Raw genomic sequence first — 143585 nt, 5'->3', positions numbered from 1 at the left:
CACCGCTTGGAGTAGCCAGGATCTGGGAGGTCAGCCTTTTTATTAACAGGCAAGTCTGTGCCATGTGAGGAACAGCAGAATTTACACTTGCCATCTGCAAAATGAATTGCATGTTCCAGGCATCTGCAGCTTCATAAATTATAACACAGTGTCAACAGTGCACCTGTGAGGAGATTTTAGACAACAAGAGCAAAGAAACTGCCAGTGCACCAAGGGGATGCGCAGGCAGGAACGCTGGGAAGGCATTTGGCTGCTACCTCCTTCAGCTTGCCCGAGCTTTTCCCTCCTGCATGCCCAGCCACCAGCAGATTTGCACCACCAAGAGTCACAGAGAGTGCACACTTTTATCAGCCTTTTAAACACCGGGATCCTTTCTGTAATTAGGTGTGGGGATGAGGTTCTGCTTGGCCTTCCTCTGTGGTCCCCCTTGAGCATGAGCGGTGAGGGGCCCTCGGGGGAGAGGGGGCAGGCAGAGGGCTAGGGGGCTGGGGTTTTGCATACGAGATTAAGGAATGAAAATCCCGTTCATTTCGCTTTTATCTGTCTGTGCGCTGTAGCGCTGAAGTCTCTGCTTTCCCTGTGTTATATTCAGCGTGCAGAGTGACTCATCTGCAAGCGCAAATTACCTTGCTAAAGTATTCTTAGGAGAAATAATTAGCCACAAGCACCTCCTCTCCAGCCTCCTGTATGTGCCTCCAGGGACTGGGGCGCTTGACATAAATCATTTAGTCCCGAGCCCTAGCACACACCTTTCCCAAAGGAGTCCATAATTGGCAAAGTAGTTGCCAGCCGGGTTTAAAGTGATTTGAAATTGTTTTCCATACAGCCTTGCTGATAGCAAAAGGTTTCCCCCTTTCCTCAAGCATGAGTTACAGTAACATGATTGGATGTAACCCGTTATTCAGTTCAAGCTGTGATTCTGATACAGTATAGACAATATAAATTCCCCAGAGCTCTGTGAGGCCACCTCAATGGTCCATTTAAGTCCAATTCAATTAGGCTCACTATAGTTCTTAGGATTTCTTAGGTATGTTTGCAGCAGCCTTGGGGTTTGAATGTGAGAACAGTATTCATCTAGGAGTTTTAAATTAGGTCTCAGGTGTCATCATTCTAAATGAATTATTACAGTGGTGTGTTCATGCCATTACAGGTAAGGTTATGTTAGTATCTCCACTCAGCCATATTAATGCACCGAGGGCTGGAGCTTGGTATGTAAGGTCCTTGCCTTACAGTGTCTGTTTTAACCTCTTCCTCAGACTGCCGGGCACCGAGCTGTGTTTAAAATACGTGTAAATAGGTTGTTTGCTTTCATTTTCTGACTGGTTGTCAGCAATGTGAGTTAGGAGTGCTGGTACACCTGCAGCACTGCCAGTACACTTCCCTCCACAGAGAGCTGGGGGAAAGGGGCCCTGCCCAGCCTTACTCACCCTCACTGCCTATGGCAAATAGGTGTGCAGAGAGGAATGGAGTGCCAGGATGGGCAAAGTAACAGGGGAAAGACTGCAAGCCTTGCTCCTGCCTTTTTTTCAGCTGTTGGGTTTGGAGCCCTGGCTTTGCTTTATTTCCCTAGCCACAGCTTGTGGGGAGGAAAACATGAAGATATGATTCATTTTGCTTCTCCCAGCTTTTCTCCATTTATGTCCACATCTGATCTCCCTCTGGTGTTTAGTGCTTCTCTCAGTGCTTTCAGGAATGAGTGTGGTGAGGGAAGGGAAGCACTTCAGCAGCCCAAATGGTCCCTCCATATTTCATGTCTACAGATGGACACCATTTGGTTCCTATAACAAGGCAATGCAAATACCAGCTATGTAGATGAAGCTTACTTCAAAGAAGGAAAAAAGGAGATGCAGAGAAGATGATTAATTTTTAGCAGGGAACTCTGAAAACCTAAACTGGCATTTGGATTGAATCCTGAGACTAGATTTAAAGGTCAAAGATAACATGTCTTTATTGGCCTGTATGTCGAAATTATGTTCATTGTTTTACTCTGGTCCCATCTAGTGGCTCCAACAGAAAGTGAGAGACCTTCACTCTGTTGCTGTATTAAGTGGAAAAGCCACAGTCCCACCAAGGCAAAACAGAGAAGGGGCAGGGGATATTTCACAGGTGGAGACCTGGGAAACAAAGCAATCAGTTGGCCTTTACATAGTTTCACACTGGCTGTCAGGTCTCCTGGATGTAAGCCTCCTGAGATCCATACAGTATTTTCTAGAAGAGTATCCTACTTCTCAGAGCCACAACCTTTTGGGATTGTTTTTATCCTGGAAATTTCACTTAGTTTATCTCCACTCTGATTTGCTACATCTTGCCCCTATGCTCCTGGGAGAAACATGTCAATATTTTGCCTGTGTTATGTAGAGGAATAGTCAGAAGAAAAGACTCCAAATCTTTCCTCTGCTCTCTGTCATATCTTTGCTAGGGCAGACTGTAGCCCTAAGGTCCTTCCAAGATCAAATAAATGCCTCCAGGAAGAAAAGATCAAAGGAGAAAAAAGCTTAAGAAGTCACTAGTCTGGGTATTTCCTTCTATTAGAGTGGCCCATCATGATTCAAGCAGTCTCCTGGGTTACAAAAATTATGGGGCAAAGCATGTTCCTCTGGGGACAGAGGCCCCCAGGTGAGAGAGAGCATCTGTAGGGCAAATCCACACAGGCAGGGCTCACTTTTCTCACAGCCATCTAGAAGAGAGTCAGACCTCACCCAGAGGCCAAGTAGCAAGATGAGTAGCAATTATTTCCCAGATTCCCAGCAGGGCCTGGGGGCAGTGCAGCACTGCCACAAGCTTCTGGGCATCTCACAGCCAGGGTTTTGGCTGAGCACAGAGGCATGGGATGCATGAAGGTCAGTGTTCCTCCAAAGATGTTTGGGGCGTACGCTGAGGAATGGCTTTGCTGTGTCTGGATCTGAGCTGGGATATCCTGACTGCCTCATTGTGCCATAGGAGCTTCTCTGAGGGATTAACACTATCTGGGGGACACCTGCATTGTGCGTAGATGACCACCTAGCCAATTACATTAGGTCACCTGCTAAGTGCTGGATGTTTTCTTTCATTTTCTTGTTACCAGCTTCAATTTTTAACAGTAAGTTTGTCTCCTCATTTTTCCTTGGCATCACTCACTTCTTTCAATACTGTGACTATTAAAGTGCAATCAAGGTCACTTCAGAGTCACTCCTGGGGCAGTCCTTTGTTTGCAGATACCCAAGGGAATTAGATCCAACTGACTTAGTCACATATGCAAATTTCTTATTGAGTCAAGGCTTCAGTGAAAGGGAATGTGATAAAAATAAATATCTCCTAAGGAACAAGGATGATTTGCAACTTCTTACCTTGTTTACCAGAACATTTTTTCTGGGAAAGCCTATGACTTTCTGAAGTTTTATTTAAGTAATTAATTAAAATACAGATGTATTTTCTTTCCACTTAACTAAATTCTTTTGATAGAAACATTTTTGGGACTTTAATCAATTAAGATTTAGTAGGAAAACAAGAGTTGCCCTCTTCTTATCTTAAGAAAGGTAGGACAATTCACAGAAGAAAAATCTTGACATCCCTGCTGAGCTAACCTAAAGCCAGACTGGCAACTGGGAGAAAAAGTCTTCCCTAAAACACGAATGCTCAACAGCTCTCTTTTGGACTCTCAGATCTAGGAACCAGTCTTCATCCATGAGGAGCTTCTGTTCAACACAAGTATTGGAGAGGAGGAAAAGAGGAGTAAAATTCCTTTGCCGTTGTCTCTCTGCTTGTCCAGCCTTACATTCTGCTCCAACCTAAATGCTCTAAACAAGGCAGAAATATTCACAGGTTTGCCTAACATTGTACAGTCTGCAATCATCCTCTCTGGACAGACTCATTGTTCTGGTCCCACTGGCGTCTGTCAAATGTTGTTTGCATTGGGAGCACCTGAGGACACTTCCCAGCTCCCTAACTGGGCAGCCCAGTTGCACCCCAGCTGCTATCTGGGCAAGGCCAGTCACACGCTGCTTTCCACACGCCCTGCTTGGCCCAGGAAGTGAGTGCAGGCTGGGGACGGTGTGCTTTTCCTGGCTCCCTTCCTGGCATCCTGCAGCTCAGCCCTGATGCTCTGCAGGTCCACAAGACGCAGCCTTCTCGTCCTGGCTGGACTCCCACTGCCCTCAGACCTTTGTATGCAGAGAAGAGATTAACTCTTTACTGGGAGGGGCTGAGGCAGTGGAAGAGGTTGCCCAGAGAACTTGTGGATGCTCCATCCTTGGAAGTGTTCAAGACCAGGTTGAATGGGGCTTTGAGCGATCTGGGCTAGTGGAAGGTGTCCCTGCCCATGGCAGGGGATAGGAACGGGATGATCCTAAAGATCCGTTCCAACCACCATTCCATGATTCTATGAGTCCGTGAAGTGAGCGGCCACAGGAAATGTCAAAGACTCTAAAGCTACTGCTGGGGGATCCTGCTAATTTCCTCACTGCTCCTTCCATCATCAATAAGTAGCTATCACAAGCAATGAACCACACCGGCACCCAGAGCATCCATACCTCCCTGTCCCGGAATCCATACGGACCTTTTGCCTGAGACGGGGCTGCTCGGAGCCACTCAAAGCAGCAGATCCCGCAGTGGGTGTGAAAATCCGTGTTCTGCCACCCCATCTCTCCTCCGCCCGTGCTTTTCGGAGGGTTTCCGCGGAACAACAGTGACATCCTGTGGCCGCATCCCCCCGGCCGAGCCGTGGGATTCCTGCTGCAGGAAGGACTCGGGAGCATTACAGATGCTCTGCCTTCATTATAGGGAAAAGCCCGGCGTGCAGAGAGCGGCCGGGCTGGGGAGCGCGCAGCCCTAAGGGACGCGCGGGGCTCGCTCGCCAGCAGCGAACCTGTGCGCTCCTGAAGGCAGCTGGAGAGTCGCAGGTCAGCCAGAGAAAATCAGAAACTGCCCGAAGAATGAGGGCAGAAACACTTTTGTGAGAGGAAGACAGTATTTCCGAAGGGGAAGGGCATCTCTATGCCTCCGGCCTCTAGCCCCGCAAAACCACAAAAGAGATGGGGAGTAGCCCCACATGAGTGAAGTTGTCTTGGTGGTGTTTTTCCATCTCCTTGTTTCAAACATCAAATTTGTGCCTGTAAATTCTCCAGCTATCGTCAAGGGACTGAAGAAAAAAAAAAGGCAAATGCTGTGATTCTCCCGATATCTGCCCACCACTAGAACCTTGGCTTCAAAATAGTGAGTACAGGGAAAGAGGCAAAATCAAAGGGTCAGTGATGCTGCAACCTCTCTGACTTTTTTCCCCCAACAGTCCAGCTTTAGTGTAAATGATGACAAGAGCTAGCCTTAAAAAACCAACCTGAGGCTAAGTCTGCACTGGAAACCTCTATCTCTGGAACCACATTGGTTTAAGCAGTGACATTTTTATTCCTGTTTTTTATTCCTGGTAAATCCCTAGAGCAGGATTAGCTGTACTAGCAAAAGTTCCTGTGAAGGAGTGATGGCAGGCAAGTTAACAGGCAGTAGTCTCGGCTCACTAGCAGTGCCTGGGGCAGCCCCAGCTCAGCCTCAGTGGCCTTTCCTCCTGACCCTCCTGCCTCTGAAGCTCAGCTGTGAGCTGTGGCTGTGCTGCTGGGCTCTGTGGCTGCACCAGCTCAGCTCTGCTGCTACAAAGAGACCCTTCATCATCACCCTTGCCTGTAAGATCCCTAATAGAGCAGCAGCCCAGTTTTTCCAAGAATATGCATTTACTGGCAATAGAACTGATTACAAGTTCTGCAAGGTAATTTGCCATGACTCCTACACCAATCTTTCCTCTCATTAGATCTACAATAGTAAAAAATACTCAGTAGGTGGAAAAAATGCCATCATAAAGGAGGGAGAAGGGCTCTGTGTGCCTGAGTCATTCCTTGTGCATTAAAGATGAAGGACTGGAGTAACTACATGAGAAGCCACTTCCCAATTTCATTATCCTTGGCTGCACTATAGATATCATAGCTCTAACATTTAAATAAGTTACATGGATGTTCAGGGAGGAATCCGTGACCCATGAATGTTGAGAAGTGGTTTCTTGGTCCCTGAGAGGGAAAAAACCCAGATAATTAATTAAGGTAAATAGTAGCTTTATTTCTAGCTTTACCAGTTGCTCCAGGGACATTCAGGACTGTCAGTGAATTGGAAAACAAATCAATAACTAATTGAGAAGTAAACATTTGCTGTCACAAGTCATGCCCTGCAACCTCAAGCCACAGAAGAGGAACCCTCTTCTTTAAAATTTCAGTGCCTCAGGCTGGTTTAAGACATTGACAGGATTTTAGTGGACCACCTCCACCTTACACACGGTAGATTTGAGAGAAGAGAGAAATTCTGCAGATCTCCTTCTAGAGCCCCTCACTACAGTGCCTGGGACACCCTCCTTGCTCCAGCCCTGCTCCTGTCTCCTAAGAATCACTTTCTTTCTAGAAATACTTGAAGAGGTTTCCTCAGTAGCAGCAAACATTTTGGGGATGCTGTGGGCACATGGGCAGAGCTGAACCTATCCTGCATGAGACAGCACCAGGACAGGTGCCTCTTCCAGAGGCAACTCTCCTTTCAGGCAATACATGCCACTGATCTCCTGACTATAAAATGACATTTTCACTGTCATACTCACCATTGCTGCCTGCCCTTGACATCATCATGGAGCTACTCCCATTGCAGAGCACCCACAACTGTTCCATGTGTGGAGGCTGAAGAGAAGGAGAACAGATTCTGCTTTTCCCCCCCTCACTTAGCAGCTGCGGTAAAATGTGGACAGACCCAGTCTGTAAGAAAAAATTTTCTCACACAATTTGCTTGTGAAACAGTGTTGGCTACTGCTGCTGTCTTCCATCCCCAAGCCTAGCAGGGAGAAGCCCATGGGAGACCAGCTGCTGCTAGATGTGCAGCAGCTCCAGCGAGGGGCCCAGCAGCGACAGCAGTGGTAACGCGCCAGGACTCCTGGAGCCGGGGCACAGCTGTCAGCACAAGATCTGGGTGCCAAAATTACACCAGCACCTCATTAACCTGGAGAGGCAGCTCTGTGCAGCAGAGGAGGCAGGGATGGCCGAGGAGGAAGAGGCCAGGCTGCTGCTCGGGTGTCAAAGCACGGGCAGTAATTGACAGCTACATGCTGGCAGGCAGCAGTGAAGGAGAAATCTGTATTCCTGTCCTCCCAACATGAGGAAAGAGCCGCATGGTTCTCTAACAACCCCATTTTGGCATCGCCTTCCTTTTCGTGGGTAATAGCTACCAGCAGCATCTCCTGTCAATTGCTGACAAAGGATCCCACCTGGCACTGTGCAGATGCTGCCTCATGAACAACAGGCCACCAGGAGAGAGGTGTTGAGCACTGGAAGATTTATAGGAATCAAATTCTTCTCTGTTAAAGAGAAAAATTGTGGGTGGCAAAAACCAAAAGGATGAGAATAGGGAAAAAAAAAAAAAAAAAGGAGGAAAACCTGCTGCGAGGAAATACAAGAGGAATAAACTTACAGGAAAGAAGTTAGATTGGTGTGGTGAGTTTGGTCCCCTCTATTGCTTTTAAACTGTGTCAGGATTTTCAGCCATGGATACTGCCTTCAGATGGAGGGCTGAATTTGCACAGATAGTTCCTACAATTCCTTCTAACTCATAGGGTTTCCAAGTAGTAGTCATTTCCCTTCCTCCAGGAAGGGCCAGTAGGTAAGAGGAAAGACCCATGCAGTGATATTTTACCCAGGTGCTTCTCAATCCTTCCTTTGTACCAGTGTAAGTTCCAAAGGTGCTTTTCCTTGCCTGTAAATGTCAGTCAGTGGGGATGTCAGGTAGCACCGTATCTATGACCACAGGCACTATTCTACAATTTGTCTTCATTTTTCACCTTTTTTGTTTTGTGGAGGCACAGCTTCTCTTGCTCACCTGGCAAACTGAGTCATCTGACATTACATTTGCACTTTCCCAGAGGCCAGCAGCTACTAAGCCATCATCATCCAGCCTCCCCCTATGGGCATAATATGCTAATTTATACCTACAATCAAGCATCTGTGATACCATTTGTGCTGCAGATACTGTGGGGGGAATTGATGGTTATTCAGATCTTGTGTTAACTGAGGAAAAACTGATTTATTTCCCTACTGAGTGGAGCAGTTACTAAAACCAGTGTGGATGAGCTCTGCTTTTTCAATATGCCTTGGCTGCATGCTAATAGTTCGGAGTCTAGGTGACTCATTTGTTGGAGAAACTTTGCTCTCTGAATTATTCACTTATTCAGCCTACTAAGCCAGATAATAGGAGATGGCAGAACCTTTCTTCATCTCTCAAAGGATATCTTGATATCCTTTAAACATTCATACTCTTCCCAAATATATACATTTCAAGACTTATTTTTGCCTGTGTTCTTGATATTCTTTTATTCTAACCACTTGTACATTTGGCTGGGAATAGAGCTATAATTTCACATAAAAAAAAGAAAACAGGTTTTTCCCTTTTTTACATTGGCATCTTACGTGTGAAGGTGTTCAGCACTTATCACTTGTGAGGGGAAACGCCACTGCTCTCTTTCCTGTCCTATAGTCATTGTCTATATCTGAAGTCACTTCAACTCTAAAAAAAATTGTGTGGATTAGTCATCATTTACATACATTACAGTAGTTTTTCTCTGAGATAAAAGATACACATTACTTTTTGTGTGTATTCAAAACAGATTTCATGACATCTTCCCAGCTGTCTACCTTTTCACTTACACTGATCCCCATTTCAAATTCACCTTCTGCCCTAAAGTTCTTTGCTGTACCAGGTCCAGGCTCCCCAAACTGCAGACCCCTTCTGCCTGCTCGCTTTCCTAAGAGCCCTGCTTCTCTGTCTGCTTTACTTCCCAACCAAGCTGCAAGAAGCAGATGAACCTACTAGTCCCTCCTCTTCCCTTTTCACAATTTATTCTGTGCTGATCCCTGCTCCTGGAGCACAATCTCCTCGCCACAGCACTGGTCACTCACTGTGTCCCCAGGCTGTTTCCAGCTCCTCCGGTAAGAATGAATCACCAAAATCATGGCATCGTGGAGATCCAAGCCCCAAAGACGAGCATAGTACTGGAAGGCCCAGCATGCTGGCAGAGATTTTAGCATTGCTATAGCCCTTATCTATAAATCTCCACATAATTATTTATCACTGAAAATTCTGTTAATGAGCCCAGCAACAGACCAACAAGATAGGTGTGATCCACCATCCTAGACCCCTCTTCAAGACTCATTTCTTCCAGAATCTTTGAAGGTTGATTAGGAATCACAGATGGCTGAGATGCTTTTAATGTATTACTTTCATTTCATTCTGTTGCCTATCAAGGATGGTAACTCCTTTTCAGGCAAGGACCAGATCGTTCTGTGATTATAAAGCACCTAGCACAGCTAAATCTCAGTCCAGTTTGTCTGTCAGCCTCCAGTTATGCAAATCATTATAATATCTGATTGCATGCCCCTCCATTTGTCCCTCTCTTGGGGCTTCCAATACGAGAAAGTCAATCAGGCACCAAGTCACCCTGTGCATTGTCTATTGCAACAGACTCCTGTCCCAAGTTCCTCTACAAAATTAATATAACATGATAATATGTTGAAAGTCTTCACTCAGACTTCCTTTTTTTTACCATTTATTCTTACAATCGAAACTTAGCAAGGTCACATGTAATGGTAATAATAATAGGATTAATGATAATTTTGAACATATATAAGGACAGCTTCTGATCACAATAAGGTGAAACACCTCTTTTCTCCTGCTGAGGCCTATTTGCTCTGAGTCATTATTTATCTCTGGCTCTTCACAACCCTGCTGTGCTAATATTGTTTCAACAGAAATTTTTAACATTTAACGAAGGAATTATGTTAGATTTTAACCAACTGATTGTTGTATTCTACATAACTGAACCTTATTTTTCCCCTTCACTTTTTTCAGGCAAAGCATTACATTTCATTTCAACTAAGTTATTTTCTGAATAGACCAGATTTAAATATCTGCAAGCTTGCTTGCATTTTCTTCACCTATGAATAATAAAGCAGCACATGAAAGCCACATTTCTGAAGTTTAGTGCTGAAAAACATGTTGGAAAAAAATTAACATGGTCAGTAATGGGTGAAAGTAATGACATAGTGAATGCTATTTTTAAAAGAATTAACACTTTTGAGGATAATAGGAAACCCACAGGGGCTGAGTGTGGCCTGTGGATATGAGCAAGGGAGAGAATCAAAGCAATTCCTTCTTGCACAGCCAATAAGAAATACCCTATAGCCATAGAAATACCCTTGGTGTGTGGTTGCACCTTGTAGGGGCAAGAAGCAGCAAAAAATCCAATGCATACAGACACTGGCAGAATATAAAAGAAGGGAAAAAAAAAAGTCTTCCTTGGAGATATCCAGAGTCCTATGAGTCCATTGTACTGTACTATCTATGCCATCCCTTTGCAGCAGATGGATAAAGAAGGGAGAGTGTTAAATTTCCTGGCATCTATTTTAACACATCTTCCATTCTGGGACCTTAATTATATCCAGGTGGTGTCCAGGTGCAGTTGTCTGGACTATCTCCACTGGGCACATTTGCTTGTAGAATTGTCTGGTTAGAGGCTTTTTTGTTTTAGAAAAATGTGTTCTTCTGGCCATTCATTATGGGCTCACACTCTTCCCAAATTTTCCCTATGTCCCCAAACTGAAAAATAGCTAATCAAAGCCATAAATAAAAGAAACCCACTTTGACAACTGAGAACACTTCTAAATAAGTTTATACAATACATTGAGCATCACTGATTTTTCCAAAATCCACAGCAGGGGCATATTTTAAATAGTGCAATATTATTTCTGAGATGAATACAGTTTGGGGTTTTTTTCTTTTTGTTCTTGAGACCATTGAATTTCACCATGAAATCTAAAAAATACCCTGGACTTTATGAAGCAGTAATATGAGAAGAAAGAAAGTAATAATAATAAAAATTGATGGCACCAACATACAAGAAGAGCTTGAGGGGAAAAAAAAAAAAAAAGAAATGAAACAACAAACATTTTTGGGAGGCAGAAGCATTTTCCAGTGATCAGACACTAAATTTCACCACCAGATTTGGTTACACCCTACAGTCTCAGAGCTAAGTACTGTCAGAAATGTCATTATGGCAAACTGTGACAGCCTAGATGTGGGTTAGCAAACAAATAATTTTGCTGTCTGACACTATCATTAACTGAGATGATCAACAAGTATCCTCATCCTCAGCAATCCTCATTCCGAAGATGACAGTCTGGACTTGACTGGTTCATATCTGAGGCACTGTAAAAGACAGATGAATAAAGAAAATATCTTTTAAGACATTAATAAAGCTTAAATTAAATGGGAAACACAGGAAAAGAAGTTTTATAAGTAAAGTCATTAATTTGAAAGAACAAAAGTGCAGGTAAGGCAGCCAAACTAAATATTAAATATAAAGAAAATGTTCTGCTTCCCTAAGACAAAGGTGACTAGCATGCTAGAATAGGAAGGATGAAATAATATCCTGCCTTAAATTAGAAAAGCTTTGCCACAAGATTTTTCAAGTCTGTTAGCAAGTGTCTTTGGTAAAGTAATAAGGTTGTGGACGGTGCCATAGGACTGGGGAACAAGGGTACGACCTCCAATTAAGAAGGCGAAAAAATTGACCCATATTTACAGGTCTATTAGAGCCACTTGAATTGCTTGCTAGGCTTTAAAATAGTGTTCTGTGGGGAGTCTAATTAATGATGCAGAGGTAAAAGCAATATGGGATAAAATGCAACATGGGTTTACTAAAGGTAGACCTTGCCAGACTCACTTAATTTCGTTTTTTGAAAAGAGAACTATGAGGGCAGCAGGGGAGGTATTTCCAGCAAAAATAGGGAAGCATTCATGTCTTTGTATGAGGCCCAGGTGATGCCATATGGAAAACTGCTACAATCCTGGTCACCCATGTTTCAGGGAGATACCTTCCAGCTGGAAGAGGCACAGAGAGGTCAGTGGGAAGGTTAGGAAAATGGATGTGAGATGTCTGGCTGTTCAGCCTAACAAAGAGTGGCTGACTGGGGATGTGTCTGCGGAAAGAGACCTAGCTAAAATAAAAAGCACTGGGACAGAATGCATACCTACAAAGTGGTCAGAAGTAAATTCAGGCTGGAAGGAAAACCAGCTGTAAAAGTTTGCAGCTCAAGCAAATGTTTCCAACAAGAGCTGAGACACAGAAAGCTAATAACAGCTCAGGCTGAGCTGCAGATATGTGAGAAAGGATGGCCCAAAAAAGTGACCAGTGTCACTTTGAAGACCCTCAATGAAGATTTCCTTAGTTCCCCCTCAATGACTTCAGGCAATTGCTATGGTTTTACATAAAACACATGCTCAGAACTAACTTTCAAGCCAAATTATTCAAATTAGTTCATGTTAAGAAACTAGCACAAAACTAGCATTGCTATTAATTTTGCTAGTGGCAGGAGCTGCTGCTGGCTGCTGACAGGATCCCCTTAGCCATTGAAAAGTCCTTGTCTCATTTTGATGGAGCAGGGCATGATGAGGAGATGAGTGGCATATTATGGTGGATCCCATCTTGCTGCCTCAGAAACATTCCCCTCCATTTGAAATCTGTCATGCTTCAGAAGTCTTCCACACAGGAAAACAACTGTGGATTGTAGCACTCTACTTCCTCTGCTTTCACTTCCTTGGAGAATCATAACTGACACACAAAAAGAAACTATTAAAAAAAAAAAAAAAAAGTAAAACTTGTTAAGTACAAGCCTTGTCAGCCTCTTTTCCCAGCTGACCCCTCCCATGGAAGAGGGAAACAGTTTGGAGCAGAAAGGTTCCATTGGATGGCATGTACAGTCTAACTACAAGGATGGCACTGCAAGACCAAGCCATAAGAAAACTGCTCACAGCTTCCCCAAACTCATGCACGTTTGAGGGGGGGAAAAATTAAACTTTGGGTAACAGCAATTTCAGTGGCATTAAAAACTTTGAGAGGGACATAATAATGTGCAACCGAGTCAACTTTGAAACCTGCTGGATTTGACAAAAACTCTGCTGCATGAGGAAGGCTTAATGTTTTTTTTAATGTCTGAAGGATGGCCTGCAAATCTGCAGCTAAGCTGTGTTAGAGATTTAAAGACCATTTATTATTTTCTACTGATCTAAAATCCTTAAATCACCTTAAACTCTTAGCTCACCTAAGATCTTAAAATAGAAGAACTTAAGCTCCCTGTGTCACTGTATCAAGCATTTAATCTGATCAATATTTATTAAACTTATGCAGATAAAAGTCTAGGCTTTATATTATTAAAAAGTTGTGAGGTTTTAGAACAGTCATGACAAAATGTGGCTCTCAGCCAACTTTGCAAAGGCAGTGTGCATTCATGTGAACGTTCACGCTTCAGAGACAGTTTATTTTCCGTATTGTAGACACCCCTTCAATTTGGGGACTCCTCTTTATCGTTTATGAGGTAGCAGGCCATTATAATAAAGAATAATCAAACAACACCACACCAGTTTTGTCTGTATGACTGAGGAATGCATCCCACAATATTTGAAGTTTGTGTGGATAACTGCACTCGATCATTTTGTTGTCCTTCACTGGAGTTTTAGTGGCATATTGCACAATAACCACATATATTGTGAAACATATATAGGCTTGCAGCTAGTATTTTGATTTATTTTTCAGGTCTTAGAGATCAGTAAGGTTGGAACAGACCTCCAAGATCATTAAATCCAACCTTTGAACAAAAACAATCATGTCCACTAAAGCATATCCCAAAGTGCCACATCTGCCCTTTTATTTTGAGCACTTCTAGGAATGGTGACTACACCACTCCACACTGATGAGCCTTTTACCATTCTTAATCTTTCTTTAAGTGAAGAAATTTTTTCCTGATATCCGACCTGAACCTCCCCTGGTGCAAATTGAGGACATTTCCCCTCGTTCCATCCTTTGTTGCCTGGAAGAAGAGGCCAAAACCCACACTGCCACTGCCTCCTTTCAGGGAGCAGTAAGGTCTCCCCTCAGCCTCCTTTTCTCTTCCCTAATTTCCAGAGAAATTTAACTTTCCCTACTCAGTATTATGTAGTTTTTCACTTCCTTCTATCACATCTTTTGTTGTAAATAAAGGGTAGTTTTGCTTTTTCTTTCTCTTCCCTTCATGAAACCACAGAGATTGAAAGATAACTTTGTTTTCCAAAGTGCCAAGGACACATCCAGTGTTAAAGATAAAGTAATAAAAAAACAGGACAGTTAAAGATAAGAGTAATAAAAAAAAAAAAAAGGAAAGAAAAGAGGCTTTAAAGGACTAGCAGCTCATGTTACTGGAGTCATGAACATTAAAGTGGAGAGGGAATTAATGGCTCAGAAGAGAAAATGGGCTGCAGCACCTTCATATTCCCCAAAACTGTAGGGATGATGGGGCAGCCTAAGGAACCAACCAAAGTGTGTGCTCAGACAAAGGTCTTCCATGCTGGCCCTCATCTCTTCCAGTGAGCAAATCAACCACATTCACCCTTGATCAGTAAATAAACAAATTATGTCTGGAAGCCACCTGTGACAAGATCCATAGCTTGATTTGAGGTATTAAAGAGGAGTAAATACCTTTTGGCTATAAATTGGAGCAGGAATAAAGCAAAAGTTTTCAGGTGAATTTCTTTTTACCTTTTTCTCTTTTTTCTTTTTCCCAGATCTTTTTTCTTCCAAAGCCTGATATTTAGAGACAAAAAAAAAGAATCAGAAGACATTACCCAGCTTGGAACACACAAGCCCGAGGAAGATCATAAGTTAGATAAACCTGCCCTCAATGTTTGTCATTATATGCAAAGATAATTTAGAGTTGAAGACCCTGCAGGCTGGGTCATGCAGGTGCTGTGCTCAGGGTAGCCAGCTCTGGAAAAGAGCTTCCTTTGGTTCTCTGTTGCCCACCTCACACCTCTGCCCTCCTCTCTCCAGGGCAGGGCACGTCTTTCAAATTCACCTCACAGCTGTGGAGCCGTGGAGCTTTTTGCCTCTAAGAAAAGCTAAATTAGAGGCTAAGTGCCCTGACTGTCAGCAAAGCACAGCTGATAGCAAGAGCCACCAGGCAGCCACTTCTCTTTGCAGGCTGCTGCCCCACCTCAGGCTCAGCCAGAAGCCCTTCAGGTGCCACAGAGGCAGCTTCCCTTTCAATTAATAAATCTGAACTGGGAAGAGCCACGGAGAGGCAGGAATTATGCAGGGCAGTCAAAAGGGACAAGGCAAAGGCTAATGGCCTGAAGCAAGAAAGAAAGACAACCCAAGATGAAAAGATCTTAACAGCAAGGTCTGCCAGGAAGCACCCACAAGAACTCTGAGAATGGTTATTTTTTGCTTTGGGAGGATCAGGGGAAGGAAGGAGAGGATGCAAAGGCTTCAAGTCGCAGAAATAAACAAACACACTCCAGGAATACTAATCACTACAGAAAGACTTCAAGTTGCTCCACTGTGAGGGAGGTAGTACCCTCTCCACGACCTGGCCAGATATCTGTAATATTATCAACAGCACAAAAGTTTAGTTCATAGTTTTCCCTCTCTGTGAAGATGACACATCAAAAATGAGGGGGGGGGAAAGCCTATTTTTTAAATGGGCAATCTAGTAAACTACAACCACATTGCTAGCCTCCTTTTTAAAAGGATCTAGCAAATTTGGAGGGGAAAAGAAAAAAAAGACTCTATTTAAACTCTTAGAGCTTTTCCAGCCCAGAACTGGATATAGCATATCACTGAATTGCACCTGTCCCTCTGCTGATTCCCTTTATCATTAAAAATACATCCAAAGAAATCTTCTACATCTCTATATGGTAATTGATTCACTCAGGTAATTTATAACATCTAAGAAACTATGTGAGATGAGACACTGAAATATGGCTGAAGGTCTTTACCAAAACCAGAGGTGTATTTTTGTCTGTTGGCTGTTTTACCAGGCAGCTTCTCCTCACATCCCCCATTTGGTTCAAAATTCCTACCTGTGCAGATATGCCATCTCACTTTACCAAGGAGCAACAAAACTCTGACTTCACAAGAAACAACTTGCACAAGGGCGAGGGCCTAAGCTCTGGACATGGGAAGAATCTTGGAAAGATATGAAATCACCATTTTGCTTCAGTTTTGGCATAAACTCTTCTTTCTTCAGTCTCCTATACGCCCAGATTCAAGTACCAAGGAAGACATAAATCTGAATGCTAGATGGAAAAAATATTTTTAAAAATAACACTGCCATTCCTTATCATGAGAAAAACTTACAAGCATTTACATACAGGTTCTTGAAGCATTCTAATTCCAGTACCTCCAGCATGGTAAAGAGGAGGGATAACATCAGGTGCAAGGCTGTAAGAAGGGGTGAGTCAGAGGCCAGTGCAATTTGCTCTCATTATACCTGATGTATAATAATGAAAAAATTATATTGTGACATTAAATAGTGTGAACAATCCAGCAACAGAGTGCAGAAAGAAACAGTGCATCAGCATGGTACCACAAAAGTCAGGTGGTGAGTTAACCTGAGATGGCATTAGTAGAACAAACTTAAAATTGATTGATATATATACACCAGAAATTATTACAGAAATAGAATACAAGTAATATAAACTCTTAAACTTCAGAGGCTATGCCCATTAACTTCCTTGGCTTTATTCCAGAAACTAATTTGGCTCATGTCCTGTAAAGAAGGCATTTGCGCTGACACACTATCTTTGTATGTACTTGAGGACTGACTCTGCTTGCAGACATTTGTCAAAAGCAGCAGAACCAGCTGAATGTAAATGTCCCAGCAGGGAATGCCACAAATTTCAACAGTTGCAAACAGTTTCCCATGTACAAAAGGTTCAAGACGGAGATCAAGTTGCTCAGATCTTTAGAATGTCAGGGAAAGACAAAACCAAGATCTGTCTTACTGGGGAAGTACTCCATCCCCAAAAACTGCTGAGCTGATTCCCTTGAAGTTGTCCACGGTACAGATCCAGCAAAGGCCTTCTCTGTTCTTGTTTGGCACAACTTCACTGTCTTGGTAAATCCCCAATGACTTTAGCAAAGCTAAAGCTCTGATCCATAGGAAATGACTGAGAAACATAACCAAGTACTCATATCCAAAGCTGCAGCTTCCCTGGTAGTTGAAGATAAGCCAAAAGAAAGCTGCTGACAAAGGGCAGCATGAAGGCTATGAGAGATGGACTTCTTTAGCAGCAGCCCACAAGTAGAATAGCTTAAATAGCTTAATGAGAAAAAAACCTTCATATGTCAGAAGAGAGGGGGCTTTTTTTCTGACAAGCCAATGCTGAGGACCTGCTCTCAGCTCACTGTGACTCTCCCTCCTTTTCCATGGGTGACATAAGGCTGTGATTCAAATTCTGAGCACAAGATGATTTCTATGCAGAACAACTTAGAAAGAAGTTCTGTGCTGACTTATGATTATCTGTGTGACTAAAGTCTTCCTTTCTCTGCCAAGGTAATAAGCCCTTCCCCTAATCTTTTCTGCAGCAGTGTAAATATTAGATGTAATACAGCAGATCTGGTGGCAGTTTTAGCAGAAAGGTGCTGGTGTCATATCATGTAGGATTGTGCACATAAATGGCACCTTTTGAAAAACCCACGGATTTGCAAGGTTTAAAAAAACCGTGTAGCACTAGTGACACCTGCAGGAACATGCTGGTTTGAACAGCGACGGGGAAAAAAAATGCCAAAATGAGGCTTCTGTGAGAAGCTATTGTAAGGAAAGCCAGCAGATATACCCACAGTGCCTGCCTTCCAGGCATATTTAAGCCTACCCGGGCATATTTAAGATAAAAATTTTGGGCAGAGTTGTTTAGCAAGGAGAGAAAGTAAATTAACAAGTGTACACACAAGCGAAGATCGGAGCACTGTGCCAACATTCAAAGGCAAGAGAGTTTGATCCAGCTTGAAGTATAGCACCCAGATCACAAAAAAAAAAAAAAAAAAAAAAAAAAAAAAAAAGGCTAGAGCGGGAAAGTCTTCAAGAGAACAATACCTAGTGATTACCAGTGATATACAAAATAGTCTGCTTTTTCCACTTCCCTGATTGCACAGTAAAAAATTTAATTTCACCTTAATCTTCTCTCATTACTTGATGCTGTTCCACTTTTGCCACACAAAAATCCAGCCACTCCACTTTATGCCAGTTACCCTATTTACACTAGGAAAGCTGTTTCTAATGCACTTCATTATCACTGCTAGTAAAACATTGTGTTTAAAATAAATGCATGCAAGTTAAAATCAAGACCAAAGGAAAAAAAAAATTATTTCTTTGCTCTGGATTAATTTTTTTGTGTTTCTTGGCTTAAAACATCTTTTATGTTTTGTGAAAAATCCATGCCAATATGACTGGGCAACTGTTGAGCAAGGCACAGAGAAATATGTGCCAGAGCAGATCTATCAACACTACAACAGTATGGAGGAACAGGAACTACCTGTTGCAAAATGGGAAACCTGGTAATACAGGAAACACAAGAAATGTGGTGAGTCTGCAAGGAAAAGGAATGCAACATTGAATGATACAAGTGAAGAGAAGATTGATATAAAGTATTAGGATAGCACTGGTTAAAAAAAAAAAAAAAAAAAAGTAAAGAGTGGGATCTGGAATTTTTTGAGGGGAAGAAGGCAAGAGATCCTTTGCAGGCAGAACTGACAGAACAGAGAACCTCATGGAGAGTCCTTGATCAGATGGGTTTTCACCCACTGGTGTGATTTCTTTCTGAGAGATGAGTGATATCACACACTATGCTGCTGTGGATGGCTTCAGTTCCCCAGGCATGACTGGGGCAGAACATGACAAAACATGAGGTGACAAGCTGGGTCCAAGGCCATCTCAGCAACCTCAAGATGCGTCCAAGGCCAATCTCAGTTAATGCCTCAAAAAAATGCAGAAGACAGTGCTCAGAGCAGCCTAAAAGCACTCATGTATCTCAGGAGAGGACCACTCCAGTTTCATGATGCTCTTGGGCCCAAGGCTGATGTAAGGAGTGCAGGTCCAGGGGAGGTCAAGTCAAGGCAATTAAATTCTATTGGGTGCCCACAAGGCCCTCACACAAATAGAGTAAGACTTAATTGCTCTTGACTTAGCTTTCTCAGCAACAGGTTCTTTTCATGAGTTCTTTTTGTTAGAGCCCAAATAAGACTTCTTTCATGAAGGACTAAGGTGTTGTTCACTAATGAAACTCAAAAGCCACCTCTCCAAGGTCCAGACCTTGCTAAAAAGCATGGCACTATATTTTACCCAACTTTAAATTTTTGTCTTAGGTGCACATCTGGATTTTGGGTTGTTTTATGGTTCTACCAGTCCAAGGGAGAAGTGAAATCTGCATCTGACAGTGGTATCAGATTTTCCCTCTAACCATCAGCCTTACTGATGCCTTTCATCAGCATGGATCCCAAGCCATGGCTTGCAGGACCTGCACTGACCATGGGCTCAGAGCAGGCGCAGGAAGAATCTCATGCCATGAGCATGAAAGCATCACTTAGGCCAGTAATGCAGCTTATTCGTGCAGCTCCCACAAGGACTCACTGTCCACAAGAGTCTTCTTGGTCTAAACCCTTCCCCTGGCAATTCCAAGTGTTTCCACAGCCTGGATGAAAGGTAGGGAGTACAATGTAGAGAGATCTTGTGAGACCCCACCTGGAGTTCAGTATCCAGCTCTGGGGTCCCTGAAATAAGAAGCATATTGACCTGTGGAAGCAGGTCCAGAGGAGGGATACAAACATAATCACAGAACTGGAATGCCTTTCCTATGAAGACAGGCTGAGTGAGTTGGGGTTGTTCAGCCTGGAGAAGGTTGTTCAGCTCCAGAGAGACCTTGAAACAGCCTTCCAGTACCCAAAGGGGGCTACGAGAGAGCTGGAGATGGACTTTTTATAAGGGCATGTGGTGATAGGACAAGAGGCAATGGCTTTAAACTGAAAGAGGGCAGGTTTAGATTAAATATTAGGAATAAATTCAAGAGTGGTGAGGCACTGACATGGGTTGTCCAGAGAAGTTGTGGATGCCCCATCCCCATCCCTGGAAGTGTTCAAGGCCAGGCTGGATGGGGCTTTGAGCAACCTTCTCTAGTGGAAGGTGTCCCTGCCTAGTACAGATGATCTTAAAGGTCCCTTCCAATCCAAACCATAGCATCAATGCTATGATTCTGTGCCTTTCTCTGCTGGAAATAATATCTACATCAGGAGAATAAAGAGACTAATCCAGCCCCTTACCTAAACAAAGTCCATTTTTCTCTCCCACCAGCTTCTTTCTGACTACTCTATCCTACTAACAGTAGCTCAGGAAAAGTGAGGGAGATAAGACCAACTAGATTCACAATTTATTTCCCACTACAGTTGCAAAAGCTGACAAAAGTAAGCCAGAGGTACTACTGAAATATCTGTCCATGCCTCTAAAACCAAGTTTGCACCTAGAAGCACAGTGCTGTTAGAGTGTTTATTCTGACAACTTCTAACATGTCAACTCAGCCCAAATGGAGGCAGAACCAGGTGTTTCACTGCCCCTCAGAGCACCTAAGCCTGTCCTCCATATCTTGTATCAACTAACCTCAACTTGCCTTTCCTTGGCTTTGCACAGGACACTGCTGCAGAATTCATAAATAAAATAAAATATAAATAAATAAAATATAAATAAATACGTTATAAATAAATCTCTGTTGACGCCAGCACTCAGCTCTTGTGGCCTGTACCAAAGAGCTGTGGCAGAGACCAGGGTGGTATGAGAAGAAAGCAAAAGATGTGAGCAAGGAAGAGCAAGAACAGAAAAAAATGTAACATGTCAGAGATATAAGATTATGTGTTCTTATCTACATATGGAAATAGCTAAATTTCAAAAATATCTTTTTGATAAGCTAACCAGAATGAAATCTTTAACTCAGCATTGCTGACACGGTGGAAAAGTATGTCTTATAAACTTTAAGGAGGATTTGCTCTAAAAGCTGACACAGAAGGATCTGTTTGCACGTGTTCAACACCACTGATTTTACAAGTTGCATTTTAAAAGAATGACAAAACTTTGCAGGTGAAAGACTGGTACATGCTGTGCTTGAAGAAAACAGGTGGGTGTGGTGGCTCTTGTGTTTTGTGTTCTGACATGCTTTGGAGATACACAAATGCTGACTTCTAGCAGTAATTACTAGCCCAACTCACTGGCCAAAATCTTATAAAAAATGAAAAAAACATTTCTTCAAAGTAGTTTGTATTGAATATTAGACAATATTGTCAGAGACAATACCTCTTACGTTGCTGAATACATGTGTAATTTGTATAAATAGAAGAGTATAAATTATAATATAATCATATAATATAGCAAAACATATAACTATGATTAAATGGTAGTTCAGCCTAGAAGCACATTCAGAAGATTGCTAAGTAAAATATACTAACATACTATATGAATATACACCAAAAAAAAAAAACAAAAACCAGAAGATAAAATGGACACCAAATACCTCTCACATTCCTTTAGTTTTCATTCTTCCATTTATTTCCTAGCCTTATACTTAATAACTGTGTGATGAAAAGAAATTATTCACATTTTAAAGTTACACCTGTTTATTTAGTAAGGAAGTTAATACCTGGCAATGGCAGAGCCATGAAAGTAAATAGTCCTTAACAGTATGGAAAGTGTGTACTGAAAGAATATCACCTCCAAGCTCTCTCAGTTTTCACCACACATACTACAGGCAGCCATCCAGGCCAGCCATTTTCCTGGCTCATGCAGAAAAACAAACAGAGCCTTACACAGTCTGTAAGAAATATACCATTTATCACAGCCTCCAGCTGAGGGCTTGTAACAGAAACAGAACTGGATTTTCCCCCACAAGGGGTAAGAACAAATACTTCTCTTTCTATGATCTCTCAAAACTACATCTGAAGAAGTCTGGTTTCTTGCAGAATAGTTGGACATCCACATAAATGCTTGTCACACCTGAATTCTCTACTGCTGCATCTGAGCAAATATAGCGAGCGATGCCCCTCTGCTGAGAACACATACATTCAAGTTTTTGAAAGTAGTTCCTATTTGCTTCTGATGGCCAAAACCTTTAGTGAAAGGAAGTAATCCTGCTATGTGCCTGGAAACACAAATCATAACTTCACGGGATGTTTCGTACAGACAAAAATCAAGTTCTGAATGCAAATTGTTCAAAAGAGGAAGAACAGAGAAGATAGCAACTTTAGAATACTATTGACCCAATGGGTAATATACAATTTTATTGTATTTTTAACTAATGTCACCTGTGAACACAAATATAAGAGGTACTTCAATTGAAGACAACATTTTCAGCAATCAGAATTAAGATAAAGTGGACAGACTACTAGGAAAAGTCAGACAGAGGCAATAGCCTTTAAATGACCAATTTAAATAGCTTGAAAAAGTACACAAACCTTGGTCATGCACATTTGTCTGCAGGAGGACATTTCACAGAAGGCTTATTTAGATTTTTGCAACTAGTTTAATCTCCTGGAAAAGACTAAATCTAATTTCAAACACTACCTACTTACATCCCTCATCCAGCTCCTCTTGAACCTAGTTTTGCTTCTTCCTTCTAAAAAGAACCTGATCTCAGTGTTGCAAACTTTTTGTGACATAATATTTTCAGAAAAGCCATTCGAAATTTAACATGACAGAGAGGGTAAAGAAATGGGTTCAAAGAGGAATTGATCCACAAAAGCCAAAAGGTTGCTTCATACAGGAAGTTATGGACACAAGTTCCCTGGCAGGGCCCACGGATAATCATTAATAAAGAGTATGGGGCCCAGCAAATGGCAAACACACAGACAATTATGGCAAGAGACTTCGCTATTTTCTTGTCCCGTTGCAGTTTTGATCTGGTCTTTGCACAGAAGGAAACAGAAAAGTCATTTTCTGGGGTTACAGAATTGTCTCTGGATGGAGATGAGCAGTCAGTTCCCAAAGACTCTTTTTTTGGTCTCATGGAAGAAGAAACACTGTCCTCTGCTTCTGACGAAGGAGATGACGCCCCTGGCCTCGGCAAGCCACAAAACCTCCAGGACAGGCTGCTGCTCCTCGGAGGCTCACAGTCCTGCACACTGCCACGCCGCTGGCGCCGCTGGATGTTGTGGAAGATGTGCACGTTGAAGTAGGTCACCAAGAGCAGCGGCACAAAGAACTCCAGGGTGGATGCACACAGCAGGAAGTACCAGTTGTTGAAGAACTCGGCGTAGCACTGATCCACCGCTACCACGCTCTGGCCGGCCACTTGCTCCCAAAACAGGATGGCTGGGCAGTACAGGAGGAATGCTAAGACCCAGATGGCCACCATCTTGATGGCAGGGTTGGATGTTTTTCCCTGCTGAGCTCTGTAAGATACCTGTGAGGGAAAAAATAAATTACAAGTTCAGACTTGTAGAGACCCATTTTGGGACTAGGAGAAGCAGCTGGAAATGATCTCAAGAGGTACTTGGTAATACAGAGATGTGGCTGTGCTGATCAGCTGAAGCTCACCCAAGCATGTTTATTTCATTGATGCTGGCAGTGCATAGGGTTGACATTAACAAATTAATGTCACTGTACCAGGGTCCAGGTCCAGGGCATGAAACACGATCATCCATCAATACATAATAATTTGGTGTGCCTTGTTTGAGATACCTATGGTCTGAACTGCCAGAGGAATTAGCACTTTGTAGCTGTTGGGACCTTCACTCCCACTCACTGGAAACTGCACTGCTTTTTACAGCATTTTACAAACAAATAACTGTAGGCATCATGGTGCTCAACAGAAAAGGTGGCACATAGATTTAACCTATAAGAAAATTTCTTACTAGACAATTCATGAGGATGAAGGAATAGACACCACACCTGCACCACAGCTGATGAAACTAAAAAAATCACCCATTTTCTTCCTTCTACATCCACTCCAGGGCCAGTATGTATTTTCCACTATATGTTGCAGAACAGATAGATACAATGTGGCTCACATCTCTTTCACACGATGAATGTGTAATTCTGCAAGCTTAGACATCCAATTGATAACAAAAGTTTGAGTTAATGTCACTAGAACTATCATACAAATGTTCATAGGTCTTAATTGCATTTGTATAGGTGCTCTGAATTTTGCAATTTGTAAATGCTGAGTCTTTGGCTTTCCAGTGTAAGGTTTCTTACACACCAAAATTTTTGGTGTTTGGTTTCCAAGATTTTTTCCTTAAATAGAATAAAATAATAAAATTTATTAAGAAGGCAGTTATAGGATGTTAAATTACTTACGACAAATAAGACTGAAATTCTATTGCTTGAAGTTATGTTGACAATCTCATACACACAAAAGAGCTGTGACATTCCCTGCCACCTGAGCTAACAGTGTGGCTGGTGAGAAATGCTGGCCTCCACCCCAGCATGGCCCAAGACACAGAGCTCACACCAGGTGTGTAGAATTCTCTGCAGCAAGCAGAAACAGAATGTGTCTGAAGTTTGGGGTTCTGCTCCAGACACAATGAAGAGTTTATTGATGCATATCTACAGGCAACGATTGCAGTCTGCCCTTTGTTCCACTTTCTGCCTGTTTGCTCTTCCTCCCAGTCTTATCCAGAATAATTTTTGACCACATGTCTGGCCTAGACACCCTCCCCAGTGTCCTTGATTTTACTGCCCTAGCTCCACTGTAATTTACTTTCATGCCTGATTTTAGGTCCGAACTCAAATCCAGTTTACTCTGAATTTCCTCTTTCCCTGCCCCTTTTTTACCAATCTGCTGCCTTACCCTTTTTACCCCCTAAACTGCTTTTCCTCAGGCAGTAACGTGACAGCAGCTTGAGCAGAAATTGTGAGGAAACTCCTGGTTGACTAGCTCTGCAGTGAAGCATGCCCAGTGTAGAATATTCATCCCATCTGGCTGAAAAATATCTAGTAATCACCACATGCCTAGTATATTTTTGAGGAGTATTATCTTCGTTAAATTTGATCTTATACTCATCATGGCAAAGGTTGGTGAATATAACCATCCAAGGAAAAAAATTAGAGACGCTCTAAACAGGTTACTTACAGCTTTAGTAACTGACAGGAAACGGTCGTAGCTGATAAGAACAATGTTAAACACTGAAGCTGTGCAGAGGAGATAGTCCATGACCAGCCAGAGCTTGCAGATTCCTCTTCCCAAGTGCCATTTCCCCATCAGGCTGTAAGGGATGTAGAGGGGCATGCAGAACACACCTGCAGAAAGCAACCAGAAAGACACCATGAGGTTCATAGGGATTGCAAACTCCTGGAAGCAGAGAGAGACACACTGTTTTGGCATTTGGGTAAAAAAAAAAAAAACCAACAAATCTATTAAGGTGAATATGTAATTTATATACATAAGTTCCTAAATTCTCATGAAATCTGATGGTGACTTTCTATGTCTTAGATGTTAGTGTGATTTATGTATGCTTATTGTTGAGAATAAGCCGAAAGCAATTCAGCAAAGGATTTACTGAAGAGGAAAATACAAGTCTAACCAACTTAGACTCTCTAAAGGTATAAAATTAGTGCTGCAGCATATATGCACTGTGGTTGCAGTCTGATAAGTAACCTCATCATTTTATTTCCTCTATTCTTTCATCTGTATTAGAATTTTCCCTCAAACACATCTGCAGATGTTGCCAATGGCAGTTATTCCTGCAAAATTGGTTAGCATTTGTAAACTGAAGACAATATATTGGACAGTCTGTGTGGTGCTCTACCAGAGATAGAGCAGACACAGCAGAAGTATGAAACTCTCATTTTTAAGGAGCGTTTTAATTTCATGCTTCTTCTCCACCTGAGAATAACTCTAGAACTATTTTGGTTTGTTAAATTTGTGTTTTGTCCAACAGACCTTCCACTGAAGTACTTTATTAAGAAAATCATGTTTGTGTTCTATTTTTAAGCAAGCAACTTCTTTATTTTAACACTAATATTCTTTCAAAAGTGTGCTGCTATAGCTGATTTTACATTCCTGAAAACACCAATCTACCAGAGACAAAGAGAAAATTATATGCTGCATCAAGATCCATTTAAAACTCTCCAGATGATTCCTTTCTTGACAAGTCTGTCACGATCTTAGAAGTTACTAAACATATCCAGTGTGATGTGGTCCACTGACTACAAAACTTTGGGCAAAGAGCTGCCAGACTGCTGCCAACCAGGAAATGCTCAGTGCTTTCCATACTGATGGCTTATTTTAACATATTCCTTAAATACAAGCAGCATCACTTTGGTGATAAATACTCATTTTTCATGGTTGCTGATAACAGCTACTGTTCTCATGAACTTCAATGGGATCAATGTTTGGCACCATGTCAAAAAGTAATGACTGCTTTGAGCTATAAAAATAGCTCAAAATAAATATATATATATAAATAAATATAGAGGCAAACCCCAGGTTTTAAGCATTGATATTTGAAGCTATTCTTGCTTTTACTAATTGGTGGACACAAAAGACATGAGTCACATCCCTGTAAATATTCCAGACTTTTAATAAACTAAAAAAAAATAAAACCAACCCCACAGCAAATTCAGAAAATAAAGTATTTCCTGACCAATATCAGAGACAAAATCTTAGATTTACAGTCTGTATAGGCCAATCTAGTACTGATGGCAATCATTTCCTCTTGGCTGATTTAAGAATGCATGAGGCACCAGCCACAAAGTACGGATGCAGAAGGTAGATATTTAATTCTCTTGACTAAACTATGAGATATGAGGAGAAACAGACTTTTGCAGAAGACCTGAGCAATGAAATAGCAGCTCCAGCAAATTGTCTGCCTTAGCAGGAAAGCAAAGGCTTCACCATATGCATCATTTTCTGCCCCATGGGGCAAGTCCCAGAATAAGGCAACATGTGTTATAAATGGTACAAATGAAGGAAAACCTTAAAGGCTAAACTAATACACTTCACTACCCAGCACTGACAAAGGAACAGCATTGGGGGGATGGTATTGTCAGAAGTACAGTAGGTCTCTGGCCACGATTTCCTTTCTCACGGTTCAGTAAATGCTGGTGTCTGTGACCATCCTGAAGAGAAAGCCTTTGTGTGCAGAAGTACCTCCTTGCCAGCCTCAAGTCAAGACATTTGCTGGCACATCTGCCACAGGACTGTGGTTTTGTCAGGCTTTGCCTGGCTTCAGCCACGGAGGAGTGCTGCAAAAGGCATTCACTCCACCATCAAACTCACTTGGCATCACCAGCCAGGACTGGATCCATGGCAGCTCCAGCAACAAACTCTCCTGGACTTTTGCAGTGTTGCTGTGGGAAGAGGAGACCAATTAGGAATATAGATGAGGGATGCCAGCAGGATGTCAAACTGGTATCAAACAATGCATCAGATCAATAGCCTGAGTTAAGCTGAAACCAGTAAAAAGTCCTGGCAATAAAGTGTCTCACTGTAGTGTAATACATTAATAAACCATTAGTACTATGTACTCTACTATGTACTCTACTATCTACTATGTACTCTATGGAGAGAGTAATTCATGTACCTGGATGTATCACACATAGCTGTCAAATATAAGCTGTTCTGAAGAGTGTGATGAACACCTTATATTTGGAGAGGCAAGGGTAAATGACAAACTGCAGCAAACAACCTCTTCAAGAAGTATTCGCATATAATAGTCACTCCTTTTTTTTTTGAATCAACATTAAAAGTATTTATATGAAAAAGAATGCATTTTTCATTATAATACATTTTGAGACATATTGGGCTATTAAAACACTTCATGCAGCTTCCACCATTCCACATCCTTCCTCCAGACACAGCTGGGAAATAGTTCTCAGAAGAAAACACATGGACAATAAACACCAATGCTTCTCCTCAGAGTCCTACAACACAATTAGCACATGGCTCCACAGCTCTCACTTACCCACTGCAAAGTCAGAAACAGCAAGATTCAGAAAGAAATAGTTACTCCGATGCCTGAGGTTTCTGTCCATAACAAAAGCAAGGATCACCAGCATGTTTCCAAGGATGGTCAGCAGACACAGCAACACCATGAGGAAAGCCAGCAGCACCAACACACCCAGGGAGAACTCGGAGCTCGGCGACTGCGTGGGCCAAGTCTCGTTACACGTCGCAGCCGCGTGCGGAATTTCGGCGGTGCTGTTGAGCATGGTGGGTATCCAGGTGAGGTCAGTCTGGGAAGGAAGTTGTGTCTGGCAAAGTTATCCAAAAGGTTGAGACAAGTCTATTAACAGGCTGGGCTGAATACTGAAACATAACAAGAAAAGATTTGCAATATAAAAAAATTTTAACACAAGGCTTCAAGACGTGGGCTCTCTGGCGTTTCTTGATCTGAATGCCAATAGGTATTGGACAATAGGTATTGGCCTTAAAAATGACACCTCATAATCAGTGTCCTTCCTGGACATGGATCTTTATCTACTAATGTCAAAAAAGCTTGTCTGAAGATAATTCTTTTCACAGTCAAGCAGTTTACATATTAGCAATGTGTGAGTGGTTTTTCACATCAAATTGTGCTGAAGCTAAAACCATATCTCATTTTCACCTCCACAGTGGTGAACAGGATTAAAATTATTACAATTCTATTTCCCTTACAGTAAAATGTAGACACTTTGCACTTGCTGCTATATCACTTTTTAAATTTTACAGTTAATAACAGAGAGATATTTCTTAGTGTTGCTGGTTACAGAGCATTTGTAATACAGTTCCATGCAGCAGAAGCATCACCAATACCTCTTCACCTCACCCGAACAAGAAATTCTGGGCAGAACAAACTAAATACTTGCACTTCAGAGGTCTTTATGGTGTGGGCCATCTAATCCTGCACCTGACAAGGAATCCTAGATAAGCTTTTACTCCATTAATTACCAAGCCTTTAGCCCTTTTCAGGTGTGAGAAAAGATATCCCTTCCTCAGCACAACTCCATTTATTTTGATGGGAATGCACAGAATTTGGTAGGCCATGGCTGTGGCTGACACTCCATGGTGCTGCTGGTCACTCTGCAGAACCATGGCACACCAAGTGACCATCATTTCCAACTGCAGCCATAATGCCAGGTACTTGGGAAGATGTAGGGCAAGAAACAAGGAAAGAGAGGATGGGCAAGATGTGGGGAGGAAAGATGCAGTGCTCTGCTACCATATTGAGGAAGAAAGGGAATTATGTTGTAAAGAGTCATTAAAGCAAAAGGTGTAAGGATGACAGAAACAGAAGAGACCTCAGGAATGGCAAAATGTGGCAATGAGACACGGCTGCTTTAGATGTGTGTGCACAGCTGCAGCCTGGGAAGCATAGAGGAAGTACTGGAGCTTCCTGTGCAGTCACCAAGCCACACTTGCCATGGGTGACATCAGGGTTGAGAGCACATTGCAGAGCTCAGGGTGAGGGAGGTGATTAAGCCTTCTTTAAGCAATTCAAGGAAGCTTCTGGACCACAGAACCTGCTTCTTATGTAGGACTTCAGCATTCATGGCATCTGCTGGAAGTGCAACACATCAGGTCCCAGCAGTGAACAAAGTTCCTGGAGACTGTCAGGGGGAACTTTCAGATACAAGTCCTGCCTGGGCTAATGGGGGTGATGCACAGCTGAATCACCTGCTCAGTGTTAAAGAGGAGCTGTGTGGGGACACGCTATCAGTGCCACTCTGATGTAGTGATGATGAGGCAGTGGAACTCAAGATCCTAAAGGGGATGAGGAAGGAGAGTAGCAGTGGAGACCATGGGCTTCAGGTGAGCAGACTTCTGTTTAGGAAAGTGGTAGTGGGAATCCCATCGGAGGCAAATCCAAAAGAAAAAGACCTCAAGGAAGCTGCAGGCCTCTAAGAACACCAACCTCCATGCACAAGAATAGTCTGTCCCTGCTCTCAAGAAAAGAAGCAGATGTATCATGACAGTGGCTAACCCTGGAGACCACAATGCAAAAAGACAACATGAAGGTGCTTGAAGGAGGGACAGAACACAAAAGAAATATTTAGAAATGTTGCCTGGCAACATAAGAATAATGTTAGGAAAACAAAAGCTCACCTATAGCTGATGTTTGTAAAGGACATCAAGGACAACACAAAGAACTTCAGCCACCCTATTAACAGCAAAATGGTAAAAAATAAAATATGGGTAGTTTACTGGAGGGGACCAATAATCCAGTCACATCAGGTGCAGATAAGCTGAGGTAACCAGTGCTTTCTCAGATTCATTCCTTACTAACTAGGTCTCCCTTTCCTCCATGCTTAGTGAATGAGTTCAAGGATGAGAACTGTCAAGAGCAGGTGAGAATAAAGCAGGATTACTTGAGGGGACTTGACCCATAAAACTCCATGGAACCCACTGTGCTATCAAGAGAGCCAGCACCACCTTTGCAAGGCCACTTTCTATCCTCTTAGAATGGTCGTGGAGACCATCTCCAAAGGGAGATTCCCAACAACTGAAGAAAGGCAAATGTTGCAACGATCTTCAAATGCTGCCACAAGGAAAAAAGGCCAGATTGTCTTTAGTCCATGGGAAAATAATGGAGTGAGGCCCCTTGGAAGGTGTTTCTGAGGACGTGGGGGAGGACAAGGTGACTGGGAACAGTCAGCATGGACTTACCAAGTGTAAATCATGCCTGAGCAACTTGGTTGTCTTCTTTGATAAAATTACTTGATTAGTGGACAAGGGGAATGTAGTAATTTGCTTTTATAATTAGGGAATAAATCAAATGTTGGAGTTTTAATCATAATTCTGTGTAGCACTCAGGGGGAAATCTATGTGGTATTTCCTTTGGAAAATAAAATACATGGACGTTAGGAGAATCATTAGGGTTCAATATTTGTTTCAGAAATAAACAAAATAAAGATAACACAATTTCTTCCAACATGTATTTTTATTTGTTGAGTGGTTTGGTTTTTTTTTAAATCTGAGAGGGTCAGATTAGAAAAACTGGTGTGATTTGAGTTGAAGCCCACAAAGTCATATAGCTACTGTCACCATGCATTTTGAAGGCCTACTGAACATCTGCAAAGACAGAAGAAAATTCAAGGACATGAAATAGTGAAATGGATGAGTGACTGGTTAGAGAGACCTGGGTTAGAAAAGCCTTTGTCAAAAAACATCCATTTGAGTCAGGGCATAAGAACAAATGCTTAATAAGTCTCTTATCATAACCCTGAAAAACATCTGATTTGTGATTTACTAGGGAGAATATTTATGATGCCACCCTGACCAAGACAGCTTGAAAGCTGTGGGCACAGCAACCCAGTGCTTGACTTACCCTGGGAGCACTAAGCAAAATTTTCAACAACAAATCCATCTAATACACAGGCGTGGTGTGAGAAAACAGTTTGAACAGTGTGTGGGTAAAACAGACTCTAATAAAAATTATCTCTAGTAGCTTCACCATGCTATGTTGTTTCAAGTTTGCTGCAGATTGCACTGCCTGGCAAGTTCCCTGACTAACTAGTTTTCCAGCACTGCAAAATGTGGACTCAGTTTATCTAGTCAATAATTTTGTGGGTTATTTTTCCAAAATGAACAATGCTTACATTCTTTAAGCACAAAATGCAAACTGAATTTTTATACTGAAAGTATAGGGATAGAAAAGCAGACAAATACATTTCTATCTTGGGCCTATCTTCAGTTTCTCTATTTAACAGATGTTTAGTACACCAGCTATTCTATAAATGTTTTAACTCTGTGTGTGCGTTTAGATTTTTTAAGCTTCACAGAAAAACAAACCCTACAAAACCTATCCAGCACCACAACTCATGACAGTAAAAACAGCTGTGCTGAATCAATGACCTCCTCCTGCATCTCTTAGCAATCAGGCTCACAATCCATAACAGTATCCACGTGAGGCAAGGAAGCATAGCGAGAATGAATGGTGAAAGATAATCTTCCAGCAGTGTGAAAACTGGCAAGAGAAGTCTTCAGTTCCAGACCTCTGAACAGAAAGACATTCTAGCTCTTCAAAGCCATCAACTTTTGTGCTGTAATTAGGATGCTTCCATGCATCTGAATTGTGTTTGCAAAGCAGTACTCTGTTATGGCAACACTTCTACAGCCAATTTCAAATTAGGTTAAAAACTATTTAAATTGACTACTGCGCTTCATTGTTCTGTGCATCAGATTTCTCTTTCCATATTTCATACATTATTATATTTATAAACAAAGAGGAGTAAAATTACACAAAAGGAGAGAAAAAAATGTAGCCAGTGACTCTCACTTACCCATCCATGAAAACCTTCTGGGTGAGTTGCAACACTCAACACACGGTAAGAAAGTCTGGCACATGGAATGGGGTGTAATCAAACTCCACTGCTTCCTCCAAGACATCTACTCACTCCTTTCAGCACTGAACATTCAACTGATTTGTTTGTTAAGAGCTGCTTAAGACATCTCTGTATCAGCTTCCAGACCTCTGTAAACTTCATTCTCAAGGAGTGAATATGGCCCTTGCTCCCTAATTGAAAAAATCGAGTTTGATATTTGTTCTGGGGCAGAGAAAATCCATATAATGTAACAGTAACAGGACACAAAGTACTGCTCTAGTATAAAAATCACTCTGTCAGATCAAATTTGTTCCAGACATTTTGATAGAATATCTTTGCACTTGCAAAGCTTTACACCAGAGAGGCTATTGTCTATTCTCGCACAGCCAGCCAAAATCATAAATCCAGCATGAACTCAGCATTGCTTGCTCTGCTAATTCAACAGGAATGTGATCACGTGCCCAAGCTTGGCCTATCTTTTAGGCAATCACATAGTGCACAGATCTGGCACTAAATATCATTTAAGCATGACCAAAGAGGCAGCCACTGTCAGGTGAAAAAACACTATGGGTGAAAAGACTAACAACCATCTGTGTCTGACACTTTTGATAACCAATCTCAAAATTCTCATAGCATGGAAAATTTCATTCTCTGAAAATCATTCAGAATTACTAACTTACATGTGCTTTGTCCTGCAATGCCAGGTATGAGCTATATTAAAACTTGAAAAGGACAGATATGGCAGGTTAGGCAGCCCATTCACTTGCATATTGCTCACTGTGGGGATGATAACAAGGAGAGGGCTCGCTCTTGTCTTCATAATAGTTTATGAAATGGAAATATACTGCTTCTCTGAGGATTTTTACAATCTTTGAAAAATGTAGCAGTATTGCTTCTTCACTGACAGTTTTAGATTCATAAATATTACATAAATTTTAATTCAACACGTACATGAGCAGGTATCTCCCTCCAGTGACTCTATGGAGATAGCAAGAGCAGTGGCAGCTGTATTAACAGTGTATTAAACAAAGGAAAGAAAAAAAGAGAAAGAAAAAAATATACCTCACACTCACAAACCAAGAGGACATCTAGCATAGCCTATTGTTCTTTCCATTGCACTAGACAGTAAATAATCCAGCATCATACCAGCAAAACCAAAAACGAGATCCTGAAAACTAGCAATATCAGCGCAACTACATAACTCTGCTGCACTCTTAAACAATGTCATTAGTAAACAAATAGGTTTTTTCTCTATTCATGCCAACAATACATATGAAAAGGTATCACTGAATAACAGAGGAACCTTATGTGTAAGACATTCTTTTACCTCTCTAAACAGAAGGCGTGCTACCAGATCTCAATGTTGAAAACTTTTTGGGACATAATATCTTCAGGAAAGCCATTCGAAACCTCATATGACAGAGAGGGTAAAGAAATGGGTTCAAAGAGGAATTGATCCACAAAAGCCAAAAGGTTGCTTCATAGAGGGAGTTATGGATGCACTTTCCTTGGCAGGCCCCACGGATAATCATTAATAAAGAGTATGGGGCCCAGCAAATGGCAAACACACAGACAATTATGGCAAGAGACTTCGCTATTTTCTTGTCCCGTTGCAGTTTTGATCCAGACCTTGAACAGAAAGAAGCAGAAAAGTTCCTTTTGAGAGCCGTAGAACTGGTTTCTGTTCGAGATGGACCATTAGCCACCACTGCCGGTCTCCATGACCTGGTTAGTGATGAAACACTGTCCTCTGCTTCTGACGAAGGAGATGACGCCCCTGGCCTCGGCAAGCCACAAAACCTCCAGGACAGGCTGCTGCTCCTCGGAGGCTCACAGTCCTGCACACTGCCACGCCGCTGGCGCCGCTGGATGTTGTGGAAGATGTGCACGTTGAAGTAGGTCACCAAGAGCAGCGGCACAAAGAACTCCAGGGTGGATGCACACAGCAGGAAGTACCAGTTGTTGAAGAACTCGGCGTAGCACTGATCCACCGCTACCACGCTCTGGCCGGCCACTTGCTCCCAAAACAGGATGGCTGGGCAGTACAGGAGGAATGCTAAGACCCAGATGGCCACCATCTTGATGGCAGAGCTGGACATTATTCCCTGCTGAGCTCTGTAAGATACCTGCAAGGGAAAAAGGACATGTCACATATTCAGACAACATTTTGGGGGAAATTATGTCAAAAAACCATACATAATCAAGCCAAATATAATATTTGTATCTCCCCAGACACCTAGAACATCTTCACTATGTAAGGTTCTGAAAAACTGCTAGTCTTGTTCTCCTTACATTGCAGCTCTGTGATTTATTTTAATACTGGACATAGGAGAGGAGCAGAAATTATGATGGCTAAATTATCATTTGGCTTCCAGGTATGAAAGGACATAGCTTGTTTCCACCACACAGTAAAGTAGCAATAAGGAATTGGTAAGAAATAGGTTTATGATTCATCAGCCCAGTTTCAGCAGAGAGTGAAAGCAGCTGTGGGAGTTCCTACATGCCCAGCAAAAGTAGAAGCCTTCTGTACTAGACAGGTTGCCATGTGAGACTGCAAACACCAGACAATATAATTTTTCATACTGTTTCCTCTTGCCATAGCAAAAAATCTATCCCAGACATATACTATAACACGCCCTGCCTCACTGATTCACTCTATTTTAATGTTAGCCTTACCTTTCAAACAGTTCATTCCACTACTGAAAATCTTGATGCTTTTATGTCTACTCAGACAGCAAATTAAGAATTAAAATAAAATCATCCAAGGTCAGGAAATAGAAGAGCTAAGCCCACCCTGTAGTAGCCCAGCCGTACTCTTGGTCCCCTCCGTCTTTCACAGCACAGGAAAGTAAGTTAATGAAAAGCTGGACAATTTTATTTCCTCTATACTGTTGAACATTTGGCATCTCAGGCTTTCCTCAAAACTGCTGCCTTCCTCATCAGCTTCATATACTGTTCATTAGCAGAGAACCTGCATGATACACAAATAGTAACGAATGGCACCTTCACAGCCACACAGCACACAAAGGACATTGTCCCCATTTCCCCAGCAAGTATCAGAGCAGTAGCTCAGGGTTATGCACATTGGTTTGGATTCTCTGTTTTAAGTGTGTGTAGCCTGACAATTCAGACTCCTCTATATCTTAAAGCATCACATTAACTCATTGCACAGCTCCAGGTGTGCAGTAATGAATTTGCCACCCTGTGCAAGATGAGCAGCTCAATTTAGAGGCAGAAAACTGGAAGCTGGGCACAGCTTCACAAATTGTTATGTCTGGAGTGACTAGAACCTGGACACAGGCTAGCTTTGCAGCAGAGGCAGAGGTGGATCCCAAGTCTCTGAGGAAGCATGGTTAACAGCCCTGTTACACATTCCTAGACTCACTCCATCCTAATACCCTAAAGAAGAAAACCAGATTGTGATCATGTACATGAAGACCATCAGCAATGGCACAAGAACATGGGTCTCACCTAGATTACAGAGGCCCTTTTAATTTACATTATTCTTATTCTGAGCTCTGCAGCTTCATTAATGTCTTAAATACAGGGATTCTTATACTTTACTCTTCAGCTTAAAAAAAAACTCAAAAAATCCAAAAACAAAACCAAAAACTAGCAAAAAACAACTGTAAAAACCACACCACTAGGAAAGAAAAGAGAAAGTGACTAGACATTGTATCAGCACCTCTCAAATTAGAATCTCCCAGTCTAATATGAAACATGTAATTCAAGCAAGCAGGCTCATCACCCTGGAGAAGAGAAGGCTTTGGGGTGACTGCCTGACTGCAGCCTTCCAGGACCCGAAGGGCAAGCAGAGATAGGACAAGGGGCAATGGCTTTAAACTGAAAGAGAGTAGGTTTATATCAGATATTAGAAAGAAATTCTTTACTGTGAGGATGGTGAGGCACTGAAACAGAGACGCTGTGGATGCCCCATCCCTGTAAGTGTTCAAGGCCAGGTCGGATGGGGCTCTGAGCAACCTGGTCTAGAGGAAGGTGTCCTTGCCCATGGCAGGGGGTTGGAACCAGACAATCTTTAAGGTCTCTTCCAAACCATTCTCAGATTCTAGGACTGAACACCAAATAGAGCTTAGAAATGATGAATGACAATATTTCTTACTTGATTCCTTGGATATCTTCTGAAACAGAAGAACGACAACACTCAAGAAACATCTCTTACCTCTTCACATATTTTGATTCATTCCTCTTTTTGCTTCAAGAGATCAGTTTCCATGCAACTGCTCATTGTCAGCACATGTCAATCACCCCCTGCAGTAATTCAGATGCTCATCTGATCTTCACTCAGTCCATCTCACTCTCTCATCTTCACTCAGTCCATCTCAGTCTCTCCAAATGCTCTTCTTACTTAATTTATCCAAGCCTAAGCACATCCGTGACTCAACCTAGTTTTCATCACCACCAACTCTTCTAACGGCCAAAGCCCAAGTTCTCCACATGCCTGCTGTCTCTTTCCCACCTGGACCTTCCCATCTCCTGTGTAGAGTAATTAAATAACTTCTAGTGCAGGTGGCATGAGGGTAACATTGAAATCACAGGCAAGGCAATCTCCTAAGTCTTAATGCAACACTGAAGCATCATAATTTCTCTCTTAAAAAATGGTACCAATAACAAAGCACCATTCAAGCTTAAAGTGACAACTGTGAAACATTCTGAGTTTTATAGAAATCCCAACATATATAAAGCAATAAATAGAAATGTTATCCTTACAGCTTTTGTAACTGACAGGAAACGGTCGTAGCTGATAAGGACGATGTTAAACACTGAAGCTGTGCACACAAGATAGTCCATGACCAGCCAGAGCTTGCACAGGCTCCTTCCCAAGTGCCATGTCCCTGTCAGGGCGTAAGGGATGTACAAGGGCATACAGAACACACCTGTGAAAAGAAACCAAATGCACACGTCAGTCAGCACTGCGCTGCATGAGAGCGGAGAAGTATTTCTGCATAAAAGATTGATCAAGACTGGCTGGAATTGACACATAGATGGCTTTGTGTTATCCTGCAACCAAAGAACCTTTACTACAAACTAGGTACTAGTAATGTTCTTATAATTAATACCTCTCTGAAAGGTGTATCATGTTTATTATGTATCATTGTTACCTTTCCAATTAACACCACCTGCTAAAAGAAGGAGCAGTTGACTGCTCTACCTACTTGAAGTAAACACTCTTCTATCTGCTGAAATTAAAACAAACAAAAACATCTTTTCCCCAGTGTAATCCACTGTTTTCTATAACAAATTATCCAATTGCCATGCTTCCATACTCTTAGAAGCATAGGTGTCAGAAAGTGTTCCAAAAGTTAACTTCTCACAGAAATATGAGTTTCAGACTAATTTTAAAAACTATATGATCAAAAGGCCGACAAGAACAGCACAGTTAATTAAATACACTCAGCCTAACCTTTCTCCTCATCTTAAATCTTGATAATAACCACTTTTCAGGGGCAAGCTGAGAGGATATTATCTATGGGAACTCATCAGACTGTGAGAACACGAGTGACCCACTCTCACCCATTGCTGCCTAAATTTAGGCTGCTAAATCCAAATGTTGTGAAAGCACCAATATTACCTCATTTTAATAGATTTGGAGGTGATCACCCCACATAGAATCACACCACAGCCTTGGGATGTTTTTGAGCAAAACATTATAGATTTTAACACTTATATCAGGAAAAAACTTTGGTTTCAACTTTAGATTTACTACCTAATAGTGTGAACTCCTGTAACAGAGTATCTTGAGAGTTTCCATTTCCATAAAAATCCTACGATTCCTGTTGTTCTCCCTGTACTAAGAACCAAGAGATCTCTATTCAAACCCAGCTATAGGTACTGAAGCACAGAGACAAAGCAAAAATTGCAGAATGTCAAAAGCAACTAGATTAGATACTTTAAAAGAATAAGCAAATGATTCTGAAAGCTTTTAGCAATTTAGATCAAGAAGAAAGTAAGGATAATTTAGGCATACCCTGAATCTAAATTATATAGCTACAAAAATACAAATCAGTTTGACTCTAAAGTCAAACTAAGACAAAGGCAAAGCTTTTAACAGAATTTGTAATTAAAAACTAGACATTCAGTTAAACATAATATCACCCAAAAAAATTATGGAAAGTAGGTAATGCCAGGTAAGCTGTACTTCCTTCTTTGGCAGAGAATGTTATTTACTTTGTATTTCTCAGCTAGACGCTGGTGTTTGTTCAGTATGATGCGAGATGGTGAGTCAGATGAGAGAACACCAGTTTGTCCACTGGTTTTATGCTCACTGCTCTGTTTTTTTCCAGTGTACTGTAACTGGAGAGCAGGCAGCAAGAGCTCTGCATCACATCAAGGGAGAGATAGGCTGGAAGAAGACATCAAGCATATGCAGGGAGATATCAAAACATTATACAAGGAGATATGGACATCACAAGGATAGGACTGTTAGAAGTTGTGCCTCTGAAAGAACTTCTGGCACTGGCAAAAAAAATTAAGTTTCTTCTCTCCATTTAGTATACTTCTTAAATGGATACTTAAAAAACATTGTTGTGATATGCAAGTCAGAATACAGATTTGGTTGAATGACCACAACTATTTTAAACCATCCTTCTACACACTCAGTAATTTAACCAAGGCTTTTAGCAAAGACACGCAACACTTCACAGACTATTGCAATACTCCAGTCTCCAACTGAACATCACACTCCTGTTTTAATTGTACTTTTTCTCAGTACAAGTTTCAAAACTGTGTCCCTATGTATAAATATACATGTAGCATCAAATTTTTTAGAAATTGCTTTACTTGTAATTTTTTATTTGCCTACACAAACACATATTCCTAAGGTATTACTCTATATAGACCATATACAGCAAAATGCTTAAAAATAGCATTTGTCTCTATTTAGTCACAAACCTGAGGTGATATCTGTGTTGTGTGATAGCAGATTGAAAGACAAGATATTGACCATGCATGCAAGAGCTGTCAGACAATATAGGCTGTATTTGATTAGACTATCTAAATTTCAGCCAAAACTCTTCACAAACAGCTCCCATTCTTTGTTAGTCCATAAAATTCCCAGACTAGTATTTTATCTTGAAACATTAAACATTACCTGCTTACCTAACAAAGCAACCTTTATTTTCTGACAAATAATAGGCTGCTAAAACACTTCATGCATCTTCCACCATTCCACATCCTTGCCCCGTCTACACAGCTGGGAAATAGTTCTCTCAGAAGAAAACACACGGACAATAAACACCAGTGCTTCTCCTCAGAGTCCTACAACACAATTAGCACATGGCTCCACAGCTCTCACTTACCCACTGCAAAGTCAGAAACAGCAAGATTCAGAAAGAAATAGTTACTCCGATGCCTGAGGTTTCTGTCCATAACAAAAGCAAGGATCACCAGCATGTTTCCAAGGATGGTCAGCAGACACAGCAACACCATGAGGAAAGCCAGCAGCACCAACACACCCAGGGAGAACTCGGAGCTCGGCGACTGCGTGGGCCAAGTCTCGTTACACGTCGCAGCCGCGTGCGGAATTTCGGCGGTGCTGTTGAGCATGGTGGGTATCCAGGTGAGGTCAGTCTGGGAAGGAAGTTGTGTCTGGCAAAGTTATCCAAAAGGTTGAGATTCATAAGGAGTTAAAATAGGATGGGTCAAAAATCCAATAAGCATCCAAAAAAAATTTTCTCGGGAGGGGAAAACATAAAAAGCTTTTGATACTCGATGAATCTAGTTTTCTTAAGATTCTCTTGAAGAATCTTATTAGCAAAGTTCTGGTTAAGAAATACAGAGTTTTTTCAAGCTCGTATTTTGAAATGCAAGTTCTTCTTTAAGCAACATGATCCTTATCTGTGGAGGTCAGGAGGGTTGATTTGAGGTTCCCTCTTGCTTCCCTCCCTCCCTTCCTGATGTGTTTTACTTGCTAGCAAACCATATATGACTATATATGACTTTTCTATATTTTTTTTTTCTTCAACCTGTGTACCTATCCTAACGAGAATTTAAACTACTTTTTAATTCCATCCTTGTTTATCTGACATTGTTACAATTCAGCAAGCTGTTGGTCCCTCTCTATTTATACTTTTTGCTGAGGAAAATCATGGTCGACTTTATTGTTGCTATTCTCCTTTTTGTGCACTCCAGGGCTGAAAACTGATACGGTGTAAATAAGTATACACACAGCTACTTACCAGAGCAGTTAACCTGTAATGGTCCAACCCTAAGATCAGTTCAAAACTCTCACGGAAATCAGTTTCAAAAATCTTAGCAGCAGCTTCAGCAACACATCACCAGATGCTGTTTCCCCAGAACCCAGGAACTAAATACAGACTCCCTGACTGAGAATGAGAGCTTGGCAATTAACTTTAACAGGATGAGGCTTTTCTTTCCACACTGGTGCGAAAAATCGTGCGTCTTTCACAAATGCTTATATTTTGTATGAGTAATGAAGCCACTTGCAGAGAGCTGTGAGTATTCTACAGTTGTAAAAATTCAATCAGTCATTTTAATCATGGGTTCTAAAAACACTTTGGTGTCCAATTTTAAATACTTAAATTTGAAAAACGTTGGCTGTCGTGTCTTCACCTCTGTTGTGGGAACAAATTCATTAGTGTTTGTCAAGTGCTTTTACTGAATGTTTGAATGGCAGTAGTACAAAAATGCAAACCTTTATTATCCATGCAAGTATCTTCACAGCATGTAAGTCCATCACCGGTTTAGCTTTATTTCGTGTCCAGGTACTGCAGAAAACACCATGTGGCACAATTACTAAGTAATACCGGTAGCCATTCTTCTGCTAGCCATACTGAAGCCTCAAAACAAAATTCAGCAGTTTCACTGCTCATGAGAGCCCACTGACCTTGCCACATGGCTTAAATCTTGGAGTTTCCAGGAGTATAGAGCTGCCTAATTGTATTCCCTCTCCCTCCCTCAAAATTTCTTATTGGATCTTAGATCTAATTTGATTTATTGAAATCTTAAATACCCCATTCTTCCAAACCATGCTTGGAAAGCCTGTGTGTTGCAAGGCATCTACACATATGAAGTTAGATAGAAGATCCACTTCATGAGCTTTTAGCAGAATTTTTCTGTGTGTGTGGCTCTGACAAGGATTAAATCAGTCTAGAACAAGTCTAGCTAGAAAAATATTGAAGCAGCCACTAAACTGTAAGAATTCGTGTCTGCTTCCATTTTTTACTGAAATAGACATGCTAAGCAATAAACGCATAGCAAAGATGAACACAGCAAAAGGATCCACAAGTAAATGTCCCATCTTTATCTTCCTTTTTTCCCCCACATTAAACAGTAGAACCAACCCCCTGAATTACCTGCAATATGAAGAAATTACTAACAGTCCAGAATTGGTATGCTGCTGTAAGAAAGACAATTATCTTCACTTTTAAATGTTAAGATTTTAAGAACATGACTTTTCATATTTGAGCATGGAAGATTTCCAGATGCATGCAGGACATTTAGAGGAAATGACTGACAGTGAAATGACCAAGCAGCTCTTCTGAAGATACTCAGCTAATGAAGTACCCCAATCAGAGAGCAGGTATCTTAGTCTGCTCATTTAGGTTTGAGACACAAAGAAAAAAAAAATTCTGATACTACCTTGTAGGAAACTCTAGTGCTGTAATGGCTAATCTGTGTTCAGCTGTACTCCTGATTCATTTTCAGAATAACAAAACAAAACCAGGAAAGTAAAAAGATATTAAAACAGAGTGGCCAAAAAGATAAAAGCCACTATCCACCCTTTCCTGGTAATGTTATGGTTTTTTGTTGACATATTTTTAGGACAGGCAGTTGTACTTTGGGTATAAATTAATTCTGTCATCCTTCTTTTCTTTTTTTCTTTTGCCAGGTAATGAAATTCGTAACTCTTCCACAAGTGAGCAGGATGTCTTAAAAACCTTACAGTATTTGATGGCAAAAATGGTTAAAACTGCTGCTTCAATTAAAAATAAAAATTAAAATATCTTCTGGTACATTATTAAAAATAACGTACCAGAAGAATTTTTAAAGTTAAGAGTTGTTGTCAGACATTTTTGCAATTTCTTTCTCATGTTGTATCTACCACTCAGAATAAAGGAAGTTTAAACTTAGGAAATGGTTGCAAACAAAAATAGGAAGGGACTGTAACTTCTCTAACCAAAAATGTCTACAAGACAGTTAGACAGTACTTCATGCTCTCTCTTGAAAGAAATTGTGTGAAAATAAAAATGCATTTCCATTCTGATGATCTGTTTTCAGACATTTTAAAGGACGGGATTCATCTTGCTTACTGACTTTATGGTCTATTTCACTGGTTCCTTTAATTATGCAACACGAAATTCTCATCTTTTCAACAGGCTTCTGGTGTGCAAACCAGCACAGAACAATCCTCAAAGAACTTCTGTAGTAGTTTCATCACATTATTCTTAGCTCACTGCCCACGTTCAGTCTTCCATATGTCACCAAGCAGCCCCTGTCTAGCACCTGGTCAGGAGCTGCACAGGCAGGATCAGGCACTCCAAACACCACTCTCAGCCCCATGCTTTCCTTTCACAAAAGAGTATCTCAAACTCTGTAAGTGACCTGGTGTATGAATGACTCTAGCCCCACTCTCAGTACAACAAACTACAGAATTCAATTACTAATACAAGACATGTAGTTGACTCCAGGAATGGAGAAGAAGAGAAATCAATAAGTCAGCTGTTGTTTGGTGGGAAGGGGTGGGATGGAGCAATGGCTCCAGATGCTGCAGGACATTTCTGTTTCTTACACATGTCCTCATAACAAGGAGCTCACATGTGTAAGAAACAGAAAACAGAAAATTTGTGTCTAAGCTCTACTTCAGAACAGCAGAAGAAATCACAAAACAAGGAGAAAATATATCTATGGCTTTACTGAATTCTCTTCTGAATACAACATGTCCATAAAAGATAAAGCAATAAAGTCCAGGGTTTTTTTGTATAAATATGTGCAAAATAGTATTTTAAAGTTTTCTAAAAATAAATTAGTGTTCTGTTTTCTTTTTGTTGTCCTTCTTTATCTTTTTGCTCTTTCCAGCTTGTCTAGATGATTCTTCCTGAAATGAAAAAGATGCATTGCAAAATTTAAAAAATATTCTTGTAAACCACAAGATTCTCCCAAGGTTACCCATGAGAATTATTTTTAATATGAACAGCATTCACAGTTCACAGAGATTTATGAAAATTTGGACATATTTATCCATTCACACAGGTTGTATTACTTTTCTTCTGGCTTCATCTAACAGAGGAAAGTCACACAAGTTCACATGCAAATGCCTCCGTTCTGGAGGGATCAAACATACCGTTGATGGCACATAGTCGTACTCTACAAGTACATTTCTTGCACAATTGTTTATATGCTTGAAACGATCTGGTCCCAAGAGAATACCTCCATACCAGCGGGACACCACAACCAACACATTGTGGACGTTCAAAATCTGTGAATAATAGAAAGCAACACAAGTTGTTATCTTTTAATCGAACCTGGTTTACTGCTGACACCAATTTGAAAAATAAAAAAGGTCTACTATCTTTTATTTTAAAAAATTACTGAGTTACCTTTCTTATTCTTTGGTATGATCAATTATTACTCTGTCACTACGCTGATTGTCTGTTCACATTTTTGGGAGTGCTGGTGGGTGAGGCTAATATCAGCCAGGCCACAGGCATTACATACATGGATATATAAAATGCCATAAGCTAGTACTGTTAATATATGCATGTTAACAATCATTAATCATCTCTGTTAAGGAGAAAAAAAAAGAGATATCTGACTAATGTGCATAGTACTGTTAGAAGAGTCAATCATTGTTTGTGAAAAAATAAATATTCTTAGAATTTTAAAATGAAAAGGACTAGGGCCATGTGCTGCGACAGGAATTTTCTACTCTACATTTATGTATTGGCCATAAAGTCTATGTATAACAACTGCTGACAGCAAACAGGATGGTACTAATCTAAAATACAGTGTTTTGTTACCAGAAAGTGCTATTTTGAAATGCTGGTCTTATCTGAAACAAGATTAATTTCTATTAAAAAAAAAAAAACCAAAAAAACAAAAACAAAACAAACCAAAAATCCCCCAAAGCCACAACAAAAAACCCTATAAATTCAGCAACAATAAATGTTTTAAATTACCTAATTGTCATATCCATACATCATAAGAGCTAAAAAAAAAAAAAAAAAAAACAAAACAAACCAAAAAACCCCCAAAGCCACAACAAAAAACCCTATAAATTCAGCAACAATAAATGTTTTAAATTACCTAATTTTCATATCCATACATCATAAGAGCTAAAAAAAAAAAAAAAAAAAACAAACTACAAGATCCATGAACATCCAGAAATCAGCCCATAAACTACTTTAATCTTTTCCTATGGTTGAAAATTGAACTTTTCTTATCCTTCTCTTAGTATTCTTCCAGAATGGAAATATTCCCAGTAACTAGGATTACAGATGGAGAATGACGATCCCTATGATTTACACACATTCACATTTGAAAGTGACATTCATGTCATGTTCTGAACTGGATTTTTATGGAATATTAAGTGCCTAGACAATTTTCAAAAGTGTGTACTAACATGCTGAGAAAAAGCTGATAATTTCAGAACAAACTGAAGTACAGTAACAGCCAAATTGTATCTTTATATTATTTTCGTAACAATAATGTCTTCACACTTAGCACATATACTTGCATATATTACATAGCCTAAGTTTGTTTATTTATTTAACCTTCCCAAGTCTGGTTTGAGTTATTTTAGAATTCTGAAAAAGTTCGAAATTAAAAATGTCAAAATGTTTCCATCTACTATATTTTTTTCAGAAAAAAAAAAAAAACACAAAAAAAAAAACAAACAAAAAAACCCAAACAAACAAAAACAAAAACAAAAACAAAAAAAAAAAAAAAAAAAACCCAAACAAAAAAAACCAAAAACAAAAACAAAAAAAAAAAACCATGGGTGGGGGAAGAAAAGTTTCCAGGAATAAGAGTGCAACATATTAAGCAAAAGAATATTCAAGCAAGAAAAGGACAGGACAATAAACTCCTGCTGTGAAGGGAACATCAATCTAAAATAAAAATAAATATTTTGTCTGCTCACACAGCTAAGTGACTTGAGGCACAGCATTAAGATGCACACAGATGTCTCCTGCAGTTGTGCTACTTTAACTACAGTTTTACTAGGGCTTGCATCATGAATCAAAATTTATCAATCTCAGCTCACTCACATTTAGTAGCACCTTTGCTACTTATTTCAATACTTGAAGACTAAAATATATGTGAGTATGAGTGCTATGGACCCAGAACAGGAAACAGCACAACAAAACAGACTAAATTATCAAAACAACTTAGCTCCTTCAGCCCTTTTGTATTTGAAGTTCTACTCTGCAAGTTCATATATTGGTGTGTTTTTATTACGCCTACTCAAGGGAACCACATGACAGGTTGTGCACAGGTCAGCTGTTTTATTGTGACAGTCAGCTTCTCCCAGTATTTATCTTCTGTGTACCTTACACCACACAGGAAGCACAGCATTTAAAACTTAGTTATCTTTCAACCCATTCAAACTATTACTGCCACCTATGAAACATCACTTGTTTCTATGGTCTGAGACTTGAAAGTTTGTGTTTCTCCTTTCACTTTGAGAAAGCAATCATCTGGCTGGCTGCTAGCAGAGCAAAAATCAAAATAATCTCCTACAAGCTCATTTACATCATAGTGATTTTTAAAATCAATATAAATTCAAGACTTCCAAAAGCCAAAGATTAATTTCTACAACCTGCATAAGATGGAGAAGACGTCCACCTGCTGCTGTCTCTCCATCATCTTCACAATCCTGTAGGAACGTCTGCTTATCTTCACAGTATATTCTACAAGAGAAAAAAAAAAACATAAAATAGATTTTAAAATGTTAATCAACAAATATTTTTACACTATTAATAAAGTCTCGTATCTTTCATACATGTGTGCATCAACTCTAACTCTCAATTACACATATTTACATGAAAACAGGATGAGGCACAGGGTAAACCACAAACGTTTATCTATACAGTACAAGTTTTGAGAAGCTTTTACACAGACTTTAGCTACTTCAGGTAAACTCCAGCCATTACCAGTTTAAAGTCCCTAAACAGAAAAATACCCAGGTTTTTAGCCTAATAATTGCATCTAGCTGAAACCAACTCTACCAGGTACAGATTCAAATAACGGTATAAACCTAGAAGAACTTGGACAAAAATATAATTAGTAATTAATTATGTCTGTATTTCAGCAGCAACATGAAACTATTACTGAAATTTGCCCTTGGATTCTCCATGTCATCTCCTTCTTCAGGGGGCACTGCAGTAAAATTTTGGGTGTATTTTTTCATAAAAAACACAGCTGCTTAGGCCTAATTTTCTACAAGTCATGCTCAGAGGTCTACTGACCAATAATTTGGTTTGTTACCAACGTATTTCCCAACTTCTGAACTTAGTTACAGATGACATAATGAGAAAGAGGCTCCTAGTACTAGATGAAAAAGAGGAAGCAGTATGTGCCAGTTCCTTTTTTTTTTTTTTTTCATTGGGATAATCTGAGTGAAGGAAGCCTGATCATCATCTGTGAGAACAGAAATGCCCTCTTTACAGAAACTTTTTATTTAGGTAGAATCTTGTACTTTTTGTTAAAATAAGCTTTCACTTGCTTTCATTTCATGTTTCATTAGGATCACATCAGGATGGGCATGAATGGATAAGCACCTGTGCATGCTTTTTTAGATGACTGGTTCCTACAGTTCCTCCCTTTTTTTGTCACTTACATTCCTCAGAAAACCTACACTGCTGTCTGGACTGAGACCAATTCATTTCACATAATCTATGTTCACAAAAGTTGCCAGGGGCAAGTGACTGCCAAACTCATTTTTACCTGTTTCTCATAATCCCTGAAGTTTCTCGTATTTCAGCTGAAACTTCATATGCCAGATGTCTGCATCAGGCTTTCTGATTCGACTCTTATTTCAACTGAACATTTTCAGCTATTTCTAAATACAAGGTTGGGGGGAAAAAGAAGTTACTTCACCCAAATAAAAACACATTCAGGATGATGTAGCATTTCCATGCTCAGACATACTACAAAAGTATACCAACACATGGTCAAATCCACTTTTTTTCCTATTCTTAATGCTGCTTCACTGTCTTATTTCCTACTGTATGTTCTATGTTCTTGACCTCAAATTCTAAATAACACCTGCAACACCAGCCATACAAATAAGAAACCTACTCCCTAAAGCAAGGAATTTCTTTTAATAGCAAGAAATTTAATAGGAAGGAACTTCTTTCTCATGTCCTGCACTCATTTGTGAAAGAACACTAAAAAGATAAATAAAAATCATTATTTGTATCTCACCTGTAAGCATATATGTTGTGGGTAGCACTTGCAATTTTCTTGTTCTCATATAATTTTTCAAGAACTCTTTTAACCTACAAAAAACAACAGAAAAAACCTTGTTTTATAACAGGGGTTTCATACATCCCTCTCAATATTACTACTAAACAAATCTCCCTAATACTACAATGAAACAATTTTATGCTTTGACATAAAATGTTTGGTGTGATGACTCAAGAAGCAGCTTCTCAGTATTGTTTTAAACTGTTTTCCTGGGATACTGAAAACAGCTTGTCCCTTGAATTTCTACATTGTGTACATTCATATTATTGCTCAAGATGTAGAAGTGTCAAATTGTTTTATTAAACAAGAGACAGTAAGATCTAGAAAATATCTTTAGTCAGTATTAAGTATCAATTGCACCTGCTTATTTTTTTAACAATAAAGTTAAGCTGGAATAGAACACAATATACATATTCCCACTACACACTGCTTTTACTTATTTCACAAAAATATGATGTTTAGAAAGCCCTACTACAGTTCAAGTTCTTCCTTTTCCCTCAAACATGCTTTTTTTTTTCAGTTTCCACTTCAAAGAAAGAAAAGTAAAAACAAAAACATCCCATTAGGGGTCTGAAAGTGTCAGTATTTCCCAGAAAACAGATATTCCCATCATGTGGATGATCTCTTTGCTGTTAAGAAGTATTAAATTGAAAACATTTACCAATAGCAGTTTGTCATATGTTTCTAAGTAAACAAGCTGGCAATTGTTCAATGCTTTCCAATGGTCTAGCAAAAAGAAGAGCTTTTGATTAAGACATCATTTTAGTGCATAATACAAAACATTACTGAAGTTGAGAAAGCTTGGGAAAACATGCCTGGCAAGTAAATTGTCTTCCACACAAAAACAAATGTCTCAGAAGAGTAATCAACAGACATATTTAATATCTGCCCTAGCTATACTGTGCTATTTCCAATTCTTCTTGAAGAAATTCAACTGACAAAAATCACCTCAAATAAAAGATATCTCAATTTTAAAAAGTCCTGTTATTAGCAGAGAATATTGCTTCAAACATCTATCTTCTCCTTACTTTGAACACTGAAGGAAGACAATTCTTATTACTTAATAGACTTTCATAAATATGGACTGTATGTTAAAACAGTAAGTTTCAATACAGAGACTTAAAGGACAGTTCATATGAAATGACCATCACCTTTGACATTACTTATTTCCCAGCTACCTGGTTCCTGAAAACATAAAGATTAATTTTTGCGCTACAGATGTATCTTCTTCAAGTGATATATATTTTTAAGACATATATATAATAAATGAACTCTGTTACTTTAGAAAGGGAAGAAATGGAAATCATTGGCTTAATGCATCTTTTTCATTTTAAAATACTCTCACCCTTTTATCATGATTTGTGAGTAAGATTGTTCCTACACACACAAAACTCCACATGAATGTACAGTGTATGTTAACTTGGAAGGTCAAAATGCTCCAGAAGGGATGCTGGGATTTAGAGACCAATTCTTATGTCCATATTAGGCAAATAATTGAGGGGGAAGAAAAAACAAAACAAAACACAGATGGCTTCAAACATTACAGGTTTTGTATAGAGAAATCAGCCTAAAAACACTGTCAACCTGGCAGTGTTTTTTCATAGCCACTGAGTATGTAGTTGACCTAGCTTACATGGAACTTCAAGCAGTTGACAATGTCCCTTACCAAAAATTCTTTAATAAAACCTTAAAATTGCATTACAAGAAAGAGAAAAATCCTTTCAAGGTTTAACTCAGAGTTAATAAAAGAAAAGAACAGTAGTTTCCCCTCTAAAAAGGGATGATCAAAGGAGGCTGATGGTAACAGATGGAAAGTGATGTACAAGAGAAGGAAGCTCCAAACCCCTCTCAATTAGGTCATAATAAAGATTTACTTGTGCATGATCCAAGTGAGTTTTTCAACAGAATTCCTTTCTGAAGGAGGAAGAACATATATAAACACAATTTATGTGTTAGCTTTTCCAGCCAACACACGACAGACTCGGTAACTTCCGAACATCTTATGATAAACGTGCCAACATCCAGAAGTCACATTTCAGGGTTCTTACTCTCTTCCACCTAATGCACATAGTGGTAAAGAATAGCAGGAAGAAGAGCTGCTACTTCACTATTCAGCTGACAGTGAAAGCGAGAAACCAATGACTAGTCAGACAGTACTAGCACAGAAAGATGCACAGACAGACCAACATATCTGGCAAATCCCAAATATTCCAGTAATACTTTGTCAAGCTCAAAGCAAAAGCACAGGCAAAAAGAGAAGAACTGATCTCTACTAACTTGTCTGGTTGTCACCACTGGAGCCAAATGTGCCTGGAAAGTGCTCCTTCGATCTGTGATTGGGTTTCCATGATGTATGGGGGGCAGTTCTTCATCTATGGGTCACAAACAAGGGAGTGTTTCTTTTCTTTTAAGAGGACAGAAACAATGCATGGGGCTACAAAAGTAAAGAATGTCTCAACTTTAAGAAAAGGCACTTATTAAAGTGAAGTACAGAAAACAATGTACAAACCCATCAAAAATATATTGCATCTTTTAATGACTGTTATTAAATGTTATTGTAATTCACTAATTTTATTCTAAAGTAAGTCACTTATTCTATTGTAAGTCACTAATTTTATTCTAAAGCTGAGTAGAAAACCAGAATCTTCAGGTCTCATTTAAATTACTTCAACAGAATTAACAAGTGCATATTTTTTACCTTCCTGACTTTCAGATGTCGTATAACTTAACATTTTAGTTTGATCTTCCTGAGTGGGCTGATAGTCTAGGAGAAAATCATCTCCATCATCTTCATCAACTTCTTCAGTGGTTTTCTTAATATCTGGTTCTATTAAGATACAAGTAGTAGAATTTATTACACATTTTTTGCAAGACAAGCAAAACAGAATTTCAAACTCTTTTTTCTCAGAAGTCTCTGTCTTCTCAGTTCAAAACAGTTTGACATTAAAAACTATTAAATGCAGAATAGTAACATTAATTACAACAAAACTCTAAAGTACTCAGCCCAGTATTAAGTTAAAAATTCCTGAGAATTAAAAATAAAATACTCATACTATGGGATCCTTCCACAAGACCTTCTGTTTCAATACTAAGTAACAGTATTTCTAAGAAAAAAAATAACAATGTTTACTATTTCCATTAAACATTCAAAATGCTAAGTTTTATCTGAATTTAGGGATCAAATTAAGTTGATGGTTCACAAAAACTCCAGGCATTTACTGGTCATTTGGGGGAAAATGTAGAGCTGTTGCTCAGTGCCACTTCATGAGGGTATAAAATTATTACCAAAAAAATTATTAGATTTGAAACTTCTCTCTCAACATGCTTCAAGCACTCCGGGATTCCAAAAATCCAAAAATTTTCTTCATGCATAGAATGTCCAAAAAATAATAGTCAATAACAAAGGAGGAAATATACAGGGTTCTGACATCTGGATTTAGAGCCAAATTAATATATCACAGTTGCATTCCTATTTAGAGGGCTATGATGTGCTTATGGCGCAGGTTTCATAATGTATATATTTTCCATAAAAAAAACCAGAGGGGTGATAAAGCATGTTCAAAAATGGAAGCCGTAAGGTTGTGGCCAAAATACCCAAACTTCCAATATTGTCAGTAAAATTTTCACTTCTCACTGTCCACTCTTTTAGCCACATCAGTGAAGAATGACTTCTCCAATGTCTGATGTAGCAACAAAATGCACAGTTTATTGAAAGAGTAACACTAGACCTCACCATGAAACCACACTGAAAATGAACTTTTTTTTCTTCAGAATTTTATTTCTCACAGGACAAAGGTAACATCCTGACAGAGAAAAGTAATTCTGTTTCCTTTTGCCACTGTGCATGCACATGTCACTCACACATTTCACAGCAGTTTAGCATTTTGATGCACAAAACCCCCCAACAGTTTTTGAAACAACAACGGTGAATTTACACAAATTCTGTAAGAATAACAGCAGAAGAATCACTGCAGCTCTACTGATTATGTACTTCTCATCCCAATACAGTAAAATCAATGGAAGGACAGAAAAGTAAAATGATGGAATACTTGGTCATTTGTCTGCATAGTCCACTGAAGTTATCTTCTCTTGAATCCCAATCCTCCAACAGTGCACTCAACACCAGAAATTAATTACTGGTATGAATGCTTTGCAGAATGGAGGGCAAGACATAATGTACCTGTGGGCTGCACTGTCCTCTCAAGCAAATTTCATTCCTGAGAGAACTGCAGACCTTGTTCCAGTTCAGAGGCCCACCCCCACCTTCTTTTCCCTGCTGCTTTTTAAAAAGGGACACCGCCACTGTAAAACAGTAAGCCCTGACACAGAGACTGTTCTCTGATATTTAGATCCAATTCAAAAGTGGGCCTAAACTAACTTGTACTGAAAACTTACTTTGCAGTGGAAGAAGCAGGGAAATAAAAACCCCATGTATTTTCTGGAGTACCTGGATCTGAAGACTGTGCCTTTTCCACCAGAACTTCTCGTATCTTCTCCACCCACAAATACAGTATACTTTCACCAAGGTTCTGTCTGCAAGTAAAAAGTCATGGCAAATGAAGAATCAATTTTGCTAATTTCACTTGGAAAGTACATAAAATAACACACATTTTAGACACAGAAATTGAACATAAGCTAGGTTCTGTCTGCAAGTAAAAAGTCATGGCAAATGAAGAATCACTTTTGCTAATTTCACTTGGAAAGTACACAAAATAACACACAGATTTCAGACACAGAAATTGAACATAAGCTAATGAGATAAAGAGCTCAGGCAGGCTTGTGTCAAGTGCTGTCTCAGTAGCTCACTGGGCGAAAAACTCATCAGTGGACTGTGACAGCAGGTCAGTGGAGCATTGGAATGAAACACTACAGTCTGGGTATTAGGCAGTGCTATAGGACAGGGAGATAAAGATTTAGGCCTAGGAGGCTTCACTCGGGGGCACAGGTGTGTATTGAGGTACTGAGGGAGAATGTGATGAATACACGCATGTTAGGATTTAATAAATGCTTCCTTTATGTGCAGCACAACCCAAACAACTCAAAATACATTTCAAATGGTTAAAATGGTTATGAACTATGCATGTTTGTCTAAGAAACAAAACTAAAGATTTAGGGCCATAGATATCTCATGGTTTCTCACTAATTTTACTCTTACTGCCACCATCTGGGCACCAGCTAAGTAACAAAATCATGTATTTAAACTCTGCTTAATGTATACAGCACTACTGCTGGAAACAATCAAATTCAAATAAGCATACTTATTTTAAGAAAAAATATTCAAGCAAAAATAACGATTTTATGAACTTATAGCTCTCACTTTGAACTCCAGACAGACCCCAGAACAATTCAACACTCTAATTTCACAAGCTTATTGTATAGAAGCACTGCTTTAACATCTGAAGACATTTTTTTAGTGATGGAGAGAGACTAGAAGAAGAATAAAATTTCCCTGTTTTACAAAACTAAACAGCAATTTGTCCAACTATCACCCAATTACAGTTTCTGAATAGTTGTAAATTACTTTGTGTCTCCCAAAACAGACTTGTGATCTATAAATATCTATTTTTTCCATAGCAATTGACAGTGTAGTTCATGTTGGTTTGGACTGCAGAACTACACAACTTAGATCCCTAGGGACTAGAAACCTGGTCAAACACAATGTAAACTAATGCAGAATATCTCTGTTCGTCTGACAATCATTTAGACATTGAATAGATAAAAGGTTTTCACAAATACTGTGCACACCAGTGATCAGTCCAGGTTTTTAAACTGTTTAAAATGATCTAAAGTACATATATGGCCTAAAGTACAAACAATTTCACTTCCTGCTGAACAAACAGAAGTGAGAGCAGACCAGCGAGGACTCTGACCAGCAGCTGATATAGAGAGAAGGGAGCTGAACCAGCACAATTTGACAGCCTACAGGACTGCACGGGGCAGGGGAGCAAAAAAGGAACCAGCAGCTCTACCTGTGGTAGAGACTCCACCAAATCCTTTGAATCTGGTCAGAATTAAGGACAACCTCTGCCCTTTTTGATCCACTGAACAATTGTGGTGAATATGATCACACAGAACTTTTCATTTAAAATCCTTGCATATTTTTAACACTTCAAATTAAATTTTACTTCTTAAATGATCTGTTGCTCAATTAGCTAAGAAACCCAGTTAATAAAAGTAAAAAACCCTTATGCAAACTAAGTGGTCTCTTCCTTATGGCATTAAAAAAAACATTTCTTATGCAAGATGCTCAGATTTCACTGTCCGGGGCATGACTGTGCTTCGTTACATTTTAATTTCTTTTATTTTATATAATCTCTGGGATCAAAAGAAATTAATTAACCATATAAAATTACTACATTTTCTACCCCACTTTCACAGCAATTCAAAATCATGTAACTTGAGTATTTCTAAACTTAGCCATTTATTCGCATGCATCCATTATGCCCTGTATTAGTTAGCTGTACTCTGTGATAATAAACAGTCCACAATGTTCCAGATTCCAGTTAAAAGAATCTCCACGTCTTTATTTTAAAACTTATGTATCCCTTAGCTTTTAAGAAAAACTGGTATGCCACTTATGCTCTTATGACAACCAAATGTTTTCACATCCTGTGTTTTAACATTCAAGTGAAGAACAGATAGAAACTGAAAATACATTGTCTCCTTTTACTATATTCCACAGTCTCAAACTTACACATATATTTCTTCCAAGCTATTTGCTAGTTCTGTATAATCTTGTCCTCGAAGCCAAGGGGCACTAGAATGAAAAGAAATGCAATTAAAATTGTGCTACATGCTGCTTCCAATATTCCCAAATAAATGTGATGAACACCTTGAAAATAAAATTTTGCCAACCATCAAGATTCCAGCTGCAAACATCTTGGAAAAAGCAGGATAAATAATAGAATATCCTTGCTGGAAACATCCCCAATCACTGGTATACTTCAATTCAATGAGTATTTTAACTAAACTTCCACTTACAGGTAAACAATTAACAGCAGCAATTCATCAAACACAAATGTTTGCAAGAAAACATCACCTACTTTAGTTGATAAATAGGTGGCTCTGCAGTTGGATATCCTGGTGGCAAAATCACCTGAAAGAAATTCAGGATATGTATTCATTGGACTACCCTCACCTAGATGAGTTTTACTGAAGGACTCTGATGTCAGGCACCAGGACTACAATTAGTGTTACAAATGAAGAAAGCAGTTGGGTATGTTGCTATAGAATTGCAAGAAATGCTGAATATCTGCATTTAAAACTCCAATAATGGTAATGCATACAATTATGTTTTATGGGGCAATTTATAAGGATGCAAAATAAAGTACAGAAAAAAACTGAAAGAAGCTGCACACGTGGTTACTGGACTTAAAAAAGTGGTACCACATTTCCCTAAGTAGACACTTCCATATTTCTTACACCAAGTAAACTTACTGCTTTCAGCTCTGAAAACATAAAAGTAAGGAGTTGAATCAATTAAGTTGATCCAAATTTGCTTTTGTCTCAACCCTTTCCAGAAAGCAAATCTAGATGCAACTGCAGTAGATTCACTGAGGCACAAAGTCCTCAGTGTAAAAGTATTTCAGAAATTAGTCTTTGGTGAAATACACTTAAATGCTTTGGTTAGGTGTGGAATCAGGATATAAAATTACTGAATATATCACAAGCAAACCAATGCATTACAGGAAGAATCACTGAAAAGTCTTATCACAGACTCCAAAAGCTTCTTAATTATCTGAGGAGATAATAAACCATATTTAAAAGGTTTCACCTGCATCAGTCTAACTGCAAAATTCATGCTAAACTTTTTACCACCACTATACCTGCAAACAGAGGGTCCATTTTGGTTGATCCAGACAGTCACTAATTTTAATGCAATAGATTTTTTCATCTTCATCAACAACACACCAATCATCACCATAGATCGATGAAAGGGCTTCAATTTCATCAATCTAAAAAAAAGAAAAAAAGCAAAAGTAAATGCCCCCCCATAAAACCCACACAACTTTTTGTGTCAATGATATTATTTTCATCTTTTTAAAGTCGTCTTCTACAACTCATTGACAGATGTGACAAGATTCACTGCACTAGAAGGCTATTGGGGATCCAATCCTGATTCACAGGAGTTCAGGCGCGCCAGGGGAGATTTAAGTTGGACATTAGGAAGAACTTCTTCACAGAAGGGGTGATTAGACATTAGAGTGGGCTGCCCAGGGAGGTGGCGGAGTCACTGTGCCCGGAGGTGTTTAAGGAAAGACTGGATGTGGCACTCAGTGCCCCAGTCTAGTTGGCTCGGTGGTGTTTGGTCACAGGTTGGAGTCGATGATCTCAGAAGTATTTTCCAACCTAACTGACCCTGTGATTTTGTAAGTAACCTTTGCTCAGTTCTCACATACACACAACAGCTTTTTAATTTCTCTAGATAATCCTGTCATCTCAGTAGTGACAAGGCGAGCACAGTGACAGGAAGGAGATGCCAACACGCTCCCTGCAGCTCCCAATCGGGTGCTGCACCCGGCTGGCTGGGTCGGACCCCGGCAGGGGTAAGACCCCGAGGGTTTGGCACCAAGCTCGTCCTGAGAAGGAGCGGATACTCAGCAAATTCCCATAAAGAATAACCGGGGAAGTGTCTTCCACCTAGAAATGAAACACGGGAAGCGCGGCGGTGCAGGCGCGCCACGGCGGGCACGGCGCCGCTCCGGGGCCGGGGCTCACCAGGAGCGCCCTGAAGTCACCGCTTTCCCCGCGGGCCCCTCCGCCGCTCACCTGCTGCTGGGCCCTTTCCGTGTCACCCGCCGCCATCGGACCCGAGGGGAGGAGGAGGAGGAAGGGAAGGAGCAGGAGGAAGGGAAAGAGAAGCAGGGAAAAGCCGAGGGGCAGCCCGGCGCTGTGCGCAGCCGTGGCGGTGACGCTGCGGGCCCTTCCTTCCGCCGTGAGGACAGAGGGAGCGCTCCTGCCTCGCACTGCCGCACAACCTGTGTCCGTCTCGGGTGCTTTTCCCGTATTCCCTGCATCCTGGTTGTAAACAAAAGTGTGTAAGCAGTTCTGTTTCACTGAGGATTTTACTGATGCGGCCGTTTTCACCTTGCGTTTATGGCGCTCTGGATGCAACGATTGACATAACTACAAAACTTCCTTTAAAAAATATTTAAAAGAGTAACAGGTGTTTCAGGAAGTTTTCAATACAGTTCTAGAAATCCATTTCTTCTATTTAACCTCGGGAAGTTTAAGGCATCTCTTTTAGAGACGGCACTGATCAGTAAAGGTCTCCTTTCATGCAAAGCATGGGTTTCACCGTTTTCGCAGTTTTTGTAATTTAAGGGTTTTTTCCGGTGTGATTTTATACTGACAGAGTTGGGAAGAATTCAAGGTAAACGTTGCTTTGCCTTTCTCGAAAGCATACAGAATTTGTACCCATTCTGGAGAACAGGATTAGGGTTCAGAATAATTGTGACAATCAGGCGAAACAGACAAAACAAAAACTAAAACAAAATAACAACTTACAGAAAAGGGAAAGAAAAAAAAAAACCAACAAAAAAACTCCAAACAACCCAGGGTGCTACGGAGTATGGACAAAACTAGCACTGTATTATCAACTACATACATTCTGGATGGAGAACTACTGATTGCACAGCAGTTCTGCAGAAATTATTTCAGAGTTATTGTGAATCCAAGACCATCTTTGTCTTCAGTGTCACAAACAGAGTTGGTTTATTTATTTTTGAAAAGATAATAAAAAATATACCCAGTCTCAGAACTGACAGAAATGCATATTTTATCAGACAAAGTCACATTTTTCCAGTTAATTTTAAAAGAGATAAAGAAACATAGACAGACAGTGAGCTTACTGTTTAATCAATTGCCTTCTGACCAAAGCATAACTGAAAGCTTTAATCCATAAGGACCTAGAAAAGATGGTGCTCCATCTGTTCATCCTAATAGTAAATTGCCTTATAAATCTAAATAGAGAACTATGACAAGACTTAAACTTTCTGACAACAATCTCTGTATGATGCTTGTGCTTTATAAGTTGCTAGTTTTGACTTAGCTGAACGAGTGACTTTACATTACTGTACACATTTTTTCTTATTAAATAACTCCAAAATGTTATTGTCATTTTTTATGATTGTTGTCTCTAAGTCATTTAAAAGCATTGAAATGAAAGACTTCAGCAATCTGCTGTTGGGCAGATAAGGAGGCACAGAGAATAAATCACAAAAACTGTATGGACTGTAGACATCTCTGACACATTTCAGAGGACTCGCTAATTCCCTTTCACTGTCATTTATATTTGTGACAATTCTTAGTAAATAGAAATGGAGATAAATGTGGCTAATGAATCTCCAGCATGTTTAGAGATACTAAATTAATAACAGAGTAGCTGAACAGATATGGTGTACAGGAGTATTTACCAGATAGTTACTGTCTTTGTCTGTCTGAAACATTCTACTAAAGCAGATATGAAATACATATCCACAGCTTTCAAACAAAGAATAATAGCACAGTGGAATTTTCTAAACTATTTGGGGTATTCTAAAAGAATATAACTGAACCTCACTGTTCTTTATGGTGAGGCATCTCCCAAAATGATACTCTTCACAGCAATGCATTAATTTTGATATTTAAAATGGTTACAAAGCCTTATCTTGGTCCATCAGTTCACAAAGACTGCTTTGTGAACCACAGATAGGAAAGAAATACATTTCAAGCTCAAATCAAATCAAGCCAATGAAAACCCTGAGGTGAGGGAGCAGCCCAAATTGCTACCTTGAATTCAAATTCTTTATTCTGTCTTGTCAGGGCACTGGGTAATTACTCATTTCATTCTGCAAATGGAATCTAATACTAGAGCATGGAAAGCTTAAATGAGATACAAATAATATTCATTCAATCAGGAGTGAATCACAAATAAGTGAAAAACACAGAACTAAGAAATACAGAAGAATTAAAGTTTGAGTAAAATATCCATAACCCTGCTTTATTTTGCATACAACAGTTCAAGCAACATGATGCATTTTCAACTCCTCTTTTACAATAGAAAAAGGAAGATTGAGAAGAAATAAGTCATGTCATGTAATAATGATTAATCCCCTCAGTTCTGGACCCTGATTTTGGGCAGGATTTTCTTCCACTGAGACTATTCCAGTAGTGTCTTAAGAATAGCTCAAGGAGAGCATTTTGCTATAGTTACTTACCAACACTAAAAAACCACTAAGTTTTCTCTAATGCTCCAATTCCACTCTACATTCAATAGAAATCACATTCTGTAATAAAAATCTTAATTGGGCCATCCAATAATGAGCATTTATCCATTTGAGGACAAAGTAGTTCAGCTGATTTCAGTTCCAGAGTGATGCATTTTGCTAGACTGTGGTCTACACTGACATAAATTAGCTGTAAAGTTCATAGATATAAACTCTCCACATGCAGCTGATTAATCATCTTGGAACTAAAACCAAACCAAACTGGTTCAGTCACAAGAAAGTGCATTAAACAAGCCTAGTTCTTGTTCTAAAACTACATGTCTGGTAAGACTAAGGAGAAGCATATATACAGGTGATTTAATACCTTGGTTAGAAATGTTTCTTCTCATTTAGCCACAACCCAGTTGTGTGCTGGCTACAGCAGGGTACAATTGCCTTCTGTAGGGCTACAGAAATCCAGAAGCTTTTCTATGAAGTAACTACTAGCAGGTTTTAGGAGCCTCCTGAGAGAAGAGGACCAGCAGTGAATTCTCACATTTTCTCCTGCCATACCTGCATTCAGATAAAAACAGGCCTGTCAAAAATAAACTTTTCTCTATTACAGGATTTTTTCCCCTGCTACAAGATACCTCAAGAAACTACCTGAGCTTGCTTCAGTGCTGCTTTGAGCAGCAAAAGGCATTTCTCAGCTCAGGAGGCAATCCAACTCACACCATCCACAAATTTACTGCATTACATGGTTATTGCCTGCAAAGTATGAAAGAAACTTCAGCAACAGATTAGCATTTGCAAGAATTCCTATTGCAGGCAGTTCAGAACAATATAAACATTTGCTTTGATCACTCACTGGCAGTTGCTCATGGTAATCCAGAGAGATCCACAAGAATCCCATCTGAGAGTGTCAGCACATTAATTCATTCTCCTGTGTATGTGTTTTGCCAGCCTAGTGAATAAAATCTGTATGGAAATACAGCAAGGACCTGTGCGTGCTGCACTGCTTTTCAGAGTTGGGGAGCAGTTTCCTCAAGAAGTGCACCAGGGCTGTAAGAAAGCTGCTAAGGAACAAGTTTTTAGGACTGCTGGTGAGCTAACAAACACAGTCATTTAACATGTTACTGTGTGAAAACAAACATACAACCCATCATGTATAGTTTACTATTTCCAGTTCTCATTTCTCTCTGTGCACTCTGTTCCCCAGTCATATATCTCAAATTTGTATTCTCTAGTCTGAAGAGGAAGAACACAAAGTGTCAGTGCAATAAAGGTTGTCCCATTACAGAGAGGATATAAAAAATTCTATACTATGAAAACCACAGATAAAACAGTTCAGTGAGTTCTGTGCAAGGCTGTTTGCCAGTGTGTTCAGCCCTAAGATGGGCCATGTTTCATGCTTTCTGAATCACTAATTTCAGCAGGTTATCTGAAAAAGGAATGACATCAAAACCAAACCAAACCAAAGCAAAAGAGAACAAACCCTCGATATCAGCAACCCTCTCTTTCTCATTTCCACACTTCAAAGTCCAAAATGCACTAGGACATTATCTGGGATGTGCAAGGAGGTAAAACATGGGTGAAAAATAGACACTCTTTGAAGATGATGGAAGCAGGAGAAGTGTAGTGATCCTGGCCAGAAGAGCCCTGTACATCTAGGAGTCGGTGATTCATGGTACAGTTAAGTGGAACAGGCCCAGGTCTGTGCTGTGCTGCCTCTGGGCCTGGGCTGTGGTGCACAAAACCCTTGGAAGTTCCTCGGCACAGAGTGCAGGCAGTTAGTGCTCTTACCAGAAGCACACAAGGAGTAAAGCTCCCCTGTGAACGTCCTTTATGGAATAGCTGTTTTCATGTAAGAAAACTAAACTACTGCAGCCAAAAAGGAGCCTTTCTCCAGAGACGGGATAGCAGCCTGCCAAAGGAGAAGTCCATCCAGGATTAATCCAATGCTGCAGGAATGTGGGCATCATGGCAACTATCTCTGTTGGTCTTTACTTTGTCTTTTTAAATTATTAAATTTATTAAGTTGTTTTCAGGCCTTTCTTATTCAGATTCAGAGAAAAATCCTGCACTAACTGGCTGAAGAGTGAAATGGAACTGTAAACTCTGTGTTGCATTGCAATGGGTTATAGAGTAGGTGGGGGACAATACCTCTATTTCATTATAAGACTTGTAAGACATACACAGTGATAATATACATATTTTAATTTTGTAGCCATGTACATCCATGTACATATCCATGTAAAATAAATACAAAATAGGAAAAGGTTTTATTATGAGGTTGCTTAAAGCATTTATGGCATTGTGAAAGATGGCTCAAAGTCAGAAGCAGGAGGAAGAAATAAAGGAAAAGATATATGAGGATGACACAGCTAGTGCTTTGAAAGTAAGGACAGCAACTTCAAGCTCTGCTCCTAAGAAAGGAAAGCCAATATGATCCTTCCCTGAAGCCTCTCAGATGTTATATAATTATTACTAAAGCATCCCTGGAAGCAGATCTCTTAAGATATACTAATTAAAAGTAACAAAAGGCAGCAGAAGTTCAAACATGATACATTTGTGTTATCTGCAGGTGTGAAATTGTTCCTTTTCTTTTTCTCTTTCTTCAAAGATTAAAATACATGTAGCTATAGACAATACAGAAAAATGAAGCTTGCCTCCTTATTTATGCATGAAGAGTTTCAGAAGAATTGTTCAGGTCTAGACTTGCCCCCTTTTGTAAAAGAAGTTTCATCCTAATCTTTTATGATAGTTTGTCACGGCACCTGTGGCTCCTGTCCGGCCTCTTCAGTGCTCCTTCTGCATGACACAGACTTGGTCATCCCACAACACTGCAAAGCTTCTTTGCTCCCTTAATAAATTGTTGCAGGATTTCAGAGGCACTGTGGGAGTTTTCAAAATGCAAAACCCCTCTCTTGTGCAAAAGGCAGAAAAACAAGGTACCAGCTCTTCAGATGAGAGGTGTAGTAGAGAATAAATAAGGGTAGGACAAACAGAAGGGAAGGAGCGGTGGACCAAAGGGCCTTGAAAAAAGCGAGTATTCCACTTTTGCCTCTGGTAGCACCCAATTTCTCTTTTAAGCTGCTTTTGGCTGTGCCGTTCTTAGAAGCAGCGTGTGTTGACAGTTTTCTTTCACCTGCACCACGGCCGTATACGCTACCAAAGCGATTTCCAAAAAGACCCTGTTTTCCCCTCTGTCGATGCACCACTCTCGTAGTGTTACAGTCCCCGTTGAGGCCGGCTCGCCCCCGTGTGTCTCTGAACGCCTCTCGGTGTCCGCGTCCCGCCCCTGCCGGGGGCGCTCCCCGGGCAGAGCGGAGCCAAGCCCGCGCACCCGAGCGGCGACGGCACTCACAGGATAGCTAGGCTTGGAAGGGACCTCTGGAGATCATCTGGTCCAACCCCCTGCCAAGTCTGGGTGACCCAGCGCAGGTGACACAGGAACGCCTCCAGGTGAGTTTGGAATGTCTCCAGAGAGGGAGACTCCATGACTTCCCCGGACATCTGTTCCAGCGCTCTGACGCCCTCAGCGTAAAGTTCTTCCTCACGATGGTGAGGTGGAACTTCGCGTGTTTTAGTTTGTGGCCATTGCTCCCATCTTATCGCTGGGCGCTAGTGAAACGAGTGTGACTCCAAGCCGCAGCGGGCACAGGGCGGTGCCTGCGGGGCAGCCGCGGGGTCGCAGGGGGTCACTGTCCCTCCCTGGGAAGAGCGGCCGCCGCCGGCTGCACCCGCTGCAGGCCCGTTTCTCTGAGGGCGGCGGGGGCGGGCAGAGTGCCCTCGGCGGGGCCCTGCTTCACGCCTCTCGGCTTTTCGGGCGGGCTGCGGCGAGATACCGACCCCCGGGGCGGCCCCCGTGCTGGTGCCGGTCTCGGTCATGGGGGCGGTGCGGCGGCCAGGCGGGCGGAGCCCTGTCCCGGCCCGCCCCGCCGGGAGCCCGCGCCGCCCGCCCTGCGCGGCGGGGGGAGCTGCCGGGGCGCCGCTGCTGGTCACATGTAACCGCGCCCGGTGCGCGTAGCACGGCGCGGGGCGGCGGCGGCAGCTTGCGGGGCGAGGCGAGGCCGGCCGTGGGCCAGCCCGCCCGCCCGGGGCGGGTTTCCTTCCGCGGCGGGGACGCGGGGCCGCCGGGGGATGCGCCGCTCTCCCGCGGCGGCGTTGGCTTTGTTGCTGCCGTGGCCGCCTCTCCACCGCAGCCGCCGGGGGCGTGTTCGGGGGCGTCGCTGTTTGCCCCTTCCCTCAGGAGTCCGTTGTGCGGGCTGAGGGGACGGCCCCAAGCCGCGCTCGGCTCGAGGCACGAAGCAGAGGCGGCCTTGGAGGCGGAGGCCGGGGTGGTCTCTCGCCCTTGGGAAGCGTTGTCCTGGCTTGCTGCTGTGCGTGGGTGTTCCTTCCTGCTCCTCTTCGCGCTGTTCCCCTCCCTGGAACAGGAGCGGCACTAGCCGGTGCCCGCAGGTCTGAGCGCACCTTTCCCCGCAGGCAAGGAGCGCAGCTGCTGCGACGCGCCCGGCTCGCCTTAAAAAGTGTTTAATTACCGGCACCGGAACGAGCCGCTCGATTCCAGGCGGGCGTAGGGAACTCCGGCGGTCCTGCTGAAGTTGTCACTGCTTGGGACTGTGCCTGCCTGCTGATCCGGGAGAGATCTCGCACGAGCTGTGGGTAAGCTTATTCAGAGCGCCTGGGCTGAAAGAAAGTCTTTGATGTAACAGAAATGAAATATGTGCGGAAAACAGCAGGGAGATGCCCAAGAACGAGGATTAGTTTAAATAGTGGTGCTGAATAGATGAGTTATTGCACATGTGTTAATTGCTATTAAACAAACAATATCTTGATTTTAGAGAGGTGCTGCTTTCACAGAGAGTCTGTGTCATAGAAGCATGACCAGCTTCTAACTTCCATAACCCTTTACCCAAAGACTGAAACAACTGCTTTTAGATAACATTACTCATGCTTCTAGTACAGCCACTCTTTCTTCTTGGAGCAGCTCCTGTCAGTACAGTGTGTTGTGTGGGTTTGTGGACAGGTTCTGTCTGTTTGTGCAGTTTGGTGCATTTTGCCCGCCTTCTCTGCAAGCATCACATCATAACGTGTGCGTGCTGGGACATGTAAGAAATCTTCCTGAACACGTATCAGCCTCTCCTGCAGAAATCTGATTTTCATTGCTAGAGGAAGATATATTGAAATACTAGGCAATGTTGTGCTTTTTGCCAGCCTTACTGTTTGTCATGGGGAGAAAACTTCCTGTACAACCTGTGGCTGCTGCCTCAGAGCCTTAATGTTAGGTTGGCCAAGCCTAGTGCTGCTTCTCCTGCTTTTTTAGCGGTATATGAGTGTAACCCACTCATATTCTGCTTAGTATATATTGTCATTGTTCTGGGCTGCCTACATAGCTAGAGAATTCAGCAGAAGAAACCAGAGCAAAGGCAAGTGGGTCTTACAAGTAGTGCTGCCTTGTAGTCAGGAGTGGCACTTTGGATCTTCATAGGTCACTTTGAGAAAAGAAGCTTTTTTTTTTTACTTGGACTTTATCCTAGCAGGTAGGTAGTTAGTTGGCCTTTTGTGTTGAAGTCTTCTGCAAAACTCCATTAAGCAGGCATGCAGGCAGAATGGTAACCTGTGTTCTCTGTGTTGGAAACAACCCCTGTGTGAAGATAGACTCTCTAGTAGTGTGACAGAATCACTCTGGCATAGGTCACATAGAAGAAGATAAAAGCAGAGCATCTTAATGCTATTTTGTATACCTTCTTAAAGGATAAGATTCAATTAGCGGCCAAGTACTGCTGTGGTAGTCCTAATGAGTTCAACAGAAGTGCCTTGCAGTCACATCTCAGCTGCAGAGGAGATGCTAAATAATGTCCTGTGGTGTTGTGTCATGATGTACCAGTGACTGCCATGCAAGCCTTTCAAGAACACAAGGGTTAAATAGGGGCCATGAAAGGCAGATTACCTGTATCAGCTGATTAATGGAATAAGGTAATGATGGCAGCACGGCTGAATGAAAGATGTTTTCTCTTTTAAGTGGCTAGTAGATTTGCATAGAGGCAGCACAGTCCATATAGATGAACCTGCTATTAGTATCTTAAGGCTAGTAACTCCAAACTAAACTATTACATTTCTCCCTCAGTGCTGATGGACTGGATTGGTGCCTCAAAACTGGTGGGTGGGGATTTTAGAGCTCTTCATGATGGATCATGGGACCAAATAAACTCCTGTCTGCACAGGAGTATACATGTACAAAGTACAGCTGCAAGTGCACACCACTTGAGTGCCCGTGCATTGATTTGTTTCCATACTCTAAACTTGTTACTCAAACTTCTGTTGGTGGCTTCTCATCTCCATTACAGAGCAAATCCTATTGCTTAAAACAGTTTTTACAACAGTATAAAAGGTTCTGTTAAGAGTCTCCTTGCTGCCAGCTTTATTTAGGCATGTCATTTAGCTTATTAGCTGAAGCTGTATGTTCTTTATCATTTGTCTGATGAGTAACTGCATGCAGATGCACTTTCCAGCCCCAATTGTAGAAACACTTTCACGTGAGTGATCCTTCTGTGATTAGTAGCCAGACAGTAATTATTCTGCGTCATTGCATGCTACAGGCTTACAAAGTGTATTTGAAATTGGAGGCTTGGCCTGAACAGCAAGGTCTTTGAGGAGTAAACCAGTGAAGCCGGCAGACCGTGTTACTGTGCATGTTACTCTATTGCTAGTGTTTGCTTTAAGAGTACAAACAAATCAGTGATTTTAACCGTACAACTATTCAGTGGTAGAAAAACTATGCAAGTAATTTTATGTAGTGGTTGAACTTTCAGTGTATTTTGAGCTGTTTAAGATTCTGCTCATGTACATAATAGGCCTTGCTGCATGCAAGAGTCGTTTATTTGAATCAGCGTCTTGGTTTCTTTCCCAAACATTCTTTTCTTCCTTCTCGTCAATATCAAATGGAAACAGCAGGTTGTTAATGCGTTGAAAATGCGTTGGTATTTGTACCTGCTAAGTAGGTGGGATGTTGACAAACGATACAGGGCAATGATAGGAGCGTGTTTCTCATCTGAGACATGGCTAAAGCAATACTGTGTGGGAGGGGGTGAAAATGAACTATGAGCTTTACTTTTTTTCTGCCCCTTTCCCCCCAGTGATGGCTAAGCCAGCAAAATTAGTCTAACTGTCCTCTTATCTTTGGTCTGTGTGATTCTCAGTGCTGCATTCTGTGTCCCGCTGAAACTGTATCACTCAGCTTCAGGGATAGTATTACAGGCTGATAATACATTAACATACATGATTTTGATCATTCTCTAGACACTGCTGGAACTGATTCACTGAGGAAAATTATACCTGCCCCAGTAACAATAAACTGTGCTGTGTTGCCTCCACGAGTGGATAGACTGCTGTTTAAAGGAGAAAGTAGCTTCAGGGCTCGAACGACTGGTAGAGGAACTAGTACTGTTTTGTTTTGTTTTCTGGTAGAACTGAAAAGTATGTGTGAGCAAGAGTGCTGACTAACTGCTTCTGGAGAAGGCATTTGTATCCTGTGTCTGTCGTAAATTGCAGGTGACTGATCCAGTCTGTTCTTCTGAAATATGCTAGAAAGGGCTTGCTTAGTCTTTGTCAAATTCTTTGGAAAGAGATTCTCTCTCTGCCTTTGCTGATTGAGGAAAAGGTAGGGAAACCTCTTTTTGCTGTGTTGTTAGCTCTTTGGCAGTCTGTCCTGTTCTAATTTCTGCCTCAGTCTTGAATATTGCAGGATCTGTCACTGTTACAGGCTTTTTATTCCTTACCCAGTGTTCTCACTGTCTCTTTTCTTGCTGAGTGGCTTCTTATCTTACCGTAGTTAAAGAGCTCCCTGCATCTATTTAAGCTGTGAGTGTGTGTGGTGCAATCAAGCTGCCTGTCCGGAGCAGCAGAGTGTAAACAGTTTGTGGGCCCATTCAAAACCTCTGCTAGTATAGGAAAGCTACCTGTGTGAGGACAGTAATCATTAACTGACTGCAGCATCTGGTAAACCTAGTGTGTCGGGTGAATATCCTAAACTGGAGACACTAAATTTGGACAGGGTCTCTTGTTTTCCTGTTGTATCAACAGCAATAAATTGTCTATAGCAGCACAGTCTTTTGAAGTTGTTTCTAACATAGTTTCTTGACACTGCTTAAAAGCAATGTATTTAAATAAGGAAATGCTGTATCTAGGTCTAGTTGAATAATAGGATAAGCTGAATTGGAAGGGACCCATCAGGATCACCGAGTCCAGGTCCTGGCACTATGCAGGATGCCCCATGAGTCACACCATGTGCCTGAGAGCATTGTCTTCTTGACTTCTTGGATGTCAGGTTTAGTGCTGTGTCTACTTTTCTGGGGAACCTGTTCCAGTGCTTAACCACCCCCTGGGTGACAAACATTTTCTTGATACCCAGCCTAAATCTCCCCTGACTCAGCTTCATGCTTTTTCCCCAAGTCCTGGCACTGGACACAAGAGTGAAGAGATTGGTACCTGCCCCTCTGCTTTCCCCCATAAGAATGTGGGAGACTCCAATGAGGTTTCCCTTCAGTCTCCTCTTCTTCAGGCTGAACAAACCAAATAACCTCAGCCTCCCTTGACAAAGCTTCCCCTCCAGATCTTTCACCATCTTCATTGCTCTCCTTTGGACACTCTCTAATAGCTTAATGCCTTTTTTATATTGTGGTGCCCAAAACTGCCCTCAGCACTCGAGGTGAGGCTGTCCCAGTGCAGAGCAGAGCAGGACAATCCCCTCCTGTGCCACGCTGGCAATGCTGTGCATGCCCTACAGCACACAGTTGGCCTTCCTGGCTACCAGGGCACTGCTGACTTGTGTTCTACTTGCCATCGACCAGGACCTATCCCCAGGTCCCTTTCTGCCCTGGTACTCTCCAACATCTCACTCCCCTGTCCACATCCAGGGTTGCCATGTCCCAGATGCAGAGTCCAGCACTTGTGCTTGTTAAACTTCATACAGTTGGTCACTGTTGTAATGGCATTAAAAAAAAAGGCAAACCAACTTTAGATTGTGATTTCAGTGTGGAAAAAAGATTGGTTAAGACATCACTTAGTAACTGTATTCTTCAACAGACCTGGTAAGCAGCAGTATTGCTTGTCCAAAAATCTAAGGCTCCCCATCTAGTAGAGAGCTGTAAAATAGTTTTGTTTTCTCCCTTCTTTGAAAGTCATACCTTTTTTTTTTTCTTTGCAGTTCAAGAGCAATGGTAGGATTAGAATTAACTAGTAATCTTTTACAGTTGTGTGTTAACTTCCTTATATTGTGTTTCTTAAAGATAAGGTCAAATCTACAAAGTTGTCTGAGTCCCTGATTCCCCTTCACATTGAGGTTGCAGGGCCTCAGATACCCAGGCTCAAGAGATGGTAGTACTAATCACTGATGGGTATCTGACAATTCCATGCAAAGACATTCTGTTCCCTAGGGTTGGCAGCCAAAATAATTGTCAATTAATTATCAGGTAATACTTGGGTTAATGGATGTGCATAGTTACTTTCTTTTTTTTTCATTCCTGTTGCCTTTGGAAACCTGAAGGTATAAGGGTGAAAACCTTGTAAGGAAAAAGCAAATGCTTACTGGTTATGCTTGTAGCAAAGCTTGCCTTGTTTATGGCATAGAGTTTCAACTCCCAAGCCACCCTTAGAACCTAGAAAACAGAAGCAAGAAAACATGGGTATTTGGTTATTTAACTGCTTTGTATGAGGAATTTTAATGCTTCTTAGTAGCCTGAGTGCTGGGCTGTTGCAACAGCTTGGGCATTAAGTGTGTGCCACAGAGAGAATAGTTATCTTTCTCGTACCAGGGTTAGTATTAAATAACAGCTAAAGGTGAGGTAATTTTAAGCCATAACTTACAGCAGTATAACTGATTGCACAATCTCTTCTTTTGTATATTTTATCAGAGATGACTACAGAAGCAGAACAGCAGCTTCTCCATGATGCTAGAAATGGAAATGCTGAAGAAGTTAAACAGCTGTTGGATACCTTGGACAAAGGAGAAATAAGCTTTGATATCAACTGTAAAGGTTAGTAACCTTCCTCAAATGTTTGCAATCTTGCTGTTAAAGTCACATGTAGTGAAACTGATAATGGTAGTATAATCTTGCTTTCTTTGGAGTGCTCAGTACAGTAATAAAAAACCCACTTAAACAGCTTTTATACTGTGACTTAAGGGCATATTTGCATAGGGGAGGGATAATAAAAGAGTATGGATATTTGCAGTGTACAGAAAAACTCAGCGTAATTCATAGACACTAGATGTGTCGACAAGGGAACAGTACCTCTTTTTGCCTGTATTCATACTTCTGCCAATTTTGAGGCTTTAGAATACTAAACAGAACAGATTGTGGTGCCTGGGGATTGTTCAGGGAGGTAAATAGCTTTCATCAGAGCTGCAGAGAATATTAGATAAGGTCAGTCATTTGTGCTCTGCTCAGTGTAAGGGTTTATTATTTTGGGGTTTTTTAGCCCCATATTTTGTTGTCACACAGTAGAAGTGTTACCTGTCTTGCCACTTGCAAAAATGTTTGGGACAAATGTTTGCTTCTTACTTCTGCAGAATGCTAGGTTACTTGGGAAAAGAAGCTAAGACTGCTCTTCATCTAGGTCTGGGTCTTTGGCCATCACTGAAGTTTTGCTGATGTGCAGCTAACATAGGTGTGGCTCAGCAACTTGCTTGCTGTGCATTAAAACTTCAAACTGGGACTAGATTTGTAAGCTTGCTAGCAGTTGCAGACTACCTTACCTCTTTGTTATTTTAGTGGATTTATATTTCTCTTTATTTACATGAGTGTGTTTCTGGTTGCTTCCAAGATGTGGATGTGAATCTCACTCTTTCTACCCAGGCTGGTATTCCATTGCTTCTCACTTAGCTGTTTAGCAGCACTGAGAAGAAGGTGCTGCAGAGGGAGAGGGGAGTAATCAACTGTGCTTCCTCTCAACCTTGACAAATGGGAACACCTTGCCCTAAAGGGCAGGGATTCCTATTACCTGAACAAGCTCTATCCCTTTCCCAAGTCTCATTCTTAATCATTAGCTTACTTATCATTTTGTTTGACTACTCAGCCGTGTTTGTGTTTTCTCAACGGTTAATGTACTCACCTTAGAAAAGAAGTTGTGAAACCCAAGCTCCTGCTACTTCATCTCTGGGGAGCTAGTTCATAATTTAAAGGGGAGCCAAACATACCTTGATGAAGCTGAAGTCCTCCACCCCAGAAGTATATCCTTGGTAAATATTCAATATGTGTAGTGCCTAAACAATTGGAATAAAAGTACCTTAAGATTCATGCAATGGTGCCCATAAATAAGTTCCTGAAGTCTCCTGTCCTTAGAAGAGGTGTCAGAGTGTCTCTGATGTGTTCTTACACATAATCTGAAGTCAAGGAAACTTACTGACATGGTATACTCTACTGTCTGTTATATCAAGCAAAGGGGTCTCTGGTAAGAAAGTCTGCAGTGTAGAAGAGACTCAAATAATGAAGTGAAAGATGGTGCTTAGCTGTTTTTCCAGTTTAGAAGTACATGCCAGTTGGTTAATACTTGCTTGCTAATGGGAGGTCTAGGAAGCTATAGGGAATGTGCTTTGATATTATATTTAACCTAAACTAGTTCCAAATATGGATTTTGTTCACTGTGCTTTTGAAGTTTCAATTCTTCTAAATGTCTGAGGACACAGAAGTGTAATTAATGTTATTTGGAGGAACTGCTCTAGTTGTGTGAAACTTCAGAGTTAAAGCTGTAGTCATTTTTCAGAGACTGACTTGTTTCACTTTTCTCCCATAGTGTTCCATTGGAAACCGTCTAAGACAAATTCAGGCCAAACAGCCTCTGCTGTATAACTGGCCCTGGCATTCTGCCTCCTCACTAGCTAAACCACTGTGTCTTGCTACAAGTTCTGATCTGTTGGATAGCACCAGATAGTAATTGCATAACAACCTGATGATTAACTAAAGTACACATTGTAGACTGTAACTATCTTTTTGCAATGCTTAATCTTCCTTCTCTTCCTGACAGCCTCTTGTGCTCCTGTCATGATCTTGGATAATAGATGTCCCTAGAAAGTCAGGGTATAGGGAATGTCTTCAGTGCTGTAGCACTTCCTTCAGGATTTCCATCTGATATTGCAGTGCTGCTTGGCTTGGAATAAAGTGCTTCTGGAGCAGGTGGGAGGCTGTACTGCAGGTGGTGTAAACTTCCTGCAGGGTGTGCCTTGGTAGCCCAAAGTTTGACAAGTTGGTGTGTCTGGGTGTCAAAACCTGTCTTTTGACATCTTCTCCTTGTCTTTTCAGAGGGGAGCTACATCTGAGGCTGTGTGTGCTGTATATTCATAAGTGTCAAGTCTGACAACAGTGATCCTAAACATCACAATTTCTACCAAACTGAAGGAAGAGAAAATAAGTTCAAGCTTCTGTACTTGCTCAGTTGTGACTGTATTCTACCCAGTCAGTGCTTGCAGATAAGCAGGATTTGCTTGAGGAAAATCCAGCCAAATTATCTAAACTTCTCTTTTTGGGTTCCTCAGTTCACTGGTTTGGAAAGAAGGAATCTACATTAAAACAGTACCAAACCCAGGTTTCATCCCAAATAATCGTGTTTTCTAAGGACATCTCTTGGCTCATTCTTCTTAAATACAAGAAAATAGGGTATCTAGGAATTTGCAGTGTGAAAACTCTGTAAGGTAAGGTCAATGGTCAGTAGTGTGTTATGGCAAAATACACTTTTGAATGACTATGCAGTGGCCTAGCAGCACACAGCTGGAAAAGGGCTGCCTACCTTGTCTCCATTCTCTAAGCAAATGGTAACACTTGAGACTTAGAGTTAAGTGGCATTATACCAAAGAGCTTTGTGTAAGAGGGAAAGGAATTATGTTTTTTGTTGGAATTACATTATTTCTTCTTTCCTATCCTTGCATTCTCCCTAGTGTAATGCTGTCATGATTTAAAATAATAATAAAGTACAAACACTTGTGGTCACTTTGAAGAGAAGTAATACCTCGAAAGCTTGAGAAATAAATGGTCAGCTAACATCAGAAATGCAGACATTCAGAGTGGGTGCAGAACAAGGGCCTGTTCTTACTTTATTCAGTAAGAACTATAAATCTGGACAGATTTCTGGCTGGGTTTTTTTTTGTTTGTTTTTTGTTTTTTGTTTTTTGGTTTTTTTTTGCATGACTGAATTCCTTGGCAGCATCACTGTCTTGTCAGTGCTGTTAACTAATGAATGTTTTAACCTAATTGTATGAATTCAGTGCAACTCAGATCTCTTTTGTGTTCTTTGAATTAACATTAGTCCCTACTGGACTGAGGGATGAGTGATGTCCCTTTAGTATGTTATCCAACATAACTAACCCCAGAGTTAGTGGTCCACACAGTATTTATCTTCTGTAATACTTTGGCCCATCAGTAACATAGGGTAGGAGCTCTGTTGTTGGCCAGACTGTAATGAGGGAAAGATCTAAATTTGGGATTGGAAACAACAAGACTTCAGAAGAAGGAGAATCAAATTACAAAAGAAATTGTCAATAAAGAGCAGGAATGTTAGCTGGAAACAGTTATAAGAAATGGGAAAATATTTCAGCTCTGAACCACATTCTAATGTTAATTTTTAATATGAGAGCAGAAAAGATGATGAACTTTCAAGATGAATGGTTTATTTTCCTTGTGCTTGTGGCTTCTTTTCTCAGGGCAAACTTATGTTGTGTGCGTTCCATGCCTCAGTACTTGACAGGGGAAAACTTGATGGTGGCAGTGATTTCAAAACAATTTCTACTGCCTTATTTTCATTTTTCTTCCAAGTACAAAATGATAGCTTTTAGGTGACACTGTAATGCTGTGGGTGTATTGCTTAGTTAAAAACAGGGTACAGGTTCTTCTGCTTAATCTAGTTGAGTGTTGCCATTGGAAAGTAAAGTGAGTTATTAACTTTAGTAATCTTGAATGCTTTAATATCTTGCTTTTAAAGAAATTATTGTGGGAGAGTTGTTGAATTTCATACAGCCAGTCTTCCAGGTCATGTTTTAAGTGCTCTTTAAAGCATAAATCATATTTTCTTTTCCATGATCATTCGTGTGCCTGCTTTCTGTCTGTTCTTTATCATTCTGAAACTTAGAGCTGTAGATGATACATGAGTTCTACTATGCATAAAGATTTCAAAGCACATTACTTAATGAGGCTGTTTTTATTAGAACTGAGTAAAGCACAAGACAAAGCTGACGACAAAAAGCCTCAACATTTGGTCATTCCACCTATTTTAGTTTGAATCCTTTGTTTGAAAGATGGGTTGTCTTACCTCTCGTTTGTGTGAAGAAAATAAAATTGTGTCAACCAAAGAGTGTTTTGATAAAAAGAGAAAAATGTGCTTGCATGTGCCATTTTCATAGTGAATAAAGAAGGAAAGTAACTGAAGCTACTTGCTGGTATTGAAAAGTATTGCATGCAAAGAAAAGTTTTAGTCTCAGGTGACATGACTTTTCCCTTTCAGAAAGTTGTGGGGGTTTTTGTTTGGGTTTTTGGGGTTGATTTTGTTTGGTTTGTTAGGTATTTTTAGTGTTTTGTTTTGATTTTTTTTTTTAATTTGAATCCAGCTTTCTCAAACTGCCTCCTGATTCAGTAATTTAAATAATATGAGTAGTATTGATGCTTCCAGCCTCTTTATTCCTCTGCTGCTGTGAAGAATGGTCATCCATGACAACCTCCAAGCACACAACAATATCTCTTTTGTACTGTGTGATCAAAACTTCATTTACCTCTTTTGTCTTTTAGGCAGAAGTAAGTCTAATATGGGTTGGACACCTCTTCACCTTGCTTGCTACTTTGGACATGCTGTTGTGGTAGAGGATTTGCTGAAGGTATATATCTGTTTTCTCCTCTCTGTGTAAGGTTAGAAGCAGTTAGTGTTTCTTCAGGTTTTTGTGGTAGATGAAAGGAGGCTTTGCAGAGAGGCAGAGGCACTCCTACAGTTTATCTACATGTAACATGTAACTGTTGTGACCTTAAGATAGGCCTGGTTTAGAAGGACCCAAAATAGTGACAGTGGAAGTCTATACAGTAGCATACTGCCCTCACTCTGAGCAGTTTTTACAATTATTGGTACTTAGCTGGTTTTCTCTTGCAGTTAAGTATCTGCATATAGGAACTAAAGACCTGCAATATATAGATATGCCCTCATGAAAGCTCAGGTTTTTTGAAGCTTAGTGGGTATCTGTATATAATAAGCCAGCATGTGATACTAGTAATGCAATTACTTCAATAGTTTGATTAGTTTACTGTTGTACACAAAGTGCTTAAGTTTAGCAAGTTTCAGTTACTGAGCTGTAGAAAAGGCTAAAGTGTCTCAAATGCAAAAAATTCTGCATTATCTAATTCTATATTGTGCATAGAAGTATGCACAGAATTTTGTGCAGAGTAGCCTATATGTGTTTCTTTCAGGTGCAGGCTAATATATTTTGACTCATTATTTCTAACGTTTGAAATAATGAACTGCGTGGTGAATTTTGAAATTATGGATTTCTGTTATCAAAATGGATGAGTTTGTATTTGCATAACAACTGCAAATGCAGTGACTATGTGGTTTCTGACTGATTTTTTTTTGTTTTTGCTCTCAGGGTAGCTTCAACCAACCTTAACTATATTAGACCCTCTTTTATATTTGAAAGATTTTACTGGATGGCAGGAGTGTGATAAACAGGCTCAAGTGCAAAGCTAACTAGTGCTAAACTTGATTTTCATTAAGAATAAAAGCTGACAGCATACACCAGACTTTAAAGAAGGAAACAAATTTGAGATTTCTTTGAGAAATTTTTCTCTAGCCTACACACTTGCTTAGTAAACAAAGCAATTTTCAATTCAAGCAGGCTACTTAAAGCAAAAGGTAAAGTTTTATCACTTAATACATTTATCAAGCATCCAGCTTCAAGAGTTGGAAGAGTATAGGGTATAGAAGGACTTAGTACTTTTAGTTCTTTTGATAGAGCTCTTGAAAGGGTATTATTTAAAGAACAAGGTGAGAAATAAGTGATGCCATGCACTTCTGGAAGCTAGCCATGTATAAGTGTGTCTATGTACTTGTGCAAAGAGCAAGTGAAGGAGGCATTATCAGAAGCAGAGCTCTGGAACTAGTAAGGTTCATCAGTTAACTTGAGGCAGGCAGCAATGACCTGGCTAAATCGTATGATCTAAACATATGTGATGAAGTTAAGTATGCTCTGCCCTCTCTTTGACCCTTTGAGAGGTTAGGTAGAGTGGTGTAGAAGAAATACTTAATGAAAGAAGGATAGGATTTCTTGGTTTCTTGGAAGAGTGCCTGTGCAGTGTGGCAACCACTCCTCCTTTCAGGTAAAAGGCGTGGGATGGAGAAAGTGCATGACCAAAAAAAGGGAGATTTAACAGGAAAACCTACAAAACCTCAAACAACCCAAGCCAAACAAAACCCAAGACAATAACAGCCCCCAGCCCTTGTATTAAAGTTACTTTCCATATACCCTCTTCTTAAAAGTGTGAGATATGCCTGGAAAAATGCAGGGGGCTTTTCCTTTTTGAAGCAATTGAGAAAATGTTGGTCATGAATCTTAGATACATACTTCATCCTTGTTTCCAGGATAACTGTATTGCAGTTCTGATCTGATTTGTCACAAACTCTACATTAGTGTCCTGTCTCCCCTTCTCCCTCCAGGCAGAGGGAATTGCCATGTACTTCTTGTTGGAAGGATATTCAGATGTCTTTTGGTCTTGCTGTTTAGGCAGGTGCAGATGTGAATGTGCTGAATGACATGGGGGACACTCCGCTCCATCGTGCAGCTTTCACAGGCCGTAAGGTAAAGTATGATGGCTTTTTTTAGCCTCACTTGTAGAATTATTAAGAAAGTACTACCAATAAGATCACTTCAAAAAGATGTTTTCACAGGGTCTAAAAATTACTTGTTGTCTGTTTTGGTACAGCGTGTTCAGAAGGATTAGGCACATTGCCTAGCTTGCATAACTGTCCAAAAAAAAAAACCACAGAGAGAAACCACATTGTTTTAATCTTAGTAGCTTCTGGAGGGGAAAGAAATCTCTTGAATGAGGACACACAGGCTCATTTCCACAGAGTGTCTGGAAGTGCTGTTTCTTCATAGTTAATTAGAACTAAAGAGCTTGTTATAGGCCTGTGTAATGTGACACTAGTTCGATTCCCCTCCTCCACCCCGTTCCCCATTGCCACCATCATTCATCATTCCAAAACTAGTACTGCCTCTATGGATAACATCTTGGCCCTTCAGAAGTAGTGACTACTTACTGTTTTTTCCAAAGAGCCAGTTTTACAATTTTTATCTGTCCAAGTCAGCAGTCACACCAGGTGTTGGTTCCTTCAGCCTGATTGATGGGAGAGAAAATGTTGCAGTCAGTCTCACTCTTCAATCTCTCTAAAACATCCCTTCCTGTTTTCATAAGAAACCAGCAGTGGTGAGAAGCCGTTGGTTACAAAGCTCATCTTACAGGATGTCAATAGCTAGAAAGCCTGATTGTGGCCTTGCAGTTACACAGACAGATAAGGAGTGTTTTTTGAATTGTTTTTCAGGAGGTGGTGATGTTACTCTTGCAGCATAATGCTGATCCTTCTATTGTTAATGGCAGTGGAGAGACTGCAAAAGAAGTTACCTATGACAAAGACATAAGGAATATGTTGGAAGGTAACTTTAATAGGTTAAAGTTTGTTTTGGTTTTTTTTTTTAACATGTATGCATTCTAAAAGCTGGTTTTTTTCCCTGCAAGTTACAGAAGCTCAGTTGAATTTTCTTTTTAAATTTGGTTATTAGAAAGAAAACAGTCATAGTTTTTGGTTCTTGTCTGCGATACTGACAAGTGGAGTTTTTTTGGGACTCTAGAGTTAAGTATTATGAATACAAATAGCATTGTTCAGGTTACTATTTCAGTCCTGCTGGAGTAGTCCTTGCTACAGATTTGAATGGCACGTGGGCAGTCACAGCCTTGGCTCACTGGAAGAGACAAAACTCAAGTCAAGAACAGTAAGTGGCTTTGTGTCAACCAGATCATTAGAGAGCAAAATTCTGAGCAGTTTGCAAAGGTGACCCAATTATGGATCAGATTTAGGACTTGCTATTGCAGTCTTAGACATTGTGTCAAAAGGCAAGAAAAATAAAAACACTTCCCCTTGTTTCCACCATGGCCTCACAGGTGTCAGAGATGAGGCAGATGGTGTCCAAATACTAATCTAGTTCACTGATTATAGTTTCGAGGAGTTCAAAAACTGTTGCTTCCTGGTATTGTTATGTAATACTCCTAAATACTGATGGAGCTCTACCACAGACTACTGTGTCCACTACCACAGACTGCATATAAGAAGTGAACTCTCTTCTTATTCTACGTGCAAATGCACAAATAACTCATTTCCACTGCTCATCTGCTGAATCGTTAGAGAAGAATAAAATTTTGGTAGGATGGTAAGAAGAGTAGAAGAGAAGCTGAAAAGAACGTAGGGAAGATCTGAGATGAGGGTGTTGCACAGTTCTCATTTTCCCTTCTGCAGGTAGTGGGCATGGTTTTAAGTGTTGAAAAAATAATAATAATATATGTGTATGTGTATACAAACTTGCACATCTTATCAGATTTTATGTGGTTTGAACATATTTTTGCTCTGACACAGACTTTTCTGAGCAAATATTCTATGTCTCAAATAAATATTCCTGTCTCAAATAAATAATACTGGAAACTCTTGCTTCTCTAGGCTTGTTTTGCTGTACATTTTTGAATGCTGTACCTCATATGTACTTTACTGAGAATGACCTTACTTTTATTTCTCTTTTTTTTAATAGCAGTGGAAAGGACACAAGAAAGGAAACTGGAAGAACTCCTCTTAGGAGCAGCAAGAGAGGGGGAAACAGGGAAACTGACTGCCTTGGTAAGAATTCAAGTCAAGTGATTCAACCCATAATGCTAATATAACAAAATATGACTTTGTGCTTTGCATTTCAAAGGCTGTGACTGGAATATTAGTGCTGTGCCCCATGTTGTACTGGTAAGGTGCTGAACCCTCAAGGATTTTCCTCTTTGTTGGAAGTTGCAAAACCAACGATTTTCAACTTCTTTTGTGTTATTAAATCCTTTAGAAATAATTAACTAGTTAGTTGTAAAGAGCAGTGTAGTGGTTCATGGTCTGCTGAGATAAGCTTATTATGTTATTGTGGATACCTTAATGTCATGGATGTCTAGATTTTCACCACAGTGAGGCCTGTCTTTAATCTTGAAAGTAAGCTCTTTCTCATTAGCATCTATTGTAGTTTTTAACCGACAGTCGTCGGCACAGCACAGTTCCATGCTGACCAGAAATTGAAAACTGTGTGTTTGTGTGTGTGCACACTCGTAGTAATCCCAGATGAACAGTGTGGTGGCATGGTAAGGCTGTGGCAGAAGCAGATCACAGAAACACTGGAGTGTGCCTCTGGATGTGATCCAGTCCAGTTCCTGTTTGCAGAGCAGAATGAACTAGAGCATTTTGCTCAGGACCAAATCCATCTGGGTTTTGAAGCAGAGTCCCAGTGCTTGAACTCAAGCTTTTCAGAGTCCTGAAGAGTGTCCTTAGAAGTAAGACATGCATTATGGAACAGTTTTTACCTACTTAGCACCTGTAGTAATGCCTGTTCAGGCATGAAAATTCATAAATGTGAGATTTGTATAAGTTCTTTGTTTTTCTGCCTGGAAGCCAGAAGTGAACACCTGTTTGCAATTTATTTCCCCCCTCTAAATTTTTTTCTTTTAGCCCGAAACACCCTTGTCTTTTTAGCTCCTTGCATGGAAACTCTTGTTAAATCTTTGGTCATCCTTGTAATTCTTATTTGGAGATTTTATACTGTCTTCTTTGAAATTGTGAGAGATCTAGCACTGTACAAAGAACATCATATGTGAAAAAACAGTGTATTAGTACAGTGCACAGTTGTACTAATTGAAATTAATACACTGACATAAGTGATCTGGTTTTGATTCTGATAATTTTAATGCTTGTTACATGTCTGTTGACTAATCCTTAATCTGATATGAAAAAATATCAGAAAAAAATTCTCTCCTTCTAGAAATCTGTCACTAAAAAACTCTGCTTTCTCTCATGTGGCATGTAACTATGCATGAGCATGTAATTCTCCCTGTGAACATTGTAATTTCTAAGTGATTTTCTTTTTTTAAAATATTTGCTGTCTTTGAGCTCTGTATATGGGAAGAGAACTATATATTGTCTTCTAAAACTTTTCAAAGTATTGTCATGTTTTTGACCTAGAGTCAGTTTTAAGTTAATTCTTAACACGTGTTCCTTGGAATACACTTACAGCTCTATGGTGACTTTGACTTTCCTACCCTCAGCTCTTCAGAACTGCCCTTTAGCTCCAAAATTCACCATTCTTTACCTACTGATTGTTCAGGCATTTCTGCTCCTACTTAATTTTTTTTATTAGCAGACTATGATGCTCATGGAACTTTAGCTGCTTATATCTACTTTTACTGTGACACCTAACATCAGAACATGCTATTTACTAGAAGTTAGATCTTCAGCAGCTGAATCTTAACCCAGGCTCCTTAGTCTACTTGAGGCAAAGCCAGTGTGTTCTTCCTGTGAGTTCTCAAAAATGTACTGTACATTTCCTGAAGTGACTGGAGAGATTTTTATCTGACTGAGTTGATACATGAAGCTTTCTTCCAAATATTCCTTTGTGACATGGCATAAGGTGCTGAAAGCACAGGCATGTGGCTTAAAAGGTATGGAGGCAAGAGTCAGAAGAGGAAGTAAATGTAAAACAGCTGGTTGGAAAGAGCTAAAGCTTAGGAATCCTCAGGAATGCAAGTATTTGACTACAGTGTTAATGAGGGTGTACTTCCACAAACTCCCCCTTTTTGACTTTTGTTCTCTTACCAGCTGATCTGTACACACCTTGTATAAGGGATAAACAGTTTATCCCTTATAGGACTACTTCTGAGGTTAATATAAAGTGGTTGCTGTTGATGTTAAATTGTGGCCATGGGAATTCTGTTATTTTGTAATTTTGTCTAAAGACAGCATATGCCTAATGTGAGTACTTAAACTGAGTTTCTCAAAAGTTATTGTCATGCACTTGTGACTCTGTTCTCCTAAGGCTGCTTATCAGTAACTTAGCCTTTCTAGTAAGGCACTCCCATCTGGCTTGTGAGTTTAAGTGGCTGGCAGTGCACGAAATGGTTTGGGCTGGAAGGAACCTCTACTGATCATTCAGTCCTACCCCCATGTATGCATCCAGTAGCCACTTATTTGGGTAGGACTGTAGTGGTGTTTTAGGGTAGTTAGCAGTGTCATGCTTCATGACTCTGCTCTTTGAAGGGGTCAGTTTCTCAAAACGTTTATATTGTGTGCAAGTAAAACTCATGTTTGGGTTGGTTTTTTTTTCCCCTTGGTTACATAGCTACTTTTATCTTAATGGACTTAAGAATGCAGCAAAACTGTTTGTAACAGATGGCCTATCCAAGGAGCTCTAAATGGCCTAGGATATCTGGCATTGAGACTGGCAGGTCTGCCACCTTTCAGTACAAAGTTCTTACCCTCTGAAACAGGGTGGCTGCACAATTTTTTTCTGGATTTAGCACTGGCCTGTGCTAACTTCTGCACTGTGCCTGGGAGTCTTCTATGAAGAACAGCAGATTTTTGACAGTAGAGCTGGGCAGGACCATTCTAGCATATAAATGACTGGACTGCAATACTGAGCAACTTTCCCTGGCACTGTGCAGTTAAGCAGAAAAATGTCTCCATATTGTGTAGCGGAGGTGGAAGGGATATAGCAAGCAAAACACTGAAGTTCCTTACTCTAGCTGAACGTCTTGTTTGATTGCTGCACTCCTTGCCCTTGTCATAACACTTGCTAAATGCCCTCTTTGTTGCCAGATCTACACTGAAGCATCCTAGTTAGGAACAACTAATTTTGAAAATAGAGAATATGGCATCTGGAGAGGGGGGAGAACTGATAAGTAAGCAAACTTTGTTTTTTTCCAGTTAAACAAGCGCAAGCCACCTGATATCAACTGTACAGATCAGATGGGGAACACACCCTTGCACTGTGCAGCATACCGTGCTCATAAGCACTGTGCATTGAAACTTCTAAAAAATGGAGCAGATCCTAAAATAAAAAACAAGAATGGTGAGTAACAAATGAAGAGTACGTTAACTATTAAGTGGAGACACAAATTCAACATCTTCTGCAAGCTGTGTTTCTTATTATGCAGTGTTCAGGGAAAACCTTACAGTGCTTTACAAGCTTTGTGTCACTAATAAAGGAGGGCCAAATGTGACTAAATTGCAAGAGGCTGGAGAACTGTAGCAAAATACTTATTGTATGTGCCTTTATTTTCCAAGCTTTCCAGTTTCTGGAAAATTTCCTGACTGTCTTAACAGTGGAATGTGCCTGGCTTTTGTTTTCTTGATGCTAAATATTGAACACAGGTAACAAAAAAAAGCAAGATTGAAAATGTGCCCAAGACAAAGTGACTCCTTAGAAGAAGACTTCTAATGAAACCAAAAAGAAGAAAACTTGATGCAGATGTTATGCAAACTGTGTTCTTGTCCTCTGTTTAAATATGCCTCTGTCTTGATATTTGTGAGTGTCCTAAACTGTTTTTTATAGATGGAAGCTAAAAACAAATTTAAATCAGTAAGGGCAAAGGGCTCTCTGTGGTTAATAGAATTCTGATGAGCAGTGCAGTGCCTTAACATTCAATACCTTTTTTAGTCTTTTGCCCTTGAGGAGTTGATGTTCCCCAATTATAAGTGTAGATGCTTGAAGGCCAAACTCATGGATGAGTGTCAAATTATTTTAAAGTACATCTGAGTTTATTTGCATCAAATTCTCATGCCTTGTCTTGTTACTAAACAGATCAGACACCCCTTGATCTTGCCCAAGGTGCAGAAATGAAACTGATACTGTCAGGTAAAACTGGAAAGGTAGGAACTTTTGTATCAATTTAAAATGCCAAGGCTGTCTAGTTGAAGCTATTCCTATATGAGCTTTAATTTCTGTGCAGGTTATCAACAAACCCCTGAGACGATATGAAGGTCTCCTATGGAAGGTATGGCTTATTTCCCTTTCTAAAATAGCTTGTAAGATTTCAAAGTATGTCCTTTTTCTATAGTTCAGTTATAACTGATGAGTGAAAGGATTTTTGAATAGTACTTAATAGTAATTTTGTCTAATTTGTATAGATGGGCTGGCTGAGTGGAGCAGCTACCAGATTAGTGGTGTCCTGATCATAACCTCAGTCACTAAAATCTTTATTTCTTGGTAATTTTTGTGGCAAAGCTTCACTGTGATAAGGCTTTGTTCCTTTTGTGTGGGCAAAATGCTTTTTCTTTTCTCAGTAGATTACTTTGATAATCTCTGACTGATACATTGTCTTTAAGAAACTGTGACTAATATTTTGCCATCATCTTCTGAAAATTTTAAAACTTAGTGGGAAGATGGCATTCAAAGAGTTTAAAGCTCATTTTGCTGTGTTGCTCAAGTGAATGGAAGGTCTACATGAATGTTTAGTTATGTTGCTTAATGAAATCTTTAAAGCTTTTTTCAGTGTAAATTTTCCTATATCACAATTGTAATATAAGGAGCTGTTCTTAAAGAAGAACTGTGTACTAAACCTTGAGAAAGTGTTGTAGTTGGAGACATCAATGTGTTTTGTTTCTCATTTCATTTTATAAAATAGAATTGTGTGGTGCCCAAGAATTCTTGTAATATTAAAAAAGACAACATTTTAATATTTCAGTTGTTACTGGGTAGCAGGCTCAGCTTTTATCTTTAGGTGATTCAAAAACAAGAGTAGTACTGCAACTGAAAATACTCTCAGGTTGTTGTGATCATCAGGATATGCAGAACCTACAAGGTTTCTGTAATGTTTACTAGTTTTAGGTGTTAAGTGAGCTTCTCTGCCTGACCATGCAGGAGTCACTCTGTCCATCACACTTCTTCCACCAGAGAGTTTAAACTGCTGGGACTGAAGCCCCTTTGCAGTTGGTGGCTCCAGGGAGTTGATGAGTGCCCAGCTTGGCTCTGTAAACTCACCACACTCAGTCAGACAAGGTTTCCTTACCAGCTTGACCCTTGGTTTCCCATAGCTGAGTCTCAGATGTCTGGATCCTTACTTTAATACGAAGGAATCCCCCACTGAGTTTTTCTGTCCTTGCAATCTAAGCGTGTGAAAGTCTGGAGTCTTCCTGCTGAGTCCTCAGCTCCTGACACCACAAAGTCCCTGTGCCCTTGGCTAAGCAAAGACCACTTTGTGGTCTCTTGCCTCAGGCTCCTACCACCCAGAGCTCAGTTCTGCTCATCACACTGCAGCTGCACACTGAGCTGTCTGTATTAAAAGTATTCTGTTGAGCTTACGTAGCCTTTTTTTCCCCCCCTTTTAGAGCTCACGATTTTTTGGTTGGAAACTCTACTGGATAGTTCTAGAACATGGAGTGCTTTCCTGGTATCGGAGACAGTAAGTTCTGTGTTTAAGTTTCTGAAAAGCAGTTTAAATAATTCCTGTCTTTGCTTCACTAAATCTCTTCTTCTTTCAAAGAGCCGATGCAGTGAATAACGATCATCGTCAGGGATGCAAGCATCTAACACAAGCTATCTGCACGGTAGGAATGTGTTGTAACAACTGAGTTGGTTTTTTTATGTTCCATTGTATTCCGTTCCTGGTTAATGAAAACTTCCACTGGATTGGTAACCCGATCTTTGTTATGAAATAGGGAGAAATCTTGTGCTGTTGAAAGAAACGCTTGTTCCTCTCCAGCAAAGTATTCTTTTATGTAAAGTGGCCATAAAGCTCCCTCACTGCTTTCTAAAGCTTTGAAGATTTAGACACACAAGGTATCCTGAAAGCAGACTGGGTTGGTTTGAAGCATGTGATCTGGAATAGCCAAAGCTCCAGTTCCCCCTTAGCTGTCCCTGGCTGCTTGTGACCGATTGCATAACTTAAGCTGGCCTCAGTTGAAAGACTAATCAATTTTGAAGGTGACATTTGGAAAAATTCCCTGATTTCTGTTATGCTTGTGGGAATCCGTTTTGGAAGGCTGAACAGAGAAAACCAAAGCCAGGTGTCATTTATAGTGCCCAGGAAAATGAAGTGTTTAAGAAAAACGCATTTAAGATAATTTCTATATTTCTATAACTGCCCTATCCTGGTTTGGCACCACAAGTTCTGTTAAACTGCACTTGTATATACACTCATATTGTATGGAAAAGTGACTTGCTTTTCGGTATCTCCAAATTCCTTAATATTGGCGATCGTGAACCGTTGCTGAGGTTTTGCCTGAATCACTTGCTGCAAATAAATACAAATATAATATTTAACCATAAGAACCTCTATATTACTATTAATAACATAATGGCACACTTTGGAAAACTGTTCTGACCAAGGTTCTTATAAATTACAATTACTTGGATCAAAAATGAGGCAAAAACTTCTGAGATGAGCATAATTTTATCATTTGCTTACACGTCATTTTTTTCTGACTGATTCATTATACTAATTTTGTTTTTTCTCCACTTTGCTCTAGGTAAAATCAACAGACAGTTGCTTCTTTTCTGTCAGATGTTTTGATGACACTGTTCATCGTTTCAAGATTCCTAAAAATAACCTTCCTTCTCAAACAAGAGAGGTAATAATGAGTCTTTGTTAAAGGCATTAAAATACAGTAACTTCTGTAATGAATAATTTGCATACTAATTGCTATGGATGCATTAGTAGCAGTGTGTTTCATATTTTGATCATCAGGACTTGGTAGCATAAGTGCAGATATTAAATCTTTTGGCTATTGATTAAACAGCAAAAAATTGGCTCATTGTAATAATCTCTTCTTTAAAGTAAATGCTGCCTGGTTTTCCAGCTCTGTGCCTGTATTATGCCCTGTTGTAACTTCCTGTTTTTCATTCACTTCTCCATGTGGTAAATTTCTATTGCAGCCTCCTTCTGTTGCACTTTGATAGTTCATTATCCCAAACAAAAGAATGCTTAATGGTACAGTCTACTCTTAACCATACTCCCAGATGACCTGATAAGTTGTATTTTCTCAAAAGGTGGCTCTGAAACAAGAGAAACATGTTTTTTTTAGGGCTATTTGTAGTATATTCACTGTTGTACTTCTGCAGGTGTACTAACTAGAGATGGAGTTGGGGTGGAGGCAACTGGAGTGCTGGAGTGCTCTGTCCAGTTTTGGGCTTCTCGCAACAAGAGAGATACAAGCATACTAAAGGGAACCTAACAAAGGGCTATGGAGGGCATTGAAGGGATCAGAGCATCACTTTTACTAGGAAAAGCTGAGAGAGCTTTCTCAGTCTGGAGAAGGGGAGGCTCAGGGAAGCTTGCCTATGTATGTAAATGCCTGAGGAGAGGTGCCGAGAGGGACAGAGCCAGGCTCTTTTCAATGTTGCCTGGTGACAGGACCAGAGGCGATGGGCACAAACTGAAGTACAGGGGGCCCACAGCAGTTGTGGAATCTCCATCCTTGGAGATATTCAAAAGCCATCTGGATGTCCTGGCCATCCAGCTCTAGGTGGGCCTTCTTGAGCAGAGGGGTTGGACTGGATGGCTTTCAGAGGTCCCTGCCAGCCTCAGCCACTCTGTGATCCAATGAACAGGGAAAGAATCTACCTCTTAATTGTGATAGTGCTTGAGGCTTTGTGCACAGAGTTTGTCATGCATAAGAACGCAGACTTTGTCACGGGGACCTTGGAGTCTGAACAGATGCAAAATATATTCCCTACAGTCTTTAAATTAATAAGTTTTTTTTATGTGACCTTGGACAGTCTGAGGTGTGGGTTACATTTGTGCTTAAGGGTTAATAAATTAAGTCAGATACTCTGCCCACAAATATTTCGTCTGCAATACATGTTACATTTTCTAGCAGTCTATTTCTTGGCTATTGAGATGTCTCATTTTACTAACATCTATCTTATTTCTATCAAGAGAAAATTTGTTGTTCTTCTTACATGATCCTTTGTTTTGGGGATGACCTTTGAAATGTTTATTAACTCTGTTTTTCCTTTCCAGAGCTGGCTAGAAGCAATAGAGGACCACTCTGCATATAGCACTCACTACTGCACACAGGAACAGCTGAGTAGTGATGATGAAGATGATGCAGTATCTGTTACAGACCTACAGGACACTCTAAAAGTATGTACTGAATACTTACTTGGCTTGTGCATCTGGGCAGTTGCAGATTAGCCTTGTTCTGTGTTAAAATACTTCAATATACCTTTGGCTAAAAGTGATGATTCCTCCTATGAATGCATAAATGCTGCTTGTGTTTGCATTGCTTGCTGTCATGTATTCCTGTTCAGACTGTGTGGCTAAAATGATTTGTTTATCATAGCTACAGGGCTGTGATTTCACTTTTGCCAGCACTACTCTAAGGTAGAAAGCTGCTTGAGAGTTCCAGCCAGGAGAGGGAGCCTTGTGTACTCCTTATCCTCCAGTCTCAGTGTCACCAAAGCTAACCCACATTGAGTTCTGCCTCTACAGAACAGGCAATGAAGTGTTTTAGAAACGATCTTTTATCACCTCAGATCACATCAGATGCATTGTACAGTGACTGCTCATACCTGCAATGGAACTGAGTAGTCTTTGGTAATTCTAGCATTCAGCCTGTGATTCTTGCTTTTTGCTATACATGTACTGCTAAAACCTTCTATTTTAAAGGAAAGTTGATGCTGCAGTACAAAAACCTTCATGTGGCTGAACTCCAAGCAGCTTGTACTATTCCTTTTTGTACAAGACCTTAAAGTAGCTCATGGCACAGCAGAGGTGGGAGGATAACTGCTACTGGCAGTCCCCAGCAACCTATAGAAGATGGTATTATTTAATAGATAGCAGGGCACTTGAAGCCCAGAAGACCAACTGAATCCTGGGCCACATCAAAAGCAGAATTGCTAGCAGGACAAGGGAGGCAATTCTGCCCCTCTCTTCTGCCTTCATGAGATCCCCACCTGGAGTGCTACATCCAGCTCTGGTTCCTCAGCAGAAGAAAGATGTGAAGATGTTAGAGCAGGTCCAGAGGAGACCACAAGGGTGAACACTGGAATGAATAAACACCTCTCCTTTTAAGACAGGCTGAGAGAGCTGGAGAAGCAAAGGCTTTAGGGAGACCTCACTGTGGCCTTAAGGGTGGCTTAAGAAAAGGAGGGGGAATGACTTTTTACACAGGCCAACTGTGTAATAGTGTTTACACACCAGATGTAGTTGTGATAGGGTAAGCGGGAAGAGGAGAGATTTCATTTAGATATTGGGAAAAAATTCTTTACTCAGAGGGTGGTGAGGCCCTGGAACAGGTTGCCCGGAGAAGCTGTGGATGCCCTGTCCCTGGATGTGGTCAAGGCCAGGTGGGATGGGGCTCTAAGCAACCTGGGCTAGTGGAAGGTGTGGTTGGCCAGGGGCTGGAACTAGATGATCTTTAAGGTCCCTTCCAACCCAAGCCATTCTATGGTTTTATCATAGCTGTCTCCAAGTTTGAATGCGAGCTTGAAATACGATCTTGGGGTTGGTTTCTGCATGTCACTGTATTTGCCATTTATCAGTTGACCTGTGAATGTGCTTATTTTGTCCTTAAGTTTCTCAGAGAACAAGCACTTGGTCTTCCCATGTTTTAAAACTGCTCAGTAAAGAATGAGGGAAAGAGCAAAAGTGGCGCATACAACAAATTTGACAGGGGTTATTGGGTACATTAAACAAAATCTGGTCAGTGATAAAATGTTCATAAACATTTTCTTTGGTTGTATGTCTTTGAAGGTAGTTTCAGTAATTTGTTTCAGTCTTAATATATCAGTCTCTGGGCTGGGAATCTTTGTTATGATTTAATGCTTTTTAATTTAATTAAGATTTAATTAATTAATTTAAATAACTTAATTAAGATTTTATGCTAATTTTAATGTCCAAATTTTAAAATTTCACTATAATAACTAGCTATCCTTCTTTCTTTCAGAAAGCACAAGCATGCCAGCAAAGACTCAGTAAAGAGGTTTCAGACTTCCTTGCAATGGTTAAATCTTTGGATGCTACAAAAGGTAAAGCTTATTAATTTAAAATGTAGTTTGTTACCAAGCAACTAATTTTTTCTTTTTAACAGGATGCTTTTATTTCCCCAAAATCAAATTTTCAGGGGCTTGAAAATAGAGGACAATTTTCCCCATGAAAAAGATTCAAATAAAGTAGCATTACAGTAATTGCTAACAATTAAGATTTCAGATTTGGAGAAACAACTAAGAAGTATGCTGATTGAAAGAAATTTTATTAGCAGCTGTAAATGCAGTGGAACTGCCTCTAGCTGTAGTCCTTACTGAGTAGTATCGTAAAAATATAACACAGGGGTCTGCTTTCAAGGTTTTGGTTTTTTTTAAAATCTGTGATTGGTAGCTTGTTGTAGTGCATAAGTGTCTCTTCACAGGTACAAAGAGCAGTGAAATCACAAAACTATACAGAGAACTGGAGGCATGGTACGATGGGACATATTCCACAGATTTTGCTATGACTGTTATGCCAGATTTGAACTCAGGTTTCATTTCAAGTTATAATTTTTAACATGTACCTAGATTTTTGCACTATAACTGTAAAATACATCATAGGCATCAAGATGCTAGAGATTTGCACTTGTTTTATTAAATGCCTTAAACATGTACAGAAGTTTTTCCTGTATCAAACACACAAAGGAGCTCTGTAAGAACATCTAACTGTTGGTGCTTTGGGCCCAAGTCCTGGTTATATATTGTGGCTAAAATTATGAAGCTCAGATTAGAGAACAAGTTGTTTGTTGATACAGATCCCTAGTCTGTAGCAGAATACCAGTTTTGAGTATAAAAAGTTCTTCTTTCATCCCTGTGCCTTTCCAAAAGGAGGCTAAAAATACAGCTTTTTCTCTACATGCTGATGGGGCAAGTTACTCTGTGATCTTACCCTGTCTTTTTCATAAACTGAATTTTTACCAAATTTTTATTTCACAAGGCAAAAGGACATTTTGTAATGTATATGAGTGTCTTATTGTGAAGCTTTTGTAATTACTGTAACAGTAAAACTGAATTTTTCACCAAAAAACCCAGTTCGAAAATTAGTATAAGGTGGATAAATTCCCTTTGGTAGCTGTTGAGGCAGTTTCCCTGACTCTGTAGTGCTGACCTGAAGAACAAGTGAGGTTCTTTTATAAAGAAGAAAAACATTTATTTAAAAGGAAATGCACAACTTTAACAACCAATACTCATAGTAAAGCAAAAGCAGATACTATCTCATTCCTAGAAACTGCTACTCTTGGCTAACAGCAGTAATAAGTTCCTGTTTTCCTTCCAAGGGATATTTGTAACTTGCTAGGTCAGTGAACTGTTTCTGGATTCATGTGCAACTTCTGTAGGTTGCAGCAGAGACAACTGCTCTAGTTCTCCCATTGTTGTGGTATTTATTAAGTATTTGAATCCTCTGGCTCCAGAAGAATATAAATCTATGAGTTAGAAACCCTTCTGTGTGGAGTTACCCTAAAATCGTTTGAGTAATACAAAAATTGCTACGTTGGCACCTGATATTTAAAATTCTCTCCCTGTTTCAATATGCTCTTTTGAGTCTAAAGACTTGCTATGCCATTCTGAATCTTTGAGATTTATGCATCTTGTGTATTACAAATAAAGATGTGTCCTGCACCCAGTGTGCTGCCCCTCCTTCTTAGCAGCTGCTGTAAGAGTCAGTTTGAGTCAGTGGTGAGCTCTGGTTTCAGAGACCACAATTAGTGTGTGGAAATGTACTGTATCTTGTCCTGCATAAGTGGTATAAGTTGAAAAATAAATTTAGGTACTGTCACTGATGGACCTCTTAATCTTCAGTGGTGTGACATCAGCTCAAAGCACCTGTGTTACTAAATGGTGTCAACTGATCCTGGAGTCTGCAGGCACTAAATGTTGCAATTATTTTAATTGCAATAACTATGCTTCCTGAGAAGATGACTTACTTGATTTCCAAGGAATTGCTGCACATATCAGAAAACTTCACAAATTGACTCCAATCATTTCTACCAGCTGATTGAGTTATGATGATTTCCTGCTGATTTTAGACATGCAGTCCCTTCTGTAAATGGTCATAGAAGTCAGGATGTGACATGACAAGCTGTACTACTTATACACAAGATGAGTCCATGAAAATAAGATTTTCCCCTTTAATTGTTCAGTGTGCTCGTAGTTACAGTTCAATCTATTTTTTTGAAACCTAAATTTCAGCTGCACTGAGCACTGTGGTAAGCTCTTTCTCTTCTATGTAATACATGGCAGAAGGCAAAAAAAATCTACATTTTACACTTCTATTTATGTTAAACCACTGCAAAATCCTTTTTATTTAAATTCTGTCACCTGAAGCTTTAAAATCTAGAAAGTGGTTAAAAGGAGATTGTTGCTGGTCCCTTTTCCAGTGCCCTGCTGCCATGGCTTACTGCCTCTGCTTTCTAAGCCATGCTGAAAGAGAAATTCGATCTATTCATGTGCCTCTTATACCAGTACTAGGGAAAGGATGCAAAAAAAACCTCCCACAGATCTTGCAATGCCCCAGCCTTCCTGTAGCATGTGAATGTTATGTCTGTATTACTTAGAGGAAAAAATAATTAAAAGAATCCTGTCATTTACAATGTCCTTCTAACATTACTAATATTTTTGTGCTTGCAGGAATATCTTCTCCCCTCCTGCAGAAAGTTGATGTGGTCTCTGAAGTATCCCAGGAAACATGTGAGGCTCTGGCTGAGTGCCTTAACCTGTTCACAAAGCAAGAAGGGGTATGTATTGTGCTGCTTGGGTCTATAAAGGGCTGAACAGCTTGGCATATTTGTCTAGTTCCCTGTTGACCTGTTACAAAAATAAATACACAAACCCATACCACTTCATGTTGCTGGTAAGCTGTCCATTTGCATACTGAGTGGGACAAAAATTCATTCTTCTAGAGAAAGACTAGGTATATGCCTTTGCAAAAGAAGGACTTAGTATTTGGGTGTTCAGAAAAGAGACATTTTGGTTACAAGGTACTGCTTGCAATGTTCAAACTGAATGCTTGAATTCAGTAGAGCTGTTGCTTTGCTGATTTGAAGGTCAAACTATTGAGAAAATTAGGTTTTGGATTTTTTTTTAGTTTTTACTAGCTAATTGCAGTGTTGAGCAATATTGCTTCTGAATTTGTTTTTCAGCCCATGTGCTTAGTGGGTGTGCAAATGCTATTTGTTGAACTTCTGGCTTTCCCAGTAACAAATATCTTGTATAGTGTTAAACATAATGCAAACACTTAAATTTGGGAATATATGTCAAATGCACTAGTTCCTAGAGTAGGAGAGCTGGTATTTTTCTTCCTTCTTGATGATGCCCTAGTACCATGGAACAAACTTGTCTTCCTATACTGTGGTAACTATAATCCCTGGGTTAGGCTCTTACTCTACTGTCATCATGTGTTTCAGAATGAGGTTTGTGTTGGTGCTGCTAGTCTTCCAGTTATTTAACAGTGAGCTACAAACACTGGCTCCATTGTCTAGGTTTGGGTTTTTTTCATTCCTTTCCAAGTCCTTTGTTTCCAGTCACGAGTCTTTTAGACTTACTTAAGTTCTAGCAGAGTGGAACAAGCATTTCTTTTTTTTTTTTACATTGAGTTTTTTCCTTAAGAAAGTCTGATATTAAAGTTGCCAGCTTCATTTGCGGATGAGGGGGAAATTGTTACAACAGTGGGTGTATAGTGTTAGTTAGTATTCCTTAATTGTGTTGGCATCTTGCTTCAAGCCAGACTAAAATAGCTTTCCAGAGTGGAGTATGGCAAAACATATGGTGAAATTGTAATGTCACCTTACTTGAACTTGAAGAGTCTCCATAGGTGTAATAGAGGCCTTATTTTAATCTGGAAGCACATACATTTGGGCACAGAGGGATAGGCTGAGGTGTGAACTTGTTTTTCCACCATAGCTGGTGAAATCAGTTGGTCATGACAGGGAGAAGATGTGATCCTGGAGAGATTTTTGTCTTGGTATTTTTAAACTTCAAACTACTGAGTTCAGGAATATAGTGCAGGCTTTTTAAAACGACATACTCTCTTCCTTCAAAGACTTGCAGCTTTCCAAGAAGCTACATTCATTGATCATTGCTGTTCTTAAACCCACAGCATTTCACTTTGTTGTCCTTTATAAGTCAGGGCCCTGTTTTTTTGCTGTTCAGGGCTGATTTTCTAGACTGTTGTTGGCATTTGAAAAGCAGTATATATATAAACCTTGCACAACGTATTGTGCATGTCCCATGAAATCTGGTTATCTCTAGAATTAACATTTTCTCAAGCCTGGTGCTTTTCTATCTTGCCTCTTTAAGGAGAATTCTTTTTCCCTCTAATTTAAATTGTCAGCGTGCCAGAAGCTACTGCTTGACTTATGAGGAGAGGCTCCTCACTTCAGTAAGGATAACCACAGCGAACGCATTTTTGGCTCTCTAGAGGAAACTTTATTTAGCGTTGCTTATCACTGTGCTTTGGCAATTGTAGCATGAGCGCGCAGTCTGCAGATGAAACTGCTAACGCAGCACTAAACCAGCTTCAGCCGTCTTCCACTTGCGCTAGAAATGGTGCATGAGCGTGATCTCCGATCGCTCCGTCTGTCCGCTGCTTCTCCTTCTCCCCGGTGCCGCCGTGCGGGGCTGGGCGTGCGCGGCGGGGCGGGGGCGCCCCCGCCCCGCCCCGCCCTGCGCCGCGCCGGGGCGGCCGCGAAGCCCGCGGCGTGTGGTGCAAGGTGAAGGGGCCGCCCGCGGCGTGTGCCGGCCCGGCAGGTGCTGCCGCCGCTGCTGCAGCCGGGGCGGCTTCCCTCGGAACCGTGCTGCCCGGAATCGTCCCGCGGTATGTAGCGTTCGTGATGGGCTGGGGGCTGATGGCTGTGGCTCTGCTTCCTTCTTGACATTGGGATGAGCCCTTCGGTGTCAAGCAGATGCGAGCACAGATACTTTTTGCCAAATAGTTAAAGCGTGTGAAGGGGAAAGGGAATGTAACTTGGTTGCTTTAATCTGAGTATTTACTGGGGCGTTGGTGTCGGAGCCAGCCTGCACAACTTGAAACGTTTTCTGCAGTGACTTTGGCACAAGGTTAGTAAGTAGTGTTTCAAAGCAGGATTTGCCGTGGACGATTTCTAACAAATATCAGAACCTACATTCCTAAAGCAGTTTGATTCTAGTCGCTTTTGTGTCCTGAGGTATTTTATGTAGTTGTAGGAAGAGTTGAACTTAAGGTTCTTTTCACACTATTCTCTGTGCTAGATTTTCTGAATGAGTTTAAAATTCATCTCTAGTACTTGAACTACCTGTACTGAAGCTGTGTGAAATTGATAGGAAAAAAAAAATTATTTATTTAAAGAAATTGGCTTTTTGCTTTTTTTGCCTTGCTTCTTCACCAACCAGTGCTTAGGTATAGTGTGTAGATGAGTATCTTGACTCTTATGTTTCACTTTTGCCATCAAGGGTTATATGTAACAGTAAATTAAGAGCTCATATTGCATTAGTGTAGAACGGATAGCAGTTGTAAGCTGGTTTCGTTTGTAGTCTGTTTGTGGCTTTGATCTTCAGCCTTTGCAGTTGTTGTCATTCTTTCCAGTTTGTTTTTGTCTTAGAAAGGGGACTTGTTTACAAGCTGGTGAAAAGCCTTAGCTGATGAGATAAGGAATACAGGAAAGGTTTCTTCACTTTTTGCATTAAATGAGTTGTATATTTCAGCTATAAAGAATTTGTCATAACAAATTAAGCTTGTCACTTCCACAAAAACTTTTTAGTATCAATATACTGTGGGTCATAGTCCTTGGATTTAGTTATCTTTACCATGGCGTAATGTGCTATCTCTTGTATGTACACCCTGTAAATAAAAAAATGTGCACACAGTTCAACTGGTAAATACCAATCTCTGGAAGTTCAGTGCACTGCCTTAGTTTATTTCAGATTTCTTAGAAACATAATTGAATATTAGATGTGTCTGCATGTGTTCTTGTGAGTGAATGCTTGCATGCTCTTTGGCATACAAATAGTTGTCTTTAATATATTTCTGATTTGTCTTCTGGGAGACAGGTATGAGCTGATATCTCTTAAACCTACTTCCTACCTTATTGTATTGTGAATGAAGAAGGTGCCTGTAGGCTATGTCCAGATGACTCCTTAATGAGAAGTTTTATTATCTGGTTTTTTTTTGTGGGGGTGAGGAGAGCAGTGATGAGAATCTGCAGTCAAGGGGGAAATGCTGATGAAGGCACCCTGTGCAAATCTGCTAGAGAAGTCCTGGCATCCATCAGCAGTCCTTTTCTTCCATCTGGCAATATCATCAGCTACATTAACCTCTATAAGGTCTTGGGAGCCTGTGGTGTGTGGGAGGGAGAGAGGAAGAGGGGTGAGGGACTGAAATAAAATCAGAGAAGCTAAGAAAGAGGTTAATGATAAGATTTCTTAGTTAGGTCTAGTAAGGGGATCATGTATTGGCTGGCTACTGAATTAGACCTAGAACTATAGAGTCTGTACTCTCTCAGGTGATAAAACCAGTGCCTTTGTTTTTCTGATCTGTTCTCTTTGTGTTTAGAAACAAGTGGCAGCCCTATTTTTTAATTTTTATTCCTTTCAGTCACTGGAGCACAGGGGAACTAATGTTGTCCATTCTGTTCAGCTCATGCTGAAAGTAGCAGAGATCAAGGGAAGACCTCCGTGTGTCAAGGCAATGCCCTGGCAATGCCCTGAACAGCTGGAATGTTGTTCAGGTTGTGTGCTTGTGGAAAGGAGGAGAAGAGTTTTCAGACAGTTAATGATTGGACTGAACACAGCAAGAGCTATTTGGTGTTGAGAGAATCGAGGTGTACCTACATCAAGAAAACCTTTATTGGCTCTTGGTCAGTAACTGACTTGATCCTGTTTCTTCCCTTCTCCTCCAAATGAGTGGAAGCGTACTAGAAATACCTAGTGCGGCTTGATTCTTGTTTGAAGGTTACAAGTTCCTTGAAGATTCTCTATGCTCAGATGGGCTCCCTAGTAAAGAATGGTATTTTTCCCGTATGCAAGGATCATAGGATATAAAATGTTGGGGAATGCTGTATAGGCAGGGTGTATAAGAGAACAAAGCTACTTGCAGGAAAGTAATTTGGTTTTTTTCTCCTGCTAGAATGTTGACAGTTCATCTCGTGCCTTGATGATTCATGCTATACTAATTTTTGGGTTCTGTATATGCACATCTTTCATCTGGGCTAAAGCTCTATAGTGAAGATATTAAAGTTGGAGTAGCCTGATAGTGAGATGTTTGTAGATGACATAGTGTTCTTCCTCTGAAAGCATTTTTTTTCTACCAGTGTACTGCAGCCGTGCAGGTATAAAGCTAACTACAGATCTGTGAAGACAATGTGCTTAGCAGTAGAGGCAGGAGTTTAGCAAGTCCAAAGTATCTCAGAGGTAGGGGAGTTAAAGAGCACAACTTCTTTTTTCTGAGATTTTCCTAGAACAGCCAAGATTCAATAGGTCACCAGAGTGGGAAATGAAGCGAAGCAGCAGCCTTAGACAGAAGTTTTCTAAAATAAGAAATACTGAGTCTCCATTCAGGGGAAAGATAAGTAAATATTACTGCTGTTTTATGAAACTTATACCCTTTTATGAAAGGGTATTATGTGTGTTGACAGAGTGCTTTTTTTGAAGCATGTGATAGGCTTTGAAGCAGTTGCTAAGATCCTTGGGCAAGGAAGGCTGTATTCCTGTATTGGAAAGGCTTTTGGGTGAAAGATGTTTCTGGCTTACAGAAGGATGCTCAAATATTACTATAGTGTAAAAGGCAAGTGCTTCTGGTCTTTGTGGTACTGCAGGGTCTCAACTGTGGTGATTTTTTTTTGGCGGTTTTCGGGGTTTTTTTATATTTGTTTATTTTCTTCAAGATTGCCGATACAACATATCACCACCTGCAAGGAAGGAGGTTGACTTTGAAGTATACAAAGTGACTTGTAGTGACACGGAAACTCTTACTGAGCTGTAGCTCAAAGAGCCTGCATGGAAGCTGGTCAGACAGCTTGTCTGAAGGCATTCCCTGCTATTCACTTTGTGGCCCAGCTGGAAGCTCACTGCTAAGCTGTTCTTGCACTTTCCACAGTGGGTTAATGCTTGGCCCGTAGACGTGTTTTTTGTTGGCGGTTGTTGTTAAGCAGCCTTGTGTAAACTAACTTGAAATCCATTCATGGGCCTCTGGGGAAACACAGTGTAAAAACATACTGGTTTGAAATGAGACTCCTCCTTAATGTGCTTCTGCAGCTCCTGCTCTGAGGTTTACTTCTAAGGTCCTGTGTACCACTTGTTTGAGTACTAAATTTTTAATGTTGAGAAAACAGTTTTAGCTGAGGCTGCAGGGGGAAAAAACCAAGCAGCAATCAAGTTTAATGGAATAGTTCTTGATAGAGTAAGCTTCTCAAATATGAATTAGGAATTCTGTTTTCTATGAATGCACTTGCAAAATTATGCCCTTGTCTCCAAGCTAATGGAGACAGAAAAAGAAATGTATAAGATGGACATTTTCTCTAAGTGTTTTCACTACTTAATGCTTTGAAAATATTGTTTGTTTTCTTCTCATGCTTGGAAAACAAACTGGAGTGAGAAAGGTGCACAGTTCCATTCTTCTGATGTCATTGTGATGTCATTATGGCACGTAAAACTGATCAGCTTGTTTTCCATGTCCTGGCTTAATTTTTACCTGATGTGTTTTGGAAGAACGGTTGAACAGCAGAGTTCTAAAACTTGTTTGCTCCCAGCCAACCAATGTGTTGTCAGCTAAGGACTGGTAACATTTCAGGAAAGAAATGAAGCAGCAAAAGAAACAGGATACAAGGCTGAACCTCTATGCATAGCACCATACCTGTTAACTTTGTTCACCGGGATTTAACTTGCAAGTGTTAGTTGACTGCAGTCACAGTCTGGTTGAGTGGTCTGGTTTTGTGTCTCAGCTGCATAAAACATCAGAACACCAAACTGGATAACTGTGGTCACACAGATTTACTAATTCTCTGAATATGTGTTGTTCTTTTTGACCTCTCTTTCTTGAAACTTAATCTATGAAAAATTAGTATATAAGAAAATAAGGCCTCTTGTTCTATGTAAGTCTGATAAAAGCTATTTTATGAGAGTAATAATTAAAAAAAATTAATTTCTACACATATGAAAAATAAATTTCATGCAGCCTATCCAGTACTGGATATTAACACATTCTTTTGGGGGAGACAGAACATTTAACTCTTTATTATGCCTGTGTTTTGTGTGAAGCTGTTTTAAAGGCAGTGTAAGTAACTTAAGGCTTTGTGCCACTTAACAATTGTTCCATCTTCTTAAATTTGTCAGGTGGTGGGATTTTAGTATATTTTAGTTTTATTGGTTTCCTTAAACATCAGCAATACCAGATCTCTTGCCTTATGGGCTAATAAACTGTCCATGTGTAGCCTTTCCTTGAATAAAGGAGATTGGCTGAGTCTAAACTTACTTTTCTGATGTCCTCCCTCATTTATTTAGTTGGCTTATTTTAGTCACTTTGCTTCCATGAAATACAGGGGTCTTCCAGCTATGAAGAAAAAAAATGGATTATTTCCATTTAGACAGTATTAGTGCTTACGAGGAGGGTGTGTTGTCCATTGTGCTTTTAGTTTTTAATGTAAGTTTCACCAGGTCACAGTCATGGTATTTCAACCAGAACGGCTTTTTGCACTTTTTTTTTATTCTGTCTGATACCATTTTTATAATCAAGGTAAGCAATTGTGGAATTTGACCTCTTGTCTGTTTTTTTTTTTTTATCTTGTGACCGAATGTGTACTTGTTGACCTCCCTCTCCCCACCCCCCTAGAAAGCCAGTGACTTTAAAAGCTTTATTTGTTTTAATATTAGTATTCAGAAGTGTGTTATCTCTGCTTGCTCTGCTGTCCACTGGTGAAATGCCTTAGTATAATGCTAGCTGCTGAGTCACTGACAATATCACTAGAATTGGTAAATGGACTGTGTTTAGAAAGCATTTACACCCTGAAAATAAATCACTGGTGTTGAAGTTTTCCTTGAAGGTACATGCCATGCCTGTTCATAAAGGAATGTTAGTAAACTCTTTCTGTACATTGCTTGTATTGTTTTTAATGTCACTCTCCTTGAAATGCAGCAATAATACACTTTAATAATAAATGCTTTTGGTGCTCTGGACAAATGGGAAATACAGGCCTATGCTCTCCGGGTTGGTTGATTAGCATGCACAAAACAAATTATGCTCCATTTATAGTGAACTGAATGTTGCTGCAAAGAAATGGTAAGGTGGAGCCCCTCTTACAAACTGAGTGTATCCATTTGTTGTGAACATCCTGATGAGTCCTGTACAAAGAAGATGCCTGGCCTTCTAAGCATAGCCCTCATCTGAACATCTTGTCTTTGGGAGTGACACCTGTGATGTGCTTACTTTGCTTGCACAGCTTCATGTTAAGCCATTTGTAAGGTAAATGGACTTAGTGGTTTTGAATAGGAATGTTTTCCCTCCTCTCGTGCTTGTCAGGGCTACATTATTAATGTTAAAATGTGGACACCAATGCAATAACTCTTGGATCCATAGGTGTGCTAGGAGACTTTGAGCATGGCTTTAGAGCATGCCTATTTGAAGGGGGTCTGCAGTATACCTTCATAATGTAGGGGTACTTTTTAACATAGAAGTAGATTGCAAACTTTTTCATCTGCTTCAAGGAGTTTTGTGTTGCCAGAGTTACACTGCTTCCACAACAAAATCTTGTTCAAATGTTTGACCTTTAAATAGGAATACAGGTTCTTGTTAGTCTTGAAATATAATAGTTTTGCTATGGCATATCCCCCTTTTTTGAGTCAAAAACTACGGTGAGAGAAAGGGTAAAGAGAACAAAACTACTCTAATCTTGTCTGGAAATACTCAGTGTAAGTGGTCACAGTATCAGCCTCCAGGCCTTGTGCTGGGCTACAGCAGCAGAAAAGCATCTGCAGCAACTTGGTGGGTTGGACCTGATAGACATAAACTAATGGGACACCCATAAATAAGGCTTTGCTCATTGTGGTGAGGAAAAATGTTGTTGTCAAGATAGTAGTGTACCTTCTCTAGGTAATGGGGTAATCCTAATGTATGTCAGTAATTTATACCTTTCTGGAAATGCCCAGATAATTAATTGTGGATGTGTCCTGTGCTATGCATCCAAATTGGATTGTGTGTTTTTTTCCAGTGAAACACCTTGCTGCAAGGTCAGACAAAATCAAATTGAGGTTAAAATGAGCTGGCTGTTTCAGACAGCTGGAAACCTTAGACAGCAGGCATCTGTGCCTATGGATAGCAGAAATCTAGTTTTGTCTGACCTGAATCTCCTCCACCTCTGAAGTGACATTTTGGACTAAAGCCTAAACCCTGATTTCACAGAAGAACAAAATGGAAATGGTTGAGGTTGGAAGGGACCTCTGGAGGTCCTCTGGTCCAACTCAGTCAAGGCCACCTGGAGCTGATTGCTCAGGACCATGTCCAGATGGCTTTTAAGTATCTCCAAGGATAAAGGCTCTATAACATCTGTGGGCAGCCTGTGTCAGTGCTCTGTCACCACCACAGTGATAAAAATGGTTTTTGACAATCAGAGGGGATTTCCTGCATTTCAGTTTGTGCCCATTCCTTTCTGTCCTGCCACTGGGCACTACTGAGAAGAACCAGTCTCCAGTTGTCTTTGCATCCTCCCTTCAGGTGTTTATATAGATGAGATTTGACCTGAGCCCCCTCTTCTCTAGTTTGAACAATCCTCAGACATACAAATACTTAAGGGGCAGTCCAGTACAGCAGTGTTAGAAAATTTCAAGGAGCCATGTGTCCAAGATCAGCTGATATGTGGTCAGTGCTTTTCTACTATTGTTTTTGTTTACATGCAATTTAATGAATCTTAAAAATGATATGTCATTCTAGACTGTCAGATTGTTTCAGCTTGTGGTGGGAGGATTTAGAACTTTTATCAAATCTACATATTCTCCTTTAGCAGCCAGTGAGTTTTTTTGGAGAAGTTTGTAAAAGAGCTTCTTAGAAGTTTAATCTGGGGTCACTTCTTCCTCTGAACTGTAGATGCTGCTGGATTGCATTTAGGAGAGTAGTCTTAACTTTGCTGCGATGTTCTTGAAAAAGATTTTTAAAAACCCAAACAAACACCACAATAGAAAGTCCCTTTCACATAAGGGCAAAAGTATTAGAGATCATTAATAAGTAGAAAAGATATGTTTCACTAAATGAGAACATTTGGGTTATCTGGTTCTGCACTGAATTTCCATACTCCAGAGCATATTTATTTGTCTGCTCTAACTGCTGGACAAATGTCTGCATGACATACTCTTGTGATAAGGCACGAAATGATGACACAGACACTGCTGTTCTTGAGGGGAACAAAAAAGAAGAACTTTTATTTTCTGACTCTAACATTTACAGTTTTCCAAAGGTGACAGTGGATTGGAGGGTGACAGTGCCACCTCTCCAATGCCACTGGACAGACCAAGGGTCTATCAATTCTCTCCACTTCTATGAAAGAACACAAAACATAGGTTATTTGCAAAACTGTGTATGAGAAAGTTTGTTGAAAGAATATAAACATCAGAAGGCTTAACAAAGTCTTACAAAATCAAGGCAACATACTCTAATTTCAGGAAATGTCTTATCAACCTACTCAGGGCCTGGCTGAAGTCTGCTGGCTGTTGCCTGCTTAGGAGTAAGAACAAAAACAGTGTCTCAGAGGAAAATCATCCCTTAAGTAGGGGCAATCTTCTTAGTGCTCCAAGTCCCTCTAAAATTTAAAGTAGAAGTGTGATTTTTGCATCTGTATTGGTCTTTCAAGTTTGATTCTTTAATATTGGAAATGTGGGAAGAACGTGTTCTGGACTATAGCAGAAACAGCAAAGAATGCTTTCCAAGGTGGATTTTATTTGGAGATAAGGACTCCAGTACTGCATTTTAAAACTCACTGTTGATTTCTGGCCTATGTAGCGTTTTTTGCTTTAATTTGGTTAGTGTCCAAAATGAAATAAAAACTATCAAGTGAGACATCTGCATTTTTTAAAAACTCAGAACAGCTGTACAAGCATGCATGTTTGTTTTGGAATTTCTTTATAAAAAAACTGTCAGTTAGACTTCATGAATGATGAATAATTAACAAGATTCCCAGTGCAGAGCTTGTAGAGCAGACAGCCAGCTTCAGAAGTGTTAATTTTTTCTAATAGGAAGCTGTTTTCACTCTGAGTCAACAACTGAGTCCAGCAGCACTAGTAAGCCAGTAAGAGCCAACAAAAACATGGCAAAAACGTGACATTTGCTTCCAGAGAAAACATTACATGCATTTGCCATAATCCAGTTGGGAAGAAGTGTGGGGGAGAGATTACAAAGGGGTTGATCAAAGTAACCAGTGTTGTATACAGAAGAATACTTAAGGGAAGTTGTTAGATCAAAACTGGCTTAAGATCTATTTTCAAAACAGTCCTTAAGAATAAAAATAAAATGTTTCCTGTATGCAATCTTAAGAATCCTTGCATGTTAAAATGTGGTCTCTCTGTGAGACTAACAAACTTCAAAGATGTCCAGTCCCTCAAAGGGAGAAGACAAAAAATTGTCCCTACTGGATGTGAAGGCATGCAGCAGTATGCTGTTCTGGTTCTGTTGGCATCAGTGTAATAGATCAGTTTCAAGGAGACCTTTAGTTTGAGGAAAGTTACTTGTGGCATATGCCTCTGAGAACATAAATGTTTAAACTCACTGGGACAGCGAAATATCCGTGGGATGTGGTTTTTCTCTGATAATTGTGTAGGTCTGCAACTCAAAATGTGCTTTCCAAATGTGTGCATCGCTGCAGATGTCATTGACTCCCAGCTTGTTTTGGCATTAGTATTGGCAAGAGTGAAGAGCAGCAATATTTAATTTTAGCATTACTCAGAATAGAAACAATACTTCACAGAAAATTACAAAATCAGAAGCTTTTTCTTTGAAGTCCTGATATTTGACTAATCAGTGTTATAGTACTGGAACTCAAGTAGGCACAGAATAGGCTCTGGAGACTGGCAACTTCTGCAGCTCTCAAACCTAAGTAGACCTCATGACATTTATCAGAGTAAGTAAAATTGTTAAAGATGGGAAAAACAAATACATTTGAGAGGAAGACTTGGAATCGCCATTGAGTCTCACTTTAGAAACAAGCCAGAAAGAGCTTTCTTAGGTCTTGATTGTGCAGAAACACTTTGAAGAAAGCAGTTTCTCTGATAGAAAATCCAAGATTTTAAGCCAAAACCAGCTTTCTAATCTGCAATCAGCAATTAGTATTTGCAGTTTGCTCATGTGCTCTTAGACAGGTTCCTGGCTGGGAACTGCGACATTCTCCACTGGTTAAAATTGCAGTGCTTCAGCAGCCTCTGAATAAACAGACTTTGACATAGCCAAATGTGGAAACAGGAGAGGGGCAGGAAGGCAGCAAGGTCTGTGTTGAGGAGGAAGTGTTAGTGTTTTAGGAGGGAAAGGTGGGAGGCAAACAGTCCTTGTCCCTAGCATGTGGCTAGTTCAGAAACTGTTATTCCCAGCAATCTTGAATGATGAGTTTTTATATTAGATGTGTGTGCTGGGAGAAGGCTGCTGTGTGCTCTCAGCATCTCCAGCTTTTCTCTTGAATATCAGTTCTCTTACAGCCTAAATGTCTGCCTGAGTTGACATGATCCTGCCAAAGTAAGAGTTCCTTCTGTGTGAATGATAGCTTGGCTCTTGCTTCTACTGGTACTTCTGCTGTATTTTTATAAGTTTTATGATTTTTATGAGTTTTATACCTGGTCTGTTCCTTCATTGGCAGAATTTAATTACGTTAATAAATCAAATATAGGGAAATACTACAACTTTGTGCTCAGAAGAATGAAATGTAACCGTTCCAAATCAGCCCTGCTAAACTCGTCCTCTTGAACTTTGATGTGAATGTTCGTGGTTGACTAACAATGAACTCTTGTGTTCATCTGCGGAATGACTGAGGCGGTCATATGACTTGTTCTATAAAGTCTTTGCTTTCTTCTATAGACTTTGGGTTGGGATATAAGAGAACAGATTACCAGGACTTCAAGTCGGTATGTATGGGGTTTGGTTGTGTGTATGGGGATCTTTCAGCCTTTGTACAAAAAGAAACTGTACTGGTGATGTTTTCTGTTTATGTGTCTGAAAGCAAGCCAGCTGTTATGTTTGCCCTCCAAGTATGTTTTGTCTTTTGAACATGACTATCTCAGTAAGGTGTGGTACTCTGATGCTGTAGTCAGCTGGCTGGACTTTGGAGATGAAGACTGATGCTGTTTTGTGATACAGTAAATAACCATTTGCCTATCACCAGTGAGCTCAGCTTACCTCCTAGATTATGTGATCACATCTAGTTTTGCTTTTCAGTAGTTGCAGTAGTTCAAGTCACTTTCACTTTCTAACTGTGCTGGGTTTAGGTCTGATACGTCTCTGAAACTGGGTTACTGACAGGCTTATGGCACAGAGAGGGGGAAAACCTGAGCAAGAAGTAATGGCTGAAGTAAATCATGACCTATTTCAGATCAGTCCTCTGCTCCCTGGGATGAGCCAAGGCTATGATGAAGTTCACAGGAGCTGGTTTATTCCAGCAAATGAAGAGTTAGGATGCAAGACTTTAGCATATGTTTACATAGCAGACATTTGTCACAAGTCTCTTGTGCTTGATGGTGCTGGGGAGTAGTGAGTCAGCAGGAGGTTCTTTGTAGAAGGGCTTGTGTGTAAACAGATCAGAACTCGAAAAGTTTTGTGTAAAATATTTACATGCTTTAGGAATCTGGGGATGTCTCATGAAATTGATTGCATCTGTTTGGGAACACTTTGTTGTTGCTTTAATGTGTGCTGTCACACTTGCAGTTTTTTTGTGTGCCACAGGAGTATTCATAAATCACTCATTCCTTTATCTAGTGCCTCAAATACCTGAGGCATACTTGCAAAGAAACATTCTGAAACTAGAACTGTTCCTGCTTTTTTTGGGGTGGAAGGTTAAGAAAAAAACATGCTTATACATATTCATATCATATACTGATGTATGCTTAGTGGGAGTTAAGTCCCATGAGAAGAGGTAAAAATCAGATGTTTTCTTTCTGGGAAGCATCCTGTATTGAAGTTCAAGTGTGGTTAAAACTATGAGAACTTTTGGAGTGAGTTCTCTTTGAGAGCAACTGGTTTCAGTTTTCACTTCAGTAGCAGCTTAAGCAGCAATTTGGTATTATTCCAGGTAGGAGAAAGTCTTAACAGCACATTTCACAGAAGTCTATCCTGTAGAACTAGTGCCACAGTAGCATGCTTTGAAGTTAGCTAGCAAAATATATAGAACTGTTCTGTTCCTAAACAGATACACCTCGAGGAAAATACTCAGTCTTTACCTTTCTACCTTTGTTCAAGACATGGAGGCAGGCCTGGCTCTTCATAAAACTTTTTAGCTCTCATTCTACCTTAATAGATTTACTCAGCACTAGTTTAAACTGGACATCACAAAGGACTGGCTTATGCAAGAAGACGCTAGCAATAGGGACTGTGTTGTACTAACAGCAAAATTACAACTGTGCAAGCTTGTTAGAATAGACAAACTGCGTGCATATCAAACTCTGCATCAAGATTGTGGTTTCCACTCTTTGTCTCACATTTTTTGGTAGGGGTTTTCATTTGGTATGAAAATCACAGAAGGGACAGAGTTCTCGCTTTGGATTCCCAGTGCTTTCTGTGACGGGTTTTCTGTCGTGTAATGTGTTACAGTGCAGTGCTCTGTAAGATCTGTCTTTCAGTGTATTATGTCCTGTTGGAGTAGCTGACTCTGGAAACTATCAGCTTCATATGAATAGATGGAATATGAAACAAATGGCAGGTTTGATTTACTTTACATTATTAGAGAAAGCATTAGGAGATGTCCACATAAAAATGCCAGTTCTACTATAGCAGTGTTTTTTTAATTCCTTGGTTATGTGTTATTTTCCAGCCAGGTGTTAGTCTAGCCCCTACCTTCCAACTTGCACCTCATTTCTGTGCTTTGTGGCAAATATCCCATTAGAAATGACATTTCTGGGGGGATGGAATTTCTGTGGCAGTTGGAGAAAGCCATTCATTTTGAAAACCAAGCCCTCCCTTCTGAGCATCAGAGCCGTTGGTGAGGCGGTGTCACGGGCAGCTCTCCCGTGCTCAGCTTACTGCAGAGCAGGGTTGGTACACGGTGTTCTGACGCTCCAGCAGAGTCTGCCTTCAGATCCCCTCATGGTTTCTCTGTGAAGGAGGAGGTACTTCCTTTCAGCGCAACTCTGTGTGTTGTGGGCAGTCGCTCCTAGCACTGAAGTTGAGTGCCTGAAAATAAAATTCAGCTAAATCACACTGTGGTGTTGTGAAGTCTGTCTTTTCTCTCTCAGTCCAGGAGAAGTAGGATCTAAGGTATGCTGTCTTTTCATTTACTGTCATAATGTTGAAAGCATGTAGCACTGCATATTATTGAAATGTCTGTATTTGTTTTATGCCTTGCTCGCTATAGGTTTGGTTTCATGTTTATTTGCAGCTGCAGTAGCAGGTTGCTGAGATGATCATTTATTAGCTGAGCATAGAGTGGTGTGATCCTTTCCTACCCCACAGAAGTGCCACTGTTGTTGTGCATTAATTTAAATTAAAAGCATCCAGCACCAAACAAAGCAAGTATTTTGTGTATTGTACTAAGATGTCTTCAGGATGGACAGAGGGGCCTTGGTTACAGGCTGTGCTGATATAGTTCAAGACTTCACCCTTTAAGAAAGAGAAAAGGGAATAAAAAAGAGTGGTTTGGTGCTTGTTACTGGTCTCCCACCTACTTAAGGAAGACTGAGGGTATAGAATGGAGTGGGTCTGGTGTTTGTTACACACAGATAAGCTTTTTGATATTTTGGAATAGACATATGAATTTTCTGCCAGTAGTACACAATGAAGAAATTAACTTTTAAACCATGCTCTTGTGCTTAACAGGATTTCAGATAACATGCAAAGGCAATAGTAGCTTCTGCAAATAGTTTGTTACTTTCCTTTAACAAAAGAGAGAGCAGTCTGATTGCTAAAATAACTCACTTCTACTATTTAAACTTACAATGTGGTGTTCGCAGCATCAAATCTTACCGTAGTGTTTACAGGAATGTTATAGGAAGCTGTTGGAAGTAGATTTCTATTCAATTAAACCAAAAGTGAAACTAGTTACCAGAGAATGGATCTCAAACATCTTCAGCTGGAGAAGTATGTTTTTAAAAGTGGATTGTTGCACTGACCTAGATACACTGACAGAGAACCAAGACTTCAGTCTGAGGTTATAGCTGTGTCTATAGCTGTAAGGATAATGATGGAGTGATTGTTTTCTTCTGTGAGACAAGAGTAGATAGCTTCCATCAGAAATAGTAAATCTGAAGTTTGACTGTAATACCATTCTCTTTAGAGACGGAAGCAGGACTGATCTAAAGTGTCATTGTCTAACAGTGTGAGCACAAGCCCAGCTTTATTGATAGCTAGTTGCTGTTGTTCAGAACAGCTCCTGACAAGGATAAGGTAGGAGGCCTGGCCAGTTGGGCATTGGGAACTCAGCTCCCTCATGCTGGGGTCACTTGAGCACTCGGTGCCACTTTTTACATAAAGCTCCGAGGAAAGCTAAGAATGCTGCTGGTGGCACGGGCATTGTGGGCACCAGTGACAGAGATCTAATAGGTGGCAGCCATTCCATAGTTGGAAGATAAGGCGCTGGACCCAGTAAGATTTGCCATCTGTCTCTTAGCTCAGGCACCACCATGAAAGGTACAGAAACCACAGCTGTATTACAGGCTGTGCCTTACTCAGGCTGTCAATACAATGATTCTTCCAATACTTCCTCATGCTCAGACTGAATTTCCAGAACTGTGTGTACACAGGTATCTGCATCATTTTGGTGTAATTACTACATTCCATAAATATTTCTCTCAGTTCATAAAATGATTTAGTATTCAGCTGATGCAACTTCACAAAATCAGGTGATACTTCACTGAAAAATACTGGTCTCTCTGCATCCAGTTTAATAGACTGAAATGCTTCTCAACTTTCATGTTTTATGCTCTTCTTCCTGCTTACTACATGAATCCTACACTTTTTATGTTAATAACAAATTTTAAAACTAGTCTGGAAGTTCCTTCTGTAATCTTGCAGATGTTTTTGTGTTGGGACACTGAAGAAAGACACAATGAGAAAGAAACAACTTCTGCAAAAGGGATAAAGCTGAAATGCCATCTCCAAAAAATGGTGGTGGAGTAGCAAGGTAGATGGACTAAGTGACCATGACTTGTGAAGGAGAAATAGAGCATGGCAAGATTATGCAAAATGGCAATCTGCTGCTTACATTTTGGGAAAACCTATCACTCAGTTGGTCAATTACATTGTTCAATAAACTTATGCTCTGAAAGCAGCACCAATCTGCCTGCAGTGTTTCATGTTAAACTGGGAAGAGAATGTGTGTGATTCTGAGAAAACAAAACAGCATCCTCCCTTTACATTCAATGTACTGCAAGTAGGTTTTAGGAGGTGAACTTCATCACTTTGACTTTTATTATTGACAGAATGGAAGTATCTCTTAAAGCTGCTTGGTGTTTGAAAAAAAAAACCCAGCTCATTTCAAGCAAGGTTCTTTCTCCTGTATTGTTGAGTACGTCAGGGTTGTGCCAGCTTTATCTCTCCCAGCATTGCTTCTCTACAGGCAAAATCAATAAAATAAGGGTAGCAGAACCATTTTTAAAATCTTTTTTCATCATGTTCACGCTGTGAAACTGTTTTGGTGCTTAAGGATGGTGGTGTGTTGCAGTGTTTCCTGACAACAGCCCTCAAGGAATGACTAGTGTAGAGGTGCCAGGCTGTAGAGATTGGTGGGGCAGCCTCTGGACGCTGTCTGAATGTGTGTGTCCATCCCATGACCTCCAAACTGCTGAGAAAAATGCTATATTATAACTTTCCCTCTTAAGCCCCTAGATATTGATTAAGGTTGCTTTAAATCCAATTCATTCAGTTATGAATCATCATTCCAACAATTGCAAGCAATAAAATTAAATGGGTTTTCTTTATTCCTTAGCCTCTGGGCTAGCATTGTGTTGCTTATGGAACAGATGAAAAGCTTTGGGTTTTTTTTACCTACTGGCATATAATTACTGTACTAGTAAGTGTCTGACAACCAGGAGGTCTGGGAGTACAGAGAAAAGTGAGCCTTACTGTAAAGTATGAAATTGATTTTACAAAAAGGGAATTTATTTGTAGCGCACCTTCTGCAATTCTGAATAGCTCTACATTATGATAGGACAGAGGAACCTTAGGGTCAAGAAAATACTTTTTAGGAGCAGGCGTGGTCTTAGGCCTGTGTGTGTTGTTGCTTCTTTAGTCACACAACTGTGACTAAAGGATGCTGAAAAGATCCAGGTTTTTAGATTGTTTTGATTTTCCTTCAATTTGCTTTAAGTTTTAGATAAAGATTTAAATCACTCAAATTACTTACCAAAGCATTAGAGCATAATGGCATCTAATTCAATCCTGCAGAAAATATTATTGCAAATAACGTTTTCATAACTGATTTTACTTTGCTGTTTTATAAGAATGAAAAGTACCGCTTTATTTTTGGTCTTCCCTTCCTGTATCAGGAGAGCAAAATACTGATGCTGTTTCTCTAAGCTGGTGGTTCCATAACTGTTTGACAGCATACCAAATGTATTTAGCAGAAACTGCCTAATAACAGATCTTTTACAGTGGCATGTCTGATTTGTATGAAGCATTGCAGTAATTGGCTTCATTGGTACTGTCAGAGTGAACTTTAAATGAAAGTGACAGGAACTAGTCCAGAATTTTTTCCTTTTGTTCAGAGTAAAACTATTAGACAGTAAGTGACTTACTGGTTTTTCTGCTTTCAATTAGCAGCCCAATTTTATAGTTTTTTAATTATCATTTAATTGGATTCCCCCCTTACACTCAGAGCCTGGCAGACAAAACAGCTGATTTAGTATTTGGCACAACTGAGGTAGTGAAAATTTCTTCTATAAATCTTTCTCTAGAGGATACGTTTCCACCAGCAAAGAAGCTCTTTTCTGGAAGTGGCAAATCTGTTTTAATATCTCCTTGCTAGTCTCTTTTGTTCTCAGCTCTGAATCCACTGTTTGAGAAGTGGTTATAACTGAGGGGGCTGAAGCCTCCAAAGTAAAGCTTTAATGTAAACTGTAACCAGAGAGGACATACGAACAGTTCTTAAATTAGATTCAAAAAGGTAATGTTGGTATATGTGTAAGTTGTCCCTGTAACTGTTCCAAGAGATTAATTGTCATGTCCTTGCATGTTCTTAGTGGAGGGGGAATTAGCGTTGTAAACTGACCTTTGAGAGTAAACTAGAGGACAAGGGGTTGGGGATGCTTTTAAAAAGGGACTGGAAGGGAGAAAGGGAAAGACTTGATGGTTTAGGGACTGAAGGAGAAGTAACACTGAAGCCTTGTTGGGCTGGGAAGAGTGGCCATTTCTGAACCTCCAGCCCACTCCCTGCTGACAGAGGAGGTGGGGAAGCACCAGCAAAAAAAAAAAAAAAAAAAAAAAAAAAAAAAAAAAGGAAATAGGAAGGACAAGTTGCTTTTCCATTACTAGTACTGAACTCAAAACGTGGATAACGTCGTCTGCCCTGGAGCCCATGGCACGTTTTGAAAAAGGTCCACTGTCTGGTGGCTGGGCTTCTCTTTTTCTTAACTTCTGGCTCCTCGGTAAAATGTTCAGGGAGTTCAGAGGGAGGGCTGTTTATATTAACATCTCTTTCTTAACCTCCTTCTGTAATCTTCAGGGTTAAATGTTTTCAGCTCATAGTTCAGTTGCAGTTATTTGTAGCTAGCATTCACATTTGCCCTGTAATTCAATTTAGATGATGCTGCTTGGCCTAAATTGGAGCAGACTAGTAGAAGGAGCTTGGTGTGTGTAGAAACCGATCACTGACTCCGTAGTTAAGGTCATCCAAGTAGAGCTGTAAATATTTCCCCTCAGTTTTAAGGTGTAGTTATCTGGCTTGAATTCGCTTATGGAATTGTGATTGATGCTGTCAGATTTTTCAGCTACTAAAAATGCTGACTAACAACCTTATCGTCATCACAGAAGTACTGTAATACTCTCATTTATCCATGTGGTTTCAGTTCCAGCTGTTTGCTAGTTATTTATTCATTAGAGTCTATTTTCTGAATAGCTTCCAGCTACACATTCTTCAGAGAGATGAGATTTTATTCATACATGTATCTACTTATAGGTGAGGAATTTGAAACTGGAGCATGAGCAGGAGAAAAACAAGATCTTGTCAGAAGCATTAGAGACACTCGCTACCGAGCACCATGAACTAGAGCAGTCTCTGGTTAAGGGATCTCCACCTCTCAGCATCCTCAGTGAAGAGCAGTTCTATGATGCTGTTTCAGGTAAGTGGTGATGTCCAGAATGTGAGTGTGTAGACAATATATGTGTAGTGAATGTCTTGGGGACAGGTGGGGTGGGGGAAGAAGGTGGAAGCAGTCTATCTTCAAGTGAAATCTCTGCCTTTCTAACATCGACCTAATTTTAGGAGTAAGCTTGGTGTGTTTTATGAGCAGGGCAGTAAAAATTTGCCAGAGCTCACCTGCAGAATTGTATTGCTTCACCTTAGCATGACCAAAGGTTAGGAAACCACAGGACAGAAATGAAAGGTCTGATTGCTTGGGAGTCTACACCCTTTTTTAAAATAGCAAAACATAAGGCTCCTATTTTGGGAGAGGTAACTGTATCTTGTAGCCTTCTGACTTGCTTTGTCCGTGGTGGTGTGTACTTTTTCCTTTGTTGTGTTGTTAAGATCAGACTGTAAAAATCCCTAATTTTTAGGGATAATTATATTAAGAAAGGCTTGTTCTATTTCAGTTTTGTATACCTGAAGTGTTAAATGTGAAAGAAAAGGATGAATCAAAATCCTGCATGCATTTCTTAAATGTCTTTTCTTTCCTTATCTGTTCTTCAGTTTAGTATCTTTCATAATTTCATATGCAGAGCATGCCAATAGTTGGAAGATTCTGAACTGCCTGAAATGATTGCAATATGCATTTGTATAGAGGGCTGTACATAGTGCATGCAGCTCAGCAGTAGCTCTAACTGGGTGATCAGTCAGCACACACCTGTCTACAACTATGAAGGATCTGGAAAAGCTTGAGGGTGAACATAATCTAACTGTAGCAGACAATTGGGGTGTGATGGCAAACTTCACTAGCAAGGATGGGGTTATTTTTTCTGTGAACTGAACTGTCTGATGCTTCTGACAGATGAGAAAAGCAGTGTTCCCAGACTCCTTGGTAGGTGTTCTGCAGTGAGAAACTGAAGCTGTGAAAAAACAGGCAAAGGAAGTCTAAGCACAGGAAGACAGTGAATCAACTTTGTGAAGGAGACTTTGCTGTTTGGCACAGCAAGCCTTCAAGTAGAAGAGACTGAGGAACACTAAAACAGGTTCTTCCTCTGGAACCAAAGGAACAATTCTGCTGAAAGGCCTCAGGCTCTTTTGATTGTCAGCAAAGCAGAGAATAGTTCTTTATCTGATGCTCTTGGAATGTGGTCTCTCCAGCTGGGCTTGCCTTGTGCATATGATAGAATATTAAGCTTTAAAGAGCTGCTAGTTGACACATCTCATAACTGACCTGATCTCTAAATACTGTTGAATGGAAGTGTCCAAAGCCACCTCTCCTGTTGTCCAGAGGTGGTAGTTTTGTCCTTGCAGGCTACAAACAAATTGTATCAAGTGGATTTGTAAAATTGTGAAACTTGCTGAGTGCATATGTATACAAACATACTTGAAAAAGCCCAAGTGTGATTTCTTTCTCCTTTGGGAGAAGTTAATTGACATAATTCACCTTAATTGCATTTTAAGTCATTTTCTGGGACAGTCTTCCTTGGCTGTCCATCAGTTTAATCAGACTGGTGTTAGAGTCTCTTCTCTAGGTTGTTCACATTTAGTGCTTTGCAGAGATTAAGGTCCTTTCTGAAGGGGGCGGGGATGGGGAGGTGGCTAGAAAAACGGAAATGTGATTTATTTTCCTGACTGCTGAATACATGTTACCACTTTCACTTTAAGCATAAAAGGAATTAGTTTTTTGTTGGTATGGCTTGAGGAGAGGTTTTTTTTTGTTTTGTTTTTGTTTTTTTTGGAAATCTAAATTGCTACAACTGTCTGCAAAGCTTTTGCTTAACCTGATTTGCAAACTGATAGTGTTAAATTATACTGATTTTGGACAAATAGCCATATTCATTAATTATCTTTCTAAATTGTTTAGGAGATTGAGCAAACACCAATGTATTTTAACAGGATGATATAACAAGCTATAATGTCTGTCAGTAGGAAAATACGACTACTTAGAGTATTTTTTCTATCAGGATGCCATCTTTTTCTGCTTGCAGTTCTATGAATTTTTAAATCCCTGCTGTAGGAGTGAGTTTAGAAGTGAGAGTGTTGCATAAGTAGGCTTGCACTTTGAGCTGAAGAATTGTTAGTTTTGACTTGACAGGTTGAAAGAAGATGCCACTGCTGTGTTATTTATTTAATTTTTTAAAAATAATTTTTTGTTTACTCTCAGAAGAAGTATTACTAATGGGACAATTCAGAGCAATTTTCAAGCAGGTTTTTGAGGAAGAGGTGTATCAAAAAGGATGTAGTCAGTGCAGCAACTACTTGTCCCCATTTGCCATGCTCTGGTTCGCATTGTAGAGCAATCCAATTGCTCCTGAATGAAGCTGAATCAGAAGATACAGTCCACTTCCTATTGGACACTCAGTCCATGGCAGCCGAGTAAGAGCAGATTTGAAGAGAACAGCACTAGAAACATATCTGGTTTGATTGTCAAGTCCCCAGCACCATCTGTTCCTCTTGCAAATCTGCTCCAGCCTGAGCCATGCTACCTGCTAGTGTTGGCATAGACTGAATTGTTCGCTGTTAAAGTCTGGTGTGTGGTTCTGTTTGTAGAAATTGTGGCCAGAGTCACAGAAATATCCTCTTCCTTTTCCAAAACTGGAGTGAGGAAAATGTTTGCAATGTGGTAAGATTACTTACTGGAGTTGGAGTTTATTTTCTGAAGTCTCCTTTCTCTTTTATCTTCAAGTGATTTGCTGTTGTCAGGAATTACTGCAACAGTCAAAAAGTACTAAATCCCTGAAATGAGAGAGAAATTAAATGAAGAACCTATAGAAAATGCCAGTTATTTGTCTTAACTAAAGCACAGTATCTAGTGTTAAAAAGAGCAAAGTTAAGGGTGTTATTAATCTGAACTCTGATAGCCATAGGTCAGTTAACAGCACTTCCCGGTGCGCTGATCTGCTCATCATGGGAGTGGTGGAAATGTGTAATTAAACTCGATACCACACAGACTGCTGCAGCTCTCGCTTTCAGGATTGAATGCTTAACATGTGTCAAACTCTTCTATGTTTAAAGCAGGGTGGGGTGGAACGGGAGGGCTCTGGGGAAGGGAAGGAGCTCTGAACAAGTAGCAAAATACAAAAAGACCAATGCCATCTCCTAGAGAGGTGGAGAAGTTATTAGCTTTGGTTAATACAGACCAGGAGCATATGGAAATGGAATAGGAATGCAGAGATCATCCACAAGGCTGAAAAATGGCTAAGCCGGTCAAGAATTAAAGGGTAAAGGTACTTGATTTTTGCCTTTCAGGTAAGATTCCCTTCTCATATGCAAACTGTGCACCCAGTCAGTTTGGGAAGAGTTTAGATCTTCCTTTGTTTTTCTCTTTTAAACAGGTTTTATCTGAGAGGTGGGTTTTTTTCTGCAAACAGGATTTTTTTGTGTGTTGAGAGCGTTATTGATGGCTTTGCATGGATGCGATCTTGCAATAAAAGCAGTTATTTTAGCTACATTACAGGAATATTTAAATACTCTGAAGCTAACCTGTCATAATATAGCTTCTGCTGGTACCTAACACTACTGGGTGCTGTGTTTATAAATAACTCTCCTAAATGGTACAATAAATAGCAGACTACATCCGTTGCTTTTGCTTGTTTCCTAGTTTGTCTCCGGTAATCAGATCACTTAAAAGTAAAAATGGTACAAAAAGCACACAAACCTCTTGCCCTTCCTTCCATGTTTAGAGTAGTTTGTCAAGTGGCTTTTTTTGAACGTGTACCAAAAATATTTCACAGCCTCTGTGAGAGCACTGCTGCCTGTCACTTCTTGCCTTGAATAGAGTTAAAAGAATGAACTCGGGCATCTCAGATGGGTGGGAAACACCTGATCAGAACTAAAACCCAGCAGTGCCAGTGGCTGAGCATTATATTTCTCAGGTTTATTTATTAATCAAAAACATTGGCCAGATTTTTTTGTCTGTATCTGAAAACTTACCAGTTGTAGCAATAGGAAATTGGGGTCCCTTGAGTTAAGTTCCTGTCATTGCTTCTGCTGTTTCCCTGTGCTCTTCCACTCTTGCAAAATGTAGCTGGTGTTTATACTGTTACTCTTTCAGGTTTCATGAGCTGGAGAGCTTCCTAGTCAGCCTGGTCTTGTCTCAGAGATCACTTTAAAATTTTGGCTTCTGAACAGGGACTCTTCTTCCTTCTTCCCCCTCCTCAGCCCACAACCCCTTAAGTTCAATTAAAAAAAACCTTTCATTTTCTCCTAGTCATCTGTTTGACAGCTGCTCTGTAGAAACTTGTGAATATAAATCTTTTTTTGCAGTGACGGGGGAGTATGCAAATCTTAATTCAGAAAAGAGTTCGCTGCAAGTGCACAGGGAAGAGCTCAGTTTGATTGCCTGTTGGTCTGTGCTCACAGTACAGTACTAGGCTTTTTCACTCTGACACCCTAACAGTCTCTCAAGCCTTGCTAAGTTTGTTGGTTAAAGGAGGTAGCTGAGGTTAAGGGGTTGGATACTGAGATCTTTGATGGCAGGAGCTGTTGTAGATGTACTTTCTCTGTTTCCCAGGAAAATGGGTGAGGTTTCTCTAGGGAGCAGTTTCTTATAACAGTTGTGTTTCTTCTACTGTTTCTTCTTGTATAGCATGGTATTCTTGCATTAGGGAAGGCTCATACCCTGGGGAAGGCTGTCTGGTCAGTGTCTACAGCTCTGGAGAGGTTTGCAGGTGCAGAGCTCAGTCCAGCAGAATCCTCTCTTGGCACTGTAAGGCCAGCATGAGGAGAACTGAACATGTGTGGTATTTAAAAATCTTTGTTATGCCCAGAATCATATCCAAGAGTGACAAGCAGTTCTGGTGAAGCTTATCTGTTCTTGCCTTTCTGCTCTGGAGTCCTGGGTTTGTTGCAGAGACTCAGATTGAAGGGATTTGCATGCTGTGACTCTTGTCTGAAAGCAAGACAGTCCTGGATGGTACAAGAGAAGAAAGGACCCTACAGGAGCTGGACTTTCCTTTATGTTACTGGGTATTGGCTTCATGCTTGTCTTGTCATGATAAGTGTTGGCACAGTTGAGCAGCTCTTTCAAAAGAGAGGGGGAATACAAAGAGCTTTATAGCTTCTTGTGTGGTCAGGAAGCTGAGGCCCAAGTTGGCTCACACTCCTAGTGTCTCTTCCTCTGCAGCATTTGGATGTGCAGGAAAACTCTGTTTCCCTGGCTACCTGGGTCTAGGATCTCTGGACAAATCTGTATTTTATGTAATGAACTTGTCACAAGTAAAAATGCTTTTCCTTACCCTACTTGTTAAATATAGTACCCACCAAACTAATGCTTTGATATGTTATGTTATGTCATAACTTGGCACAGAACTAGACTGACAAATTTGGGGAAAATTGTGAGAAGATTCTCTGGAGTGCCAGTCCACTTCTTTAACATATCCTGAGCACCAGCTGGCAGTTCTTTTCATTCCCTAGCAACTGGCTTAATTTCAGTACTGTCTTGATGAGGATAGGAATGGATGTTTTAAATGAAAGATGTCCTTTATGCTTCTAGATCTCTCTCTCTAGAAAGGATGGAAACATTGTGACATAGCGCATCCATTTATCAGGATTCTGTCCTGTTCCTGACCCTTATGTAATCTGGATGTGGTAGAAAGTCCTCCTATCTATATGTATCTATGTATGTATATTCACACATCCTTCAGCAAAGCAATATACGATTTACATGTTCTGGAGAAGCTACTGGCATAGCTTTTTAAAGACAAAACAAGAAAGCACCTGGCACTAGACAGCTGTGAGTGAGATTCTTTTGGACTCTGTGCTACTTCAGCAGATTTTGATTAGTGGTTTTGAATTAGAACGAGAATGTGAGAGAATGGCTAATTTTGCAATTATTTCTCTGGGGTTTTGCAGCCAAGAGCAACAGCATATGCTGGAAGCAGTACATAGCAGGAATAGCATCTACTGTAGATTGGGTCTATGTTTTTCAGGAACAGTGAGGCTTGCATTAAGCTGTTTACCATTCAGTTTCTGCTGAAGAATTTTTCAAATTAGATAGAAGTTCATGTCTTGAGTTGTTCCTTCACTTCCTGGAACTTGCAGTTGGATAATCCTTAGACAATCTCATCAGGTTTGAAAGAAAACCTAACACAAAAATACAGCCTTTGCCAGGAAATTTATACCTTCTGATTTGGGACAAGACTATCTTTTCTCCAGAGCTGGACAAACACTACCTCACCAAAACCTTGGTTAGAAAGAAGGTTTTGTTGTTGTTTGGTTTAGTTTGAGATGTGATGTGGATTGTACTATTAACCTGCCTTCCACAGAACAAAGTTTATCTTGTTGATTGGTAAGCTTATCACTTAGACTTTGCTGGAACCTACGTAGTTGGTGTTATCTATATGATACATCCTTCTGTTCTTTGATACTTGTTCAGTGAGTTGGGAAGTGAAGGTTTGTGAACAGCACTGAGAGTCTTAAGAACTTACACCTAAGTGAAGAAGGAGTCATTACTCAAGGTACCTGTTGGTTTGGTAGGGTACTGGCATCTGTATGGCACTGCACTTGTCGTAGGCAAGCTCTAGTAGCTTCAATTTAATAAATATGCCAGATTTTGGCTTATTTTCAGAGGATTTTTAATGTGCTGTGGTCTTGCTTATTGTGCAATTTCTTTATGTCTAGATGCTGGGCTGCAGCAGTCTCTGGCAGTACTAGTTACTTACCAAATGGATGCTGTCATCAGGACACAGCAGGCTACTTAGGTTTCAGTTTTGTACAAGGCAGGGAGAACTGTTGGTGACTGAAGTCTAGCACAGGCGGTAGATTCATTAACATGCACCTGCTCTTTTGCAGATTCGGAATCTGAAAAATCATTAAGTGGGTTTGAAACAACAGCAGCCTACTCGTTAGAGGACAGCATGGATTCAAAAGATACAATAACTTCAAGCATGTCTGAAGAAAAGGTGTGTGGCAGTGGGGAGTCGCTGTCAAACGGAATCAAAAAGCACAGGTAGGATGTTGTCCATTCTTAAAGTTCTATAATATTCATTAATGGGAAGAGACCACAGGAATCTCTGAAAAGATAACAGAAAACTTTTACAATTTTGCTAGGGATGATAGACAAGTAATTGGTTGTGCTATGATTTTATAAAGACTGTTTTTCCAAGGTGTGCTCCTTTGCATCTTGATGATCCAATCTAAATAAGTAAAAAGAAAATATAATGTGCTGTTTAAAAATGGACACACTTGTTTTTTATTAGATCTTATTGAAATCTATGTGGATTTTAATTCCTTCATTTATCTTTAATGACCCGTACCTCCTATTGCCTCTTTAATTTCGAGTTATTTGATCCTTCTGTTGGTATCAGGAATGAATGAAAAATATTGCTAGCCTGGCATCAGAAACTCAAATGTGAACAAAGGGAGTCTTATTCTAAAAGTCTCATCCATGTTTTATGTGCTTATTTTGTGTTGTCAAATGATCCATTTTTGTTTGTTTCCTTGCCGATAAAGGAGGACAATAGGTCTGGAGTTAATGAGATGTAACAGACACCACTATTCTCCAGTTTCAGTGAAAGGGCAATATAACATTTGTGCTACAAATAAAGCCAGACTTCAGCATGTTTCAAAGAGACTATTCTGGAAGTGTTTTGGATGTACAGGATGATGATGGAGACCACATTTCTGTAAAACCAGGAAAATTATATTTAATTTTACAGAAGGAAGCTAGATAGGCTTTAATTACTTGGTATTTTGGTAGTTAAATCGCAGTAACTGTTGAAGTGAGTTGGTAGCATCAGACCTGATAATTGCAAAGGTTGACCTGTGCATGTCTCATACTAGACAGAGACTGAAGTAAGTGAGGGCTTGAGTGGAGTAATGAGTGTTTTGAGGAGATAACATAAAGCAGCTGACTAAGCATGTTGCTTTGCTCTTGTGCTGTTAGCAATGTGGTATTTATGGCCTTGGCTAAGTGCCTTCCCTAATTAGAGCAGGAAGTTTGGGAGTGGGGGAGGAAGCAGTAGGTGAAGGTGGACATCTGAATTGCCTTCACTGCCTTGGAAACAGTGAGGAGAGAGGATGCAGTACATAATGAACGTGAAAATGATGGTGCATGTTGACTTGCATTGTATTGAGGAGTTCAAACGGGAATTACTCCTCCATTAACTATGAAAAAATTACTTTGCAACTTCGTGTAATGCTGCGCAGTGCTGTCAGACCTGCAGGGAGCAGGTGATTGGAGGAGCATTTCAGAGCTCTTGATTTTATGAAGAGTAATGAAAAGTAACAAGGAAGTACATCTGCCTCAGTTGTTTCTCCAAGCTGCCTGTCTTCTAGTAGTAAAGAGAGCATAGGATGTTAGAGTAAAATGAGTGCATAAATTTGCTAATGATTTACTGCTGAAGAAAAGTGGAACCTTTTTTGAATCTATTTTGCATTTAGATAAGAATGTATGGCCTTATTTTATGTGACTAAATGGCAATAGAATATATGGCTGTATTTTATGGGATTAAATTACTACAACAACATTATAGATTGAGCTGTAATGTTAGGCTTTTTACCCTGCAAAATCTTTCTCCCCAGATGCTCAGACAATTTAAACTTCACCTCCAAGAGAACCTTCTCAGGGGATGTGAGATGTGTGGTGTTTTTTGCCTCTTCTCTGAGGCTGTTGGTAGTAGCCACATTTGGCCTGGTACAGCATCTGCTTGCTTCAACTTCAGAACTCTGTTACCTGCCTGGAGCTGCTGGCTCCAATTTGTGCCTGTTTTGTCTGAGGGTGGTTCTAACTGTGTGCATGTGGTCAAATAGGCACTGCCTGCTTTGCCACCTGGATCCTTTTTCAGAGCAAAAGCTGTAACCTCTTGATGCCAGGAAAAGTGAGGGATTCAGAGTGTTTTGACATCACTTAATTCCATCCTTACACCCTTGAGTTTGCTTATAGCTTTTACTTTTTCTAACTTCCATTTGTGTTAACCACATGGAAACAAGTCCCTTAGAAAATAGACCATATTAATTTATTTTGCTTAAAATCTTGATACTTTCAGATGAGTAGAGGATCTGTGCCTTTAGGTTGCACATGAGATTACCTAACATTGTTCAGCCCACAGTTTAAATAAGATTATTTTCTGTCTTCATCTAGAGATCCTGAGCTCTAATCTGCACCTCAAATATTATTTGAGTGGTTGAGAGTTTTTCACACAGAAGTGGAGATTGGTTTTTGCTTGGCAGAGGGAGCATACATGCTTTGGGTTTGGAAATGGAGGAATAAATCTGTTGGTTCCAAGGAATTAGAAGAGTTGGGAAGTAAATATACAGATAGGTGAAGCCAGTACTACATATAATCTGCGTGTTTATTCTAGGGGTGGTAGGTTTTTTGGTTGTTTTGGGTTTTGGTTTTTTTTGTTGTTTTGGTGGGGGCTTTTTGTTTGTTTGTTGTTTGGTTTGGATTTTTTTATGTAGTTTGCATCCTGCTGATTGTTCAGAGAGTTGAGAATAGACTTAATTTTTGTTACACTTCTTTGGAGAGGATTTGAGAGATAGAGCAGTACAGTAAATAATCAGGAAGCATTCAAATAACTTCTTTTTAAGAGGGGAATTTTTTCATCGGAGCCAAACTTTAAAAAAAAAAAAAAAAAAGGCAAAAAACCCCCACCCCTCAAAAAAGTTCAAGCAAACTCCCAAAAACTTCAGTACATAAAAATGTTCTGTATTAAGTACCAGTGTTTTATATCCACTTGTCACTGCTGCTTTCCTCTTATTGCTGAATTTTTGTTGTCAGCTTTCCCTTTGGTCCCTGCTTTGGGGGCCTTTCAGAATGCAAACATGTTGGTGTTCAGTTTCATGGGAGCCAGGAGACTGTTTGTGCAGGTTGGCATGAAAAGCAAGCTAAACGTGCCTTTCACTCCATATGTTTCCTTCCCCACAAGATTCCTATAGCAGTTGATGTATAATAGCTAATGCTTTGGGCAAGTGTGTTTTGTTTAAGTAAAGCATCCTAAATAAATCTCATCTGTTCTACTGCACAGAAATTCCAGCAGATGTTTTTGTCACTTAAAGCTAAAATTAACTTCCTGAGTTGTTTTTGAAACTGACATCTGGAGAGAAATGTTTGTATTCAAAAATCATTTGTTTAATCACAGGGAGTATGTCAAGGTTAGTAGGCCTCAAGTCTTGGCTGCCTGTCATTTGTCCACAAGTCCTTATTTGTCCCTGGGATCTTCCTTGGTGGCTTAAAACTGCTTTGTTTTTTCAGTGCCTGTGTGTGTGTTTTAGAGGGAGGAGAGAACTGACTCCCATAGCAGGTTTGACTGATAAAGGCAACAAATACGGATGAGTGGCTGAAACTGAATGCCAGCTTTCAAGTGATTAAACAAATTGAACAAAAGGGCAGGTTAACTTTAATGAAAATGTAAGTTTTAGTATGAAAGGAAAGCAATTTCTTTGTATACTTCAGCAAACTAAGGGTTAATGTGTTTAACATGCAGAAGGACTTACTCAAACACAAGTGCCCACTCTGCTGACTGCCTGCATTAAAGGATACTCAGGAAAAACAAGTTAACATTACAAGTGAAGATAAGACTGAACAGTTGGTGGACACTGTCCTCTCCTGGACATATGTATCAAAACATCCACAGAAGTATTTTATACTTTATATGATTCAGGATGATCTTTTTCACAAAACATTTTTGTCTCAGTGAAAAGTCAGAATGGGGAGTGAGTGGTGGTGTGTTGGGCAATTAAAAGAAATCCTCCTACCCACTCATCCTCTGCAGGGGAGCTGAGTAAAACAAGTCGGTGTTGGGCTTGTAGCTACTTGCTAACACTATAGTTTGCTACCATGAGGAGATCAGACATATGACTGGATTTTTGATAGGATGGGACTTGTTTGATTTTAAGAAACGTTTTCTGGTTTTGTTCTTTCTGAACTGAAGCATCAGCCCTGGTAAAGGTGTTCCAGTGGCAGATAAGTAGGGGAGGTAGCACAGCAAGTAGGGTTACTGAAACAAACAATTTTGCCTAAGTATTTTTTTCCTAAAGGCAGTGTTTCTGTTTTCAGAAAGATTGGGGTGGAGAAGGAAGGTACAGCCTGTTCACACTCTCTGAAAAAGATTGCTTTAGCTACCTTGAGCAGAGACAAGACAGCCTTGGTTAGGATAGCAACACAATAATTTAGAGTTAACAAAACGTTGAAAGTTTGATAGTGAGCTCTAGGTAATTTTTATTGATAAGAACAGAAAAATTGTGAATTTTGCTTACTGGCAATAGCATCATGGTAGAAAAATGGATTTGTGTTGTGGACAAAATGCTTTGACCAGTACTTATGCCTTCTAGAAGTAAATTGGATTAACAGTTGAGCTGGTCAGTAGCAGTAAGAAAACAGAACAAACTCCATGCTTGATTTCCCATAAGGCTGAGAAATGCACACTGTGTTCTCAGTCTAAATGCTGGTCCTTGAAAGTATGCTTGTGACTTGTTTCAGGATATGTCAGCCCCCTGTAGAACAGGCTGCTCTGTTTGCTCTTCTTTAATGATGCTGCTTTTTTCTGTTGTTCCTGAGGGCTGGTTTTAATATAGGCCATAAATGTTGTGGCCCTTCATTGTCAATATAAACGTGGCTAGCAGAAAAAATCCCCCAAAAAATCACACTGTTTAAAAAACCCCCAAAAAAATCACACTGTTTAACCCCCCATAGGCCATAAATGTTGTGGCCCTTCATTGTCAATATAAACGTGGCTAGCAGAAAAACCCCAAAAAAAATCACACTGTTTTAACCCTGTTCAGACATAGTGAACATGTACCTATTAGTTAACTTCCATTTTCTCACAAAGACACAACTAAATATCTTAGTGGTGCCATTGTGAAAACTGCTCTGATGACTGCTGTAGACATTCTCTTCCTCTGGTGTTATGCAAAATTAATGGTTCTGGTTTTGGAGAAATTCATGTTTCTATGCAGGTAAAACAGTTTAAGTGCTTCAAAGTAGCACTGTCATTGCCCCTGGGATTTTAATTTAAAAACTGGGAAACTGTTCCTTTCACAAATGAGCATTTGCATTTCTTAGTCACGGTTGGTATTGGAAAACTTTTCTTACTTCTGCTTTTTTCCCCTCTTCCTTTCCACAGAACAAGCTTACCATCTCCAATGTTTTCCAGAAATGACTTCAGTATCTGGAGTATCTTAAGAAAATGCATTGGCATGGTAGGTAAACAGAAAGCTATGATAAAAAATGGGGAGTGATTGTTTTGTTTGAGGCCCAAATGAAAACTTGTTTGGGAGAAGAGGTCTTTTGTATTTATTTTTTCATTTGTTTATGGGGTTGGTTTCTTTGTTTTAGGTTTGGTTTGGTTTTTGTGTGTGTGTTTTTTTTTTTTAATTTGCTGCTTATGACTTATTTATTTGCTGCTTTATTTATGCTTAATTTGCTTTATGCTTTACCTTCTTAATTTAAGAAGGTAGGACCTGGTCAGAGCAATATTCTTTCAGTAAAAGCGTCTTCTCTTGACTGGAACCCTTAAAGTACTTCGTGGGGATTTTTTAATTTATTTTGACTGTGAAAAAAACAAAACAACCCCCCAAAAAAAAACACTTTCATTTTGCTTTTGTTCCTTCTCCTTAGCATCTGAGTCTTCCCCCTTCCACGGTGTTACTGACCAGACGGTGGCCAGATCAGAGTTAGCTCATTGGCACCTAATCTGCTTCCAGCTTGGTGTGAATTGAGAAGAGCTCTTCTCTCCATTAGATCCTACAATAGGCTGAAAACACTTGCTGCTGATAAACCTCTGTCAGTCTCTAACAGTAGTCTACAGAAGGGAAAGTTTGTGGGTTTAGTTGCTGTTGTTTTCTCCTCCTCCCCTTGGTGTAGTTAGGAGCAGCATGAAGCAAAGAGGTGTGGAAATTCTGGGGAATGCCTGCATCAGCAGCTCCAAGTCTCCCGAGTTGATGTGAAGTGTCTGAGGCTTCTCCCAGTGTCTTTAGTGGAAAAGTGTTACAAAATACAAAGAACAGATTGAAAGCCTGCCTTGCATAAGGTATGTGCAGGAAAAAAGGGTCTTAATTCTGCTTTGCAGCAATTGCTGCAGAGAAGCTGTAGTTGTGGGGGGCAGCAGATCTTGTAGTGGCTTGTACCAAAGCATCTGCCAAGGCTCCTGGTGCCAGGTGCTGCTGTTACGGCTCAGGATGGTGCTCTTTGCCTCACCCTTGGCCAGCAGTCACATTTACACCCTTCTAATTTGCTGCTGCAGGCAGTTAAACCATTGCTGTGTTATGCACTCAGAGGGCATGCTTTTTAAAAATGGAGAGAGAGAACAGACAGCATCCAAACTGTAGGGCGTCCTTTAAATTCTTATTCCTGTTACAAACTCCCTTTTTTTTCTTCGGAATACAAAATCCCTCTTTTTACTGTTGTACCACCATGTTTCCCTGCCCTTTCTCATTCTCCTCCCCCCACTTGCCAACCTGCCTCCAAAAAAGGATAATATGTTTAAGTAATTAGATGGTTTATATCTATTTATGGAGTAATAAATAACTTAGTCTTTAAAAGGGTCCTTAATACTTCTTTCCATTGTTTCATCTCACTTTCTTAACACTTTCATTGACAGGAAGTTTGCTGTTTGGTTTTCTTTTTGCTTTAAAAGTAGCCTTAATGTCAGCACAGCTCTGCTTATCGAGCTCATAAGGGTTTTGTCCTTTCAGTATTAGCAGAGCCAGGTCAAGCACATTGCATTAGCACTAAGAGCATCATTTATTTTTGTAATAAGCCAATTACACTTGGGTTACTGCGGGCCAGGGTATCTAATCATTCAGCTTGTAACACGAATTTCATTTGTGCATCAGGAGCTGTCGAAGATCACAATGCCGGTTATATTCAACGAGCCCCTGAGCTTCCTGCAGCGCCTCACGGAGTACATGGAGCACACGTACCTCATCCACAAAGCCAGCTCGCTTTCCAGCACGACCGAGCGAATGCAGGTGCGTTGCCTTGCTAGTTCACGTCAGCTCTTGCTGAATGTTGTGGGATCTCTCTTCCTTCTACATGGTCTCACTGTAGGAGGAACTCCTGTAACTTGCTGCATGTTCAGTTCTCTTATTCATTTACTAGTTTTGTTTATTGTCCTGGTTTTCACAGGGATAGAGTTCAGTTTCTTCTTAGAAGCTGGTATGGTGCTCTATTTTGGATTTAGAATGAGAATAGTGCTGGTAACACACTGATGTTTTAGTTGTGCCTAAGCTGTGTTTACAGTAATTTAAAGACTTTCTGCTCCTTATGTGCCACCCCACCAGTAAGGACACAAGAAGCAGGGATGGGGGCAGAGCTGGGACAACTGGCCCCAACTGTCCAGAGGGATATTCCATACCATATGGTGTCAAGCTCAGTACATAAACTGAGGGAAAGCTGTCTGGGGGCTGCTGCTCAGGGAATGTTGGGGCATATATCCGTGGGTGGTGAGCCATTGTGCATTACTTTTTTTGATTATTGTGATTCTTTAATCATTATTATTTTCCTTTGCTTTTCTGCCCTATTAAGCTACTTTTATCTCAACCACTGATTTCACCTTTTTTATCCCCCCAATCTATCCCCCATCCCGTTGGGGTGAGGGGTGAGTGAGCAAATGTGTGGTGTTTATCCTGCTGGGTTTAACCACAACAGTCCTTCATGGCACCCCACAAGAAGCAGAGCTTGAAGGGTTGAGATAACAATGGATCTGACCAGAGCATAATAAAGAAAATTAATTACAAGCATTTATGATATTAGTTTGATAGTCTCTAGTTGCGATGTTGATTTATTTGCTGCTGTGAATGTTCTCAGAGCTGGGTTATGCAACATCTAACTTGCTGTATATGTTCCCTGCTGTGCTGTTTATCACCTCTGGGGGCTGGGTTAAGGTTAACATTTTGTTGTACTTTGTAACACTGTCTCATGATAGAATAGAATTCCTGGAGGTGCATCTGAGCTGGTACTTGTACTCAGCATTGCCAGCATTTCCACACCTTGGGAGCCATCTATAGGAAACCATTCATAGTTACACCTTTTGTCTTTTCTCATCAGAGAGCCAATCCATGTAGGAGATACCTTTTTCCATTATCCCCTTCTCTTCCAGGCTAATTAGCTCTTTAGAATTTCGAATATCATCAGGATATCAAATCTACTTGTTCCTTTGTTGGATCTCATGAATGCGTTTCTGGTCTTGTTTACAGTAAAACAACTATTTGTGGATACCACCCAGAGATCTGCCCCAGGGCTGGAAAGCTATGAGTGGCAGGGTGTGTGGGATAGTCTGGGTAAGCACTAGGATAGTGGGCATCTCCAGCGCTTTGAAATTTCACTCCTAAGAAAGTGCAGAATCATGAGAAATTAATAAAATGTTTGGAAGAAGTGTGCTGTCACCCTGGCAATTCTAGAGTGACAGAAATCATTGCAAGGTGCTGGGGCCTGGCCCAGGCCTAATGAGCCTTGTTCAGCACTGTTCAGTACCCTCAAGGGGAAGAGAAGGCCTCCAGATCTGGCAATAAAGTGAGAGGCTCTGGAGCTACTCCAACTGCAGTGTCTGGCACCGCTGCTGAACGTAAGAACCAGCCTGTGCTGGTGTCAGTCACCCCTATACTACCCCTGTGTATACAAGAGGAAGTGTTGGAAGCAAAAGTCAGCTCATTTAGTAAGGGATGGAGGAGTTTGTTCCAAGAGGGAGCAGGAGAAAGATGAAAACAAGACAGGCTACTCTGAAGCAGGGCTGTCATGAAAGAACAGGAGAAAGAGGAGAGGTAGCTGCTGATAGGGAAGGAGGAAGATGAAGAGTTCGTACATGAGGCAGTACCCACCCAATCACTGTCACTGAGTGAGCTGTGAGATACACAAAAAGATTTCGGCTGTCATCAACGTGAACACATTGAAACCAGCCCACTCCAATGTTGGGGTAATAACAGAGTCAGTACTCTGGAACTGGAGGATAAGGAAGCCAAGCAGGTAGGATCCCTTTTTAGGAACTGAGGCAGTGACAGAGGGATTGGAAAAGTGACACAAGTCAGTGTGGAAGTGACTCATGTCAGGTGTGAAGGAAAGATATTCCTTTGAGGGCGATGTTATACATCACCCAGACAAGTGGAGCACCTTGGAGAAAGGTATCAGTGCCTGAAGGAAGTAGCCCTGCTGGAGGTGATTTATAATGCCCTGGATGACAAGCAGCTATCCAGAGATGCACAGTAAGTCAGGTGCATGTGACCCATGTGGTGGAAGTTTGTACAGAGCCAGAACTGTCATGGTTTAAGCCAGCAGGCAGCTTCAATACCAGGCAGCCACTTGTTCACCCTAATTCCTCCCACCTCCTCCATGGGATGGGGGATAGAACTGGGGAGGGGGCGGAGGAGAAGAAATAATAATTTCAATATACAAAACAAGTGATGCACAGTGCAGTCATGCACTGCCCACTGACCAATGCCCAGGCAGTTTCCAAGCTGCAGCAGCAGCCCTCAGCCAGGTTTCTTTTTCCTCTAGGTTATTCATGTACTGAGCATGTCATATGGCATGGAATATCCCCTTGGTAAATGTGTCAGCTCTCCCAGCTGTGTCCCCTCACAATTTCTTGTTCCCCTCAGCCTGGTGGGGCGAGAAGTCCTTGACTTTGTTGCTAGACATTGCTTAGCAACAACTAAAACATCAGTGAGTTATCAGTATTATTCTCATTCCAAATCCAAAACACCACCATACCAGCTACTAGGGAGAAAATCAGCTCTATCCCAGCAGAAACCAGGACACCTGTCTAGGAAAATATTTTGATGTTCTGTAACACCATGGCTACTGTTGATTAACTGCGTGGTCTTACTCTTCTGAGCAGTGTGTTGCTGCATTTGCTGTGTCTGCTGTAGCCTCGCAGTGGGAACGTACTGGGAAGCCATTCAACCCATTGCTTGGAGAGACCTATGAACTGATCAGGTAATGAACAGAGCTGCACTGGAGGGTGGTATTCCGTGGCACAGATGTTTCATTAGCTTTGTTAGCTGGCTTGCAGACTGCACTTTAGCTCATAAGCTTCCAGCCATTCTCCTAGCAGCTGCTGCAGGTGCACACAATGCATGTTGATGTTCACCAATTCACCTTTCAGTGAAGAGAAACTACTTGACTTTTCAATTCAGAGCAGGAAAATGAAATTTTCTACGTTTAAAAGCAAGTTTTATCTACAAAAATTATTTTTTCCCTGAAACCTTATGAATGAAAAATGTGCATGTTGCATAAGGAGAGTGTACAGGAGTGTTCAGAGTACCTAATACGCAACATGAGTGTATTAATGTGTAGCTGTACTTAAGGCAGATTTTTCTTTCAGTTAATATTTTGGCCTGTGTTTAGGTGAAGATTTAAGAAAGAGTTCAATATCAAAAGTAACTATACTGACTCATCAGATCTGGTAGTTCTTGTTTCTTCTTTATATTAAGTCCTTAGTTATTTAGAATGAGGGTGTTCTATGTTTTAGTTGATCTTTTCAGTTTAGCCTAGGCTTTTAATTATGTCTTGCACTGAGTACAGCAACTGTGCATGGGTCCAAGTATCCCTTTCACCTCAAGAAAAACAACTGCAACTTCACCACACTTGATATGTAGGTACATGGTTTGGTTATCTTTATTTTGCAGAGATGATCTTGGATTTAGACTTCTCTCAGAGCAAGTCAGCCATCATCCACCAATCAGTGCTTTCTATGCTGAAGGCTTAAATAATGATTTTGTGTTTCATGGATCAATTTATCCTAAACTCAAATTCTGGGGCAAGAGTGTGGAAGCAGAACCAAAAGGCACCATGACTTTGGAGCTTCTTGAGTAAGTGGATCAGTAATAATTGAAGGGGTACAGTGCCTCATGCTTGAGGATTAGAGTGCATTAGAGTCTCAGGCTTAGGAACGGAGGTGTCCAATACCCAGAGCCCAAAGCCTGAGGACAGATCACTTTGTGGGGAGGAGGGGATGGGAAGATGAAAAGAACTACCATCGTTTCCCCATGCATGCTGCTAATAGCACCAGTGGGGACCTGGGCCTGGATGTTTTCCAAGTGCCTGGACATCAGGCACTTGGAAAACTGCTGAAGCCAGCATGCCTGAGTCCTGTTGGTTTTCCTCATAGCTTTCCATGCTAACAGTGACTGCACCGAAGTGACTGTTTTAAGGAACTGGTAAAATCAGTAGCAGTAGGTTAATAAAGTTCTTGGTTAATAAGTTCTTAAAGTTCATTCAGTGGCCATGCCCATTTCAAGACTTGAAATGATGATGGCTTATTGAAGGACAGACATCCTGTACACAGGTAGACTATTTTAATTTTTATTCCCTTCCCTTAGGCACAATGAAGCCTACACATGGACAAACCCTACATGCTGTGTGCATAACATTATTGTGGGCAAACTTTGGATTGAGCAGTATGGTAATGTGGAAATAACAAACCATAAGTAAGTTAAGAGCGTGAGTACTTTCACCTCCTGCAAGTTTGGAAAAGAAAAGCATTTGGAAATAATTAGTGTTCTCTTGTTCTGCCTTTAGAACTGGGGAGAAATGTGTACTAAGCTTCAAGCCCTGCGGCCTCTTTGGGAAGGAGCTGCACAAAGTCGAAGGCTACATTCAGGACAAAAGGTAACAGCTTAATTCTAAATGGGAAACAAGTGACTGCCCTTGGTTCTGAGGGGAGCTGTAGAACTGAATGCCTTTAACAGAGTCTGTCAAGGGCACAGATCTGCAACAGCAGGGTTATGAATTCTGCAGTACCAGTAGTGGAGTTTTAAAGTTGCCCTCAAAAGTTCTTCTTTCACATATTTTTCTCTGAAATAGGGAAATAAGTCTCTTTAAGCTCCTTTGTAAACTTAGTCTGCTTTTTTTGACAGCAAAAAGAAACTCTGTGCGTTGTATGGGAAGTGGACTGAGTGTTTGTACAGTGTTGACCCAGCTACATTCGAAGCTTACAAGAAAAATGACAAGAAAAATACAGAAGAGAAGAAAAGCAGTAAACAGGTATTAATCATGTAAAGAGTTGGGATCTCAAAAGCATAATAAGCTAGCTAAATATTTTAGTAGCATTTAAGAGCATTATGATTTCCTTCACTTATCTTCTCTTTCCTGGTAGGATACAAAACAGATTGGATGAGTACCAATATTAAGGGATAAAATGCTCTTTTTTCCTCTTGAATTTGTATTCAAACCTCCCAAAACTTAATGTGATCTAAATACTGTCTAGTTCATTATCTGCCTCTTCCTCCAGAGTTACATGGAGGAAATAATACATGCATTAGTTGGACCATTTCTGATCATGTATGATAACATTCTAGTGGGAGGATTTTGATTCTCAGAAGCAGGACAGATTGGTTTCTTAACTTGATAGAAAATCATATTTTCCAGCTTTTACAAGGAATTTTTTATTGCTTTCTATTAAATCTTCACAACTGTAGAAGTGCTGGCAATTTTTTATTTTTCTTCACAATAGATTTTTTTTTCTCTTGTGGAAAAACCTCACTCATAATTCTCCCAAACTTCTGGTTAGCAGCTTTTTGTTTAGGATGAATGGTGATGTTGACAACATACAGCTTGGTGAAGAGCAGTCACTTGGATAGTAGTTTAAACAGGGATTATTCCCCTTTGGTGACTTTTTTTTTGTTTGGGTGTTGATAGTTTTTGAAGAAACTTATGAAGAAAAGAGGTGGTGAACTCCGACAGAGCTTGCACCTGTGCAGGCTCAGATTGTTGCTGTATCTGAGCTTGCCCCAGTGCTTGTCATCAGGAGAGTGGTAAAGCACTGGGGATTGCTGCTTCTCTGGGAGTCTGAGCTAGAGAACTCTAGGGAAAAAGAAAAACACACCCAGTGTCTCTGTTCAGCTGCCTGTTTGCATTTTCCAACAATGCCAAGATGATCATTGCTTCTCACTTTGCAGCATCTTGTTGCATAAAGCTCAAGCTGCAGGGTTGCTCTGACTCTAGGAAAATGCTTTCCCTACTTAATAATCAGAATAATCACAGTTTTCTGTGTAGAAAACTGAAGGCTTTGTATGAGCTAGGCTAGGTATGAACCAGGTAGTGTGTGCTGAATATGTACTCCCACTGCCCCTTGTGTCTGAGGAGCTGGTATATTCTATAGTTTTGGGGCATTTAGGTGAGCCAAGTCTCACCTGTAATGTCTGGATGTGGTTTGTCCCTTCATGGTAGGGAAGGATTCATTCAGGCATGCAAGTACATGGCTTTTTGAACTTCTCATTAGAATTTTCAGACTAACGTAGTTGTTTTCCAGGTATTACTTCTACTGCTTAGTGCTATATTGCTGCCAATCAAGAAATGCTTCTGCCTTCCTTGAGGGAACCTGCTCGGATCAGAGTCCTTCTGCAACTTACCCCAGATTTTCCCCTGAATCCCTTTAATTTTTGTAGGAATAAAACTTAGGGGAATATAATTTTTAAGGGAACTAACAAGCCTTCATGTGTGCAAAAGTGGTATTTTACTAACATCAGAAGAGTTACAGCAGACCCACATCCAACCCAGTCTGGTTCTGCTCTGAATGAACTGGAGTCTTTTTTTAATCAAGATGAAGCATTTTGTGTAGAATTTTCAATGCAAATACATGGAAGAGAATAATGTAGGCAACAGCAACTGCCCTCACACGTGCCTCATTTACAGACACCTCATTTATAGAGGTCTTGCTTTGGCAGGTCTGTTAACTATCCTCACAGCAATATACTGAATACTTGAGTAGCATTGAGCTTAAAATATGGATCATTGTGGCAAGAGCACATGAAAATCCACATTTTAATTATTTCTCTGTAATTCTTATGCTGTTTTAAAGTCTTGTATCCAACAAGACAGAAATTGCATTGTGTATTGTAGCCTTTCTATAAAAGGCTTGGAGTTTGGCAGTCTGATATTGAATTGTCTTTGTTTTGATATAAGGATAATTGTCTGATGGGTTCTGCTTCAAATTCTCAATTTCTGAAGGATTGATCAGGATCATTTAAAGAACAGAATGACTGCTAGCACAGTTCAGATACAGTCAACTAAAAGCCCTGTTTGTCTTCCTAAGAGCTGGGGGGCTGAACCTGGTCTGCACATTGTTCTCCTGACTGTTCATTATTAAAAGCACAGTGACGGGCTTCTCAGTGGAGCAGAATCCTTACTACTACTTTTGATTTTCTTGGAAGTGCAACACGTGAATCATCTCAGAGGACAACTGAGTGCATGTTGGGTACTGGATGTTTTCAGTATTATCTGATGCAACCATGGGAGAGCAAAGCTCATTAGCAGCAGGATTAAAGCTGCTGGCCTGTAGCCAAAGTATTTAAGGCATTAGTTGCCTTTAAGTTTGGCGTTAATCTCTGGTGATCTCTGAAACATGCTGCTGTTTTTAGCTGTGATTGTGACACCAGGTTTTCTTGGGAGAGCCTTACTCATTGTCCAGCATGGCTTTAGTTTGATCTTCCAGCATCCTCTTCTGTGGTGGAATTAATGTCAGCAGCATCAGAGCCCAGCTGCTTTAAAGCTGTGTGTAAAATGGGAAATGGTTTAGATCTAGTTCAGGTCATACCTACACTGTGATCACCAGATACTCTCCTGCCCCAGTAACCCTCTGTGGAGTATTCTGCTTTCTGGGAAAAGTCTACAGCTGCCTCAAGGTTGTATGTGTCACCCTTCATACCCTTTCCAGAAGCTGTATCTAATTTAGGATATTAATTTCACGGTTGCAATTTGCCATTTCAGTGATGCAGTGGTTAATGCAAAGGAAGGTTCCTCTGGGCAGAGCAGTAGGAAGGGCTTTTTGTTGTGCACAAACTGGGCACCATCTGCATGATGTGCTGGCATTTCTTTGTTGTGGAAGGATGAGGAATGTGGCTTCTATTCTTCACCTTTAATGAAGCAGTAGTGAAGTTAAGTATCAGGCATGAAAATGGTTGTACTGAAGGAAACTGGACATCTCTGAGGTGGAAAAATTGACATTTCTTAGCGCTTGAACATCCAGCTTACATCTACAAAGTTGTTGATGCAAGAAACTGTTGGTAGTGTTCCACTGGGAGGGAACTGGGAGTATGTGTGCTATATTAATGCCTCAGTCCTTGACAATAAAAGTTGCTTTGCTGAAATGACTCACCTTTAGTCAAGGAAATAATTTTCTGTAAGTTCCAGTATTGGAATGATTGGGTGTAAATAGCTCACGACTTCAAAGAACCACTCTTTTCTTTGTGTGCTGCCTTTAGGTGAGCAATACTGAGGAATCGGATGAGATGCCATTGCCTGACTCTGAGAGTGTGTATGTTATTCCTGGAAGTGTTTTGCTATGGAAGATAACTCCAAGACCTCCAAATTCAGCACAGGTCAGCTATGCTTCTCCTTATTGAAAGTGTGTGCTATGCTGTTACCCTGTATGGTTTACACAAAGCACATCCATTTGTTGTCTTTGTCATTAGCCAGTCTGGATTTGCCTGTTTATTGCAACAAGGCTCCCCACAACTGTGACTTTCTAATGTGGGGTTGGAAGGATAACTGCCACAGGGATCAATCTAGGATTCATGGAATTTCTCTGGAAAATTGGATGCTTCATGTAGATAGTGGCATGGGGCCTTTCCCCACCTCTTCTCTCTACCCTGCTTCCCCCACTGAGGCACCAGCCTTGTAAGAAATCTCACTGAAGGGCCTTTTTAGAGGCCAGACATTTCCAAGGACAGACTTGCATGGCACAAGTTCATGTGGGAAGGGCTGTGAAGCTGGGTAACCACTAGGCAGAATACAAGGGTATTATGTGCAACTGAGAAGGCAAAGAATTGGTACAGAAAGGATGCCCTCACTGCATTAATCAAGGGGGAAATCTCTCTACAGAGATAGAGAAAATACCAGAAGGACTGGAAAAAGAAGATAAGAGAGAAATAGTGCACTGAGTAATTGGATGCTGGCCTCCTTAAACAGAAACAGCAAGGATCACCTACACTGCCTGATAGTGCCGTTTTCCTGGTACCTTGAGCAATCCTGTGTTGACTGATTAAGTAATACAGACGCACTTGGATGTTTGTTTTTAGACAGCAGTTTTCTTTTGTATTAACACAGTAGCTAGAGGTGTCATGAAGTCACCTTTCATCTTTGTCTCTGAATTACAGATGTATAATTTTACAAGCTTTGCTATGGCTTTGAATGAGTTGGACAAAGAAATGGAGAGTGTCATTCCCAAAACTGACTGCCGGCTACGACCAGATATCAGAGCTATGGAAAATGGAGAAATAGGTAACTTCAGTTATGGGCAAAGGTGGTTTTATTTTTTTCTTAAAACTGAGGGACTGGGAAAAAAAGTTGTTAGGTGAACAGCTAGAGGAAGTAGCTCCCCATGCATTCCTCCATTATGCCAGGCAGTAACTCTAACACAACCTTCTGCGGGCTGTGTTGAGCTGCTGGTGTCACCCACCTGTACAGGGGATGGTTGGGATGGAGGAAATCTTCTTCATAGTCACCCATATCTGCTGCTGAGGTTTAGACTGGTGACCAAAATAGTGTTGATAAACAATATCTGCACGGTCTTAAGGAAATACTTGTGAACTTTTCAGTTTGTCTGTTTCCATCAGCCTGATGCAGAGGAAGTGTTTTGTTGTGCCAGTTCTGAGAAATGCAGTCAAAACTATTAAAGTGAAACTGCAATGCCAAAAAATACACTTGATGCAAAATTATGCTTCACTGGGAGTTGAACACTTCTGCTGTCCTAGAATAGTGAATTAGAAATACATGATGAGACTTCCAGTGAATAGCAGTAGTGTGCTTTAGACTAATATTAAAGCAGGATGGTGAGCTTCGTGGACTAACAGTATGGGGGCTCTTGTTTTCTCTGGCTTGCTGGGGTAAGTCATGAAAACCTGATTTGGTTTCAGCTGTATAACAGGGCAAAAACTGTGAGACTTCTGGTAAGCAGTCTGAGATCTAGCAATAAAAAAACAGTGTCATGGTGTAACATAGTGCAGTTGTGCAGTTTTATTTCTTTTTACTCAGGAGCTGATAACCATTTCTTTGAGGCTTTTAAAACAGATCAGTGAATTCCCACAACCACTCTCTCCTGCCTGTACAACTGTTTTGTGGCCAGGATGATGGATATATTTGGTTCAGAGCATCCCCAGTAATTTGTCTGTGTAAATTTAAAGAGCAAATAACTATGCTGTTAGCAACAGACCATATTTCTTCATGATACACTAGCAGCATGAAGTTTGTATTGCAGTTAGTAATACACAGTGTGTTAGCAGCTGACAGGGAATGGCTGATAGAAATAGTTAAGAAAACCATTCTTGGAAGACTTATGTATGAAATGTTTTTAGAGGATTCAGGAAAGTGAGATTGACTTTTATCTAATCTGCTTCTGAGTCTGACTTACTCCTCAGACCTTCTGATCATCCTTTCTGGCAAAGAAAAGCAATTGTTCTGCTTGTTTGGGATGCTGCATTAGTGCATATCCAAAAAAAAAAAAAAGAAGGGATGCTGCAGAGAGACAATTCTTTGTGATCTGGAAATAAGCATTCCAAACCTCTGGTGATGAGGAACTAGACACTAGTAACAACTTAACCAAAAACTAACAAAAAGCAAGTGGCCAGATTTCTGAAATGAATTGATTGTATCTTCTGTTTCCCTACTAGAATAAATTCTACATATGCCACCTCCCTTAGCTCACATCTGCTGTCATGCAAACACATTTCCAAAGTCCTCAGGCCATGGATAAATATATATTTAGCAGTCTTAAAGACTAGGATGCCACTGGCTGATCCTGTGCCACAGCTGGCCTGGCTTTGCTCTTAGACTAAACCAGTAACTTTCAGTGTTCCATACAAGGCTTTTAAAACGGACATTTTCTACTACTACCCTTAATTTTCTGGGTGAGATGAAGGTCAATGTCCTTGTCTTATATATTATGCTTTAACATCTTCTGTATTTTTGTGTATTTTTATTCCTTCAAGATCTGGCTAGTGAAGAAAAGAAGAGGCTAGAAGAAAAACAGAGGACTGCCCGCAAAAATCGTTCAAAGTCAGAGGAAGACTGGAAGACGAGGTTGGTGCCCTTGCCTCTGTGTGTGTGTGGTTACATAAAGGCTTTGAACACTCAAGTTAGGTGACAGTCTCCACTGGTGGCATGCAGTGAGTGTTGTGTCAGCATGAAGAGCAGACAGACAGCATCAGCTCTGCAGTGCTGCTGTAGTGTTTGCAGACTCTGTCCCAGCTTCCAGAGGGAAGCGCCAGGCTTGCTCTGGTTCCTTCTCGCACTGTGTGCACACCCATGTGCAAACACAAACTGTTGTCTTCTCTGAGCACTGCTTGACATGACAAAGATGTTCCCTCTGACGGCTCCTGGTAAGGACTGTTGTTGCTGGTTTGTTTAGAATTACCTCAAATTTGCGTGCCTGGCCAAAGAGAAAAGGAAATGCTCCCACCTTGTGAGCCTGCCCATGACTTCTCAGCCCTGTGGCTCTGTGCTGACAATGCTGTGTTCTCAAAGTTTATCACCCAGTTGTCCAAGACCCTGCCTTCTTAGGGAGGGCACCCTTAACTACAAAAGAGGAGCTAAGGGAGAAGTTAGCATACAAGGGACCTGCCAGAATGTTTTGGGGATTTTTTTTAGGGTTTTCTTTAAACTACGAGGAGTCAGCTGGGAGCTCTTACATGCAAGCTAAGAAGAAACTGTGAACACCTGACCAGATGAATCAAGTTTGACCAGACAAAGTCTAATAGACTTATGAAAGCATAGTAGTGAGTTGGCATTATCTTCTCAGAAAAAACAACAGTAGTGCTAAACTTTAAGTAAGCAAGGTTCCTCTCTTCTCTATTATTGATACAGTCAGACACTCTGGATTAAATATCTTTAAAGTGTTTGTAACAATAAATCACTTTTTTTTTTTTTTTTTTTTTTTTGAAATGAAGTCACCCATCATCCCAAAATCCCAGGTTTGGACATGTCTGCCTTTGTATTTTTCCTATGCCTGCTCTCCTGAAGTGTTTGGGTTTGTTTGCATAGAGACTGATGGAGAATAACACCTTTGTAAAGCTTCTAAGTGCTGGACAGCCTTGCACCTTTCACTTACGTTCCTGAATTCAGAGTGTTTCTAGCTCTCACCAGGTGTTTTCAAACCTGGGATAGTTACATAGTATTCTTCCGGGTGCCTGAAGTAGCTTAAATATAGCTCAAAGCACCTGAGGCTGGAAATTGGGGAATTCCCATGGAGCTGTGGTTTTTGGGTTATATAATTAGCACAGATGCCATTCATGAGGTTCTGCAACTGCTGTTGTGCAGATTGTGTAAACCTGTTCAGCACGAATCTGGGATATCCTTTAAGAACTCTTTGCTTTCCAGGATGTTTCTAAAGCTTTGGCAGAAAATTCCTGGTGTCTGATCTCTTTACTAGGAATGCCACGTGTGGCTCCCTAACTTTAGGGAGAGTTATGCTATGGGGGGAAAAGTGCATGCTGTGAAAAAGAACTCTCCTACCTCTTCCCAGGTCATCTGTAGGTCTTACTCTGCAGTGCATTATGAGCTCAGATCTAAACTGCTGCCATTTCTTTGCCACAGAAAAACAGGTTTCTTGCTTTGTCTAGTAGAATTCCTCCTTCCTAATACAGTTCTCCAAAGTGCCCAGTGATTTTTTTTTTTAAATATATGATTTTGTTATTCTGAATCCACTTTACAAGTGAGGTGTTGGTGTTTCTCAAGAGGTGATTAATGTCGAACACTTAATATTTTAAATGCTGACCAGTAATCTTTAGTCTTGAGTAAAAATATTTAATTCAGTTCTGAATACTTCTGATGAAGTCTGTCCCATCTTCCCCACATCACTGACTGGTTTAGGTCTTACATGTCTCTCAGACTTAGTTCTTCCCACTGCCTTTCCCCTTCCTATTGAAGTAGGTGGACACTGGAGGAGGGACACTCTGTCCTGACCTGTACAAGTGTTGAGGACACACTAATGAGCTGTGGGGTGGTAGAATTTCTTAATCTGAGAGGTGAGGTCACTGTGCTTATAGCCCTGTCTCACGGCAAATTTTTGGCTTTAGCTCTGGAATGAGCTGCTGTCACCAGTGAACTGGACACCTAAGCCGATCCAGACACCTCTTATTTAGGAATAGCTGACTCCTCCTGTGGGAGGAGAAGCAGGAGTGAGCTGTGAACAGTACTAGGGGTGAATGACTTCTGTTGACTTCAGTTAAGCTAACCAGAGCAGCAGGAGAACCACTGGAGCGTTCACCTGTTCCTGGGAAGGCAGCACAAGGCGCTTCTTCCAGCACAGCTCTCTCAAGTCCTTTGAGCCAAGCAAGACTTGCCTGTTAGCTGCCCTGCTTTGCAACATAACCCTGCAGTACTGGTGGCTTTTAGGCTTTTGCCTTTTAGAGATCAAGTCAGATTTTGTTCAAATGTGCTTTTTTTCTTCTGAAACATTATGGTGCTGGAGAAGGGAAGAGCAGAGTTAAACAGGCTGCCTTGCACACAGATCATTTACTGAAGTGAGTAAAAGAAAGGAACAACTGGCTTCTGCGGTCAGTGAGGAGGTGAAAGGAAGTGTGGAGAACATTACCACAGAAACAGCTTCTACCAAGCTGGCTCATGCCATAAATTTGGCTTGGCAAAATACAAAAGGAAGTTGACATGCTTGAGGTTTGGTACTGTACGTTGTTGAGGCACAAGATGGAGTGACTGGGTCAAACATAAAGTGGCATTCACTGTGTGCTATGCGGTGCCTCCAGATTCAGCAGGAGGAGAGAAGAAAGGAAAGAAAGCCGGTGCTCAGCATCAGTGTTTCTGTTCATAACAAGCTTAGTAAATGCTCGCAAGTAGCTCCGTGCAGATGGAATCAGCTTTCTGGGCATTCAGATTGAGTCTCCTGCTGCCAACAGTGTAACACAACAGAGTTAACTTGTAATAATGCAGAACTCTTCCTGCAGCCTGTGGGTGATGTTTCATCCTCACTGAGGGTAGCTGGCACGCTTGTTCCCAGTTACCTGCTGGTCAAACCAAAGAGAAGGAAGCTAATGCACAGGCAGTGGAAACAAGGAAGAGTCATCTGTGAAGAACAGAGATATGAGTTATATAGGGATGGGGTAAGGAAGGCCAAGGCAAAGCTGGAACTTGGCAAAGCATGCAAAAAAAAAAAAATACCACAAAGGGCTTCTACACCTTTGTTAACCAGAAAAGGTCAAAGAAGGTGATGGCTTTTAAGGCGCTTTCCAATCCAAGTCACTCTACAATTCTATGATAAAGTGCATTACAAAAAAAGGCTTTAAAAAAGCAAGGGGTACTCTAGATCGAGGGATGTAATATTTGTTTTCAGGACTGCAGTGCTTGTGGTGTTTACATGTCTTGCAAAAACTGTTACTGCTTGTGCATGCCAGAATGGTTTTTCAAAACTGCTTTGAAATAAAGCTGTATCTGTCCTTTTTTATGCAGCAATCTTGGCAGCTTCAAATGGCAAAACACTGGTGTCAGCAATTCCATCTCAGAGACGTTTAAGCAGTGTTGCAAATGGGGAAAGGTAGTCACTGAAGATGACTTTAAACTCACTCACTTACAAATTTAAAACTAGGAGGACTCCTGCAACAATTATTTTGTGCTGTGTATTTTATACCATCTGCTGAAGATGCAGCAAAGTTGTTCTAAACTTGCACAAGTGAGTCTTAATAATTTCACTAACATGCTGTGTGTTTCCTTGCAGATGGTTCCACCAAGGCCCCAATCCCCACACTGGTACACAGGACTGGCTTTACTCTGGCAACTACTGGGACAGAAACTACTTTAATTTGCCTGATATTTATTAAAATGCAGTAAGGAGCCTCTGACTGATACAAATAAGTCTTAATCTGTTTTAATGTTTTCCCTTGTTCTACTTATCTCCTGAAAATACTGACATGTTATCAAACAGAATAATAAGCATCTCTGCAATAAATCTGGTGGTACATGATCTGCAGTCCTAAAGGGAGAGGAATAACTTTTCTGGATGATGGTGGGTCCTGCATGGACAAAGTTGCTGTGGTTTCAAGCTGCCCTGAGTACACCTATATTAGGTTGTGGTGTATGAGGAATAGAACACCTTCAGCTGTTCTGTGAATACTTTATTTTGTAGATAACATTGGCACAAGTAAAACTGGTTTTATTTATTGTGACATGGGAATGTTTAAAAAGCACACAAAGTAATTGCAATATTCGAATCTTAAATGAAGAAAAGGGTGTCACTTCTGTAAAGATGTAATTTTTCATAAAGTGACTTTTCCTTTACTAAAGTAATTCCCTTGAAGCCTGAGCTCTGCTCAGGAGATTCCAGAAGTGTTCCCATCTCTGGAGCAGTAATGCAGTTGTTTAAGCTGGTAACATTACTCAGAGGTTATTTATTCAATGTTTTGTGCAGTGTGTTTTGAATTTTGCTCTCCTGTTTTGCTACCAAACTTATGATTTAAGGAATTAAGAGCCATTTAAATATCTACAGATTTGATTTGAACTGCACACTAGTAACAGGTTTTAAAATAATCTGTTTCATGCACTAGAAGTTCCGGTGCCCAGCACCACTGCAAGAACCTAATCAGTCCAGGAATGACCTGGTGGAACATGGCAGGGGGACAGGACTGTGTCTGTACTGTGCAAACTCCCTGCAAGGAAGTCTTGTGCATTTCAAAGGTAGTACAGCACCTCAGTGAGGCCTCCTGTGCACAGCTGCTTTACCCCTTTTCAGTGGGGTGCATTCAATCTTAGTCTGTTTATACTGAACTGTGTACAGAGCTTCTAGAGGGCAAGCTGCTCTTTGTACAGTATTTTAACTGCTGTCTGGAGGTTAGTGTTAATTGAATAATTTAATTGCTACTAAATAAAGGCTTCAAAACTTCTTGCATCTAGTCTAAAGTGAGTGGTGTTCAACAGTGCTGATCCCTTCTGAGCAACTCTCATCTGAAACCTGCTGCAGTGAGGACAGGTACTATGTGTCTCTGTGCTCCAGGGACCTCTCTTCTCCATAAGCAAGGAAAAGTCTCTTTCTGGGGAGGGCTGGGGAACTGAGAGCTTCCTGCAGCTTGAGCTTTAAGTGGACTACTGCAACTGTTAATAAGGCAACGGGATGCTTTCTATTTTTATTCTAGGTGCTTCTCGCATTACCCAGGTCCTGATGCTGAGACATATTTGCATAGATAAGGGAAAGCTTTTTCCTTGGCAGCCTTTCCTGTGAGGGGCCAGCTCTCACAGTGACCTGTAGATGCAGGATTTTAGTACCTGCTCTATCTGCAGGAAGCTTCTACTCTGGCCAGAGCTTCTTGAAATCTGTCTGGATTGCTGTGCAGGTTCCTGGTGTGGGTCTGAGATCCACAGAAGCAGCCTGGCTGTTGGGTCTGTGCAGGTCACACAGCACTGAACACTGAGTGCCAAGCAAAGCATTTAGTTCCTGCCTGCTCCCCATGACTATAGCATGTCAGCACAGTGAGAGCCTGGGTGGCTCCTCACTGGAACAGCTCCAGTAGATGCAGCAGTGGGCACAGTTCAAACAAAGCTAACATTGGGGATGTTCAACATGGGAATGCAGTTCTAATTGCTAGTGCTTTTTATTTTGAACATTTGCTTAACATTATTTGATTTATTGCAATGTAAACTAACTCCATCCATCCTGACCACTTCCTGAAGTGCAAACAGCCTCTCTACCTGTTTAAAAATTAACATGAACTCAGTAGGTAAGTAAGTGTGAAAGAACTACGTTAGGTGCTACCTCAATGCACTCCAAGGGGAGGGTATTTTGCCCCACTCTGAATATTACACAAATCCTAAAAGTTCAGGCTATAGGCAAGAAGATATGTATAAATATGAGGTTAAAAATGTGGTTCTTTCAGACTAAAATCAGAGCAGGACTTGCAAACAATAACAAGCAGAGGAACACAGTGTGTGTTATATAGGACAACTGGTTTAACCAATCATCTCTGTTTTATTTTGAAAAGGGATAAATTAAGTTTCCAGTAGTAAAATCCAAACAGTAGCATGTTCCTATATGGGAAGCAAGCATTGTTCTTCAGTACCCTGCCCTGTGCAAGGGGTCTGATGTAATGGTAACCTGTCCTTGCAGTACTGTAACTTTCTGCAGGAGCACTTACTGTGTGCTGCTGCCAGCTGGTCTTTGCAAACATCACATCAGCCAGAGGGATGTGGCTGGGAAAACACTGGCTGTGCATGGCTTAGCTGCACTTTCAGCTGCAGAATTAGAACCAGGGCTTGCTGATTTCTCATCAGGGAATGTAGTAGATCTCCTCCTTGCACCAGCATCTGGCTGGCCAAACATGGCATGGGTAGAAACAGGTTTCTAGTCCAGTGTGTTTGGAACATCAGAGCCCACTAGAACAAAAAGTGGAGAATTTCCCTACTTCATTATTCTGGCATCACATAATTTGGAGCAGGTATTTGTGACAGCAGACTAGTTGTTAATCTTTTCCCCTGGAAAAGCTGAGCATTGCTCAGGAATAAGGACCCCCACCTCCAGCAGGACAAAGGCTTCATGGTAATTTTTGCTTTGTCTCAACTAAGTTACACAACAGAAGGTCTATAGAGTGTGGTGGATGTCCCAAGCAACTGAGGCTAAAAAGACAGAAACAATTGTGGGAATCAGGAGCAGTTAGTTCCAGTCATATTGTAAATTTTTATGTCTTAAACAAACACATCTAGACCGAGGGAAAGCAAGCATGATACAGAAGGGATCTAGCACAGCAAACACCATTTGTTATGTGGGTGACAAACACTTGCAAACTAGAAAAGAAAATAAAAATGAAACAATAAAATGTTGTCAGAACAGAGGCTATTTTGTCTGGTATTTCTGAAACTGAACTTTGACAAACTTGCCTAAACCTTTAGGTTTTTTTACAAAAAGCCACTTTTAATCTAGAAATCTACCTAAGCTCAACTCTTCTTTACAAAAGGCTCTGCTGTTCCAGGTGCGGGGGGTGGGGGCAGGACAGCTCCATGCTGAAGGATTTCTCCAGCTAGGCAAGGGCTGAGCTGGGCACATGCCACCACAGGGAAGAGATGCTGGTGAAGGCCTCACCTAGAAAGATGGGCAGCAGCTCTCCTTCTCTTGTGGAAAGATGGCTGCGGAAACTCGCCAAGTCCAGCCACCACCATTTTTTTTCTAAATTTCTATTTTTTCCTAAATTTTTTTTCTAAATTTTAGGTCACTGCTGGAGTAAATGGTCTTTCAGTCAAGAAGAATCAAAACTAGGGCTCCAACTAGTCACCTCTCCTTAGCCACAGGGCACATGGATTACATCTTAGGTCCCTAACACCTGCTTCAGAAAATACAGGTTTTTCAGCAAGATAATTTGGTATCAATGGACACTTTGCCATCACTCTTACCTGCCTCTTTGCCCTCAGGAGTACAGTCCTGGCCAAGCCACATTTCTTGGACCAAATGGCAGTGAAATCTAACACAAGCACTGGAGCCAGGCAGGCAGTGTTGGTTCATTAGTTTCTTAGAAGTCACCTTTAACCCTGCATTGGACTGACAAGAGGTGATCTTCCATTTATTTAACACTAAGCTGTAGAGCTGTAAGCTGGAAAGGGGAAGATGACATGAGTGCCCAAACTTTCTTACCTGACAAGACCTTGCTCAGTTTGATTCCAGTTGTGCTGTAGATTCTGTTCTTTCAGGATGCCAAATAAATCATCATCATCAGATGGACCTAAGGTTGTAGTACTTGAGGCCTGGCCTACATTTAATGGCAGCTTTAACAGATAATTTGTTTGATCTACAAAGGGAATTACTTTGAAAACTGCTCTATAAAAGATGGAACCTCTGCATCCATAATCAGTTCATCATCCCAACACAATGATACAACCTCACTGGTTGAGGTAACCTTGGTTTCACTGCAGAGAGGTACAACCTGTAATGGATTGCTAGGAGCAGGTGATGGTGGAGGTGAAAGGTGATCATACTCTGTAAAACCAGCACAGTAACAGAAGAGAAGGCAATTCTTTCAATGCATCATCACAGCTCAGTACTGAGCTGCTTTCTGAATGACATCAGAAATTATGAGACACATTATTTTAAGCATTAGAGCTAAATCCTCTCTGAAAAAACATTATTCTGCCTGCCAGCCCAAGCCAAGTCAGGCCCATTTATAATTTCTCAGTATTGAGCAAGCCATAGAAAGGAAAAGCTGCCGTTGCAGCTGTGCAATCCGGCTAGCTCCCTACTGGTGCATGAGTCCCAAATTCAATTCTGACACTGTGGGTGGGAGACTCCAGAGGACACCTTGCTCCCAACCCAGGTGCTGTGAGTGTCACTGCCCAGGTGCCTGCCTCCTGGATGGTTGGACAGGGATGTTTTCTTAACACAGGCATTCAGGTGACAATTTCTCAATTATGCAGCCACTCTCTCATCATATTTCAAAAGTCACAGCAGTCAGGCAAAGTCCCCAGTGACTGGAGAAAATGGAGTATCACATC

The 143585-nt window shown here is 40.5% G+C and overlaps 4 protein-coding genes across 6 annotated transcripts; 1 reads left to right on the top strand and 3 right to left on the bottom strand.

Annotated features, from left to right (window-relative positions):
- Positions 1–22227: 22227 nt before the first annotated feature.
- On the bottom strand, positions 22228–28076 carry LOC121333181 (histamine H3 receptor-like). The gene is made up of 3 exons (XM_041399303.1): positions 27797–28076; positions 24964–25130; positions 22228–23292 (listed from the first exon to the last, which is right to left on the bottom strand). Exons 1-3 carry the CDS (start codon positions 28041–28043, stop codon positions 22507–22509), a joined length of 1200 nt encoding a protein of 399 aa, XP_041255237.1. The 5' UTR covers positions 28044–28076; the 3' UTR covers positions 22228–22506.
- A 5390-nt stretch (positions 28077–33466) lies between these two features.
- Positions 33467–39731, bottom strand: LOC121333180 (histamine H3 receptor-like). The gene is made up of 3 exons (XM_041399302.1): positions 39452–39731; positions 36864–37030; positions 33467–34261 (listed from the first exon to the last, which is right to left on the bottom strand). Exons 1-3 carry the CDS (start codon positions 39696–39698, stop codon positions 33467–33469), a joined length of 1209 nt encoding a protein of 402 aa, XP_041255236.1. The 5' UTR covers positions 39699–39731.
- Positions 39732–43008: 3277 nt separating this feature from the next.
- Positions 43009–56450, bottom strand: IMPACT (impact RWD domain protein). Its single transcript, XM_041399345.1, has 11 exons — positions 56349–56450; positions 55406–55534; positions 54623–54675; positions 54274–54336; positions 52027–52112; positions 50278–50406; positions 49857–49951; positions 47538–47611; positions 45931–46021; positions 43456–43590; positions 43009–43209 (listed from the first exon to the last, which is right to left on the bottom strand). Exons 1-11 carry the CDS (start codon positions 56382–56384, stop codon positions 43138–43140), a joined length of 963 nt encoding a protein of 320 aa, XP_041255279.1. The 5' UTR covers positions 56385–56450; the 3' UTR covers positions 43009–43137.
- A 6363-nt stretch (positions 56451–62813) lies between these two features.
- On the top strand, positions 62814–139998 carry OSBPL1A (oxysterol binding protein like 1A). 3 transcript variants are annotated; one of them, XM_041399291.1, is made up of 30 exons: positions 62814–63147; positions 63251–63430; positions 68680–68802; positions 73537–73622; positions 75513–75587; positions 76331–76442; positions 77586–77671; positions 80777–80921; positions 81654–81721; positions 81802–81846; positions 83180–83253; positions 83335–83398; positions 84320–84421; positions 85813–85935; positions 87740–87821; positions 90447–90553; positions 110072–110234; positions 117032–117188; positions 122305–122380; positions 124016–124150; positions 127012–127109; positions 127802–127984; positions 128495–128602; positions 128694–128783; positions 129032–129158; positions 132377–132493; positions 133271–133394; positions 135101–135191; positions 136058–136081; positions 138838–139998. In XM_041399291.1, the coding sequence occupies exons 3-30, from the start codon at positions 68682–68684 to the stop codon at positions 138938–138940; spliced, it is 2886 nt and encodes a 961-aa protein (XP_041255225.1). In that variant the 5' UTR covers positions 62814–63147; positions 63251–63430; positions 68680–68681; the 3' UTR covers positions 138941–139998. The 3 variants fall into 3 exon arrangements, with proteins under 3 accessions (XP_041255225.1, XP_041255226.1, XP_041255227.1); XM_041399292.1 differs by having other exon boundaries at positions 62814–63151; XM_041399293.1 differs by lacking the exon at positions 136058–136081 and having other exon boundaries at positions 62817–63430.
- The last annotated feature ends 3587 nt before the right edge of the window (positions 139999–143585 follow it).

Source organism: Onychostruthus taczanowskii, unplaced genomic scaffold, assembly GCF_017590055.1.
Source record: "Onychostruthus taczanowskii isolate IOZ18803 unplaced genomic scaffold, ASM1759005v1 scaffold16, whole genome shotgun sequence".
Classification (NCBI taxonomy): Eukaryota; Metazoa; Chordata; class Aves; order Passeriformes; family Passeridae; genus Onychostruthus; species Onychostruthus taczanowskii.
The sequence above is the reverse complement of the archived record's forward strand: the minus strand, read 5'-3'. Positions and strand labels throughout refer to the sequence as shown.

What these genes read in the sequence shown, in the direction of transcription:
- LOC121333181 (XM_041399303.1), bottom strand. Translation starts at nt 28,043, where the DNA reads ATGCTCAACAGCACCGCCGAAATTCCGCACGCGGCTGCGACGTGTAAC. An exon ending in TGTTTCTGACTTTGCAGTGG is followed by an intron (nt 25,131 to 27,796) that starts GTAAGTGAGAGC and finishes TGCTTTCTGCAG; the next exon opens with GTGTGTTCTGCATGCCCCTC. An exon ending in TCCTGTCAGTTACTAAAGCT is followed by an intron (nt 23,293 to 24,963) that starts GTAAGTAACCTG and finishes TTTCCCTCACAG; the next exon opens with GTATCTTACAGAGCTCAGCA.
- LOC121333180 (XM_041399302.1), bottom strand. Translation starts at nt 39,698, where the DNA reads ATGCTCAACAGCACCGCCGAAATTCCGCACGCGGCTGCGACGTGTAAC. An exon ending in TGTTTCTGACTTTGCAGTGG is followed by an intron (nt 37,031 to 39,451) that starts GTAAGTGAGAGC and finishes TTCTTTTCACAG; the next exon opens with GTGTGTTCTGTATGCCCTTG. An exon ending in TCCTGTCAGTTACAAAAGCT is followed by an intron (nt 34,262 to 36,863) that starts GTAAGGATAACA and finishes TTTCCCTTGCAG; the next exon opens with GTATCTTACAGAGCTCAGCA.
- IMPACT (XM_041399345.1), bottom strand. Translation starts at nt 56,384, where the DNA reads ATGGCGGCGGGTGACACGGAAAGGGCCCAGCAGCAG. An exon ending in GGCACAGTCTTCAGATCCAG is followed by an intron (nt 50,407 to 52,026) that starts GTACTCCAGAAA and finishes GTATCTTAATAG; the next exon opens with AACCAGATATTAAGAAAACC. An exon ending in CAGTGGTGACAACCAGACAA is followed by an intron (nt 47,612 to 49,856) that starts GTTAGTAGAGAT and finishes TGTTTTTTGTAG; the next exon opens with GTTAAAAGAGTTCTTGAAAA.
- OSBPL1A (XM_041399291.1), top strand. Translation starts at nt 68,682, where the DNA reads ATGACTACAGAAGCAGAACAGCAGCTTCTCCATGATGCTAGAAATGGA. An exon ending in GTTCTATGATGCTGTTTCAG is followed by an intron (nt 110,235 to 117,031) that starts GTAAGTGGTGAT and finishes GCTCTTTTGCAG; the next exon opens with ATTCGGAATCTGAAAAATCA. An exon ending in ATGACTTTGGAGCTTCTTGA is followed by an intron (nt 127,985 to 128,494) that starts GTAAGTGGATCA and finishes CCCTTCCCTTAG; the next exon opens with GCACAATGAAGCCTACACAT.